The sequence below is a fragment of the Saccopteryx bilineata genome, chromosome 3 (genome assembly GCF_036850765.1).
Source record: "Saccopteryx bilineata isolate mSacBil1 chromosome 3, mSacBil1_pri_phased_curated, whole genome shotgun sequence".
Classification (NCBI taxonomy): domain Eukaryota; kingdom Metazoa; phylum Chordata; class Mammalia; order Chiroptera; family Emballonuridae; genus Saccopteryx; species Saccopteryx bilineata.
The window spans coordinates 277299494-277430089 of NC_089492.1; the positions used below are offsets into that span (position 1 = coordinate 277299494).

A 130596-nucleotide genomic window follows, 5' to 3' on the forward strand; every position below is an offset into this window, starting at 1 on the left:
GGATCCCTCCAGGTGTGGACCCACCACCCTCAAGCCCCATGAGTATCTCGTCAGTCACGTTGTTCTAGAAGCGGGTAGGAGGTCTGTAGCTCTCAGGGGCTGGCCCTCAAGTGTGGGTGCCCACTGGGGACGAGTCCTGACTCTGCCTCTAACTTCTAACAGGCACGGACTAGGTATTATTCAGGGCCCTCTGACTGCACTCCCAGCTCCCATGCTCACTGGGGAAGAGCTGGACCCATGGCTGGAGGTTACATAGAATGATAAAGGCTATATGGAGAGTGTGTGCCATGTGCCAGACCCTGCTTTAAGAGCTTTATAAACTTGCTCTACTTTAAGCGTCACACAGCCCTGCGGGGAGGTGCAGCTAAGGAAACTGAAGTGAAGAAAGGCCATCATTTGCCTTAGATCACACAGCTGGTTAAATGCTAGCAAAGTGCTCAGATCCAGATCCACTGGACTCTAAAGCTCACTCTCTCCTGTGTGTCTTTGTTACAGAAGGGAGAACACAGCTCAAATTAGGAGCCCTTTCCCAGCAGCTCAGACCAGCTGCCTGAAAGATGTGGTAAGCCCCCCATTACCAGAGGCATTCAAGCAGACACTAGGTAGTGACTGTTCAGGGATGCTGTGAAGGAGGCAGGGGATAAGGGAAGCAGATTGGATGAGACCCAGAGAGGCAAGCACAAACTCTCACAGGAGACAGGCAGGCACCCTGATGAAATCTGCTAGGGGAGCATTCCCAGCTCCAGCCAGCATTGCCATGGGGATGTGAGCCCAGTTGTCTGCGTTTTCAGAAGATGGATATCTGGACTTTTTTATGTGGTGTCCCCTTAGTTGGCAGCTAATGCAAACATTGTACCATATTTGTCCACGTATAAGAATCAGTTTAATTTGGGGGCCTGAAATTTGAAAAAAAAATGTATTACATAGTTATTGAACTCAAGTTTTATTCATCATAAAATTCATACAACTCCTCATCACTGTCAAAACTCCCATCCATTAGCTTGTCCTCATCTGTGTCTGATGAGGAATCACTCTCTTCAACAATGAGCGCAAAAACAAGCATGAAAAAGCGGGAGATGGAAGTAAAAAAATCTACAGCTACTGTATAAGATGTATCCAGTTTTCAGACCCCAAAATTTTGAAAAATGGTGCATCTTATACATGGGGAAATACAGTAATTGTGTGGGCAAACCTGTGGGTGGAGTGGCCACAGCCCATAGAATTCCAAACTGTTCTTCAGGGCTCCTCAGATGGAAGAGTCCGTGGATGGCACCTCACTCCTGGGGCTTTGGGGGCATGGGCAAGGCAGGGCAGAAAAATGCAGACGGAATCAGGACACTGTCACAAGCACTCGTGGGCATCCCCCGCCACAGTCGGGGCTCCCAGAAATGTGTGGTGGAGGAGGGGAGACTCTCCCAGGGGCTGGGGTTCTGCGTGCCTAGGTAGTGGTACAACCAACCACACCTGCGCTTTGCCCACTTTACAGGTGAGAAAACTGAAGACGGTGAGTCTTCCAGAACAGGGCACCCTTAAAGGGCCACCGAGTGGGTGAGCAACCAGGGGCCGTTCTCCGTCAGGGGTCTGCTCCAAATTCTGAATCCTCTTTAGCAGAGTAAGAACTTTACTTCACCAAACGTTCCCACAGGATAAGTGCAGCTTGCTTTAAGGTAACTCCTGCATCTTCTGAAACTCCCAGGCTGCCCCAGCTCAGGTACACCTTCTCCCTGGGCTCTCTCTTCCCAACTCTTCCACTCTGCCTGTCCTGTGCTTCAGAGTGGCAACTTCCTCCTCCCAACAGGAGGGAGGAAGCCCTCAGACCCCAAACCTGGGGAAATGGGCATGTCGCTAGGACCTTTGTGGAGATGGTGCCTCTCCTTGTCTCCTGAGTGGTCAGGCAGCCGCAGGGCAGTGGGGCGGGGGGGGGCTTGGAGGGGGCAGAGGGGAGGCTTCCCCAGGTTCACCATCAGCGCTGGACTCTCCATCCCTCTCTCATCGAATTCCTGCAGTGTAGGGCTTTCACCTCATTTTTTTTTTTTTTTTTGATCTTTTTCTGAAGCTGGAAACGGGGATAGACAGTCAGACAGACTCCCGCATGCGCCCGACTGGGATCCACCCGGCACGCCCACCAGGGGGCGTCGCTCTGTCACGACCAGAGCCACTCTAGCGCCTGGGGCAGAGGCCAAGGAGCCATCCCCAGCGCCCGGGCCATCTTTGCTCCAATGGAGCCTCGCTGCGGGAGGGGAAGAGAGAGACAGAGAGGAAGGAGAGGGGGAGGGGTGGAGAAGCAGATGGGCGCTTCTCCTGTGTGCTCTGGCCGGGAATAGAACCCGGGACTTCTGCACGCCAGGCCGACGCTCTACCACTGAGCCAACCGGCCAGGGCGGGCTTTCACCTCATTTTAAAGACACAGCGACTGGCCCTAGTAAGGACTCCCTGATGGAACAGGGTCTGTGATGGCTGCGGTGAGTTTATCTCCTCTCCCCAACTGGATTCTGAACCTCTCGAGGGCAGAGTCCATGGCGGGGCCCAGGCTGGGTCATGCTCAGTCCTCATGCAGCCCAGAGGTGTCCTGGGAATGTTTGCGGAATGGCAGGGTGAATAAATGAGCAGACTTCCAAGAGGCCCACAGCTTGATGTCTGGATTGCTGCACAGGTATGCTAGCTAGACCTGCTAAGTGGCCTTGATTTTCACTCTCCGAGGGCGGCATCTGAACAGCGCTCGCCCTCCCCTATCAGCACATGGGACCTCGCTGAAGGGAGCAGGCAAGGTGGAGTGAAGTGGGGTGGGGTGGGCAGAGCTGGGCCTGGCCAGCAGGGCAGCCTCTGACCAGCCCTTCCCCCACTGCAGTGCTCCTCCCTAACCTCCGGCTTTCTCTTCTGGGCCTGGGAAGGGGTGTTGTAGGGAACATCCGATGAGCCCAGATTACATATGGACCCTCCCAGGAGTGTTTCTTCTCACTTGACATTGCTGAGCCTCAGTTTACCAAACTATAAAAGTAAGGATACACCACCGTCTCAAGTTGCTGTGAGGCTCACATGGGTTCACAGGTACAAACATGCTTGGGAGCCTGGGCAGAGATGGGAAACTGGAAAGCACTGCTATATTTTATTTTAAATTTATTGATTTTCGAGAGAGAGAGAAAGAGAAACATCAATTTGTTGTTCCACTTATTTATGCATTCATTGGTTGATTCTCATATGTGCCCTAATTGGGGATCGAACCCAGAATCTGGGTGTATCAGGACACTCTAACCAACTGAGCTACCCAGCCAGAGTGGCATTGCTCTATTTTAAAAGAGGGAGTGGAGCTGGCAATTCTGCACCACGGGGGATGAACTATGCAGTGCCACTTCTGCAGAAGAGACAGTTCCGGCAGGAGAGGTGTGTGTGTGTGTGTGTTGCGCGCGCGCGTGTGCGTGCGGTGGGGGCAGTAGGGAGTGGTGAAATCCACTCATCCTTGAGCAACCCTAGCCCTGCCCTGGACGCTCAGTGCCCTGAACTGTCCCATTCAGCAAAGCCTGGACTGCTACAGAGAAACCAGCCCGCAGCCAGCTCCCTCTCACTCTCTGCTTGGCTCACTCTGTGAGGAGAGCAGGGGGGGCTGGCAGCCCTCACATTTGTAGAGTAACCTTCTCCTTCTTCCCCGGCTGGGGGACTGAGCCATTGGAGAGCGTAGCAAGAGCTGGGCTCCTAACTTGAGTCCCACATGGCTTCCTCGATTAGGGCCTCAGTTTTCCCATCTGTAATGGGCCCACTCTGCCTGTTTTTTCGAGTTATAAGGGGCATGAAGGGAACGTGGTGCTGGCACTCCACTGGGCTGGTGCTGAGGTGCCCAGGTAATAAGATGTGACCCTGCCAGCGAAGTGCTTCCCGGCTGGAGCGGAGGCAGCCCCAGGAACGAGTAAGGATGCAGCTTATGTTACTAGAAGAGATTCACTCGGACCTCAGGGACGGTGTTAAAACTGTGCATCTCACCGCTACAGCCAGGGCCGGAGTGGCTAAGGCAGCCCTGTCAGATAGGGATACAGCGTGCGCCGTATATGAAATTCAAATTTCTTTCTAGTAGCCACATTTAAAAGTAAAAAGAAATAGGTGAAATTAAATGGAATAATATAGTTGTTGAGTGAATGTTCCTTGGTATGTAAGGTTAATTTATTAATCAATTCACCAACTCAGCCACTCCCCATTGGCCCCCCAGCCCCGCCCCGCAGCACCAGGGCCGGTGCGGGTGCGGGGGGGGGGGGGGGGGGGGGGGAGGGATGAGGCGGTGGGCCGCAGGGCACAGGGGTGCAGCCTGGGCTCGCAGAGCTCCAGGCCGATGGGAAAGCGGATCATTAAATAGGCAATGACAAAAGCCCTTTCCACATAAGGGAATATTTCAGAAACCGTGAGCATCAGAACTTAAAATTTACAATTTAAAATATTTATTTATATATATATATATATAGTCCTTTTTAAGCAGAAAACACTGAATGTAATTTAGCTCCTTCTTGGTAGCTTGGAGCTATCGCGGTGAACAAAGAATCACTGAATCTTGATGTGGGAAATGGGAAAGGACCAAGGTGTGAGTCGTTCAAACCACTGCTGGTGGGACAGTGTGAGACGGAGGCGCCTTCCGGGCTGGCCGTAGACGTGGGTGGACCTACGGCCCCTGGACGTCTGAAGGACCCCGGGCTTCTCTGCTCCAATAGTGTTTCCGAGTCTCCCCAACTCTGATGCTGCCAGCTGCCTCCCCCTCTAGGGCAGGGCTCCTGCCTCTGACAGCTCCCAACTGCTTCCCAAGGTGCTGTTCTAATCTCATGAGGACCAAAAACAAAACAAAACAAAACAAAACAAAAAAAGGATCACTTATTAGAGTTGTAGGTAAAGAGTCAACGGGCGTCCCCGAGAGTCAAGGATGCGAGTTTAGTGTCAATGACTGTGGCTGTTCAGGGGTCTCTCCTGCGTGTCCGTGGCTGGTCTCAGGGTGTTTGTTCTCAGGTTGGAGGGTATCTGAGGTGTTGTTATAAATACATAAGAGACTTATTAATGGCCGGGCATGCACAGACTAATTGCTTCCTCCTATTTACATATAATCAATCACTTCCGCAGTTTGAAACCACCGGCAGGTAGCGGAGTGGAGAGGAACCGTGACGAGACGCCATGGGCCTCAGAGGTCTGGCTTCTCCATCACCATTCCTGCTCGAGTCTTTTCCATCCTGGACAAAAAAAACAAACCATCCCTTTATCCCTCCTTCCCCCTTGACTACTGCCTTCTCCCTCTCTCCTCCCCTTCCCAGCAAGCTTCTTGAAAGAATCATCCTCGTGGGCTTCTTTCTCTCTCAGTCTCTCCTGGTCCGTTATCATCTGCACAGTCCCTGAATGACCACCTGTCCCAGACCCCCTCATGATTCTCTGTCCCACGCCTGGTCCTCATCTGACAACACCCTCCACCCAGCTGCATGAGTCAGGACCCTAACTTTCTCTCTGTCCTTTCTTCTTCATCAGCTGTGTATCTGGGACATCCCAAGTCCCAAGATTTTACCACCAAAACATATCTTGAATGCATGCACTCCTCACCACTGCCACCAGCCTGGTCTGAGTCCCCATCACCTCCCACTGGGGCAACTGCACCACCCACACCCTGGCCACCGTGCACACTCTCTGGGCCCCGTCAGTCATACCCCACACTGCAGCCAGATGGCCCAGTCAGTGCCCAAGGTCACGGTCAGCTCCTGCCCTGGGCCCCCCGCTCCCTGGATTTCCAGAGCCTTCCACTGTTCTCGACCCCTGTCCAGGTGGTCTGGACCCTGCCACCTCTTCAGTCGCCACCTCCTCCTCCTCTGCACCCTGGGCTCAGTTTGGAACCCCACCTGCACAAGTGTGATTGACTCACACCTGAATCCCATCTTCCTGTGAGAGCAGGGATGGCCTCTGCTCTTGCTGGGCACCAAATCCTCAATGTCCACATAAGGACTTTGCCTTGGCCCAGACCTGGAACCGGAGCTAGATTCTCTTTGCCACAACCTGCCTGTGTGACTCTCGGCGAACCTCATCACCCGTCTGGGCCACTGCTCAGTGCCGGGGCAGACCTCTGGGGCTCTCCACACCTAGGATAACATGGCAGGATATCCACTATTCTTACTCATCTCAACAACAGCCTTTTGAAGTAAGTTCTATTATTATCTATCCTTTATAATGAGGGGAAGCAGGTGGGGTGACATGATTTGTCTAAGATGCCACAGCTACTAAAGGGGCCTGCTTGAGGTTCAAACTCAGACCCACGGTTCCAGAGCCCATGTGGCAGTGGGGAGCAGGTCCGCGGAGTGGGGCCCCTGGGACTCTGGGCTGATCAGAGGCCAGGGAGGGAGCAGTGCCACAGTGGGCCATTGATTTGTGGGCTAGCCAAGCGGGTGTGCTGGCCCTTCTCTGAGCCCCTCAGACTTCGGGGGGGAGGTAAAGGAGCTCAAGGCCCCAAGGACCCACCACCGCTGAGCTATGGCAGGGAATGGGGCAGGGAGGTTGTGCCAGGCTCATGGTCTGCAGGGACATGCCAGGCCCCCAGCTGTATAACAGAGCCAGAGCTGGGCTTGACCTCTCAGCTTGACCATGGGATGGAGCAGGGTCACCCCCTCGGAGTGTCAGGGTGACAGGGCATCTGGGCAGCAGTCGGGGAAAAGTCTCCAGGTTCGGTGGGAGGCAGCAGAGACCTTGGGCTCCAGAGTCAGACTTGGTTCAAAGCTCAGGTTCAACCCTTCCTGTGTGCTGTGTATCTTTGGGACGTCACTTTACTGCTCTGAGCTTCGGGGTCTGGTCTGTAACATGGGGACACTTCCACCTGTTCTTTAGCACTGTGATGATTGAAAGGGCACCTAGCACATAGTAGGTCATAGTGCATAACAGCTCTGTGCCCACTTCTCCCCGCCCAGAGCCAACACCTTCCTCAGAGTGCAGGAGAAATCAGGCTTGTGGCTCATCAGAAAGAGCAGCGTTAATGTCCCCGATATTAAAAAATAACCTTATCGTCATTCTGCCTTGTCGGGAGAAGACGAGCCCACATCAGCATTCTGACAGATGGGAGCAGCTCTGTGTTCGCAGGAGAGAGAGACAGACAGACAGAGAAGCAGGGAGGGAGGGAGGGACAGAGACGGTGCCTGTGTAAGAGAGCGAGCGAGCGGGTGACAGTGACTTGCTGGGAGGCTGGGGCTGTGTGGGTGTGAGAGTATGGGTGGGAGGGTGTGTGGGTGGCGATGGCACTTCTCCAGAGCAGGAGAATGGTTTTAGGAGGGTGACTTGGTAATATCCAATACTGAATGTATTGAAATGCTAAGCAGCTCTACAGATCTGTCTGATTTTCATTAAAACTGCTGAGGCAGAGGGTGTGATGGGAGGGGGAGCGGCTCTATCACTGCCTGGAAGGTCTGATTGCAGGAGCCTGAGCTAGGGTCATGACCAGCACGGAGGCCACGCCCTCCCATACCGCTGCAGCTGCCGCCATCACCATCACCGGTCACCACAGCACAGAGGAGTCCCTGGCCCTGGGGGAGGCCACTTTGCCCACAGAGCTGCCTCAGTCGCTGCCACTGCCACGCCTGTGGTCCACGCGGGCAAATCCCCTCCCGCGGACTCCTGCGCCACATCCATCTCATGCCATCCCCCCACATAGCTGAGACCCAGCAGTGTCAGGATGGGGGCAGGGCGCTGTGCTGGGTGCTGGGTGTGGGGGCTCATTAACTGCCCTCCAGGGGCTGCTAGTCTGACCGAGGACACAGACCTGGGATGGATCATCTCATGGCAGTGGGGGAGCATCTGAACTACTGAAGGGTCAGGGAGACGGATAGCTAAACAGGGTGGGACGGTGTGCGTGTGGGCAGCAGGAGGAGAGTAGTCATGGGCCCAGACAGGGCAGGCGATTTCCCCAAGTCCACTCAGCTAGGAAGCAGCCGAACAGAGATGTCAACCCAAGGATATCTGACTCTCAAACTGTGTGTCCCCCTCCGCCAGGCAGTTTTCTTGGGAAAGAGACAGAGTGTAACTTGGAAGCTGGAGACCAATCAGAGGCTCGGGGTCACCTCGAAGGAGCTCCCAAAAGTCCAGTTTAATTTGGAATTGTCCCAAATGCAGATTCACTCCCTGGGCTGCGGGCGGGAGAGGGGCCGAGAGCCCGGGGCTGCTGGGGCAGAGCTGTTTGAATTCTGGCCAAGCTGTTCCAGCCTGGCCCAAGGTCATTTGTTCAGGGAAGAAAGGCAGCTGCTCTCCCTGGGCCCCGCCCGGCCCGCTCAGAGCTGGGAGCTGGGGAGGCTGAAGGACAGCGTTCCTGGTGAAAGCAGATTACCCGGTGAGGGGGCTGGCTGGGCGGGATGGCACTGTGGTGACAGGTCCATCAGGCCCTCGCCTCTGCCTCTCAGAGGGGATGTTTCCTGGGGCTGCTGGTGACAGGCCTGGGGCTGTGGAGGGAGTGCTGATGAGGTGGAGACAGCCTTGCCCCAGCCTGGAGGTAGAGATGGGCAGGGGCTCAGCCTCTGCTACCTCCCCCTGAGAAGCCCGAGGAATCATCCCGCCACCGGCCCTTTTCCATCCACCGAGCCCAGCCCTTCTCCTGGCCACAGACTCCGGGGGAGGTGGGGGGACGGCTTCCCTGCCTCCAGTGCCCCACCTCCAATTCCACCCTCACCCACAGCCACAGTGGTCTGTCTTCCTTCCTTCCTTTTCCTTTTAAATGTTTATTTACTCATTTTAGAGTGAGAGGAAGGGAAAGAGAGAAACACCAACTTGTTCCACCTATCCATGCACCCATTGGCTGATTCCTGCATGCGCCCTGACTGGGGATGAAACCAGCAACCTTGACATATCTGGAGGACGGTCAACCAACCGAGCTACCCATCCAGGGCCAGAGAGATCTTTCTAAAGGCCCTACCCTCCCATTTGCTACCTGTAGTGACTCTACTGCCCCAGGAAGAAGCCCAGCTCCTCGGCCTGAGAAGCGGAGACCTTCACAATCTGGCTTCTGCTTCCCGCTGAGGTTGCATCTTGTGCTCTTCTCTCTCTGCTTGGGGACTTGGCACGGGCCACTCCTTCCTCCAGGCACTGCCATCCCCCTCACCCTGCCCCTTCCTCATGGGGGAGGGGGTACCTTCTACTTCCCCGCAGGTCTCAGCTTGGATATCACCTCCTTGAAGCCTTCCCTAAACTGACGCCCTGCCATCTGTGTTGGGTGCCCCCCCCCCCCCGCCCCCAGCTCTTACCCCTGAATCTTCACCATCCTCACAGCTCTCAGGGCGTGTGGGCGTGTGCTAAGTGTTGTGCCCACAGTGCCTCATTCCATCCTGGCACCGACCAGAGTGTGGTGAATGCCGTCTGTCCTTCTCACCCATCAAACTGGGGATGCCGTACAATTACCCATTTTATAAAGAAGGCGTGATGAGCTCAAAGGCACCAGCAGGTAAATAAGTGGCTGGGAGGAGCCATGAATCCAAGGATCCTGACTACCTGCACTCCCTCCCACGTCCCACCCTTGCTGTCTCGGCTACTGGGGGGTGGCTCTGGTTCGGCTGCATGCCAGCACTGGTCAGTCAGCCTTCAGCTGGGGCCCGGCCGCCCAGCAGCCCTGAGTCTCTGGGCCCCTGACAGTTCCAAGACGCTTCCCAGGGGAGAAATGGAGGGGCTCTCCCCACAGCCTGGCCAGGAGTTCACAGCCCTCTCCGCAGGCTCTCCGGGCCCTGTCTGCAGTTCCTGGAGTTCCTGACCTTTTCCAGTCTCACCTCCTGCTTGTCCTGGGATCCCTGCCTCCACACTGCAGATCAGCCTCCTGGCCCCCTCCAGCTTGCTGGCTCCGTGCGGTGGCTGGGGACCCTGGATCCACCTGAGGCCCTGCCTTGGCCCTCAGTCTGGGCTTGGGCTTCTCCTGTCAGCCTGTCCCTCCATCAGAGCTTTGAACCCAACATGGGAGCTCAGCGCTCGGGCCCTACCTCCCCTCTCCACCACCGCTGAGGGGCTGGGAGCTGGGGGGCTGGGCATGATGAAGTCGTCTCCATCTAAGAAGGAAGCTAAAGATGTAAACGAGCCCGTGAAATCCCCGATGACAGCCGTGACCACTATGGCTCCAGCCATTAAACACGGAGCTTTAACGGCCCCTGAAATACACCTGGGGCGCTTGTCAGCAGCTCCTGCTCATCACACTTGCACAGGCGGCCCGTGCACACACCGTGAACGCGTGCATGCACACCCCGGCTCAGCGAGCCCCGCGCGGGGGTAAGATGGGGACCCCGGGAGATGGTTCCAGCGGTTCTCTTGGCCTAAGGATGGGGGGCTGGGCCCTGGCTGCACCCCTCAGAAGAGCTACACCTTTCAGACTGCACTTTCTACTTGCAGAGCACTCACTCATGCCTGGTCTCCTTCTGAACCAGCTTTATGAGGGTCAGGTTCTATTTAATAGCGGCCCCTCCCCTTGTCCCCCAGCACAGCCTCAGACACGTGGTTCAGTGCCTAGCACACAGCAGGCACCGGAGATACGTGATCACTGAATACATTCAGCTGCATCAGCCATGGAGGAAAACCTCTAACCGAGAACCCCGTGCTTTGTCTGAGGCTCACTTGGTCTAATGGAAAGCCCTGGGCTCTTGAGTCCTGGTCTTGGCACTAACTCCTGTGTGACCCTGGCCTTCGGTATGAGCAAGCCCCGCCCCCTGCCCTTTGGTGGCAGTTTCCTCATCTGAAAAGTCCCTATCCTGCTCTAGTCGCCACAGCTGCCTGTGATGATCGTCTGAGTCGCGTGGTGAATGTTGGCTGGTCTGTGGTCCGGCAGTCTGGCCAGGGATGGCGGCCTGAGAGCTGCGGGAGCTCACAGCCTGCTGGGCTCTCGGGGCTGAGAGGCTCCATTACGGCCCTTCCTTTATGGGGAAGCATTTTTGTTCACACAGCACTAAGCACAAGGCACGTAGTAGGAAGAAGGTTGGTTAGTCTGAACTTAACCACCAGCTCTCATAAGAGTGAATTTTCAGGAAGCATTCAGAAACCCCTTCTTCTGTGTCATTTCCCACCAAGAGAGTTCTGTGTCCTGGCTCTTGCTTACCTCTTCAGCCATGGTTCTCACCACTCCTACTTCCCACGCTAAGCTGTATCCAGTGTCAGCTTCCAGTCTCCCCACTCTACTGTGGTCTTGCTGCTCCCTCTGCCAGTCCCTCGGCTGGCACACTGCTCTCTCCCTTACCCTGACCTGGTGAACTCAACCTCAAATTACTTCAACTTCAGGCGTCTAAAAAGCCTTCCCTGGCAGAGGAGGATTTAATGGCGGGCACACTGGGCATGCACCCTGAGCCCCGACTTCTGAAGGGCCCTGCAAAACCCCAAGTTTACACTTTTTTTTTTAATGACACCAAGTTTGGTTTTATATGTGCAATTTTAACATTAATAGTACATAATATTTTTTATTTAAAAATATGGTTCATGTAATTTTATTTTCCATCTCTCTTTTTTTCAAGGGGCTCAATATTTTCTTCTGCGTCTGAGGCCTCAACCAACCTTAATCCACCTCCGTTCCCTCTTGTAATGCCGGTTCCACACCGGTCTAAACTAAATCCTGCTCACAGCGCCAGATATAACACCGGTGGCCGAGGCCAGGCAGGTTCACATTGGATTTGGGCAGACAGGAAAGGAACTGCCGAGCTGGAAAGCGTTGGAGCATTCCCGTTTTTTTGAGCAAACAGGCAGGGAAACCCTCTTCTTGTGGGATGCAGTGGGTGAGCAAACAGGAAAACTGCCCATCGCGATGGCAGGCAAATGATCTGTGCCCAGGGAAAGTACCTGTAGCCTTATATAGGCTACACACACACACACACACACACACACACACACACGTGGCTCTGCCACGTGCTCACGCACTAATCATGCAAAGTGCAAGCGAGCAAGCCTAACACAGCGGTTTTCCATCCACCTGGTCCACCACATTGGCACTGGGTGCATCCTCAGGCTGCTCAGCCTCCTGAACTTCTGTCTCCCCAGAACTCTTCTCTGGGTGCCTGGAGTGTGAGAGGGCTGCATGGTTCTGGCACCAGTTCCTGTGGCTCCCACTGGTTGCCACCTCATGATTTCGGTGCCAGCTTGGCTCTGCAGGTAACCAAGGGCCTGCCACATGTAGCTATTTCAGGGACCAAGATTGTCCACCAGGCCCTGGCCCTGGAGAGCCTGGGACCAGCCACTCTTGCACCGTGGGCTTTGCCCATTGTGCCACAGGCTTGCTCAGAGGGGGACCCTCCTCCTAAAGTGCCAGGCACAGGACCAGTGCGACAAATGCCATCATTCCCTATTGGGCACCTTTTGCAAACACAGCGGCCCCTCTCACATGGTCAAGGGCCTCGCTCAGCCTCCCCATCGCAGTCTCTGTTGCTTTGGCCCTTTCCAGGGGTCATCGGTTACAGACGACAGGAAACAGGGTGCCAAGGGCTTTGATTTTAAAGGTCCTGAGCAGAAAACTGTCTGTGCTTGCCTGGTGGCAGCTTGTAATTAGACTAAACCCCAGGGGACTATCTGTGGTGGGAAGGGTCAGAGGGGACCTTTGGGGGGATAGGTAAAGGTGGAAAAGCAGGCAGGCCTGCCGGAAGCACTGGGGACTCCAGGCATGTGGAGGGAATAGTGACATAGTGACGGCTCTCAGGCCCCTGTCCATCAAGCCACCTCCGTCAGAAGGGGCTGACAGGAGGGCAGGCCGAGTGTTGCCAGGGGAAATTTAAGTGCAAGCAGATGGCAAAAGGCAGGCTCAGGACAAACTCCAGCCCCTGGGGACCGGGTGCAGTGCTGGGAGAGGAGGGTGGGGGAGACCGTCGGTGGGGAGGGACTGTGAGCAAGCAGCTTAACTTCTCTGGCCCCATTTTGTCATCTGTAAAATGGGGGTGGGGGGATAACTAGCAGTGTCCCCCATCGGGCTGCTCTGAGGACGAGGTGATTTGACTCAGGTAGAGCTCTTAGAGCCGCGCCTGTGCGTATTCGCTGTGGTGATGTGGGTTGACCGCACAGGTTTCTGTTACTGTTTTTACTCCAGCAATGGTGATTGTTTATTGAGCAGCAGCACCGTGCTGGTGCTGCTCATGTAAGGACTCATTTAACCCTCACCGCACTCTGTGGGTAAGTACCTGTATTAGGGCTTACAGAGGAGGCCTGGAGGGGTGAGGACAGTGCTCCTGGTCCCCTGGCTAGGGAGCAGCAGAGGGACAGGACCCTGAGTGAGACCTGTCCCCTGGGTCTCAGGCTCTCTGCCCACCCAGGGAGGGGCCCTGCCTCAGCTTCAAAACCCACAAGTTCCCCACAAGTTGTCCATGGTTCGGTGATCCCCCGGGGAGAGGTAGGGACAGCAGATATCAGCCTGGTGAGGTCGGTGCTGACCCAGTGAACATGACCACGGCTGTCTGGACATGGCAGGAGGAGTGTGTGGGAGGGGCTGGTGGCCCTGCCCAAACCCTCTGCCCACCATCTCATTTCCAACAGGGACGCATTTAAAAGCAATGACCAACTTGCTCAGGAACTTCAAAGATAGTATTTGATGAGTTTTAGCAGCTTCAGCAAAACTCTAATTTGAATTTCAGGCGCTGCTGTGTGATTTCCTCAGTGACAGCTCGGGGGACGCTTGGGCTCGGCTGTCATCCAGTGGGGCCTTGCGCCTGGCTTTGGAGGAGGAGAGACGGAGACAGAGGATGGAGGACGATGGAGAGACCGGGCGGAGAGGAGCCGGCTCCGCTGAAGCCCAGGGAGGAGAGGCATAAACAAGTGACAGGGAGAGGGGAGGGCGGGGAGGCGGCCTGAGCAGACAGAAACCAGGGAGGAAGGGAGGAGGCTGGAGAGAAGGAGGGTGAGGTTAGGGGCCTCGGGGAGAGACAGAGAACAGGGACAGGAGGGGAACCATAAGAAGGCCCAGAGGGGACAAGGTGAGACAGGAGACAGAGACAGAGACTGACAGGCGGAAAGCAAGGCTGAGGGAGGGAGCAAGAGACACCAGAGAGAGGGACCACTGCCAGCAGAGGTGGAGATGCAGGCACAGGACAGTGGAAGGCAGGGGAAGATGGGTGGGGGTGGGAGGATGGAGGGAGAGACAGAGAAAGGTGAGGAAAATAGGGTGAGGAGACCCCAAGAAATGCGAGAAATGCGGTCCTCAGCCCACCCACATTGACAAAGCACCTGCTCAGTGCAGGCCTGCTGGGCGTGGGGTTCTGGGGCCCCAGCAGAGAACCAGACAGGCAAGTCCGAGGGCTGTGGAGGGGGTCCAGGCTCAGGGCACTGGTGGGGCGGGAGAAGGAGGTCTGTCTCCAACCCCATCTACCTCCTGCAGCTCCCTCCCACCTTGGTACTCTGTCCCAGAGGCGAGGGGGTGAAGTCGTGGGTCTCCTGATCTGAGTCCTGCTCTGACTGTTCACCTGCTGCCCCCACCCCGAGCAGTGGGGCAGTTTGCAAGCAAGAGCTTAATGCTCAACAGCAGCGCTGCGTGTGGGAAGGGGGCGCATTTCCCGTGTAGCTCTCCGTCTCACACACGCACGCATGCATGCACGTGCGCACAAGGGCTGGAGAGAGAGGAGAGGGAGAGGCAGAATGAAAGAGGGACCTGGGTACAAGGAAGAGATGTCATCTCTCTGAGCCTCAGTTTCCTCCTCTGGAAGAAAATCAGGAGCAGAGGATCACACATCTTACCTGGCTGTTGGAAGGAAAAAGGAGATGACTTCTGTAAAGGGTTTAGCCCTGCACCTATCTCTGCTGAATCTGAGCTGAGGGGACACAACACCGGATAAAACGGACCTGGATCCTGAGGATCTGTTCCCTGCACTCTTCCCCCCACCTGGCCTTTCCCGGGGGAAGAGGAAGGGTGCCTTCTCCCTTTGTCTCCTCCCCAGCGGGCAGGAAGGGAAGGCCTGCGGGCTGGGCTGCTTGCATCTTCAAGGCCACGCAGGACTCCCCCGCCTAGGAGAGAACTGTTGGTGTCACAGGCCCTGTAACTGCCCTCCAGAGGGGCACTGGGCCAGGTGGGCAGGGACTGGAGAGAGAGAAGTGACCCTGGGCGGGAGCCACAGCTCTCCCGAGGGTGGGAGGGAAGGAGGGGCAGGACCGGATGAGAATTCCAGCCCCGCGCAGCAGGGGGCTGTTAAGCACTTGAAACTAGGCAGTCTGAATTGACATGGCTTAGTGTTAAAAAACGTGAAATATCTCATTAGTATTTTTATACTGATTACATGTGAAAATGAAAATAATTTGGATGTAATGGATTAAATACAACATATTACTATGTTTTTACCCTTTTAATGTGGGTATCAGGCAGTTTTAAATTACACAAGTGGCGCATATTATATTTCTAATTGGACCTCAGCGTTCTAGAACATCTGAGTTGCTAGAGCCATTGGACATCCAGGACCCTGAACCTCCTTTGTACAGGTGGGGAGACTAGGGCCTGGGGGGGGGGGGTCTTGTTCCAAGTCACAGAGCAAGAGAGCAGTGTCCAGGAGACTCAGACTTAGGTCTTGGGGACAGAGCCGGGAAGACAAACACTGGTGTCCTCTGGCACTACCCGGGCCACAATTTCCTCAGGACTCGGAGAGTTCTGACAACTGGGAGGTGGGTGAGGAGCCTGCAAAGGCTCCTGCCAGGGCAGTTGGAGGGTCCTGACCTCGGCCGAAAGCTCTCAACAGCGATGGAGGCCCGAGAATTAATGACGCCGCAGCCACTGAGCGACTGTGCTCATTTAAAAAGAAAAAACAAAACAAAACACGAAGCTGGACCATGACAGTAATGAAGGCTGCAGTCCTTACATGCTTATGAAGGAATGGAATTCTGAAAATATGACCTGCTTCCGCCTAAGGCCCTCAGGGGACCCGGCAGAGGGCTGGCAAGTACAAAGCCCGTGTCTTCAGCTGGAGCTGGCTGGGTGGCCTCGGGCCAGTTGGTAGCCTTTCTGGGTCCAGCTTTTGCATTGGTGGCATAGAGTGCAGGCTTTGGAATCAGACAAACCTGACCACCAGCTGTGCCAGTGATCCTGAGCCAGTTAACCTCTCTAGGGCCACACTTCCTCATCTGAAAAATGTGCCTAACTCCTACTCAGAGGATTGCTGGGAGGATGGTGGATGACAGATGGGGAGTGCTTAGCCCCTGCCAGGCGCATGGGAAGTATTCTTGTGTTCAGCAAACATCTGCTGTTAGCAAACCGGACAGGCCGGATCCCTGCCATGCAGCGCTTACGGTGCAGGTGAGGCGACGGACCAATGAGTGGTTTATTTAGATGTTAGCGGTATGAAAAAAATTAAAGGAGAAAGGATGGAGGGTGACATAGGCTGTTTTAGGCAGTATGGACAAGGAAGGCTGAGAAGGTGACATCTGAACTGTTATTAATATTGGTAAAATCTGACCCTACCCAGTTGGCTCAGTGGTAGAGCATCAGCCCAGCGTGTGGAAATCTCAGGTTAGATTCCCAATTAGGGCACACAGGATGAGTGACCGTCTGCTTCTCTGCCCCACCTCCCTTCCTTTCCCGCAGCCATAGCTTGATTGGTTTGAGCACATTGGCCTCCCCCACCCCCCGGCGCTGAGGATGGCCACGTGGAGCCTCCACCTCAGGTGCTAAAAATAGCTTGGTTGTGAGCATGGCCCCAGACAGGGGTTGCCAGGTGGATTCCAGTTGGGGCACATGCGGGAGTCTATCTCCCCTCCTCCCACTTGGAAAAAAAGGGAAAAAATTGGTAAAATCCAAGAATCTTGGCACTGGGAAGGCCTACAAAGGCCACCAACCCCTAATCCTCTGCCCCCCTCTCCCCACCGGGGCCCCTCCAGCACGGCCGAGGCTCTGACGTTGGACTGCCAGGTTTCAGTCCCAGTTCCATCTCCTGGAAGCTGTGCCAGTTCCTTTACTTCTACAAGACCCTGTTTCTTCACTTGTGTCAAGGGGATAACAACACAAGGCTGCTCTGGCCTCCCTGGGAGGGCCAGTCAGGCAGTCAGTCCCCGACAGGGGCCGACTCCAACCCAGCCCTGTACTGGGAGCTGACACGCAGACAGCTACCATCACCTAAATTCCAGGACATGGACTGTAGCAGAAGCACAAAAAGGGACCTCCTGGAAAAGCTGGCGTCTGAGCTGAAGCTCAACATGTCTTCAAGCACAAGCAGGAGTTGCCCAGGAAAAGGGGAAGGCCAGGCTTTGAGGACAGCATGCTGGCGCTGGAAGGCCCGGGGAGCCGGGGGTGCTCTTCCTTCCTGGCCCAGAAGTGGGGGCAGTGTGATAACCTGGAGAGTGAAGAACGGGGCAGGGGATCGTGAGTGATGAGGCTGATGGCGGCGGAGATCAAATCTTAAAGGGTCCTGTCTGGCCAATGAAGCTGCCAAGACATCATCTCGGGAGCCGTGCGGGGTGTAGCCAGGGCATGATGTCCTAAGCAGATCCGTCGGACAGGTGAAAGGTCTGTGAAGACAGCTCTCGAGCCCCCTGGGCCTGCCTTTGCCGCTTGGGGCCGCCGGGGCCTCCAGCTGCCCCTGAGCCCATCTCTTCCGCACGTGCTCTGCTTGTAAATGGCACCCACGAGAGTGGAGTGAGAGATATTTGGGCTGGGCCGTGGAGGATGGGGAGAAGCTGTGTGGGAAAGGCTGGCTGTGGGCACATGGGGAATAACAGCCGGGGCCAAGGCCTGGAGGCCCGTGGGTGGGGCCCCTGAGTGTGTGTGCTTGGCTGGGGTACACAGGATCTCATGTTCGGAAACTTTTAGCCATGTCACCTCCCCCTGACTCTAGCAGTCTGGGTCTGAGCCCCCAGGAAGGGTTGTGGGAAAGCTCCTAGTCAGAAAGTAGGGGGCAGGCCGTGGTACCCAGGGGTTCCTATCTCCTCGGGCCGCCTGAGTGGTGGATAAGAAGCACCCACAAACCTGAGGTTCTGATCACCCAGCCAGCCAGGCCTAACCTGGAACACTCGGGTCACAAGCACCTGGCCTCAGGCCTTGAGTCTCCCTGTGAGTCCTGAGGTGACAGTCTCCACAGGTCAGGAGCAGAACTACAGATGACCTTGTCCTATTGCCCTGTAGGCACCAGAGTCTAGACTCCAAGCACAGCCCCTCTTGTGACAGCTGGCCTTCCTGAGGTCAGGCCCAGGGAAGCTAATAATAACCACTTACTGAGTCCCTTCTCTGCCTGGTGCCACACAAGGACCTTCATGGGCATCACTTTATAATCCAGAGGCACTTTATCCTCCCCATTCAGAGATAAGGAAAACAGGGCGCAAAAGGGCTAAGTGGCTTGCCCAAAGCCAGAGCACTAGGCAGTAGCACGGGTGACATTAGACCATGTGACTCTATACCTCTGACTCTCAGCCCTTGGGCTGTGCCGGACTCTAGGCTTGCTTCAGACCAGGGCCATCCACGATGGCAGGGCTCCTGTCCCCAAGCCCCACTGTCTTCCTGGGGCAGCCCCTCCCACCAGCACTGAGAAGCTCCCCTCTTCCAGGCCTTGATGCTTTTGTCACCTGTCCCTGCCAGCGCCCCCAGCTGTGCCACTGGCAGGCCCGGCCCCCACTCGTGTGCAGGGTGGCAGGGCTGCGCCAGATGGAAACAGCCACAGGAGGCTCTCACTGGTACAACCATCAGCACCTGTGCCCGCACCCTGGCCCAAGGGGCCACGTCTCCCTCTCACTTGAGGACAAGTTCTCCCAATGCTCCCTTCCCGAGGAGGCTCTGCTGGGGCCCGGTGCACGGGGCACGCCACACGAGCCTGTCAGGGCCTTCACTGCACACCCCCCTGTGCAGCCCCATGCTGGGGTTGGCCTTCAGAAGACTCTGGGGGCAGCACCATTACAGGTGAGGAAACCGAGGCTCAGAGATTAGTCACACAATGTGAAAGTGGCAGGGTCAGGCCCCGAAGCCTGTCTCCCTACTACCCATGCTACGTGAGTCACAGAACCTTGGAGAAGGGCCCTCAGAGGTTATCTGATCCACTTTCTGGGTGCAGCTGAAGGGACCTGTCCAAGGTCACACAGCTCATGAGGGATAATGCAATCAGTTTTCCCATGACTTCCATTATAAATGTGATGGCCTATCGCCATAAATCTTGTTAGTTCCAAGATAAACATTACATTTAAGATAACAGAATGCTTTTTTAAAAATATGCTCAATTAGGCCAGGTGAGCGCAGAGGCCTGGGGCTCAGCCAGAGTCCTCAAGACGAGGATGAGCGCCACTCTGTGTTCCCCGCTGCCCTGGGCCAAGCCTGTGCATCCTTTCCAACCAAACCCTGCACCCACATTCAGTGGATGTGCTCACCTTCTCCTACAGTAGTTGTCAACTGCAGACACACGACCATGAGCCTGCCCCGAGGGCACCCTTGGTGCCCCCACTCTGCGCTCAGTGCCGCCTCTCCTCTAAGCCGGTGGCTGCCTCTGTGGCCCCTTCTAATTTCAGTTTAGCTCTGGTCTGGAGCTGGAGAGAAACAGGAGCAAGAATTGGGCATTTTGTAGTTACACCAGCGTGACCCTTACAGCAAACGCTGGGTTATCGTGGACAAACTTGTTAAGGTCTTGGGTAAGTTTCTTGACCCCTTTGAGCTTCAACCTACTCATCCGTAAAATGGGTAACAGTACCATCATTGTAGAGTTAGTGTCATTATCAGTCACGATGGCAGTTGAGGCCCTGGCCCTATAATGGTATTGGCAATGCTGAGGATGAAGTCGGCGGCCGGAGCGGTGACAGTACTAACTGTATAAGCATAAAGAGAAGGGCGTCCTTATGAATGAAACTAAGGATTGGGAGCCTGGCAGCAAGGTGGGCCACTCAAGTGCATGTCCCTCCTGACACTGGGCACCAGTGGAAATGTCATCAGCTTTGGAGTCTGACACACCTGGTTTGAATTTGAGCTCCGCCACTTCCTGTACAGCCCTCATCCAATACGATACCCTCGTCCAATATGACAACCACATGTGACTATTTATAGTAGGATTCTCAGTCACACGTGCCACATCACAGTTGAGTGGTTCCCACTTCAAACAGCACAGAAGAGGCCATTCCCCTCGTCACAGAGAATCCTACTGGACAGTGACCATCAGGTGACTGAATGTGGGTGCAGGGTTTGGTTGGAAAGGATGCACAGGCTTGGCCCAGGGCAGCGGGGAACATAGGGTGGCGCTCATCCTCGTCTCGAGGACTCTGGCTGAGCCCCAAGCCTCTGCGCTCACCTGGCCTAAGCTGTGTTTTTCCTTGCACAGTGGACGCAATGCCGGGCTAGCTGCTGGGTTCTGCTACGACTCACTGTGTTACTGAGGGATGCTGCCTCCTGGAATCTCAATTCCTCCCCTTTCAAAAATAATAATTTGTGCTCCTCCAGCCTCAGAACACTGCTGCCAGTGTTAATGATTGAGGTGCTCCGAAACCTGGGGCCCACAGGGACAGCACAGTGAGGTGGGACAGCCTGCCCCTGCTGGCAGAAAGCGGGACTGCGGAGCCACGGCTCACTAGCTGAGGACCCTCCCGAGGAGGAGGACGCGTCTGAATGCCTTCACTGTAAAAGGGTCAACAATGAAGGGTCAACAATGAAGATACTACTCTGAACTTTCATGTTACTGTGAAAACCAATAATGTACATGAAAGTGATCCAAAAATAGCAGAGTGCTAGCCAAGAGTAAGACATTGTGGGGCTACTGCTACCCGTACCCAAACGAGGGCAGCCAGGGTAGGCCAAGTGTTTGCTACCTCCTCCGCTTTCTGTGCACCTGCCCGAGCCCGCTCCACCAGGTGAGGCCTCTCTGCTCCAAAACCCTAGGGCAGGACAGAAACCAGGGCACCAAATGGATAAACATCTGCTGATGCTGGAACAAGACACTGACTCCACTGGGGCACATGGCTGCACCTTGGGGTACGGTCACATTAGAAGCCCACTTGCATTTGTGACAGCCTTGGGCTGTGGAACTCGTAGGCAGCTTTGGTGGAACTCGTGGTGCAGCGCAGAGCAACAGGAAGAGCCAGGTCGCAGGTGTCCTCAGACCTCGGCTCCACTGGCTTTGCCACATACCTAGTCATAGAACAGGTGTCCCCACCACCAGCCATGTGCCAGACACAGGAAAAGGGGACAGAGATGGTGAGGCCAGGGACCCTGTCTGGCTTGTGCTTCTCCTCTTTCCCCTCCCCCCGGGAGGCACCCAGAGGGTCTCCGCACTGGGGCAGGGATCACCTGGGGCGCTGGGTCCCCAGTAACATGACTGGCTACATGCCATTACCTATACCAGACTTTTCTGCTTTTAATCTCCACAATTACCCTAAGAATTATACCTCCATTTTATAGATTTTTAAAAAAATCAATGAAAAGTTAATATACCCAAAGTCACATATCTGCCAAGAGAGAACAGGGACCTGAACTCAGCTCTGAGTAGCTATAAAGCGGCTCTAAACCACTGCATTCACTGATATTGTCTTCTGAGCTGATACTTCCTAAGAAATAGGCTGCTGTTCCAGAAAACGTTTCCCTTTAGGAATCCAGGAATAGGGGAGAGATGGGGAGTCACATTAGCCAAGAAGCTTCCCAGAGCTGCCTGGGCCGGGGACCACCCTTGCACACGTGTGCTGGGCCCCGGGCGGGCTCAGCTGCCCCCATGTCGTCCTTCTCCACTTGAAGGAAGGAAAGGGCCCACCTAAACCCTCAGGTGTTGACTGGGGACGGTGAAGCGGAGGGGCGGGTTAAGCCACACAGGACCCAGTCCCACAACAAGACACAGACGGGACTTGCTGCTGCCAGACACCACATTCCGGGCTGATAAAAGCAGTTTCAGGCCTGGCTGCTGTCTCAGGCAGGCTGGGTGGGAAAAGGAGAGCAGGTAGGGAGACCCAGCAGGTCCTCTGAGCACAGTCCAAGTCTGACAGGCCAGGCTGCTTAAGGGCGGGGAAGGGTGGCTGGGTATTAAGCAAGAAATAGCATGGCGTTTAAGAGCAAGCTCTGGTGCTCGTGGCCTGGGTTCAAATCCCAGCTGTGCTGCTCACGGCGGGTGTGACTTCTCTGGTGCCGGCTCCCTCATCTACAACGCCAGCCTCGTGGTGTGGGTGAAGTTAAGAATTACATACTGCTCTTTGTCCGGGGTCCAACATGTGGTAAGTGCTCAATAATAGTAACAATTAATTGTGAGGGTATTTCTAAAGAATTCTAACCCTCCACCCTCAGGAAAACCTGAGAGAGGGAGAGGGAGAGAAATAGATGGAGGAAGAACCACAGCATTTAGGTCTTCCGGTCTCAAGTCTGGATGGTGTGGGTGTCGGGGTACTTGTTTCTCATATATAATCCTTGCCTGGCCAGCCCGAGAGCAGCCCCCAGGAGCAGGAAGCACACACCGCTTTAGCCAGCTACGGCCCCAGCCTCCACTGGACTGGGTCCGAGCACTCAACAGGCCCCCAGACTCCAGAACTCCAGGTCTGAGACACCTGATGAGCCAGGCTACCGGTACACGTGTGTGTGTTTTAACAAAAAGAATGCACAGTTCTTGTCCTTGAAGGGGTCACAGTTTAGTAAGGGAGGATCTGAAGTCATCCTGTGACAATCTAATGGACCTGCGCTCCCAAACCCACTCTGGCTCGGGCCTGGCATCCCACCTCACAGCCACATGTGCACGCACAGTCACCCCTTCCCTCATTTCGCTGTGGTTCCCTGGGCGCGAGGCAGCTCTAGCCCCGACGTCTCTGGAAGTGCTGGCTTTGGGCTGGACCCTGTGTGGAGCACAGAGGTTTCAACCTTAAATGGAATGAAAGCAGTCGGTCCTGTGCCAGCCCCGCGGGCCCCCTTCCCCACCCCCTGCCCATTCTTATCAGACCCTCCTGATGGCAGGTCTATGAAGTCTCCCCTGGAGGGGACTGTGGGTCCCTGGACTGACCTTGTCCTGATGTGTTTGATCAGCTGTTTCTGGCTCGTGCTGGGGGAACCAGAGCAGGAAGAGCTGGCAGGAGCAGTGTTTGATCAGAGTAGCCAGGGAGCTCCACCCGGCTAGCTGCTCTCAGCCTTCTGCTAATCTCTCCTTGGAGGACAAAGGGGGATGTTCGGACAGACCAGCCCATACGCAACTCGGGGAACAGCCTTGCTGGCAGGGGGGATGGGAAGTTGGGTCTCCCTGTGTGGTCATGAGGGTGAGGAGCCTGCACAGCCCCAGCCGAGCAGCACCTACTGAGCACCTGAGCGCTCTGTCTGGGGCCGTGTATGCGGGGCAGATACAGGTGTCTCTGGACACAGGGACCTGTGATCTGGTAGCACTGGGGACAGGGCAGAAGACAGAAGAGACGCACAGGAGAAAATGGGCTCACTTTCTCTGCCAACGTCCTAGACCCTCTTTTCAGTGAAACCCTGAGTCCTGGGTTACTTCCCAATGAAGAGTGATGGCTCTAGGTCTAGGGCAAGTTATCTTTCAAACCAAACACACCCCGAGTACAAGCGCACGGAGGGTAGGATAAACATGAATACGAAAGCATAAGAGGCAAGGTGGGAAGGCCAGAAGTCATTACACATCCGTGTTCCCGTCTCCCCGGCTCTACTGGAGGTGTTCCCACCTGACACTCGCCTCTGCGCCTTTACTCAGACACGACCCCTTCGCTATGGTGCCACGGGGCCGGGTCCTTCTCCAAGCCCCGCCTATCCCCATTCGCTGTGGTCTGGAACAGAGGCTCTGCGTGGCTAGCGTGCAGCCCAGAAGAAAATCCTGCCTTGGTCTTGGGCACACTGCAGTTCATCCCAGGCCCTCTATCTTAGGCTACCTGAGGCTTCCTCCTTTCCTGTCCTCCTCTGCCTCTTCCTCATGACTCTCGTCAAGTATCTGAAACACGAACAGACATCTTTACAGAGCATCTATATTCAGCTAGGCATTTGATAAACGTTAACTTTCTTTCTCACCATCACAGTTAGGAACAACTTGCCCAAGGTCATTGTCTAGCTGGAGGTGGGGTGGGACGCCCCGGGTCCAGATCTGAGATAACTGGATCACTGGAAGTCACTGGGCCCATTTCCCACCTCCTCCCCATCACACCTGACCCACAGCAGCGCCTCAGCCCTGTGCATGGTCACCTTCATGGCCAGCCCCGCGCATGCTGCAATCCCAGCTGCCTGGACACTCTCAGGATTACTGCTCGAGAAATGGCAACGCCAGCCTCTCTCCAAACACACTGCTTAGGCAGAGGGGCATGCCTTCACAAGGACCTGTGGGCTCTGGACTAGTCTATTCAGGCAGGCGACTCCAGGACTGTCCCAGAGGAAGTTAGCAGAGCCCCCACCCACCCTGCCTTCCCCAGCCCCGGCGCTGCCCGAGTTTAGAGGGCTGCAGGATATGATCCCTCCCTTCCTCACAGGCTGGACTCTCACTGCAGAAATCATGGACAGCCTGTGCGTCTGCCTCGTTTCCTTGTTGCTGCCAGCAACGTGACATTTTCAGCTGTTCACCACAAAAGGTTTCTGCTTATTTTACAGTTATCTGCTCTGCACTTTATGCTTTGGGGGCAGCTGAGATCCGAGAGAGAACGAGAAGTGGTGGGAGTTTATAAGGACCCCTAAGGATTCAGAGATTGGAAGAAGACACACGCAAACATGAGGGGATGAACATTTTCCCCAGTCCAGGAACCGCAGGGAACGGCTCATCTGTCTGTGAAGGGCTTTATTAATAACTACTAAAATTTTCAACACTAAATTAATTAAGCCCAGGCTTTTCGTCTGCACTACAAATCTGTGGGGGGTAAATATGATAATTTCTCTCATTTATAGATGGCAGTTGGAGGAGGGAGCTCAGAAAGGGTCAGTCAGTATTCCATCCAAGGCCATACAGTCAGAAATGGCATAGCTGGGATGTGCCCAGGTCTGACACAAAATGTCTCCAAAACACTGCCTGCCCCACGGGAAAGAGGGCTTTGGAAATGGGGCTCCCCAGGACAAAAGAGCACCCCCCATGCTACTGTGACCTGACAGCACACAATAGCCCCCAGAAAACCAGGCCTTATTCAGCCTGTTTGACAGCTGCCCAGGACCTAAGAGAAAACATCTATATCACAGTCCATTTGAAACTCACAAAGTGCCATGTTTTCCAAAGCACATATTTTATTTGTATAGAATAGTGCAAGGTGAGCACGAATAATGGTTCATAATTCAATTTACACAGCATCACGTGCTGGTTGTCCTGCCCACGGTGGTAGTGGGTGGGGCTGGCCCTGGTGAGGGAAACGGTAACATTTCTGGGATTTGGAAGTGATCTAAATTAAAATAGCCCAGGGGATACATTTTCTCCTCAACAGGGCAACCCCAAAGCACTGGCAGCTTCTCTTTGTTACAGGCAGTCGTAGGTGTAGCAAGTTTCTGAGTTTTGACTGTGCTTCTGAGCTTTTGGCCCAAGTCCTAGCAGCCCCAAGGTTTTCCACGGCAACAAGGCAACGGCTGACTTGCCTTCACATTCCCTTCAGCCCCAAGTCTTTCTTTCACTCCTGTTCTCCTGACCTCCCAGTGTCCCCAGGACACATGGGGCCAGCAGGGCAGGACTGGGCTGCTAAACTCTTCCTTTGGGAGGACTGATTAAAACCCACCAGCTTTTCCCATCGCTGTCCAACTTCCTAGCCCCACTTTAATAGAAGTATTGCTTGTAAGAACCATTCAATGTAAGATGAGCAGTTACTTTCATCCCTTAGTCAATTCACTGATGTCAGGCACATGAGATTTAAAGGCACATCCCTCCCAGCTCATTAACACGTCATCAGCCTGTGATGACATTACCTGGGTGAGAGAGAAACTCTTAGGCCCCACCTCATCTCAATTCTGGGAGTGTTCCTGCTTAGAGCAGGTGCAGAGAACAGGGACCTTGCCACCCCATTCACCCCGTCAGACTTGACATCAGCCGCTATCAGAGCTCTTCCCTGAGGGCCGAGGCTGATGTGTGTCCCATGGTCAGTAGGAGGGGAGAGTCAGAATGCTTCCTCAGAGGCCTGGAATCATGGAGGATTCGCACTGTGGACAGTGGCAGTCCTGGCCTCACCATTTTCCAAATACAAAGCTTCTGAGACAGAAAAGGTGGGCTTTATAAAATAAATGAGTAAACACCTTTGTCTCTGCCCCTTTGTCCCAGGTTCTGCTCATGTACATAAACACCTTCCTATGGCAATCTTTGCTCTTCAATCACCTATGTGCTATCTCACTTACCTGAGCTGAGTAAGCCCTGTTCCATAAGTGACTCCCAGCATTCCCACTGACTTAGGCTCCAGCTTGGAATCTGCCTGCCTTTCCCTCCTCACCAGCTGTTTCATGAGCTCTGGGAGCCCACAGACTCCTTCATAACACCTCAAATTCCCCGGGTCAGCCCAGAGCCCACAGGGCAGCGCCCATGAAAGAAGCAGGTGATGTGGACCGAGACCACGATAACCATGTCTTCGTGGCAGCAAGTCAGTAGGTCTCTTGGGCAGAAGTGGGGAAAAAAGAATAAAATGGCCAAGTAGTGCTAGAAAAGATCTGTCATAAAGTTCACACTTGGCTGTCTCTAGGGAGTAACTGTGCAATCACCGCCAATGCAGTCTCTTACAAAGGTCTACCTAGAGCAAAGGTTAAATTCAGGACAGACCTCTCCTCTGTCCTGAACACAACGAGCACAGGGTTCGTGCCTCCTGGCCAGTGTGCCACGGCAGGAGTCCAACTTCTCTGTTTGCTCCAGCACGGTGACTTGCTTGCTGGTCTGGTGATTCTGAAGAAAGCACGTGTCCTGCCACAATCTGGCCGTCAGAAAGGGTTTCTCGGAACTTAGAAGGATCTGAAACTTGCATTTAAAACATACAGTTTTCTCTATTCAGAAGACTTTGCAAAAAGAAAAATCACTTTCCCCTTCAGGCCCATAGTAAATTATTTGTGACTGGGCTGGAAGACGTTTTGGTGACACTGCAGTTCCCAGCTAGCGCCTGCGGCCCGCCAGGAGCTGCATGTCCATTGCCGGGCTTGTCCGCAAGGCCCTGTGAGCACAGGTCACTCCACTCTGTCAGCGGGTTTCATCTGCTGTCAAGGGAAGAGTGGGCCATCTCGCCACCTGCAGATCAAGAGCTCTCCTGGTCTGCAGCTCACAGGACTGAAATCCTGAAGGAGACAGGGACTGCGCTGGCACAAGCAGTGAGGGCTTCACGTGGGGTCCAAGTCTTAAGGGTTTGAGCACCATCTTCTGGTTGGTTTTTGGCTTTTGAGGCCAACTTGTCTTTGAAAACTTCATTTACTTCAGAATGAAGACCCCTGAGCTGACACGCTCAAGTGATTTGCATATCAAGACGAGGACACGCGCAGTGAGCCTCCACCCCTGCCTTTGCAGCAGCTCGTGGTGGCAGTGAAAGTCCCTGCCACGACCAAGGTCGACCCTTTTTACCTGAGTGCCCGGGGATGGGAACTGTGCTTGGAAAGAAGGGGTGTCTCCTGCCAGCCTGCAGTCTGAGGGCCACCGAGTGAGCAAACTGGGCACTACCCCCTGCAGGGCCAGGCCCTGCGCCGAGGCAGGGAGCCCACCTATGTGTAAACACTGCCCCAGCAGACCTCACCCTCTGGCTGAGGAAAGGAAGGAAGACAAATGCTAGTCACTCCATGCGAACGGCGGGCACTTACATCCATCTAATTGCACTTCGTAATGGGTTCCCCAAACCATTCATTATCAGATTATATGTTAGAAACTGAAGATAAAAAAGCTTTGTGAGATTCAGACCCCAAAGGATCACTGACCGGCAGTAGCAGTGACAGCCTGGAAGAGCTCCAACAGCAGGGAGGTGGACAGGGCCGGGGCGGGGCCAGGCGGGCAGGGCAGGGGGCCCAGCTGGGCGGTCACGGGGCTCCTCCACCTGGCGCTGGGCCCTCAGCTGCCCTACATGTTCTGGAGGGAGGGCTAGGCCCCCAGGTCGGGCAGAAGATGCAGTTGTTGATTAGGGAAGGGGATGAGGGTGATGTGGAAAGGCTGCAGGGACCAGCGTCAGGTACAGAACACCATGAAAAACCCTGGAGAGTGTCTGTGCAGCCGGATGGCCTCATACCGAACGTGTCCAGCAGAAACACTCCAAAGTCTTCGTTTTGGGAAGGGCTGACTGTCCTGACGCTATGGAACTGCACATGTAAACGAGGCCTTCCTGTGTTAACATGCTGCTACCTGTCCTATGACCACCACGGGGTCTTCTGGGTGACCCAAGAAGCTGGAAGGATGAGAAGCGAGGAAGGGGCCATGTGTGCTCAAGGCTGGGGGTCTGGTCTGGTCTGTGAGTGCTTCTCTCATTTTTAAACAACCAGAAGGCACGGACAGCGTCTGTAGCCCACTGTGTGGGCTGATTACCTGCTCCTACCCCACGGCTCTTTCAGACTCTATTTCAGAAGCTATATCCACTTAGGGATGGACAGTGTTGCGGAGGCCACGGCAGGCCTGTGCGGAAGTGGCCCTGCTGCTACTGAGGACAGGTGTGTCAGTGTTGATGACGCAGACACTCTTGGTTCTAGGAGAACAATGACATTTCTTCCGTCTGTTTTCCGAGTGAGACCATTTTGGTCGGTGCTAGGCTAAAACGCTCATCACTTAGGACAGCCAGGGACAGAGGGCAAAGGGCAAGCCGTGGGGCTTGCTCTCCACTGCAAATGCAAGACTCCTTTACTGGAAAAGCAGCCACTCACTTGGCCTCACCACAGATCAGGGTCACAGTACCATCCAGCAGATCCTCCACAGTCACCGCCACAAGCTCAGAACTGGTCTGAGATGTCTGCGAATCTGGCAGCGTCACAAACACCTGTGAGCCAGCAAGCTGAGTCTCCTCCAAAGTGATCACCTGCTCTGCTGAGGCCGCCGGCTCGGGGGTCTGGATCACCTGAAAGGGAAAGACCAGAGGCCGCTCTGGGCAGTGCCCACAGCGAGCTCCCAGAATTTACATGGTTTTTGTCTCATGCTGTAATGATGATATTTATGTTTTCACCTGAGGAGAGCAATTATATGTGCCTAATGGGAAGAGGCAAATCCAACACACCAGCGATGCAAAAGAGGAGGCAGGCAAACAATTTAAATAACTCTGTGAGCTAAATTGCTATAATTTAGCTCAGTATGCCATCTCAGGGCACCCGGGCTCTGTGATTACACACCAGTGAACGCAGGTTCTGTTTCTCACACTGGGTTTTCCCATCTCGAGGATTACGCTGCAGAGGTAAGTGCTGTGTAAAAGGAATGCTACTGAAGGTGCTTAGTTTCATGCTAGAACCATGAAAACTGGAATGTATTACCAGAAGCCTTGAGTTGCCACAAGTGGTATCCTGGGCCCTTGACCAGGCTAAGAGGCTTCCTCAGTGGCTACATGGCTACAGAGCTAATAGCTACAGGAGGAAGAGCAGGTGGACGAAATGTGACTTCTGTCAACTCACCCCTGTGGCTCCCCCAGCTAGCAAGGCCGGCAGCTCTGGGCAGTGCCCACAGCGAGCTACACATACCCCTTGCAGACCTGCAGCTGTTGAAGAGGACCCTCCCATCTCAGGAGCGCCATTCTGTGCCTAAGTACAGTTCCTGCCGTAACCTCAAGTTGGAACAGTGGAGCCTAGGACAGCTTGATGCCCCCTGATATGTTCAAACAGGTACCCTGGCTCTTGAGAACTAGCCAGGAGTGGGGATCAGGGCACTAAACATGAGTTGGCAGAAGAGGGGAAGCCACGTTCAGCCACGTCTCTGTGCTATTGGGAGCGAAGAGACCAACTGTGATGTTCAATCAGAAATCATCTAGGAGAGTAGTTTTCAAACTGTGTTTTCTTTCTTTTTCTTTTAGCAATGGAATCTTTCTTTCCCCTAAGGACAGCCTACCAAGAATCCTAATCGCTGAGACTGCTCTGGCTGACATGGCAGAGAGTGTGCCGGAGGCCATGGAGCACGGTTTATAAATGACTGTTCCAGGAGGCTGGCGGGGACGTGCCTGCATTTCCCTCCAGCCTACCCACCTACTACTGCCCGTACATACACGGGGCTGCTCTCCCTTTCTGCCCGCCTTCTCTGGGGCAACGGGAAGAACAATAAAGACCAGGGACACAGAGAGGGGCTGGAGCAAGCTTAGCCCTGATGCACTAGGATAAGCGGCTTTCTACCTCGGTAAAGGCCAGAGGCCCAACATGTCCGCACGTTAGCTGCGCCTGCCCGGAGCTAGCAGAGTGTTTCAGCTGAAGGTGTTCCCAACAGAGAGCCCACCCGCCCTTCGCCGAGGTTTCCCGCAACCCTCAGCACAGCCCAGTGCTTCACAGGAGGCGGGCGTGTGTGTGAACAGGGAGAGAAGCCAAGGCAGTTCCGCTTCTGGAAATTCTTGCTCTGCGTTCCCACTACTTAGGGGCCACCTCACATGTGGCCACCAGAACACTAGGGTTTTCTGTCCTGTTTGCTAAGAGGCCCAGCGAGCCTCTTACAGGTCCTCTTGGTGATGACTGTACTGCTTACAGAACCCTCTGGGAGCCCCGTGAGAAAGGCTGGGTGTTGAGAGAGACCCCTCCAGAGAAGCCTCGGGAACCCCACGTGAGCACCCTCTGACGGCCCCAGTCACCTGCACCATCTGCGAGGCTGCCACTTGGGTTTCACTGCCCGCCACCTTTGGGTGATCGGATTCCAGGTGACCCTCCAGTTGGGTCTGGGAGGTGAAGAGCTCCCCACAGAGCTCACAGGGGAAGGTGCTCTCCGACTGCTTGAAGTGCTCCGTGGTGACGTGGTGCTGCAGGGCCCCCGGGAAGCGGAAGGTGGCCGCACAGTACAAGCACCTGAACGGCTGGGACCCTGGAGCAGGGAGACAGAGGGATGAGCTGGGGGTGAAAAGCTAAGGGAAACAAGACCAGGGAGTGGGGAGTGGGGAGTGGGGAGAGGGGAGAGGGGAGAGGGGAGAGGAAGGAACAACGAGGAACACGGCTCCAAGGCAGATCCACGTTCTGTGGGTCCTGAAACTTCTGACGCCATAGCTCAATCCACCTCTGCTGACGCCCGTTATTCACTCAGCTGCAGATAATGATGCCGATGACACTATACTTCATCAATTCTAGAAAGCACATTCCACACCTCTGAAATGGATTCAATGGCATCTTAGAACTGCTATGGGCTGGTGGCAGTTGGACCTGTCATCGCCCTGCTTGCAGAACACCGAACCTGACGAAGTCCAAAGTCCAGCGGCATCAAGACCTGCAGAGTGTGTGTCAGTGCTTGGCAGAAAATCCCTAAGACAGGAGTGGTACACGCCTTTAACTGAAAGGGACCCAAAGGTTCAGGAGATGAGATGAATACCTGGACATCCCCAAAGCAGGATCAGAAGTACACCAGTTTCACCTGGTGCTGAACAGACCGAGCCTGGCTCACTACGTGCTCTCCCAGTGCTCTCAATGGCAGCGTTTCCACTGCGTGGAGTGACAGGCTCGTCGACAATCTGAGCTGAAAGCTACTCTGAGAACCTGGATTCTCACCTTATTTCTCCTGTCTTCCTTTTTATGTATGCACACAAGAGTGCATAAAAATCTATGTCGATTAAGTCCAAAACAGCACATAGAATAACCTATGAATTCTAAATGACAGGAAACATAGTTTAATTGGCAGCTGTCTTTCTTTCTTAATGGTTCTTTAAAAAGGTTGCATCTTGCCTGATCAGGTGGTGGCGCAGTGGATAGAGCGTTGGACTGGGACGCAGAGGACCCAGGTTCAAGACCCCGAGGTTGCCAGCTTGAGTGCGGGCACACCTGGCTTGAGCAAAAGCTCACCAGCTTGAGCCCAAGGTCACTGGCTTGAGCAAGGGATCACTCAGTCTGCTGAAGCCCCTACCCCCTTACCCCCTGGTCAAGGCACATATGAGAAAGAGATCAATGAACTAAGGTGCTGCAACAAAGAAATTAATACTTCTCATCTTCCTTCCCGTCTGTCCCTATCTGCCTCTCTCTCTGTCTCTTTCACAAAAAAAAGGTACATTTTATAACTGGCATTTTGGATTTGATGAGCTATAGCATTAACAATGATAATCACAGGAAATGCTCACTGGTGCCAGGCCCCGTGTGTTTTCTGTCTATAACATGCTCAATTCTTAGTCACCTGATGAGACAGGTCTGCCGCTGTCTTGTTTTACAGATGAGGAGTGAGGCACAGTCAGGGAAGCGACTCGGCCTGGGTTGCACGGCCGTGGACAGTGGAAAGGAGGCTCACCGCTGGGCTGTGCAGCTCAGCACCACCCCCAGGGCACTCACCTGAGTGCTGGCACTTGACGTGAACCTGCAGCAAAGCTGGTGTGGGGAAGAGCTCCTTACACTGGTCACACTCATGGAACTTCATATCTGTGAACACACGAGGGAAGAAGTGGCAGGGAAGAACCAAAGGATGGCTCTCTCAGGCTGGACAGCACAGGGCTGGGGGCGGGGTGCCAGTAACACCTAGCAAGCAGCTACCGAGTGCCAGGAACCTGACCCCTACGATGTATGGGTGCACTCACTCCAGTGGTAAAGACTCGGGGTCTGGATCTCGATGCCTGGATGAACAGGGGTGTTGTGAGGGTTAAATGACAAAACACACGTGCAGTGCCCAGCATAGAGCCTTGCACATAGGAAATGCTTCATAACTGCTGGTTGTTGTGATTATCCCCAAATTCACCTGCAAGGTAGGTATTACTAATAGCCATCCTGAAGAGAAGGAAACAGGCTCAGAAAAGAGAAGTCACTTGCCAAGGTCATGCAGCTGATCAGTGCTACAGTCAGGATTTGCACCCAGGCCTGTCTGCCACCAAAGCTGATCCCTTGCAATGTGCTGTGACTGTCACTCAGGGACTGGTAGGAGCTTACACTGCCCTGGGGCTCTGGGTTTGAGAACCACTGCCCCTCAAGCTACTGTTACTGGGGTACCAGAGAACACCCTCCGGGCATACTGGGGCAGAACGAAGATGACTGCCACAGAACACCACACTCCAGCACAGGACCTGGGGCAGAACCAGGACGCCGTGTTCCCGCTCACCAGCTCACACTCCGTCTCTGGCACCAGCTCACCTGCATGCTCTGTTTTGATGTGCTTCTTGTGTTCAATGGTGTTGGGAAAGGTTTTGTCACACGAGCTGCACTGGAGTGACGAGAACTTAGAAGATCGATGGTTCTGAGCAGCAAACACATCAGGGTGGTGGGTCCGATTGTGGTACCACAAACCAGATAATTGCTGTAAGGAATTTGGCAAGTGTTAGGTGTTAGAATGTCCTAGCAAGCTGGAGAGCTCATAAAGCCCTCAAGTGAGAGAGAAAAACGTTCTCAGGTAAGCGCATGGATCTAGAGTCACACTCTTACCTATCACATCGAGTGCTGACATGGCAGAGGCTAGTGTTTGTGGGAACAAGGCACGGGGTATTTCCTGAGAGGCCACTACGGGACAGGGCTCAGCTGAGAAACTCACTCCCCACCACAGCCTGTGAGGGAGGGGCTGGACTCTTCCCGTGAGGCGAGGCTGAGGCACAGCGGGTTAAGGACTTACCTTGGGCCACAGGTTAGTAAATAGCAGGAGCGGGATCCAAACCCTGGCACCTGTTCTTCACCACCAAACTGCATCTCACAGCTGCCCGACAGTCCTTCCCCGGGCTCAGGGCAGCACTGGACACTCTCCCTACCATCCCATGGCTTCCTAGAGCCCAAGCCCAGGCCTCACTCAGCTCTGTAACTCTAAGGTCACAGCACATGGCTGGATGCAAAGCAAACTCTGTTTTGGTTGAAATCAGCTGCCGTGCTTCTCTCCGTAACCCAGATCTTACGGATGCCAGCAAGGACGCTTCTTCTCTGTGGTCTTTGAGTATCTCGCAGATGTGAGTTCTTTTAGTTCTATGTGGGGTTTCGCTTTAATTACATACCAAATTGTAAAGTAAAAAAGCAGAGCCCTTCCCTGGGAGTTAAAAAAAAAATAATTGTGCTAAACAAGATCATTCTAGGCAGTGTTACACACCCTACTGCCACTCTCATGTCCCTTGACACATGGGGCAATAGGTTCTAAAGAATGTGAGCACCCAGGGGAAGCAGCATTCAGTTCAGAAGGGCGAGAACCTCGCTCCAATTAGAGCTCCCCAGGGCGTTGCTCTGACCAGACACCTGAGAGAATTATTACAAGCTGCGTCTTTATGAAAACCAGCCGAATCATCATATCTGGAGACAAGATATGCCCCATAAGCCAAAATAGGAATCAAGGAGACCAAAGGGAGAGTAGTTCAGGGACGGGAAGAGCTCCCGGGGGAAGCTGAGGTCACCTGGTAAGCCTTGTTGCAGATCCCGCAGCTGAAGGGCTTCCCTCCCACGTGGGTCACCATGTGCCGCTCCAGCATGGAAGGGGCGCTGAAGATCTTCCCACACGTGGGGCACGGGTGGTACTCCTTGGAGTGCACCTCGTGGATGTGCTTGCGGTGATCCTGCAGAGTGGGGAAGCTCATCCTGCATTTCTTGCAGTCATAGGGGTCTTCTATGTCTGGTTCCATGAGGGACAGCCACGAGAGGAAGGCGCAGAGAAAAAAACACCACAGGCAGCAGTGAGGTGTGGGCGGTTATACACAGCTCCAGACACAGGGCTGTTTCTAGAGGTCATGCAAGGTCACAGAGTGCAAGGACCAGAAGTCAGTATAGCAACCACCTGACTATCCCCTACTTCCCCTGGGAGATGGATTCCTCTGAGGCTCGTGGATTAACCACCTCTGTCTGCAGCATTGAGCAGTTCACCTCAATTTCTCAGTTTTCTTCTTATTAAATTCCATTTTCCTGCTGTCCAGGGTGTGAGGTTCTTGCTCTTCCCCTGCTTGCGGTGGGCATTCCTGTTTTCTAATTCTCTACAGAGTCCCACACCCTCCCAGAGCTTTGCCATTTCCTCGGCTGTCAGTCATATGAACGACGGGGGGAATACTGCCTTGCTCCTCACTTGAGACTCAATGATAAAAACACTTTCATAGGTAATGTTTAACGGGTGCCACGTGGCATCAGGCATGTTCTCAGTGCCTTTCACACTAACCCTTCCAATAACCCTGCGAGGAGCTCCTCTTATCAATCCTATTTTATAGATGAGGAAAGTCAAGGCTTCGAGAGTGCCCAGTGGCACAAGCAGGAAATGGCTGAAGTAGGTGACAATCCCAGCTTGCGTTCCCAAGGCCATGCTCTGAGCTACACGCTTAATTGGCATGCCAGCGCTGCCGCGGGAGCTTGGCAGTCAGAACTAGCGGGTGAAGAATGCACCTGCCACCCCTATGGCAGAAACGTCAGTCTTTTTCTGAAAACAACAGAAAGCAAAATGTTTTAATAATAAAATCCTTTGTCCACAAGAAAGGTGTAGCCCCCAGCACATCTGTGTGCACTGATCCAGATTAATTCATGAATTCTGACACATAGCAGCACTCGGTATCACTAACAAGTTTCCCTGTGGACACGAGCTCTCGAAATCCGGGTTTTACATTATCTTTTAAGACACTTTGAAGCACTTCTCCATAGCAATGGTGTGGTCCTATGAAACAGGTAGGGAACAAAGCGAGGGACCTGGATGCCGAGCCCGCTGCCAATGACATCCTCTGCTGCACGGCTCAAGATTTAGGTCCTCTCCACTTCCACTGTGAAAATGGGTGCCTGCCCCCGCCCAACTCCCATGTAATGCTACCAGGAAAGGAGACTAAAGCAGAAGATCATTTAAAGATGTTGAGAGGACATCAAAATCGTGGCGCTGGACCCAAGCCAGGCTCGCTCACTGCAAGTCCACTGCCACTGGGTATTCTGGACAGTCTGGTAAACTCTTTGTGGGAGGGGGCACCTCCTACTCCCCCCGCACTGCCCACATCCACAGCCACATGCCGGGCACACAGAAGCTTTGGCTGAGCCGTCTGCTGGCTGGCTGGCTGGCTGGCGACAGACTCGAGTGTGTGGTGTGAAGCATGGGTCTGGGAGGCGCTGTCTGCGGACAGCTAGAAGCTGGTGTGTGGGAACAGGGGCAGGGATGGGGGCAGGGACGGAGGGTATGTAGGGTGCATGGCACCCAGAAACACCGGCATTGGTGGGGACAAACAGCACTCGAGAGGGTTGCTCTCATCACCAATAATACTTCTGGCACTTACTGAGCGTTGTTTGTGTGCCAGGAATAGAGCTTCACACTTTACATGTGATCGCTCACTGCATTCTCACAATTTAAGGCGCTAGTATGATTATTTTCTTTAATGTACAGAAGGGACCCAAGAAACTTAGAAAGGTAAAGAGATTTGTTTATGGTCTCAAAAAGTAAATGGCAGGGTCCAGATTCAAGTGCAGGCCCGTGTGATTTCAGGGACCCCCTGTGAGCTGTGCTGACTGCACCCCTTGCGAGAGCAGCTATGCACGATGTGGCCGCCAAGCGCCTCACAGCGACTTCCTGATGCTGTAGTGGCATCACTTCCTCCCCCTGTGTGTGTTTAATACACGTGTGGTTTTGTCTGTATCAGCTCTAGCAGAAGGGGAGAAAGATGGGCAGACCTCACTAACTGAGTGAATACAATGGCATTTGAGAGAGAAGGTTGGCAGAAGGCTTTAAAGGGAGCATGGCCAGGGACCACTTATGAAGGTAAATGTGAACTCAAAGTGTCCGGGTTGCTCCCAGGGGGCAAGGCGGGCAGGACTCTGAGACGAGAGTGGGGAGGGATGGGGTAGAAAGCAGCATTCCGTGGACTAACGCGAACAGCCCGCTGCTCTGCGCGCCTGTCTATGACAGGGGCTCCCTCCTTCAAACACAATTAGTTTCTGTCGGCCACACAGGCTGGGAGGGCTGAACAGGAAGACAGGGAGACAGCCCGCACAGAGAAACAGGTGTCACTCAGTGACACGTTAAAATGGGATTCCTCCTGTAACAGAAATGAAGGACTCTGGGTTTTACAGGAGAACAGGGGAAAGGAAGGCACTGAATGGGGCCCAGCTCTGGTACAGTGACAATTCTGTTACGATTGTCATATCCCTTCTCAGGGCCAGGTCTGTGCTGAATGCCCGACAGCCACAGTCTCGGTACATACTGTGAAAGGTGTGCAGATGGATGGAGAGGCCATTGGCTTGCCGGAAGCCCTTGCCACAGTCCCTGCAGACATACGGCTTGTCACCCGTGTGGGTCCTCACGTGGCGGGACAGCTCGATGGACTGGGCAAACACAGCATCACAGTACTGGCACGCATACATTTTTCCTGGAAATACACATGAGTTTGTTAGAGCCAGCACTAAACACTTGACATTTCTGAAAAGAAATCACATTCTAAGGCATGTGTTGGGAAAACATAATCTGGGAGAGGACAGTACAGCATCAGGCCACTGCAGTACACCAGGTGAGAGGTCTGAGCCATCCACAGCTGATTAAACAGAGCGGTGTCAGCGTGGCTCCCTCCCCTGAGGAATAAGGACAGAGTTCTTCACACAAGATTACCCATCTTTTAACCAGGCCCCACAAGTACGAAGAGCTCATTCTACACCCAGGAAACAGATGCATCATTGTGCCCAGACACACGCAAGTCTGGATCCCTTGAAATATTTTCAGTACAGAATGCAACAGCACATAGAGGTGAGAGGCATGAACTCAGAGAAGAATCAAAGCCTTCTCCCAACGATGTGCTATAGTTATTCACTTGCTTTCTCTATTTTTTCATTCACAATATAATGACAGCCAAAGACTTTTAGAAAATACAAGAGCAAGTCTGGAGAACTAGCATTTATTAAAAATGCTAGACCAACTGTACCTCTACCCTCCCTTAGGGGCCAATAGAGAAGAAGGGAAATTGGTGGTAGGGGTCCAGACCCCCCAAATCCTCCTTTTCATTTTTACATCCTCATTTTCATTTTTACACACTGGGCTTTGAAATAAGAGTCTACTGAAAAAAAGGAATTTATCTTAAGCCGAGCGTTCAATGTATTGAGAAGCCCCAGACCCAGCCCTTGGCCTTCTGCTCTGCCTTCCCTTTTTAAGTGACCTTGTCTCAGAGCCTCGGACCCCACCTGTGTGCGGACAGCTCTCACACTTCTGCAGCTCCCAGCCTTCCCCAGAACCCCAGTGCCAAATCCAAATGCCCATCACTCTCCTTCTCTCCCTGGAGGTCTGACAGGTATCTCACAGTCATGATAGCCGAACAGAGCTCCCGGTTCTCTACCACCCCCAGCTCCCAAGTCCCCCCACTGTAGTACATGGCAGCATCACTTACTCAGTGGCTCCTGCCCAAATTCTACAGCCATCCCTACTTCCTCTCCTTCCCTCACACATCTCATTCAATCCATCACTAGTCCTGACTTCCACTTTCAGTAATACATTCCCAAACCTAGAACTATTACAACCCCCCTCCCAACACAACCCTAGAGGACAACTCCATCTCCTCTACACTGGACTACAACAATGCCTCCTGCCTCTCTGTTAATACTATACTCTTCCCCTCTTATAATTTATTGTCCAGCATCACCTTTAAAAAATGTAATCAAACCCTGGCTGGTTGGTTCAGTGGAAGAGCATCAGCCTGGCGTGTGGATGTCCCAAGTTCAATTCCCAGGCAGGGCCCACAGGAGAAGCGATCATCTGCTTCCCCCTACCCCCTTCCCACAGCCTTGGCTCGATTTATTCAAGCGCATCGACCCTGGACACTGAGAATGGCTCCATGGAGCCTCGCCTTGGACACTAAAATTAGCTCACTGGCAATCAGCCCCAGACGGGAGTCACCAGGTGGATCCCAGTTGGGGCACACGTGAGAGTTTTTTTCTCTATCTCCTCTTCTCTCACTTAAATTTAAAAGAAATGTAAATCTGACCTTATCATTCCTTGGCTCAAAACTCTCCTATGGCTTCCTATGGTAGACAGAATAATGGCCCAAAAGGTGTCCATATCCCAACTCTAAAGACTTGTGAATAATGTTACCTTACATGGCAAATGGGATTCTGTAGACAGAAAAGTTGAGGATCTTGAGATGGGAAGATTACCTTGGGTTATACAAGCAGGCCCAATGTAATCACAAGGGTCCTTGTAAGAGGGAGGAAGAAGAGTCAGAGGAGGAGGCATGCTGGCAGAAGCAGAGCGTGGAATGCTGTGGCTGTGGGCCAAGGAATGTGGGCAACCTCTGTGAGCTGGGAAAGGCCGGAGCGAATTCCCCACAGAGCCTCCAGAAGGACCACACTCGCTGAAACTCTATCCTTGTAAGACTCACTTTGGACTTGTAACCTCCAAAGTGGTAAGATAATACATTTTCATTGTTTTAAGCCACTGTTTGTGATCCACAGTTCGCATAAAACCAAAGCCCTTTCCTTGGCTTATAAGACCCTGCAAAATTTGGCTTTGGGGCCTCTCTGACCTCATCTGCTCACACTCACTCGTTCACTCTGCTGCTGCCCCTTCTGGCTTCTTTGGTCTCAAACAGCCAGGTTCACTCCCACTCAGGAGGCTTTTACCCTAGAGCTTCCACTGGTCCCACCTCTCCCTTCACTCAGGTTTCCACTCAACTCTCAGCTCTTGGGGTCTTTTCTGATGATACCAATAGTGTCCACCCCGGCCCTGTCATTCTCTTGCTGGTTACTCTGCCTTGTTTGTCTTCACAGCAGTGACCACTGTCTGAATTCCACATTTATCTGTTGACGGTCTGCTTTATCCACCGGGATGGCAGCCACACGAGAGCAAGGTGTGTAAGTTACACCATCCTCGGCGCCTGCAACAGGGCTTGAGAAATTCACTTACTCAGTAAGTGTTTACTGAGGGCCTACTGTGCTAAGTTTGTACTAGATCTGAGTTCCACAGATACAGAAAAAAAAAGGACTAACCGCTTTCCCCTCATAAAGCTTTCATTCTAACAGGGGGAGACTCAGCAAGTTAATAAAGTAGATAATAAATCAAATTATAAGCACTATGGAGAAACACGATGCAGGGGGCTTGGGCTGGGTCACTGAGATCGCACACAAGGTGGTCAGGAAAAGGTGAGGTGAGGAGCCTCTGCAGGACTTTGGGCAGAGAACCGACAGGATGCGGTTTAGTTCCAAGGGGATCACTTGGGCCTGTGTACTGAGAACACTGCCTGGGGAAAGGGTGAGAAGGGGACCAGTTAGGAGGCCAGTGAGACAAAGGCAGCATTATTACTAACACATAAATGCTCCAAACTACACACAGAATCCTCGGAGAGCCCCCCTGCCCCCCCCCCCCCCGCTAGACTAGAAAGTCCTACTGGATCCTTCCCTATCTCCCTGGTATGGCTGCATATGACACCACTGACGACTCTGCACTGTCACTGTGTCTGTACCAGACACTCTGAACCGCCAGCCTGTGAGCACAGGACCCAGCTCAGCCACGCGGCATCCGCCAATGTGCGTCTCATGCTCCAAGTCCACCCGAAAGCCTGTGGAACTCCTGCTTTATGTAAATTGTGTAACTGACACTCCGTTAGTTACAGTCCTAACACTCTGTTAGTCAGCCTCTCTTCAGAAACTCCCACCATAAGCACTTTACAAGCCTGAGCACATCTGTGCTCCCAGTCCTCTGTGTGCCTAGAGATTCGCACGCTGTGTCGTTTTTAATCTACTTGAGACATGTATGCGCCTAATCCCAGGTGGGGTTTTCGGCGGCTCACAGTTGCAGTACGCAGGAGCGGTGGGAACTTGCCCGCGCCTTACCTTCTGAGTGCTTCTTCTTGGTGTGGTAGGCCAGGGCCGAGGCCTGGGTGAAGGTCATGAGGCAGTGCTTGCACATGAACGGGCGGTCCCCAGTGTGGAGGCGGAGGTGGTTCTTCAGGGTAGAATTGGCTGCAAACTTGGCCCCACACTCTTCACAGGAGAAAGGCTTCTCGTCAAAGTGCTCGGTCAATTTGTGGTACTGCATGCCTAGGGAGGCCAAGCCAGGGACCAGAGAGAGACGAGTCATCACTGTCATGAAGCTACATCAGATCCAGCATCAGGATGCATCCTAACAGTACTGCCTCGGGCCAGGCCTCGAGAGCAAGCATGGACCACATGGCCCAGGCCGTGCTCGCTCTGACCTCCCGCGGCCACGCTGCTCCCCACAGATCCATGCTGCCCGTCTGCTACCTCCGGCACCCCAGAAGCCTCCTCGCTCCCACTCACTGTGTAATCAGTCATGAAGTGTTGAAGTGTCCTAGGTTTATCTTCCCTATTCCCCATCTTTCTCTTAAATAGGACCCAGTCACCCAGAGAGAGTGAAACAAAACTCACTTTTATGTTTCATTAGGTTTATCCAACATCTGGGGCAAGGAAAAACAATTCTGACTCTGCGTCCCATGGTTTCTGTGATTGTTGTTTATCGAGAAACAAGTGATGCGCAGAAGCCCAACAGTCAGGTGTTAACGAGCTAGCTATCATTATGAACAATAATGGACAGTTTACTGAGTACTAACTGCTGTAGGCACTGTACTAGGTGTTTAGCTATATTATCTTAAATCCTCATCGCAATCTAAAAAAGTAAGTGGTATCAGGGTGCCTTTTGATGGAAAGATTAAAGTTTAGAGAGCTTACTCCAAAGATTAGATTCTTCTAAAAACATTACCCTGTGAAGTGACCACGGAATTTGTCATCCAAACCAGGTCACTTTTGAAAATGAAAGGGGCTCCAAAGTTTATTCACAGGCATTAGTTGATACATAAGTACTATTCTGTGACTGACCCGGACAGATGGAAATGGAAGATTATCCTAGATTAGGGCATTAAGAAATGCATGATTTAATTTCTTTTAAGGAAAGAGAAACAGAAGAGACAACAAGGAAAAACATGGATAACTGCTGAATCTGTGTGATAGGTACATGGAGTTTTATTATACAAGTCTGTCTACTTTTGAGTGTGTTTGAAATTTTCATGATAAAGATTAAGTAAGAAAAGTAAAAAAAAAAAAAAAACCCAAAAAACAAAAGCATTACCCTGCCCCTGTGGGAACCTGCTCCACTTCCTAAGCCCATCCATGGCCCTTTCTACACATAGCCAGAAGCTGGGCCAGGAAGCCAAACCACAACACCCGGAACCAACGTCCTCGGGAATCCAAACCGCAACACCCAGAACCAACGTCCTTGGGAATCCAAACCGCAACACCCAGAACCAACGTCCTCGGGAATCCAAACCGCAACACCCAGAACCAACGTCCTTAGTGACCTCGCCTTCTCGGATGTACCTGAGGCATGAGCGAATTCCCTTCCGCAGAGGTCACACGTCACTGGAAGCCGCTTCTTCTTCTTCTTGGGGACGGCGGCCTCTCCGCCTGCGCCGTGGGCCTCCAGCTGATGCTTCTCCAGCTCCTTCTTCGACTCCTTGGTCTCATTACACTCCTTACACTGCACCTGCTTGCTCTTGGCCACCCGGCAGCGCTTCATGTGCACTTTCAGGCGGCAGTAGAAGTGGAAGCTCTTGTCACAGGCCTTACAGACGAAGCTCTTCTTGGTGGGGTCCGGGGAGGCAGCGGGGTCTTTCTCTTGTTGGTCGGGCAAGGAGCTGGTCTCTCCCTGGTCGCTCTGCCTCCCAGACTGGCTGTCTTCTTCAGCTGGCTCTGCGGCCTTTCCATGTGCTCTGTCGTTGGCTTCCAGGTGAAATTTACTGCCCACTTTCCACCTTTCCTCCCCTCCGTTTTCCTGAGTAAGGAAGCCTGCACAGGAGAGAAACCTCATAGCTCTGGGAACTCTCTAAGTTTCTACTTTGCTTTCTAATTTCTCTTCTTACAGGAGAATGCGGACTGCTTGAGACCCTCAGACAACTCTGAAGCAGTATCACTGTCCTCTATACTTGATGAACACCAACAGTATCATTTTACATCTATACCTAGGACTTTTCAAAGCACTGCAAGCATATACAATAAATATAGCTATGGACGAACTCTCGTATGAACAGCTGTCTCTTCCCTGCACTAAGGAAGCAAGCAGGGGGGCCTGCCAGGACCCCCTCATCCCACCTCTTACCAGTGGCCGCCAACTCCTGCAGGACAGGCTGCAGGCCTGGGAAAGAGCTGTGGACGCTGCACAGCAGCTGACAGATTTCCGCGGCCGAGACGGACTTTTCCCTGGCTCTTCTCAGCACTGCTCTCGGGGATGCTGCAGGGCCGGCCGTCTCAGAGGAGATGCTCAGAATCTAAATGAATCCCAGGAGACAAAGGTTTGCGGTTAATGTCAGCAGGTTTTCAACATGGTTTTCCCACTTAAAAAAATAAAAGCTAATTTCAGGAAGGCCCTGCTCCACCTATAATAAGTTTACATGGCTGTGATAAACTTAGTGGAGAGCCCTGTTTTCCAAAGAACAGAGACATTATCAAAATAAAAAAAGAAGGCACACGCGGAGACAAGTATGCAAATACAAAGCGTCTTCTATGAGAAATACCCTCTCAGCAACCAGGAGTCTCCTGAAGGACTTTTCTAGGTCTTAATACTAAGAACTTGGAAAACTGTAGGGTTTGGTGGTTGTTTCTGCCTTGGAAGATAAAAATAATTTTTCATAATATATAATTGTCTCTCGCCTGACCAGGTGGTGGCACAGTGGATAGAGCGTCGGACTGGGATGCGGAAGGACCCAGGTTCGAGACCCCGAGGTCGCCAGCTTGAGCGCGGGCTCATCTGGCTTGAGCAAAGAGCTCACCAGCTTGGACCCAAGGTCGCTGGCTCCAGCAGGGGGTTACTCGGTCTGCTGAAGGCCCACAGTCAAGGCACATGTGAGAAAGCAATCAATGAACAACTAAGAAGTCGCAACACGCAACAAGAAACTGATGATTGATGCTTCTCATCTCTCTCTCTGTTCCTGTCTGTCTGTCCCTGTCTATCTCTGCCTCTGTAAAAAAAAAAAAAAAAAAAAAAAAAAGATTTAAATATATAATTGTCTCAATGTATGGAAGTAATTCTGCATGATCAGTGGCTTCACATTTTTAGATACTTAGATGTTCCCTTTTAAACATAATTTTCTTTCATAAAGAAACTCAGCTTTTTAAAGAAAGGGGCTTTAAAGAGGCCAAGCATATTTTTTCAAAGCCGTCCTCTTGCAGAATGTTAGCGCTATCAGCAGAAAGAGCTGGGACACTGGAAAATAAAGCAAAACCATCCACAGATGGCCAAATGGAATTTTCATTTTGGAAGATATTTTATTTTTGCTCTTTTCAAGTCTATCTAAATAAACCTGATGTCCCTGGAGGCAGGCATGAGACTAATTAGCGAGGCTAACACTGATCGACTGCAGAAGCCCCATCCCTGAAGTACGTGGAGTGCTGGCAGGGAGTCTAATAGACGACTCTCTCCTCCGAAGCCCACGGAAACATGTGGCATCTTCTTCCCATCTGAGTCAGACTAAGGTGGGCTGTGTGGACAGTTAGAAAACAGTCCCTCTATATACCTCCCATGCCTATTTGGATCAAAAGGCGCTATAGGTGAATTTGTGTTTAATTGTATGTTCCTTTATAATTCTTCCCTACTCGAGACACACATGATCCTGGACTGGATGTTCACGAATTCTCCCCCAATCCCCACCTGGTTTTTCTGGGATGCCGGCCACACTGTGAAAAGCCTACAGAAAACGAGTTGGCGCTATTTGCTACCCAATATGGGCAAAAGCTTTGTTCTAGCTATGTTTATCTTGGCTCTTTCTAGAAGCCAGAATGGAGCATGTAATAAGACCATTTTACTTTCCTTCTTCTAAAAAGAAGTTGCCTTTTTTTCAGTGAGAGAGAGAGATAGATAGGAAGGGAGAGAGATGAGAAACATCAACTCATAGTTGTGACACCTTAGTTGTTCATTGATTGCTTTCTCCTATGTGCCTTGACCAGGGGGCTCTGGCCGAGCCAGTAACCCCTTGCTCAAGTCAGAGACTTTGGGCTCAGCCAAAGACCTTGGGGTTTCAAACCTGGGTCCTCACTGTCCCAAGTCGACATTCTATCCACTGTGTCACTAACTGGTCAGGCAAAAAATTGCTTCTTAAAACGTGTTAGAGAACAGTATCATGGTTCCTTTTGAGTTTACCAATGTTAAGGCAAATAGAATAAATCTAGGTTTGAGTCACATGGACCTGGGTTTACATTCTGGCTTCCTCTCTGACCACCTGGAGCATCCTAGAGAAGTTACTAAACCCCTTGCAGCCTCAGCTTCCTTATCTGTAAAATGTGGGTGGCATTACCCTCTACTTATTGTTGGGAGGATTAAAAGGGCATAGTACTCTGGATGGTAGAGGGCTCAGCGCCCAGCAGGGCTCTATAGAAGGTGGCTCCTCCCTGAGGAAGGAGGCAGTCCCAGGCCTGCACTGTCAAACTCCCTGCAACAATGTGTTTAATTCCCACATACCTCCTTCACAGTCTCCGCCAGGTGCTCTTCCTCTGCGGTAAAGCCCTTCAGTTCAACTCTGTGTTGGATGGCCTCGACAATCAATCTGTGATGCCTCAGGATGGTTTCTAAGGCAGCATTTTCCAGGGTGGTCACTGAAAGAAAGGGGGTTGAAACTCATTAGTAAACTATGAGCATCATTTTTGCTCCAGGAAGTTTCTTCACCTTTTCTCAGCTGAATTCTTCATAATGAGAATACACTTCACCTATCTCCTAGCTGCGAGCAAGGAAAGTGGTATTAGCCCTGCACTCAGAGTATAATTACTAATATATGCTTAGAATACTTACTGCCTATTTTATTTAAAAAGGTTTACATCCTGGAACAAATTACTGGTTCTTACTTCTAATGGTAGGGATGCAGAAGACTACATAACAGAGCTCTTCCTATTTTCTGACAAGACTGACAACAATTTCTGGTAGGGACGCAGTCAGGACCGAGGTCAGGTAACCCACCTGCCTGAAAGAAAGCGTCGGCACCAGGCTCCCTTCGTATTTCCTCCATGAGCAGGTTCAGCGGGCAGGTCTTCGTGTCCTGAACCACCAGCAGCAGCTGCCAAATGGCTGTTGCAGAGAGAGTCTGCTTTTCTAGAACTGCTGACATCAAAGAACTGAAACCACCTGAACCAGAGTCACGTTTCACAAGCGTCTCCATGACCTTCAAGATGCAGCACAAACACACACGTAAGGGGCTTTCTGGCCACTGGCCCAGCTGCAGGACTGAGCACTGGGCCACAGGGCGCTCACTCTGGGGCGGGGCTTCAAGCATCCTCCACCTCTCTCAACCTGGGGAATTTTCATAGATAACAAAGCTCTTCATTCTCCTGCTGAATGCCTTGCCTTATTACTGCAGAAATTACAATTATCCCACTTGTCACGCTGCCTCAGAAACTCAGTCACCTCTGATTTCTCCTCTACTGGCTCCTTAGCATTTCTCAACATGGCTGCATGTGTATATTTATATAAAATATGTTTTAAATATATATATATATTGATCTTTTTTCCTACTTTCTCATTTTCCCACTCCCCCCAACTCCCTTACCTCTCTTTCTCCAGGGGCTAAACTCTTCACATGTGGGATCACTTTCAGTAACATCTGGTTGTCTGTGAAAATCTCAGAGAGGTTTTCGTGATACCGTCTCAATAGCTCAGTCCCATAATCATCAGGGCTTGCTTGGACTGTAAGGACATTAGCAAAACAATGATGTTCAACAGAACACAACTTCCTTAAGGGCTTCTCCTATGGAAGACCAGGGGAGTTACAAACGAGAGAGGAAAAGATACCAGGCCGGAGCCATCTCCTCTGGAGAGCAAGTCCAGCTCCTGGCCTGGGCCACATATATGTGTTCAGACCTCCTTCGGTCTACACTCAATCATTTGGTGCTTCAGGGTCACAAGACCACTAAGCCTTTGAAAGTCAGCACCTGGTGGCAGAAGCTAGGGACTGCTCCAGAGGGGTTGGGGGTAATTAGAAGGCTGCACTTGTAAGAGATTCAGATGTACAGATTCAAAAGGTGTTATCCATCAAGGCTGTGGTCAAGGATCCACGTGGTGGTCCAAAACACAGGCGGGTGTGAGTCCGGCGGGAAGGAGTACAGCTGACCCACTGCCTCCTGCGTTTATGCCCTCTGAGCCAGCCTGCTAGACACTCTCTTTTAAGAAGTCATATTTATTTGAAAGTAAAGAAAAATCAACACCATCAAGTATTTCCCTTAGCTTTGCAGATATTTAAAATTTCATTCTCCTTTTTGTCCCAATAACTTCACTTCTGGGAATCTCATGTTAGGTATTTGTCACTGTATAACTTGTGGTGATGATGGTGGTGATGAAGATAATAATAACTAATTTACTGAGTGCCTAGTATGTGCTAGGCACTGTGCTAATTGTTCTGCATATATAATCTCATAATAGCCACAAAAACAAACGTGACAGGGACCTTACTTATTTTTATTTCACAGAGGAGAGAATAAGATTCAGAAAGCTTAATCCCTGGCTCACGGCCACACAACTACATAATGAGTCAGGATGAAAACCCAGGTTGTCCTGACAGTCTTAACCATTATGCTCATTATGCTACATTGTACCCAAACAAAGGCATGAACACTACATCATATATATCCTTACGAAGGAAAACTACACAGCCTTCAAAAAACAGGATTACAGGGAGGTTTCTATAATGGGGAGAATGTTATACTGTTAAATGGGAAAATTATTAAATTATAAACTATAATAGAGTATCTCAACATTGTACAAATAATGTGCCAGATCAAATGTCTATGTGTGAATACTGATATAATCAAATGTTAGGGTTTTAGGTTTTCTTATTTTTAAAACTGTTTGGGTTTATATAAATATGTATTACTTTTATAAGCTAGAACAAGGAAAGTTCTCTCGTTTTCCAAATATGCTTTCTCTGAAAACCATTAGTTTCAGATGCTCTAGGACAGGGGAGAACTGGTTAGAGCTAGTGTCTCTCTAAGGGATGGAGTAGGGATTCATTGCCGCAAACTGAATGGACACGAGGGGACTGCTGGCACCAAAGAGCACTCAGATGGGAATGGGGAAATCAAGATGTGAGATTTTGCTGCTCGTATTTGTCAACATAGCGTGTCAAAATCATGAGCCTTATGAGCCCATTTGATGACACGTGGCAGTTCCGGGAAAGCCACATGTTAACGAACCCTGCACCACTGGTACATCATGAGAGAGCTTAATATATAGAAAAGAGTAATTCTCAGACTTCAGATCTTAACTGCAGAAATATTAGAATCACTGATTTGTGACAGCTAGTTTCTGTTTTTCAATGGCATTTCTTAACGTTACATTGCTCCCCAGCATGGAACTAACAGGGTGGTTTAAGCTGTAATTTTCCATAGGAGTGGTTCCAGTCCAGAGAGCCAACAATTAACTAATACCTGCGGAGCACGGCAAAGTGGCCAGTTTCTGCAAATTCTCTAGCAGAAGGCCCAAGTTCGGGAATGTCATCTTCACAGCCTGGAGGAGTTTTACCAAACTCTCAGCAGTCAGGGTCCTTTCTTCAGACATTCTGTGCAACAAATTTTCTATTGCCTCCTTGGGTGTTCCGCCCTCGCAGCAATTCAGAATCACCTGCAGTGGCAAGCAATCAACGAGATACAGTTACGGGCAATTCTAAATGTATCTGACACACCACTGGAAACCCCAGCAAGATGGTATTATAAGATGCCCTGTCTCCAGGTCCTCCCTCTGCTGGCCTCTAGTGTTACTTTGTTCATAGTCTCTTCCTTAACTCTGTTTCAATAAAAATACAAAACATTCTGCAAACAAACAGCTCTATGAACATCAATCTTTCTCAATTGCAGGGTGTGTATTCTTTGCCTCCAACAGTTTGAACTTTGTGAAAATATTCTTATCCTGGGTCTACATGGCAGAGCAAGTAGCTTACATCTAACCTGATTCTTTACATGTAGTTTGTTCAGACACTAAGACAAAGAAACAGATGAACAATTATTAATTCATTATTAACAATTATTGGTTGGAGTTCTGTTTGGTCAAATATATGACAGTGGTATACAGGTTGCCAATTTTAAAGCAACTCTATTATTTTACATCCTTTTACTTTATTCTTATGTAAATTTGAATGCCCAGATAATTTCTACAAGCAAAAGTTTGAAAAATCAAACACATGACAGCTATTTCACAGACACTGGCCTGTTATAGCAGAACTACTTCTTAATGGCTTATAACTCAATACGCAGAACTTGGCCCTTATGGAACTGATAACGCAGGAAGGTTATTTCAATACACGGAATCGACAGATTCAGAGTGACTGAACTTTAAGCTTTCCTTTGGGAAAGTACCAGCCCTCGGGAGAAACAGGCAAGCAGACCAGTCCCACAGCAAGTCAGAGGATGCCATTATCAAGTTAACCCCCATTTTAAAATAATGAATTTTGTTATAAAACCAAATTGGTTTTATATATATGTGAAAGGAATATCTATATTACATACATGAAAGAAATATATATATATAGTATAAATCAAGTTGTCATATTCCTTGTCAGTATAGAACACAGTCACTCTCTTAAAGGTCTAATATATATTAGATTTCTACTAAATGAATCATAATTTAAAATTTAAGAACTTGCATCTAAAAACCATACTGAGTTCAGGGCCATATCTTCGTTCCTGAGCGATAACTTGATACATAATGAAGCAACCAGTTATTGTTACAAGTAGGAATGGGTTTTAAAGACAGGCCTAGTTTAACCCCCAGTTCTAAAATTTATTGCCAGTATGAGGTTGAGCAAGATATTTAATTCTTTGAACCTTATTTTCCTCATCTGCAAAAGAAGATAACTATACCACCCCTTGCACAGTTCTTGGGAGGATCCTATGAAATGAAGTTGCTATTTGTAGAGCCTAGCATAACCCCTAGGACACATGTGACTGCATAAATGATAGTGGTTACTGGTATTACTGGGAAGCAGCATGCACAGTGGTTAGAGAATGTGCTTTGTTTCGAAGTCTGGGTTCCAGCACTGGCCACTGGCAGCTGTGTCTTTGGGTGAGCTCCTTAACCTTCCTAAGCATCTGTTTCTTCATCTTTAAGATGAGGGTGATATCCATGACTTCATCAAGTTGCCATGAGGCTAGAATGTATACACTTAACAGTTTGGCACACTTCTTGGCACACAGGAAGCAATAAGTAAATGGCAGCTATGTAAGGGCCTGAGCCCAGGGTCCATGTGATGTCAAAACACTGTGGCTATTCGATCAACATTCACCTCTACACTCCCACTTTATTTTGCTTCAGTTCTCATGTGGAGGAGCAGCTTAATGAGGCTCTGGTGGGACCCCAATCCAAGAATTGTTTTTCTGTGATTTATAACTAATTTAAGTTCTTTTGCTTCAGCCTTTTCTGTCAAGTTAACTGAAAGTGACAGGAAAAAATGACAGTGTGGTCTGTCTTGCTGCAGAGAATGCGGCTGAGTTTGGGCTCTGCCTCTAAATGCTGTTATACAAGATAATGAAACAGTTCGAAGGACACATTCAATCCAGCTAATAAGGAAAGGGTGTGAATGAGCAATGGAATGAAATCACTGAGGAATCAGGTACCTCTAGATAGAGCTATAAGCAACTTACTTCAACTGATTCCTGAAATCACACTTAATCGAAAGTCTAAGGATAAAATAGGGGGTTCATCTTATTTTGTATTATCTTTCTCCAAGAAGTTCAAAGGAGTTAAAACTTTTAAAAATATATTTAATTTTCAAAATACAGTTTTGAAGATTAAATATTATTCCCATTTTATATGAAAAAATAGTTAATATACAATTACTGACAAAAAGAATATCTAGAATCCAGTCTCACTGTAAATCCAGTGGTTCCTAAGCATTTTGTCCTCTGAACATGTAAGCACTTTCCAGTTTTAAGAACTGGTGCCACAAAAGTTCTGTCCCTATTTCTTCCTCCCAGACATAAAAATATTTTTAGCACAAAGTTGAAATCAATAACACCAACAAATACAGTTATCTAGTTGACTTGAGAAGTCATGCCAGCAGTTTTATAAGGATTTTAGTAGCTAGCTGGTAGGAGAGAAAATTGGTATAACCTTCCTGAAGGGCAATTTGGCAATATATACCAAGCACTTGAAAAAAATTTATACTCTCTATTTCAAAATCCCACTTCTGATAAATTATTCTAAGGAAATTATTTCAGAAGTATGCACAGATTGTGTGCCAGGGTGTTCTCTGAGACACCCTGTACGCAGCAGTATACTGGGAACACACGCCCAACGGTAAAGAATTAATGCACTATGGCATGTCCACTGGACAGACTACAACACAGCTACCAAAGTCCAGATTTAAGTATGGGAATGTACTCACAATATATGAAATTTAAAAAGTTAGAAAACTACAGGATAAGCCCACCCAGGATGATTCAGATAGGGGAGCACATGCTCAAAAATGCTAGCAGTGGTCATCTCTGAGTGATGAGATGGTGGGATACTTGGACTTGTTCTTTCTGTTTGTTTCCCCAATTTTCTACAGATGAACAGTGTATCATTTCTGTAGGCGGAAAGTGTCATAATCACTAAAAATATACCCAGACACTTCAATTCTTGGAATAACTATTTTATAATAAAAGCCCATGGTATCAGAGCAGGAATATCCAAGCATCCATACGCCTAACCATTTATGAATAACTACAACATGGAGGGTCCTCACCAAGCTGTCGCAGGATACAGAGACATGAACCTCAAGGTGCTTGCTATGTAGCGTGCACAAAAATACCGCAAGGTAAAAAGTGCTCTATGCCACAAAAGAGGTTAAAAAAAGAGTGCTTCGTGAATTCAGAGGGCGGAAGAGACTTGACAGTTACCCTTTTCTCGGTGCCAGTCAGGAATTCCTCGCTGGCTGTGGCCAGGACCTCCACAACAGGTCTCAGCTGTGTTACACACCGGATGAGGTCCTCTTTGTGTTCTAGCAGCAGACCAGACAAAGTCCTTCCCTCCTCTGTGCTCCCTGGGGGAGAAAGAGGTAGAGGCGCACGAGGGAAGCTAGTCGATTTGAAGAAAATGACAGCACGGTTTGTCAAGAGAGATCTAACAGAATAGTAAAGTGATTCTCAGCCTATTCTGAGGACCCAAATGCAGAATCTCTCTTTTTAAAGAGGAAAATACTTTATTATTCTGTTTAAATTGTATAAAAGGAAAAATGTTTCATTTATCTGTCGAAACACAAAGCTGCAGCGCCAGCCAGAGGTTAACTTCTGGTTGGCAAGGCCACCGCTTTGTACCGAACCCAGATGAGAGAAACTTCAGCCTTTAAAAGTGCTCTCAGCGAACCAGTTCACCCTGGGCTCAAAACATTGATTTGGACGTGTGGCTTTTTGAAGGGCAGGAAGAACACTGATTGTATTCTCCAACTTCAAGGTGCCAGACTAGTTTAACAAGGGGATAGAAATGGAGATCCTTATTTAGCTTGTATGTATTTAACATGCAGCTTCTGAAATTTGATGTACAATTTATGTGAAAATCACCGAACAACAACTAAGCCACTGAGGAAACATTGGAGAGAACTTGATCACCTCTGCCCAGAATAAGACCCAGAGAGTCAGGTGGGTGGGTTTTCTCCTACCTTTTGGCTGCACGGCTTCCGCGTCTTCTGGCTTCCTGCCCAGCAACGCTGTCTTTACTGCGGGATTAGAATCTTGGTACAGCTTCAACAGGGACACAACAGTCTGAACATCCAGGCTCTCATCTCTTACTTTATCCAGGATTCTCTGGAATGCCGAATGTCCTTCTTCACCCGCAAGACACCCCATTATGGTCTGTGCAACACAAGAACCCAGAAAGGGAGATCAGCCTGACACAAGAACCCCACGCTCTCTGAGTTTGGCAAGTAAGGCCCTCAACAGTTGGATCCCCACCTACTTGACTTTCCGTGACACTGGCACGGCTATGCCTCTGTACAACACTTCTGACTTCACCCTACTGGAGCACTGTGGAGAAGCACTCTCGGACCACGCCTTTTCAGCCTCCTTCAGTAACTCTTCCTCCAAACCCATAACATAAGCAGTGCTTAAGATTGGTCTCAACTCTTTATTTTATTCTCTCCCTTTTGAAAAGCTCTTAACTGTCATTTTTATGCAGATAACTCTGAAAAGAGCCCTCTAATTCTGAGCTCTGTGTTTAAAATCGAGAGCCATACAGTTTCTGCTAGATATGCCTTATCCTCCAGAGGTCTCAGTACCATGCATCTGAAACCAAATTCACCCTCCTGACCCTTCTGAACCTATGGCACAAACTACATCAACAACTCCAGTGATAAAAGAAACAAAATTACCTTTCCTCTCTCTGGTCTGATAGAGCATCTCTCAGACAAACAGGAAGAAGGCCACGTGGAAGGTGGGGTTAACACTTCTATTTCAGCAGTAATAAATTTATTTGAAAAAATCTGGTCATCAAAACTTAATTTCATGTGTGCGGTCTTATGTAAAGTCTTTACATTTCTACTTGACAAAACCACAGCCTACCTTTGATGTTTTTACTGTCAATAGTAGGGAAAAAAAACAGTTTTCTCATGAGAATCTTTAAAGAACAAAGTTAAGGTTTTTTTCATACACACATACAATATGATAGGATCTCATCGATACATATATTTACAAAGTTCATCTAGACAGTTACTATAAATTCTGGTAGTAATTACATGTTTTAAATTTCTGTTTACAAAGAAAACCAGTTAGAAGGTGACAGAAGACAATTGGACTTTGGGTGAGGGGAATGCAGCATAATCAAATGTCAAAATAACCTAGAGATGTTTTCTCTGAACATATGTACCCTGATTTATCAATGTCACCCCATTAAAATTAATAATAAAAAAAAATTTGTTTAGAGAGATTTTGTCTTTCTCCCCTCCCCCCAAATAAATAGAAATAATGAGTTAGACTTTGTATGTCTTGGTTTTGCTTTAGCTTGTTTTCTGATCATAGAATGACTGTGCAAACCTCCATTAAACTTTTTTTGTAAAAAGGCCCCTATGTTGTTTTCTTTTTTTGTGACAGAGACAGAGAGAGTCAGAGAGAGGGACAGATAGGGACAGACATACAGGAAGGGAGATGAGAAGCATCAATTTTTCATTGAGTTACCTTAGTTGTTCATTGATTGCTTTCTCATATGTACCTTGACTGGGGGGCTACAGCAGACCAAGTGATCCCTTGCTCGAGCCAGCGACCTTGGGCTCAAGCTGGTGAGCCTTGCTCAAACCAGATGGGCCCACACTCAAGCTGGTGACCTCAGGGTTTCAAACCTGGGTCCTCTGCATCCCAGTCTGATGCTCTATCCACTGCGACACCGCCTGGTCAGGTAGGCCCCTATGTGTTTTGATCATCTCCAAAGTAAATGTTGATAAAACACAGTTTAGTAATCCACATTAAGATTTTACTGAAGTACTGTAAGCTTATCTTGTCTCATATTAAAAACAATAAATGAGATAAAGAAAATTGAATGTTTAATGCCCTTAAATCACATTTAGTCAATCCTTTCTGCTTTTGTTAGTGGGCCTACAACTCTTCAGAATGCCTTTCCCTGACAGCAGCAGGGACCTGAGGTAGGCAGCCTCTAAAACGGCTTGCTGCGTCCCTGCATCCAGGTACTCACACCCTTGGGCTGACCCTAACACCTACGGAACATGGTAAGGCAAAAGTAATGGGATGCCACTCAAGGCTGGGTCATGATGGCTGCCACCTCGCCTATATGTGCGCTGAGACTGTCTCTGCTCTGGATGCCAGCTGCCCTGTTGCGAGCTACCCTACAGAGTGGCAAGAAACTAACGTCTCTGGCCAATAGCGAATGAGTGAACTTGGAAGTGGATCTCCTGAAGCCTGCCATTAGTCACGTGCGTGAGCTTAGAAACAAACTCTCCTCAGCTGAGCGTTGAGAAGTCAGCAGCCCTGGCTGAAGCCAGAGGGCGGCCCAGTGAGAGCCCCAGAGCCAGAGGCTCAGCTAAGCAGGCCTGGATTCCTGACCCACAGAAACCGCCAGGTAATAAATGTTTGCTCTGCTAAGCCGTTAAACTTTAGAGTAATTTGTTCCATGTCAATAGATAACAGAGACTCACTCATTGCTGATGCTCTTAGTAAACATGTTTCTTTCTCTTTATTTTCCCTTTCTTTCCTTTCTTTCTTTAGCACATCATAATTGATATAGCACTCAGCTATCTCATTCAATACTTGGATGGCTTTGTCCACCCAAAGCTCTCCAAGTATCCCAAATCCACCTTTCTCAGCATCTAATTTGTCTGGCATTATCATTTGAGCCACTGGGGAAGAGAAGCTTTCATCAATGGTGGCGTCTGCCATGCTGCTCATTATCCTCTCTGCTGTCTCCTCCTCTGCAGAACTATTCAGCAGTGAAATTAAAACATTTGTTAACTTCACTGCTCAGCAGTGACGCTAGGGTGACCATCTGGGAAGAGAAGTAGGGTGGGCTGAAGAAAGGGCCAGGCGGGAGCAGTCAGTTGCCTGCATGGCCCTGCTCTCTGTTCTTTCTTCCAGAACCTACTGGAGACCTGTACTAGAGCCAGCATTCCTAACTGTTACTCCACCGGCCCCTTATGCTGCCTGGGGCTCCGCAGTGGAGCGAGCTCTTTTCTGAAATAGTGTATCTGCCTAAACAGAAGGGTGTCACATATTGCTACAGGCTGGAGTTAACTGATTGTTACCATGTAACAGAACTCTAAGACATGAACCTAAACAGGGTTTGTTCTTTAACCATATATTTGGAACTCCTATGATTCTTAAAGGTACTTCAATAGTCTTATCAATGCATAGTCACATGTGTAATCAAAGCATTTTTATCTGAGTAAAATATTTGAAGGTGGAACAATTTCCTTTCCCTCTATTACATTTTTTTTTCCTGAAGTTGGAAACAGGGAGGCAGTCAGACAGACTCCCGCATGCACCTGACTGGGACCCACCCGGCATGCCCACCAGGGGGCGATGCTCTGCCCATCTGAGGCATTGCTCTGTTGCAACCAGGGCCATTCTAGCGCCTGAGGCAGAGGCCATGGAGCCATCCTCAGCGCTCAGACCAACTTTGCTCCAATGGAGCCTTGGCTGCAGGAGGGGAAGAGAGAGACAGAGAGGAAGGAGGGGGAGGGGTGGAGAAGCAGATGGGCGCTTCTCCTGTGTGCCCTGGCTGGGAATCGAACCCGGGATTCCTGCACGCCAGGCTGACGCTCTACCACTGAGCCAACCGGCCTGGGCTCCTCTATTACATTTAATCTCTCCCTTATACTCAGGTGTTTTAATTGAATTTGCTTATTTTCCCAACTGTTTGCCTACTGCCTTCAGATTTGTTTGGGTTACACTCTAGTCTTGTTTACTCCTGCCTTTCCTAAATGCTAATAGCAATAACGGCACAGAAACTGTGCATAGGTGTCATCCGGTCTCCCCACTCATCAGTCCCAGGGGGACTAGTTAACGGAGTCAGAGAGGTGAAGCAGCCTGCCCGAGGTCACATGGCAAGCAAACAGAGTAGCCTGGCAGAAACACTGAGCTCATTCCATTGACCTGACACCCCTTCTACCCAGTTTCATCTCCCAGATTTTGAGTATAACCAAACCCATTTACACTGTATTCTACTGGACTTAACTCGAATCAACATCCGTTTGGACACTGCGTAGTAGTACCTAGACAATCTGTGGCGCTCCTCTTGGTCTCAATGAGTAGTAGAGACTGCTACATAGTAGGTGCTTAATTAATCTTTGACTGAATGAAATTCTCTTACCAGAAAACCACTAGCCCTTCTGTCTATGGCAGCATCCCTTAGACTTGATAATGAGCACATACAAGGTCTGGAAAACAAGTTATTTTCATCTCTCACAGACCTGCAGAATGAATCCTATTAACTCACTTCTCAGGAGGGTCAGCCGACCCTGTCAGTGAACACAGTCCACAAACACAGAGCTACACTTCTTGACAAACCTCCAAAGCAGCGACATGGTTGAAAATGTTAGATTCACACAGGGGATGAGACTTGTTTGCCTTTGAAACAAAGTTGAGGGAGAAAAAATGCTACTACATCTTCAGCTTTGTGAGTCTTTCTAGAACTTTAGGTGAAGAGTGGATCAAAAAGCACGGAAATCAATAGTAGAAAAAGCTATTTCCTTATTCTAGTGAAAGACTCACTTTGCTATATACACAATTAATTAAAAGCAGGGGCATGGCTAGGAATAAAGAAGATCATTATAAGTTCTAGTGTAAAAGCTGAAAAAAAGTCTGCGTTTGCCTTTAAATAAAGATTTTACTAAGCTCAGCCAGAACGCCTCTTAGGTCAATACCCGCTTCTTCTAATGGGAAGGGGATGTTACACTGAGATACGGACAAGCAGAAGACACGTCCCCTTCCCGGCACCCGGGAGACTTCTCCGTAATCAGTTCTGGCTGTGGCTTCACACAATTCAAGCAGCCGGCCGCTTTTCATGTTGCCGCAATCATTGCTCAGGGAATGGCTTTGCCACCTTTCATCATTTATCTCAGGAAATAAAATAATCAGGACACTGGTTCACGGTGTCCTCCCACACTCGAGCCAGGCCAGCTGCATGCCCTCTGTCCATTTTTCAGAAAAGGAACAGGCTGGTCCATCTCAACCACAACATCACTCACAAACCTCAAATCAAGTCTCAAAATTACACATCTAAAGAAAGATTATTGTAAATGTTAAGCTATCTCAAGGTATGCTATGATGATTAACCAAACAGCAACCACCGCCAACAACAAAAAAAATACTCAGAGTTCTTTGGGGACTAAAAATATGTAAGCAGAAAAACAACCAACAAACAAAACCCTTCAAGCAACTTTATAATTGTAGCTGAATGTAAAATGAAGCAGAACAGTTCTTAAATATACTGAACACTGAAGTCTTTTTTTTTTTTTTTTTTTTTTTTTTTTTTTTTTTTTGAGATCGAGACAGAGAGACAGACAGAAAGGAAGGGAGATGAGAAACATCAATTTGTAGTTGTGGCACTTTAGTTCGTTGATTATTTTGTCATATGTGCCTTGATGGGGAGGGGGGCTCTAGCTGAGCCGGTGATCCCACGCTCAAGCCGGCAACCTTGCACTCAAGCTGGAAGAGCCTGCACTCAAGCCAGACACCTCGGGGTTTTGAACCTGGGTCCTCAGTGTCCCAGGCCAACACTCTATCCACTGTGCCACCACCTGGTCAGGCCTGAACACTGAAGTCTTTTGGCAATTCCTATAGTTTGGTGATTTCTGTGTACATTTCTGCCAAAATTACACATGGCAGGATTTCTTTGCTGGTAGAGCATTCTATAAGTATAAGGATTCAGACTTATGTTTGTTTTCCTAGCAACCAGCTTAATGCCTGGCACATACCAGTTGCTCAGTAAATATCTGTTGAATCAAAGGGCAAGCAAAGAGTAACACTTGGGAGAAATAGATATTCAGTGACTCCCTCAAAATTTGGATAGATGTCAGCAATGACACTGTGACATCGGCCATCATACACTAAAAATTTTGTAAGCCATTGATTTTCCAGCAGTGCCTCTCAAAATATGATTTAGAGACACCAAAACAGCAGCCCATGGGAACTTGCTAAAGATGGAGATTTCCAAGTTCTACCACAACCCAAGAATCAGGCTCTCTAGAAATGTAGTCTGGTGGCATCATTTTAACTAGCACACCAGACGACTTTTACATACACTGATCAACTGTTCCCGAGACTGATGGCTTTGTACAAGACACATTTCTACCTTTCAGGAAGCTACATCCAAGAGGGTCATGGAAAACACGACTTGCAAATTATGCCTAAAGTCACGGCGAAGCATCTTGTGTGTCAGAGTAAATGACCATGGCACCAGGACAGTAAAAGACATTAGGTGAAAAGGGGCTTCAAGATCAGCTAAGTCTGAAAGTGCCGTGTTAATGTAAAATAAACAACAGCAGTCACCACCTACCGAGCACCTTTTATGAGCCTGGCATTTGCCATACAAGTTTATATGAATAAATTCAATTTCACAATGATTCTACAATATGGGTGATAACAGCCCCATTTTACAAATTAGGAAGGTAAGGCTTACAGCAGGGGTCCCCAAACTACCCCCCTGAGGCCATTTATCCGGCCCCCACCGCACTTCCGGAAGGGGCACCTCTTTCATTGGTGGTCAGTGAGAGGAGCATAGTCCCCATTGAAATACTGGTCAGTTTGTTGATTTAAATTTACTTTGGTTCTTTATTTTAAATATTGTATTTGTTCCCGTTTTGTTTTTTTACTTTAAAATAAGATATGTGCAGTGTGCATAGGGATTTATTCATAGTTTTTTTTATAGTCCGGCCCTCCAGTGGTCTGAGTGACAGTGAACTGGCCCCCTGTGTAAAAAGTTTGGGGACCCCTGGCTTACAGAGATGGAGTCGCTCAAGGTCTCTAGGCTGGCAGAGCAAGATAAACTGTATGCCACACAATGGAGCACTGCCTGGCAAAGAGAGGAATGAACATGCAACCTCAAAATAATTATGCTGAATGAAAGAAACCAGACCAAAAAGAATACAGACTGTATGACTTCATCTATATAATAGTCTAGAAAATGCAAATTAATCTCTAGAGACAGAAAGCAGACCAGAATTGCCCGGACATGGGCGAGTGGAGAGAGCAGGAGGAGGGATTACAAAGGGAAATGAACCTTTCAGCAGTTGTTCATGGTCTTGCTTGTACTGATGGTTTCAGGTTTCAAAACTTATCCAGCTGTTCACTTTAAATAGAACGTACAGTTTACTATATGTCAATCACACTTCAAGAGCGCTGCCTAAAAGCATGACGAGAGAGAGAAGTGCAGGTCCTAAGCACAAAGCAGTACCACCCTAATGCTATATTTTATATAACTTAATCTTGTGTTCTTGAGTGTCTTTTTCCTTTTTCTTTCTGTAGTGGAAAGATTTATTATGAAATATAACAGAATCGTTTTAAATACAGCCACCAAATGGTTTGCAGAGCTCTTACTGTGACCTCTAAGACTGAGGAAGAATAACCTAAGCCTATAATGATCACCAACAGTGATGCAGTGTTCTTTCAAAGTACTATTAATGTTACTGCCATCAAAAGATTAGGACAAGAACTGGAGGAAAAAAATGTTAAATGAATCCATGCCTGTAAATATTTCTGAGCACCTGTTATGTGCCAGATGCCGTTAGATACCAATGTTAGAAAAAAATACATAAGACACAGTTAAGGTCTCTACAGAGGTGTCACTAATAATTTCAGTATTCCTGATCTAAGGAATGATGTTGCTCTCTGTATCCAAATTTAAGTGGAGAGAAAGTCTTAAGAGAAAAAATAAAGAGGTGTGCCTCTTTATTTTAACAAACTAGAGACAAAAATGATGTATTGAACAGTTAAGAGAACATCCAAGTGCAAAAATATAAAACCATATGTCTTTCAGCATAACTGACACAAAGAATATCAAGGATTTACAACTTAAACCTTCCTAAGAGAGTCATCAGGGTTAGCCCAGTCTTGTAAATAGCTTATCTCTTAAGAAAACAATTTATAGCCAACTGTCCATTAACCGTGGTTAAAATAATTATCTGACCTTGACTTTGTTTTTTAAAAAAGTAATCTGCTATGTATCAGGGATATGTTTAAATATTAGAAGGCATTTATTTATTTATTGGATTAACAGTAACTAACAAAACTAAATGTCTACAGCAACATGGGAACCTCCCAACACTGCCCGGATCAGATGAGGACACAGGCGGGGCTCCGCCCTCTCTGCCAGCACCTCTCGGAGCAGAGCGGAGGGCTGGGAGCAAGGGGGACTGAGCGGAGCTCCAAAGTGTCCACGAAGTCACTCCTGCAAGGTCATGAGGAATTAGATAGTGAGGGAGCCTACAGGTGAAATGAGTATCACAGAGATACTGAAGCAAAAAAAAGGTCAGCTAAGAAATAGAGCATGGTAATCATTTGGCACTTCTCTGTCAGTTAAGTCCTAAACATTTATATTAATACATACATGATGTACACACATCATTTTTACCCTGTCGGGAGGCAGTATTAGCTCAATGTGCGAAGAGAACAGCTCGAAATCAGAATGCTTAGATTTGAATTCTTACTCAGAGCCTTATAAGCTCTGAGACCTTGGCTAAGTTATACCATCTCTTTGAGAGTTCTCTCATCATTAAACAGAGCTAAAAAAAAAAAGTAAAACATAGTATTCACCTGGATGATTTCTGGGAGGATTAAATGAGATAACATATGTTCCAAACTCAGCACAGTAAGTGTTCAATAAATGCCTACCATTATTGTTTTGATGTCTGCAAATAACCATTGTATTCTTAAACACTGGATGCAATTTACTATGTAGGTTTATATTACATCCTTTTTGTGCCATATGTTAAGTATTTGTTGTTGTTTTGTTTAATCCTTGATTAATCACAGGGAATGGTATAATCATTTAAGGATCAAAACTGGCTGCAAGCTGGGATTTCACCAGGGAATCAAAATACAATTTTGTTTTGAAAATATCTTGCCTAGTACTTTTACAAGACTGCCCTTTAGGGAATAAATGTCAAAAATAAAATAGTTTGAAAAACTTGAGACTCTGGAAGATTTTGCATTTCCATATTCTGCCCCATTTGGGAAGTAGATCTGGTAACCTGAGACACTAAACTAGCAAGTAAAACTGTAGTACCTACCTCCTTTTGTACACCTTTAATTTCTGAACAGTCCTCTAATTTTTTAAAAACATCCTGGGTTACCAAAAGTGCATCTGAGAAGATATTTTCATTTTCTAGAAGAAAATTCAGCTGGTAGTGTTTCTTCTCATATGCTGAATATAAAACAAAACAAAATAAACAATCAGTGAGTCATTACTTGAAATAATTTTTACAAGTTTAAGCTGAGAACCTTCAGGCCACAGATGGCATTTATAATTGCTATCTAGCACATCAGTTATAAGTAATACAAACGGTGTCTCTAACATCTGCCTCCTTTGTGCTATCATCCTGGTAAAAGTTATGGTATCAACAATGGGATTGTTATTTTAACATTGCTTTTCTTTTCTGCAGTTCAGCTTCAGACTTCCAACACTCAAAAACAGACTTTTTTTTCTTCTTCTAATGTTAACTCATTCACACCAGATTTATTGATTTTAGTGAGAGAAGAGGAAGGGGAATAGAGAAGAAAGAGAGAGAGGGAGAGAGAGAGAGACAGGAACAATGAGCTGTTCCTGTGTGTGCCCTGACCAGTGATTGAAACGGCAACTTTGATGCACTTCCGACACTCTTCACAGAGTTAACCGGCAAGGGCGGGAAAAACAGACATTTTTAAAAGTAGACTTCCCCAGGCCCTGGCTGGTTGGCTCAGCGGTAAAGCATCAGCCTGGTGTGTGGAAGTCCTGAGTTTGATTCCCGGTCAGGGCACACAGGAGAAGCGCCCATCTACTTCTCCATCCTTCCCTCTCTCCTTCCTCTGTCTCTCTCTTCCCCTCCTGCAGCCAAGGCTCCACTGGAGCAAAGATGGCCCGGGCGCTGAGGATGGTTCCATGGCCTCCGCCTCAGGAGCTAGAATGGCTCTGATTGCAGCAGAGCATCGCCCCCTAGTGGGCATGTCAGGTAGATGGATCCCAGTCAGGCGCATGCGGGAGTCTGTCTGACTGCCTTCCTGTTTCTAACTTTGGACAAATACACACACACACACACACACACACACACACAAAAGTAGACTTCCATAGTAGGAGCAACGCTTTGGATTTTTAGATTCTTGCCAACAGCCTTCTGCAAATTTATCAATGAAACAAAATAATTCATAAAGATCACTGGCCCCAGTAATTGATGACAGGAGGACAGATTACAAAACAAGTATCACATGAACATTACCTGGTTCTGTGCTTGCCTCCCTTGCCTCATGGAAGGCTTGTACAACAGCAGAGGGAAGAGCAACTCCAGCTGCAGGAGGGGTCTCCACAGGGGCCTCCGCAACCCCCTGAACCTCCTGGCCCGAGGCAGGGTCCACACTTATCTCTTGTGCGACCACCTGGATGGCTTCCTGGGTCTCGGCCCTCGCAGGGGCAGAGCCCTCCGGGAGGCAGTGAAGCTCCCCTGCACCCTCAGAGGAAAGGATTTCCACCTCTGGTTTCTCCGAGTCCGTCCTGAGCGACTCCGAGGAGGGCACAGAGATATCCCTCACCACCTGACCCTGAACAGAGCAGTTTACAAGACTAGTGAGAAGATTTTTACAGCTAACAGCCACGTCAAACATCTGGAGGCTGTCGGCCAAAGAGATGATTTTGGAGAAGTTGTGCTTGCCCACAGGCAGTTTGCCTGTGTACATCATTTCTAACAAGAGGGCAAACTCCTCGGGGCTCACCACAGAGGCATCGATGGAGATGGTGTCTGTGTTGTCCAGCAGGGTTTTGAATAGGAGGCTGGCCGCAGCCAGGACAAGTTTGTGGGCCCTGAAGTAGATGGTACCAATGGAGATGGTGCAGTCACAGAACTGCTGCTCCTTGCACAGTGTGTAGAGCTGCTGCAGCAGCTGCCGACTGTAGTTGGGGAGCTCCATCACATCAGCTCTCCCTCGCTTCTTCCGGAACTTGCTCGTGGGGATCAGCACTAGAGCTTACAGATACCTGGAAAGGCCATGTCAATACTTCAACACATGGGGAAATGCCTTGAATGAAATATTAACACAAACCAACAAAAAGGCAATTCAGCCTGACCAGGCGGTGGTACAGTGGATAGAGCGTCGGACTGGGATGTGGAGGACCCAGGTTCGAGACCCCAAGGTCGCCAGCTTGAACGTGGGTTCATCTGGCTTGAGCAAAGCTCACCAGCTTGGACCCAAGGTCACTGGCTCGAACAAGGGGTTACTCGTCTGCTGTAGCCCCACGGTCAAGGCACATATGAGAAAGCAATCAATGAACAACTAAAGTGTTGCAATGAAAAACTGATGATTGATGCTTCTCATCTCTCTCCGTTCCTGTCTGTCCCTATCTATCCCTCTCTCTGACTCTCTCTCTCTGTCCCTGTAAAAAAAAAAAAAAAAGGCAATTCATTCCATTCATCCATTCAACAAATGTTGCTTGTATGGAGGGGCACAGTGCCAGGTATACATTAATAATGTTGATAATAACTGTCATGTGTTTAATTATATGAACAGGACTATGCTTAGTGCTTTATCTGGATCTTATTTGATCCTCATGATCACTCTATTGAAAAGATACTACATCCTCCCCATTTTACAGATGAGACTTGCAAAGGGGCTGCAAGAACCAGCCTAAGGGAAAACAGCCATTAAACGGTATGCCCACATCTCACTGCTCTCAAGGCTGTAACTACTCCCAAACCAGGAGACAAATACATAAATAGAGACTCCTATCCGCAACACTGTGCACGAGTCGTCATTCCCTCCCTCTCAGAATGCATTTCTACTGGCTCCTGCTCTCTTTGGTTCTCCTTCTGCCTCCAAGCCTTCTCAGTGTCTTTTGGTGAGACACCCTTTGCCTCACTTTGTAAAGTCTGGAGTGCTCCAGGACTTAGTTATCTCACCTCAAATCTTCTTTCTCCTCCTTGAAATGTCTAAATGCAGACAGCTTTCAGATTTGCATCTCCACCTGAGACCTCTCCTCTGAGCCCCAGACGCACACCTCCAACTCTACACTGGACCGCCCCAACTGGAGGCCTAACAGCTTTCTTAAACTCAGATCTAAAACCCTCCTGCCATCTACCCCCACTTCACAGCAATTTTATCCTTCTAGTTGTTCAGGCTAAAAACCTAGAAGTCATTGCCTATTTTCTTCTCATACCCCTTGTACCCAAACCTTTATAAATCCTGTTGGCTCATCTTCAAAATGTAGCCAAAATCCAATCATTCATCACCATTTCCACTGGCTCTACTCTGGTCAGTCCAAGCCACCCCCATTTGTTGCAACTGGTTATTGCAACAATGTCCTAGTGGGCTCCCTCTAGCCTCCGCCCTTCCTGGCATTACTCCTACCCAACCCTATCTTCCAGTAGTCAGAGTGATCTTTTTAGCACATAGCCACATCTTGTCATTTCTTTGCAAAAAGCCTCCCTAGTTTCAGGTCTCACAGTAAAAGCCAAAAAAGCCAATGTTCTTATATAACCGACAATCCATTCTCGATCTGGCCGTCATTAGCTCTCTAATGTCATCTCCCGCCCCCCTTGTCAATTCTGCTCTAAGCACTCTGCCTTCCTTACAGATCCTGGAACACACTGGGCATGCTCGTCCACAGGGTTTCTTCACGCGTGCGCATGGCTCCCTCCCTCACTTCCTCCAGGTCTCTGCTCAAAGGCCACATTACTAGTGAGGCCTTCACTGACTGTGTTCTTTCAATAGCAATCTCCTCTCCTCTATTTTGCCATAGTATTTATCACCTACTGACATATTATATTTTTATTATTGTATATCACCCTTCCCTAGAATGTAAGCTCCAATATGGAAGAAGTTTCTTCTTGTTTTGTTATTATCATTTGTTATATCCCAGGTACTTAAAATTCTGCCTAACACAGATACTGTTGGTTAGATGGTGGAATGAATAGATGTATGGAAGAAAATGTAATGACACAGACTTGCACCTAGAAACCCGGTGTGGGGAATAGGGGCTCAGGAGTCAGAGCAGGTTCTGAGTAGGGGCTAACTGCTGACCTGTCAATAAACGGGTAGGTGCCGATTAGGTGAGAGAGTGGAGGGGGGACTAGGAGGTGGGAATGATAAGGAATTCAGGAATGGTGGAGAAGCAGGGATAGGGAGTGTCAGAGAGGACTCTGGAGATGCAGGCAGCGGTTCTGGCCATAGCGAGATATATAAGCCACGTGTAGGGGCTTGGATTTATCCTAAAGGCAATGAGAAGTACTGAAGGGTTTGAGGGGCTTTAAGCGGGAAAGTCATGTGGTCAAATATGCATTTTAAATATCGTCTAAGTAAGATTTGTACAGAGTTTGAGGAGGATACGCTAGAGATAGGCTCTATAATTATTGCAGGAGTTGAGGGAAAAATCAATGAGGATTTTGACCAGAAAAAGTAATAGAAGAAAGTAATAGAAAAAAGAGGAGGAGACAGCTAAAAATATTTAGAAAGTGTAACTGTCATGATTTGGGACTGAATGGAGGTGCTTCCCAGGCTCCTGGTTTGGTGAGTGGGGGTAGATGGTGAGATGATCCAGATAACACAAGAGAAAAATAGTTTAGGGAAGCTAATATCTAGTTAAGTTTGGGTTTGAGTTGTTTATGATGACAGCAAAACTGTATAATCTCATTTGTATAAAGCAAAAAATACAGTAAAAAAGAGTTAGAAAGATATATATTAAAATAACACTGGCTGCCTTTGTTAGCAGGATTATAGTAATGTTCTTTCTACTCCACCATTATTTCTTTATTTTCTACATTTGGAGCTGACAGCTCAAAATAGAAATAAAATAATTCCAAGTTCCAGTTTCTAGTCTGACATATAAGGAGTTTAGATGTCTTCCACACTCCTCCACTCTTTTCTGGTTTTAACTGATCATGTTACATGATTCCATTTTCTCTCTCTTTTTTTTTTTTTTAACAGAGACAGAGAGAGTGATAGATAGGGACAGACAGACAGGAATGGAGAGAAATGAGAAGCATCAATCATCAGTTTTTCATTGCAACACCTTAGTTGTTCATTGATTGCTTTCTCATATGTGCCTTGACCGTGGGCCTTCAGCAGACCAAGTAACCCCTTGCTCCAGCCAGTGACCTTGGGTCAAGCTGGTGAGCTTTTTGCTCAAGCCAATGTGCCCGCACTCAAGCTGGCGACTTTGGGGTCTTGAACCTGGGTCCTCCACATCCCAGTCCGATGATCTATCCACTGCGCCACCACCTGGTCAGGCTTCTCTCCTTTCTTAAACATATCAGTTATACTGTATTTCCCCATGTATTCGATGCACTTTTTTCCGAATAACCTGGGATCTAAAAACTGGGTGCGTCTTACACAGTGGTTATAGATATTTTTTACTTCCATTTCCTACTTTTCTGCACGTGTTTTTGTGCTCACTACTGAAGACAGTGATTTGTCATCAGACACAGATGAGGACAAGCTAATGGATGGGAGTTTTGATAGTGATGAGGAGTTGTATGAACTTTATGATGAATAAAACTTGAGTTCAATAACTTCATGTAATACATTTTTTCCCCAAAATTTCTGGCCCCAAAATTAAGGTGCATCTTATTCATAGGGTCGTCTTATACATGGGGAAATACGCTACTTCTTTTTAAACTTTTTTAGTGTTTGCCCCATAGTTCACAATATACATTTACAACTATCCCAAGTCCACTTTCCACTGTACTGCTTCACGGTATGCAAGCACCTTATATTGATAAATAACCCCAATTCTCCCCCCACCCCTGTATCATTGCTGTCCTCATTTCACTTACATATAATCACGGTACACAGAGCACACATAACTGAATACATTGTTGCTACTATTAATTTGAACAAACTGTTATGTCAATTAAGAATAATTTTTTTTTACTTTTACCTATTCATTCTTTGGTACTCTTCATTTCTTTATGTAGATTCAATTTTTTGAGAAAATAATTTTAGCAGAATAAGCAACCAAGCAAGATTTTTAAAAAAAAAGTCAAACAGAATTATGTGGCTCACCAATACATAGCTACTAAAAACATGATTATAAATTTGACCAAAAAAAAAAGGAGCAAGGGAAAAGTTGAGGTGGAAAACTATTCAAGGGTGATCAAGGGCTACTTAGTAAATGCAAGTTGGCAATATTGAAAGTTGAAATTGTACTGAGATTAACAGGAATATTAATTAAGAACAGACCTGTCAAAACAGCACACCGAGCAGATGTAAATGGACCTTTTCTCCCACAGAGATGCTGGGTAAAATAAAATAAAGATGCTTTCAAAATATATAGTCGAGCTTTAGAAAAAAAAAGGAAACCCTCAGGCACCTGAAATGAAAGAGACATCAAAATCAAAGCTAGAGCAGTAAGTGGGAGCGGAGACCACGGCGGCCCACCGGGGTTTCCAGCTCCAGTACGGGCCCAGGGCTCGGAGGAGCAAGCACTAACGCTCACTCGGCGACTGGAAATACGCTGTAGGCAGGTAGGAGGTGGGGGATTTAGGACCGAGACCTTTGCACAATGAGCCTCAAACACCTATTATCCCTCCTTCAAATGCAGTCTGAAAAATTTCTGCTCACTGGCTCAGCGAACAGCAATAAAGGTTGCTAATTATCTAGAAGGGGAAAGGGTACCTGCAAGAGATCTGAAACGCAGGCCTTGCCATAGAGGTGTGAAATCCAGATTTACCCCTGCATCACACAGGAGTCCTGAGCTGAGAAATTAACATAAAACTGGTCTTTGACATGCAGCAGGAAAAACCAGAAGACATTCATGACCCTAGGCACAGACTCACAAAGGGAAAAGAAAAATATAGAAAAGAGTTCACTATTACAAACCATATGAGGAAACATGAACGTGAAAAGTAAATCTATAAAAGCTAACAGTAGAAAATGTCAGAGGGTATCTTTGAAGCAGGGGTGGGAAACTTCTTAAACCAAAAGCCAAAAAAAAGAGAGAGAGAGAAAAGGATGAATTTGACCATATTAATATTAAAGGTTTCTGTCAAAGAACTCTGTAGACACAATTAACAAGCAAATGGACAAATTGTAGAAAAAGGAGATCATGTCTGCAAAGTTTAAAGGCAACAAGGAGGCCCTGGCTGGTTGGCTTAGAGGTAGAGCGTTGGCCCGGCATGTGTATATCCCAGGTTTGATTCCTGGTTAGGGCACAAGGAGAAGTGTCCATCTGCTTCTCCACCCTTCTCCCTCTCCTTTCTCTCTATCTTTTTCTTCTCCTCCCGTAGCCAAGGCTCCATTGGAGCAAAGTTGGTCCCTGGGTGCTTAGGATGGCTCCATGGCCTCTGCCTCAGGCGCTAGAATGGCTCCGGCAGCAACTCCCCAGATGGGCAAAGCATCGCCCCCTAGTGGCAAGCCGGGTGGGTCCCGGTTGGGCACATGCGGGAGTCTGTCTCCTTGTCTCCCCGCTTCTCACTTCAGAAAAATACAAAAAAATTAAAATAATAATAAAAAAATAAAGGCAACAAGGAATTAATATCTAGAATATTTAAGAAGTCCCGGCCCTGGCCGGTTGGCTCAGCGGTAGAGCGTCAGCCTAGCGTGCGGAGGACCCGGATTCGATTCCCGGCCAGGGCACACAGGAGAAGCGCCCATTTGCTTCTCCACCCTTCTGCCGTGCTTTCCTCTCTGTCTCTCTCTTCCCCTCCCGCAGCCAAGGCTCCATTGGAGCAAAGATGGCCCGGGCGCTGGGGATGGCTCTGTGGCCTCTGCCTCAGGCGCTAGAGTGGCTCTGGTCGCAACATGGCGACGCCCAGGATGGGCAGAGCATCGCCCCTGGTGGGCGTGCGGGTGAATCCCGGTCGGCGCATGCGGGAGTCTGTCTGACTGTCTCTCCCTGTTTCCAGCTTCAGAAAAATGAAGGGGAAAAAAAAAAAAAAAAAAAAGTCCCTGCACATCTTAGGAAAAAAACTGAAATCTAAGGGGGAAGAAGAAATGGGCAAATGATATAACAATTCAGAGAAGGAGAAGCTTAACTGATAATAACTAGAGTGACGGTAATTGTTATAACAGCATCTAACATTTATTTTGATGTTTATTATATTCAGGAAGTGCTCTATATACTTTTTATATACGTATTTTTAACTCATTTTATCCTCTTAACAACCTGATGAGGTAAATGCTGTTATTATCCCCTTTTACTGATGGGGAGACTAAGGCTCAGAGAGGTTGAGTCATTTCTCCAAGCTCTCACAGTAACATGTGATGGAACATGGATTTGCATCTAGGGCACCACTGGTGGATATACTAATTGATATAGCTATTCTGAAAAAATATTCTGGTAATATTTCAATTTTCTGTATATATATGCCTTATGACCCAGGAATCATACTCCTAGGTATATATCCTAGAAAAATTCTCACCTGGGAAACACGGCCAGAAAGACCACTGGGACATTGTTTGTCGTAGCAGGGAGACGAAAGGCAATTTAGATATCCATCACTAGGTAAGCGTACAGGATGTATACTATGGAATATAGTGCATTACAAGGAAGCAGCAAGCAGCTATTCAGACTAAATCATGGCTAGATCTTAAATACCCAGTGCTGAGTAAAAATGTAAGAACCAGAATGAGATCTAGAGCATAACACCACTTACATAAGTAAAAAATGCACAATCAAAATAATACTATATAGTACATAAATTGACATATGTAGCTAAAGACATTTTATCAAATACATAAAAGTGGGTGCCTATAGGGGGGATGAAAATGGAGTAGGGATTGGAAGTAAGGGAGAAAAATAAGGCAAACAAGAGGGGCCTTGGCCAGATAAGATTATAGGAGGCTCCCTGTTCCACCCCCAAATGTCAAAAAACAAAAATAAAGTCAAATAAGGAAATGAATCACCAAGAAGGAAAGTCATTAAGTGTAGGAAATAGCACAAGTAGCATTTCTAAGAACTGAAAATCATAAAAATTCCAGAGTACTATGAAAAATGCTAAAACTGTTTCATTTAATAAACAGACAATAAAAGAAGGCCATATGAGAGGACAAGATAATACACAAAAAGAATAGTCAGACATGAAAAAGAACTTTTAGGAATAAAAAAATTAAGTCACCAAAATTCATCCATTGATGAATTAAACAGATTAGATATAGCTAACAAGAAAATTAGTGATTAGGAAGAGAAATCTTAGAAAATTGCTCAGAAGGTAGCAAAGTTGAAAAAGGAAATATGAAAGAGCGGTTAAAGAACATGGAAGATAAAATAAGAAGGTAGCACATGCATCTAATAGGTGGTCCCAAAGGGAAACAATGGAGAATGTGTGAGAAAAGCAATTTGAACATATTATTTCTGAGAATATTCTAGAATTAAAAACAGACATGAGTCTTTAGAATGAAAACTTCAAAATATCAACACAGAAAAAATTATTAAAACCCCAAGAGAAAATATATCACTTATAAGAGAATGACAATTGAACTGATACAGACTTATTAATAAAATCAGATGTCAGAAGAAAATGAAACAAGTTTTCAAATGTTAAGGAAAATAATGATCAACCAAGTATCTATATCCAGTTTGAAATAAAATCATCTTTAGCCCTGGCTGGATCACTTGGTTGTTTAGAGCATCGTCCCAAAGCACAGAGGTTGTTGGTTTAATCCCGTCAGGGCACATACAGAAATAGATCAATTTTACTTCCTTTCTCTCTTTCTCCCTCCCTCTCTCCCCCTTCCTCTCTCACTAAAATCAAGCAATAAATTAAAAAATTAAAAAAATAAAAATAAAATCATCTTTAGACAAGGATAAGGGACTCATAGACTATCATTAAAAGAATTACTATAAGCAGGAAAAAGAATCAGAAAGAAGGGATACAATGTAAAAGAAAAAAAGCAAGTAGCAAGCAAAGAGATTGCTAAAAATATCCACTAGAAAAGTTAAAATCAGAAAGACTGATAACACTAAATATTGGTGAGGATGTGGCATGACTAAAACTCTCATACATCGCTGGTGGGAGTGTAAATGGTGTAACTACTTGGGAGAACTGTGTAGAGTAGAGGTTTCTTTAATTTATTTTTTTAATTTATTCATTTTTTTTAGAGAGGAGAGGGAGAGACTGAGAGAGAGGAGAGACACAGAGAGAGAGAAGGGGGGGAAGGAGCTGGAAGCATCAACTCCCATATGTGCCTTGACCAGGCAAGCCCAGGGTTTCGAACTGGCGACCTCAGCATTTCCAGGTCGACGCTTTATCCACTGCGCCACCACAGGTCAGGCGCATGGGTCTCAAACTCGCGGCCCGCCAAACAATTTTGTGTGGCCCGCAGACTAATCCACGAAGTTCAAAATATTTTGGATAAAATTAAGTAAGCCGCATGCGGCCCGCGGGCCGCGAGTTTGAGACCCCTGGAGAGGTTTCTTATAGTAAAGAATGATTCCAGCAACAACATGGATAAGTCTTCAAAATATTATGTTTAGTCAAAATCAGGCACATACTTACATGACTTAACTTATAGGTAATATATGTACAGGCAAAATTAATCTATGGTGATAAAAATCAGATAGTGGTTGCAGAGATTGTTTGGGTAATGTGGGGAAGGGACCCAAACAGAAAGAGACACAAAGGAACTTTCAGGGAAATGGAAATTTTCTACATCTTATTTTGGGTGGTCACTAAAGAGTAGATGATTTGTCAAAACTCTTAAAATATAAAACTTAAGCCCACTGTACTGCATGTCAATTATAGCTCAATAAACCCGAAATTAAGAAATGTGTTAGTATACCTAAAATGCACTGGCTATTTAAAAATGAGTATGGGAAGAGGAAGTTAAATACAATGTAGAATAATGAAAACCATAGTACCTACCACTTATTAAATACTATGTGCCAGGCACTATTCTAAATGTTTTACTTATATTAACTCATTTAATCCTTTTAACAACTCTATGAAGTAGGTACTCTTATTATCCCCATTTTATAGATAAGAAAATTGTGGCACAGAGGTTACACTTACCAAGTGTTACACAACTGGTGTGTGGCAGAGTTAGGGTCCAAGCTCAGGCAGTCTGGCTCAGAGGTGCTTAAAACTCCACTTCCTCCCTGAAATTAAAAATCAACAACATGGCCTGACCTGTGGTGGCACAGTGGATAAAGCGTCGACCTGGAAATGCTGGGGTCACCGGTTCGAAGCCCTGGGCTTGCCTGGTCAAGGCACATATGGGAGTTGATGCTTTCAGCTCCTCCCCCCTGTCTCTCTCTCCTCTCTCTCTCTCTCTCTCTCCCTCCCTCTCTTCTCTCTAAAATGAATAAAATAAATAAATAAATAAATAAATAAAATCAACAACATGGAAGATGAAAGAAGGCAGACTAGAGTTAGGTGTTCCAAGGTCAAGGAGATGACAAAATAATGATTAACTTTAACCTTTGTTAAGTGATGTATGTTAACAGGTAAGGATAAAAGGGGACAAAAAGGTAAATAAGTATTTGCAAACAAGAGGTACAAAAGGGAACCAAGACAATGTCACTGATCCAACAGCAAGTGGATGAAGGGGAAAAGGAGGGCAAAGAGAGTGCAGTAAACAAAAAACAACTTAAGGTGGCAGAAATAAGTCTAAATGTATTAGTAATTATAATAAAGAAGCAGATTAAACTTTGTTGTTAAAAGGAAGAGAGATTCTCTCATTAGATTAAAAAAAAAGAAGAAAAAACCCAGCTAAATATTGTTTATAGGAGAATTAATGTGTGGGCATATTTATACTTAAAACAGTGCTTAGCACATGATAAATACTACATGTGTTAGCTGTTATTATTACTACTAAGAGAAGCTGTGAATCATTCTCGTTAAAGTTCTGAACTAGTGATTTGACACGACAGCTAAAACATCTATCTGTAAATAAACAATTAAATTATATAATCTTTGTAGACCACTTTCGGGTGCAGACTACTGTTATTAAATAAATCTAATATATAATCATGAGGAATACAATAGTGATTTGGGGATGCTGAAATATACTATAAAGGCTAAACTATACTTTGCTAATCACACAACTAAAATGTGAAAGCCTCTAACACATTTTACTGAGTTTACCTATAACTCCCTTTGCAAGGAAGTGAAAAGGAGAAGAGAGAATATGGCACTATATAGAATGTCACAAAAGTGTGCTTTTCAGAGTTAAGAAACTATAGTGTAAACACTGCATGTTGGAAATCTCTAAGGGAATCCTGTAGATTCTCCTATAGAGGCAACCTAAATCATGTTATTAAGCACTTACTGAAATTGCTAGGCTTGGGAAAATTGTCAAAGGTCCCAGGGGAAGAACATTTAAGTAACAGAAGAGTACCAGAATGATGAATGTTCCTCAAAGGAACAATATTAAAGCTTCAAGAAAAGACTATACTGATATAGAATAAAGATACATAGAAAGAAAAACTTAATTGGTTGAACCAAGAGCTGCATAATGACCCAGAACACAAATGGGAATTCAACTGAAAATGAAAAGTAGGCCAGCTTTCTAAAGGAAGCACAAAGAATATATATTTTATCTATCTACCTGTCTATCTATCTATTTATTTATAATTTTATTCTACTCCCAAAAATGAACTGGAAGTTTGAAGATTCTTTAAGTTACAAAGAAACAACAGTTACATATAGGAGAAAACCCAGAACACAAAAGTAAGAACTAAGTCATAGTTGGTAGAAAATGTGGAATCCCTTTAACCAACAAAGAGGAATATAAAAATTTATAGTTTCGATATGTATTGCTTAATTTAAAAAGATAAATGTTCTGAAATCCACAATTGCTGGCAACGTCCTTAGCAAAGCACTCAAACAAAGGCCTCTGCTGCCACTCCTGGAGATTAACAGACTCTTTACTGGGCCTCAGGACCCACTCTTCTCCAATTCACTGTACTTATTTTCCCATAAGTCTTCAGCCAGCAATACACATGTCAACCAATAATTATTTATGGGTCAATTGCCTACTATTTACTCAGCACATTGCTAGGTGCTGTGTGGGAACCAAGAGAAATATAAAACAAGATCCTTGTCCACAGGAAGTTTGTAATAAAATTGACCCAACACTGGAATGATCAATAAACAGAACTCTTTTTTTTTTCCTTTTTTTTTTTTTATTAAATTTAATGCAGTGACATTGATAAATCAGGGTACATATGTTGAGAGAAAACATCTCCAGGTTATTTTGACATTTGATTGTGCTGTATACCCCTCCCCCAAAGTCAAATTGTCTTCTGTTACCTTCTATCTGGTTTTCTTTGTGCCCCTCCCCTCCCCCACCCCCTCTCTCCTTTCTCGCCCCCTCCCCCCACCCCAATAAACAGAACTCTTTTTTTTTTTTTCCTGAAGCTGGAAAGGGGATAGACAGTCAGACAAACTCCCACATGCACCCGACGGGGATCCACCCTGCACGCCCACCAGGGGGCGACGCTCTGCCCACCAGGGGGGGATACTCTGCCCCTCCGAGGCCTAGCTCTGTCGGGACCAGAGCCACTCTAGCGCCTGGGGCAGAGGCCAAGGAGCCATCCCCAGCGCCCAGGCCATCTTTGCTCCAATGGAGCCTTGGCTGCGGGAGGGGAAGAGAGAGACAGAGAGGAAGGAGAGGGGGAGGGGTGGAGAAGCAGATGGGCACTTCTCCTGTGTGCCCTGGCCCGGAATCGAACCTGGGACTTCTGCACGCCAGGCCGACGCTCTACCATTGAGCCAACCAGCCAGGGCCTAAACAGAACTCTTTAAAGACTCAATCCACAAAAGACAAGAAGAGGGAAAGGAGAAAGAGAAGGGGAAAAAAATCAATCGCAGTGAGCAGCAAGGAAGGTGGAAGGGCTGGAGCAGGTATATGCCAGTTAGGTACAATTTCAACAGGCAAGGGTGAAAAGGTAAAGAACTACAGATGGGGAGAACCGTGGACCCAGTCCCAGAAGAGGGCACTTGGCATGTGTGCTGAAAATAATGGATACTGCATCTGGCAGTGGAAAGGTATCCAACAAGTACTCTAGTTGCCATTATTACTATGGACACTGTGCTGGCTGGGGTGGGTCTCCAAAAAACATCCATGGTAAGAGGAAAATGTGGAGCACAAGCTGCCTAGGTTAGGGGAGCCAGAAAATGAGCAGAGGGGCTTGTATCTACTCTGAGGGAGGAGCTTCTGAAATAGAAACAGCACAGTGAAAGCAGAGCTTTCCTGGTGACAGGCAGGATGGGCTAATAAGGAAAAGTGACTAGCAATGGGAAGGAAGAACAGGCATCCTATATATATTGTCTACCACTAAACAACTGGAGGTCCATGGAGCAGAAGCTGGGCCCACCTCTGCCTGATTTCTGTATTCCAACATTCAAGAGATAAAAGCCACTCTAATACTTGATCAAGGGTCCTCTATTCAGGTTCCCCTAACAATTCTGTACTCTACCTGGGGAACATCTATCTCAAGGTCTCTCCTATGGTCTCGCTCGATGCTACCTTAAAGTATTTTTTCACTGTTGCTATTGATAATCCTTATCTCCTGTACACAGTTTTTACTTCTGTCTTGATGCCTAGGCTCTGCTGGAACCAGAAAGCTGGAAGGGGTCTTGCTGAGCCCTGTTCACAGCTTTCAGCAGACAGAAGTTCATTACTTTACCCATCACGTACTCTTGTCATATGACCAAATGACCTTAGTGCAATCTCTTCCCTTTTTAAGGGAGGAAACTGAGGTCCTGAGAGGCAGAGTTGTTCTTTGATCTGAATCAGCTTTAACCCCATGGCTATTTAGTATCTCACAAACAACCAGAATCAGGTGAAATAACAGGCACTCTCAACATAATGAGAGCAAAGATCACACGTTTAGAGATGAGGAATGGGGCATTTGCCACACACAAAAAGATGATTTAAAATGTACGGTATCTAAGGAATCCGCTAAGTTAAAAGAGAACCACTCGCAATTATTTCTGAGAACGCAAGGAGGACGGTGAGGTTAGAAAAGGGTGACTGTAGCTTTTAGCAGGCCCAGATTTCTCAACTTCAAAAGCAGCTGTCATTTGGTCTTTTCTCTTACACCAAGGGTCTAAAAGGTAGCGATTTATAGTGTAAAGGATGAAGATTTTTGTATTTGACACTTCCGGGTTTATGGTAGTTACCTTCTTATATGTATTGTCATTGTTATTTCTAATGTTATCACTACCATCATCATTCCATCCCAAATGCTAGTCTACTACTGTCCTAGTCCCCGAGGTTTGCAGCAACACCTGAATGACCTGTGTGCTTTCCTCAGGTACATCCTGCTCACTGGGAAATCCAGGTAGCCAGAACAGCTCTGAAGAACTCCAGTACTGAAGATTCTAAAGCGAATGAAGCAGGCATAAAATTCACCTTTCGGGGTTTGGGAGGCTGTCTGCTGAGCTCTACGGCAGAAACCAAGCTGGGATGATGCTAAGGTAATAATACCTTATTTATATACTAGGACTTGAGTCTCATCATCCCCTTTATCCTCACTTTACAGAAGGCTCCAGCTCAGGGATGCCAAACGCCTTATTATAAACCACAGAGCTCATAAAGGGCAGAAAAGAGCCCAGGTCCTAATTCCCAAGCCACGGGTTCTTTCCTTTATAATGCAGAGGCCTCACTGGATGCCAAGGCTTAGCTATCACTGCCCAGATTATCTCCCTCTAAGAGCTCAGCAGCCATTAAAAACTATAGCTGTCAATTCTTGGTCACTTAACAAGTATACTTACAGTCTCACCCTGAGGGAACTGGTAGGTGAGCCAACCACATTCACTGCCCCATTAGCTCAGGAGCCCACACTTTTCTCAGTTACCAATTCATGTCTCACAACAGAGTTAGTCCTAATATTCTGCTCTTTCTTTTCACAGTCTACCAAATTATACTAGGATATTAGTCATCAAATAACCACTAATAAGACCTATTAGTAATTAAGTACCTTATGTTTCTAAGTACTCTTTACACATTACCCCCTTTAGTACTAACAGCCTGGCAAGATAGTCACACCCAATTTAAAATAAGTCCTGATAGTGATGAAGTTAAGAAACAGGCCCAAGATCACATAGCTAATCAGTGGAGGAACTGAGATTTCACTCCAGCTGGCCTGATGCTAAAGCCCACACCCTCAATCCACTAGAACGGTTTCTCAAACTTTTATGTGCAAATACTGTTGGGTCCAAGGACCCTCTCTGAGTCACAAAGGACTATATGGCATTATCTGTTCTCAAATCTCAGTTTTTTACATATAATTATTAGATAATGTTTTAAGCAACCCTTTACCTCTAAAAAGTAACAAGTCATCCTCAAATCCTTCCTTCTGCACCTGCTCTTGGCTCCAGCCAGAGAAACAAACTTCGGAATAGCTCTGGGAATAAACCTACAAAACATGGAGGATTTCATTAACCAGGCCTTAGGTGAACAGCTCTGTGACTGGCACCAACCCAGACTCCTTTAAAATGCATTTCCGCAACCTGGGCTTCCAGGACTAGCCCAGGTCCCCTGACTACTGTCAAAGTAACCAGAGATCACACTGCTCCTGATCTAGAGTCAAGTGGTCTGCTGAGCCTACGTAAGCCTTGGAAGGGCCTAGGATGGTACAGCCTATCGATAAATGTGTGCTGAAATGAATACAGGGAAGAGCTCTTGGTTCATGACACTACATATGACCCACTTGTGACATATCCTTTCCAGCCTCTGGGCTGTCAGTCTTCCGTCTGGAATCAGACAACTCTACTTACCTTCCATATTCCATAGCTTCCTACTCAGATCCCCTGAAAATGGTATTAAATAGCATCTCAAGGTCTGTATTCTCTTTCCTAGTATAAAGTCTAAAATTAAGGATCAATAGTATGTGCTGCCTTGACATCTGGTAAAATCCGGGAGCCTCAAAGGACCAAATCACAAAACTACCTGCTCTGCTCCCGTGGACAAGGTCCCATAGACAAACAATCCTTCTTATCAGAGGGACAGGGTACACAGTTCCTGCTTACCCCTGAGCGCAGTAATTTAGTTCCCTGGCAGCCCCCCAATTTTTCAAATAAACCAATCACATCCCCTGCCAGGAACCAGAAGGCACTCAATCCTCTTACTCTTACACAGCCTGCCATCCACAGCCCCAGCTCTGCCGCTCCTGAGTGTAGTCCCGTGTGAGCTGGCACGGCAGGCTGTGTCTTCCTCCGGGGCTGGGGTCTATCTGACTGATAAACTGCTGTCAGTCTCATCTGCCAGTGTCCTCTGTTGTGTGTTCGGCCATATCCCTGGAATAAGAATCCCTTCCTTATCAACAGGGTGAAGTGGAGGTCATTAAACTGCCCAACCCACTGGTCTCTGCTATTTTCATATCTTTGAGTCTCTTGGACGCCTTTGGTCAGGTCATCAGCTGCCCTGTGATGGTCATGGTGTGCAGCACTGTATCCCAACACTCTTCCACTTAACCCCCCTACCACACCTATGAGGTAGATAGCATTACTACCCCTAATTTCCAGGTGAGGAAACTAATGACCAATAAGTAATGCAACTTGCCCAAGTCTCACAGCCAAAGAATCTTGAGCAGAGCTCAAATGCAGGTCTGCCTGGTTCTTAATTACTACCGTAGTCTTGACAGGATTTCTGGATTCATGGCTGCCACTCCTCGAGGCCTATCACAGACAAAGAGGTACTCTGGAGGGCCTGGCAGGAGCACCTGCCTCTGAGTCGCCCTGTTCCTTCCGCTGGTCTCTGCTGAGAGGGATAGAGATGTGCATCTGGGAAAGAGAGCAGCTGGAACCAGCCGGCCGACTGGCTGGTTGCCGGGAGACTTCCCTCAATGGCTTGAACTAAGGTCTGGTCTGGCTGTCAACCTTGTAGGTACAAAAACCCTATCCTGTAAAAGTCTCAGAGTTAATTGGACGTGGGAAGGTTAGATAGCACTGTCTAACCTCATAAGAACCATAAATCAGAAAGTCAATTTATTAGTTCATTTACTATTGGAATCTGACTACTCTTTGCAGTTATCTGTTAAAAAAAAAAAAAAAGGCAGTGGGGTCAAGCATCATCAGAAGGCCTTTTAAGAACCACAGAAGAGACTGTATGCTACGTTCACTGGAAGCCCGGTGCACCTGCCTTTGCCATGGAAGTAAATGCCTGGCCTCCACACTGGGCAGATAGTCTGGGATCAATGTACACCTCCATCACCAAGACCGTGGACTCTTTTGTGGCTCCAGTCTCTTTTGATACAGCTGGACTCAGCCTTGTCCTTGAGGTAACCTCGTGCAGGTACCTAACAGCAGTGGCCACATGCTCATTTCCCAATCTCCCTGAGGATTTAAGGAGCGGGCTGCTGCAGCCCGCAGGCTTCTCTGTTGGTGCCCAGACACCCATCTACAGCAGCTCAGAGCCACTCCTTCCAGGAGTTCAAGCCCAACGAAGCTCTCAACTCACTTCAGACTCTCCGGCCAGCTCACTTCCATCTGGGCCATTGACCTGTCACTGGCTCTCCCAGCCTCAGTCCTCCACACCTTCCCTCTGTCCCTGAACCTGCTCTTCCTCCCCACGTCCTCTGTCCCTTGTCACTCTGCCACACATCACCCATTTAAACTTAAATAACTGTTTATCAAGATCAAACATACATGAAATGATTCCTAATCAGAAAGGTAATAGAAATCAGAGAAGTCTGCGATTAGAATTAGTTTTAGAGACTATTAATTCAGCCCTATCATTTTACAGATGAAGAAATTGGCCCTGGCCAGTTAGCTCATTGGTAGAGCGTCGGCCTGGCATGCAGGAGTCCCGGGTTCGATTTCCGGCCAGGGCACACAGGGGAAGCGCCCATCTGCTTCTCCACCCCTCCCCCTCTCCTTCCTCTCTGTCTCTTTCTTCCCCTCCCGCAGCCAAGGCTCCATTGGAGCAAAGTTTGCCCGGTTGCTGGGGATGGCTCTGTGGCCTCTGCCTCAGGCGCTAGAATGGCTCTGATTACGGCAGAGCAATGCCCCAGATGGGCAGAGCATCGCCCCCTGGTGGGCGTGCCGGGTGGATCCTGGTCCCGCACATGCGGGAGTCTGTCTGACTGCCTCCCCGTTTCCAACTTCAGAAAAATACAAAAAAAAAAAAAAAAAGAAATTGATAGAATTCAATAATGGCAGAGCCAGACTCAGGACCCAGGTTTTCGGGCCAGTACTTGAACCAAACTCCCAAGCTCCTGAGTATACAATATACAAAAACGCCCTCTAGGGCCCTGGCCGGTTGGTTCAGCGGTAGAGCGTCGGCCTGGCGTGCGGGGGACCCAGGTTCGATTCCTGGCCAGGGCACATAGGAGAAGCGCCCATTTGCTTCTCCACCCCCACCCCCTCCTTCCTCTCTGTCTCTCTCTTCCCCTCCCGCAGCCAAGGCTCCATTGGAGCAAAGATGGCCCGGGCGCTAGGGATGGCTCCTTGGCCTCTGCCCCAGGCGCTAGAGTGGCTCTGGTCGCGGCAGAGGGACGCCCCGGAGGGGCAGAGCATTGCCCCTGGTGGGCGTGCCGGGTGGATCCCGGTCGGGCGCATGCAGGAGTCTGTCTGACTGTCTCTTCCTGTTTCCAGCTTCAGAAAAATACAAAAAAAACAAAACAAAACAAAACAAAACAAACGCCCTCTAGGAGGAGGGCTTCCGATGTGTCTCTCAGACTCGTGGCCACGACACTCAGTATGTACACAGCATACATACAGTTTTTTCTTTGAACATTGATTAAATATCACAACTGATAGCTCTTTCAATGAGAATGAGAAAATCATTATCCTTGGGCCATAAAACTGCCCAAAAGTATCTCAGGGAATATATCATTGCAAATTTCCCAATCTACTGTCATTAGTAGATCTGTAAGGTAGATTTATGACTTAAAAACAAAACAAAAAATATTTTAAGTGATAATTTAATAAAAGATAATATATCAGTGACTATTTCACCAGATCAGTATGAAGGAGGCCTTTCTATGTCTACAGGAGACAAAAGGAATTCACAAATGATCAACTGGTTTGACTACATACAATGTAAACTTTCTCCAAAAAACCATCATATGAAGTGAAAAATAAGTAGTTAATATTAAAAGAGAAAGAACAAATCAATAAGGAAAACATTAACATTGTAATTTCTTTTTTTATTTAAACTTTTTTACTTATTCATTTTAGTGAGAGAGGAAGGGAGGGAGAGACAGAGAAAGAGAATGAAAGAGAGACAGAGAAGGACAGGAACATCCAGCTGCTCCTGTATGTGTCCTTGACCGGGGATCGAACCAGCAACCTCTGTGCTTTGGAAAAATGTTCTAATCAACCAAGCTATCCGGCCAGGCTAACAGTGTAATTTCTTAAATGGATAGATAGTTCACAAAAGAAATAAAAAGTTTAAAAAAAATAAAAATGTTCACCTTTATGAATAATTAAAAATGCAAATTAAACCATTAATAGTATTTTGAGGCAATCAAATTGGAAAAGTTTTGCAATGAGAACATTTCATTGGAAAGCAGTAATTTTAGAGCATGAACTCTGATTTGGCAGATTCTGAAGGCTTAGTGACCTTGGGCAAGTCACTTCAATTACTGTGAGCCTTAATGCCTTCACAGCTTTGGTGTGAAGAGAAAGGAATGCATCTGAATTGTTTTAGCAAAGTACCTATCAACAGTAAACACTCCTAAGTGTTAGCTGCTATTATTATAAAAATATGACTTGCATTAATAACACAGGGAAGGGAGAAATGAGACAGGTTCCTAGGCAGTACTGATGGAAGTAGTTACCTGGAGTCAGATAGGAAAGGGAGAGAGAGTGAAGAGGGCTAGGCCTCTCAACACATATATCTCTGAGCTATCATCAGACATTTCATTCAAAGCCTAAACTCACTGAAAATTAAGAGAAGATACAAAGAAATTCCTAAAGCACCTGGTCCAATTCCCACATTTTGTAGATGAGAAACTGAAGTCTTGAGAAGTAAAGTGTTTTTAAGGCCTTCTATCTAGTAAACGAATGCCAGAACTGAGACGCTTCCTGTTACCCATAGCTGAGCTATATATTCGAAGTGGAAAGCAACGTGGAAGACATTTTGGAAAGGACAAAGACACAGACACAGTTCAGAAGGGTTAAGGTAGTGACCTAACAATATGTAGCTAACATTTACCAAGATTTTTATATCCCAGGCACCGTGCCAAGAACTTTGCATGAGTGGCCTTATATAATTTTTTACAAAACCTGTGAGGTAGTCACTATTATTAACTCCACTTTCACCTGAGAAGGTGGCGGCCTAGAGAGATTAAATGGCTTGGCCCAAATCACAAAGCCAGTGAGTGGCAGTCAGTCAATGAACCCACGCTGTCTGACTCTGAAGTTGAAACCTTTAGCACTGTACAATGCCCAAGCTCAGGGATTTAAAAAGATCCTAGAGTCTTCCTCCACTTCTGTGGTAACTTCTTTGTTCAGAGGCACTGCAATGACACACAGTTAATGAGGTAATTTTTAAGTAAGGGCAGACGACATTACTTAGCATGTATTTATACTGTGCTGTGTGAGGCACTACACACACATTTCTCCAGCCCCCGCTTGTCCAAGGCCACGCAGCTGGGCACAGTGCCGTGGGGGGGATGTGAAGCCCATTCACCCGCAGCATGACTCCAAGACCCTATTTCCCAGGATCCTCAGTGGACAGTGTGTCCAGCAGAGCTTTACTGACCGAGGTCAGCCAAGTGTCCTGAACTGAGGTTTGACACTACACAGACAAGAACCTCAGCACAGTCCCTGCTTGCGAGGAGCTTACAGCACAGCTGGGAAGAGGCCACGTGCAGCTTAAAATCCCTCTATCCTCCTGCCTCCTTAGTTAAGTAACAGGAGCACTGAAGAGATCATGCTCCCTGCATTCCATCCTATTATACTACTCGGGTCAGCCAACCTTCAGCACTATGTACACTTCACAATGAGCTCCATTCTCCTCCTAGTGCTGTAAGCTTCTTTTGTCTTTGAAGAAATGGAGATTATTTTCATCTCTATCTTTCTCTCATCCACCACCAGGGAGGGTTAAGGAGCTAAAAAAAAATTGTCTTTAACTTTAGAAAAGAGCCTATGGGATTCTACAGTAGTTGCTCAAAAATGTTCAAAGGAAGACATGGAAAACATCACCCTAACCATTGCTGCCCAGGAAAACAATCCCGAACTCTAGGGGCCAATCAGTCTGCTGTCCTGGACTCTGACCCCAGAGAGGCTCCCTCTGGTCTGAGTCTGACTGGAACGGAGGGCGGCGGACAGCAGTGTCATCTATGTAAGCAGCTGGTGTCTGGGTGGTCAAATTTAATGACTGCCAGGACTACAGAGCAACATGCAGAAGTTATAGTACCACAGCAAGCTATAGGCTAACTGTATAAGAGCAGTAAGTTTCACTGTTATTTAAATTTGTAATTTCCTACTATGTTCCTGACATCATGCTGGGCACTCCAAACAGTAGCAGGGCTTTAAAAACCAACTAATCAAACCACAAGAATAAAAGCAGACAAAGAGAAGGCAAAGGGTGAGCAGAGCACAAAACAGGAGTAATGACAGGAGGGCTTACTGCTAGCAAATGGTACAAGTGAGGGCAGTATCTGCGACATGCGTTAGAAGGGTGAGAGGGGACGACTAATAAACTATGTACAACCAGTCTGAGTTCAGAGGAGTGGCTCTTGACTATCTTCCTTCCACTTTTCCCTACGCGCCTGGTCAGCAAACCGGCTCGCGAGCCACATGCGGCTCTTTGGTCCCTTGAGTGTGGCTCTTCCACAAAATACCACGTGTGGGCGCTACCTCGATAAGGAACGTACCTACTTATATAGTTTAAGCTTAACAAATTTGGCTCTCAAAAGAAATTTCGACCGTTGTACTGTTGATATTTGGCTGTTGACTAATGAGTCTGCCGACCACTGACCTACCCAGCTGGAATTTAAAATTTGAAAAACAATAAGGAACTAAAAAAGAGTTAGGTTCTAAAACTGACTTTAGCTTTGTAACTTTGAGTTACTTAACCTTTTCAAACCTGTTTTCTCGTGTGTAAAATGGAACTGACACATATAGGGGAGGAGCGCACAATGTTATTCTTACTTTTGTATATTCGAAATTTCCATAATTTTTTAAATGGGAATAATAGTACCTCTTGCTTATCTGCTGTACGGATTACAAGAAATAAGTATGTGAAAACACACAGTGCAATGCCTGGCATTGTAGATGTTTAATCAACGGTACTGATCTTACCGATAAGTTATCTGTTAAAGTTCTGGGATGTGGCTAAAGAGAACAAAATACTATGAGCCGGGAGCTGCTGGCTGCAGAGGGCAGGCTTCCCATTCCCCGCTCTCCTTTTCCCCTTCCTGCTCCACTCGCCCATTCCACAACTCTGAGCTGACACAGAGTCCAAGTGAGAATGGGAGAGAGAGGCAGGCAGACAACAGAAGGTGTTTTGAGGGAGACAAGATAACAAGATGGGCTTTAGATACCATAGAACCAAACAGAACGATAGATACGCTTTAAGTTTGGAGCATAGGGGTGTATGTGATTTCACTGAGAAGTTCTGGCGGGATTCTCAAGAAAATAATTATTTTAAATTAAGAATGAAAGCCTAATAAGCTGAACAAGAAGCATACAAATTTTATATAAGCAAAAACATAAAGGTAGGGTCGATGCTGGGCATGGCCCTTCCCCCCCCTCAGCCGCACGGCGCCCTGATCATGGATCCTGACCCGGGGCCATGAGATAGAGGGTAAGAGAAATGGAACTGAGTCACCAGATATGCATCAAGAAGGGACAGCACAGAATGGTAGGTAGCCTCCCCCCTCCGCATCTGCTCATCTGCTTGCAAGCACGTAGACAAAGAGTTTCGCTTGAGTAACTGCCCAGGGCTTAGGTATTTACACCACAACCCCACCCACACCCAGCGAGGGCAGCACTTTCAGCGACGTCAATATTGGTGTTGCCCCTGTATGTAAGTAATAAAGGTTATGTCTGCTCCATCCAGCCTTCCTTGGGGTTTCTTTGGGAACCTGCAACAACTCCAGATCAATATTCTGGGTCTGGACCTCCTGCGGTACAATAAAGCACTCCTGAAAAATCATCAAAGCATCCTTGAGCAAATGGAAGGACAAACCATGATCTTGACTAGGAAGACTCAATATCATAAAGATGTCTGTTCTCCCTAAGCTAACATGGTCTCAATAAAAATGCCATCAAGTTCTTTCCTCCTGAAACTGGACAAATTGATTATAAACTTCGCATGGCAGAATAAATAAGCAAAAACTGCCAAGAAAACCTTGAAAAAGTGAAATATGAAAAAAAGAGCCCTTCCAGATGGTAAAACAAATCAAAAGGCTCTAAAATTATAATGCTTTTGTAATGACATATGAACTGATAAACCAATGGAACACAACAGAAAATCCAGTAATCCAAATGCATACAAGAGCTTATATCCAAGAAAAAGACTGCACCTAAAATCAGTGGAGAAAAGCTAAGAACTTTAAATAGTGTTGGGACATTGGGAAAAACTAGAAAGTAATTTTCAGGGAAGTCTCATCACTACTTAGATCTGGTGATGTGATGTTTCACTGTTGGCTCTGTACTCTTTGAGGTTCAAGGACTGAGATCTGATTAATGTAATGGGCTCTCTCCCCAGAAAAATGACATTCACACAAATGTGCAGGCAAATTAAAAGGGTTCATGGATCCCTTGAGACAGAACTGTCCACCCTAGATTAACAATCTCCACCTCATGTGGATTAGCTATAACATATTTACTTCATCTAAGGAAATAAAATACTTGGTGTCATGGCTTTGAGGATCTGACAACATGATCAAGGGGATAACAACATTAGGGAAAGGTTGGGTAAGCTGGCTTTTTTTCCCTTCCCCTTCTCTCCTTCGGGGCCTGCAGGAATCTCAGATATGCATGCTCTCTGCCATGAAATACTGCACCCTCTGCATGCCTTTCAAAAAGGGACAATCTCATCTCTGAATTTAAATGCCCTTAATATTTAATTTTTCCTCTGGGTGGTTATAGCTTGCTTTTTCCACATTATCAAGATGACGACTTTAGAAGGCAGGCTATGGGAGATACAGAAAACCATATATCCCAACTCAACGTCCTTGTAAAAATCAAAGAGCTCAGTCTCTTGAAGAGCTGAGAGAGGCTCAGGGGTCACTGCCTGCGCCCAGGGTGCAGGAACACGCAGAACTGCAGAAGGGTACTGTAAATACTCAGTATGAGGCAACAGGGCATACCAATTTGTTTTTCAATCTATTTTATTTTAGTTCAAAGCATCTTTGCAGATAGATAGTCCAAGAAAACAAGCCACACTTTGCTTATACTGTCTTCCTCAGTCTCCAAAAGCAGCTGAATATTGCCAAAGTGTGGCTCTTTTTCCCGCGCTGCCTGTCTGTAATGAGGCTTTGAACTGAAATAAAAGAGAGTGAAAAACAAATCAGTATGCCCTGGCTCTTCCTGCAGTTTTATATTATCTTTCAAAGCTACTGTTACCACTTACTCTTTCCTGGAACCCAATAGACCCAAATCACAGAGTAAAACTGCAATACTTTTAATGTGAAGGTCCCACCCAAACCTAAAATAGCAATTTAATTCAGGGCTTGTTGTTTAACATTGCATTAAAATGCCACTCTCTGTTCAGTTCTGTGCTCCATTTGCTGGGCTAGATTATACTTTCTGATGGCATGTGCCATCTGGTTACTGGATACAGTTTAAAGCAAAACTTAACATTGCTGATCTTATATAGTTTGTTTGATGTATTACTGCCTCTGTAATTTTTCATGTTCATGAGCCCAAACTTCGTATTATTCATACCCATTAAAAGTCTGCTGCCTGACCAGGCAGTGGCACAGTGGATAGAGCATCGGACCGAGATGTGGAGGACCCAAGTTTGAAACCCCGAGGTTGCAGGCTTGAGCATGGGATCACAGACATAACCCCATGGTCGCTGGCTTGAGCCCAAAGGTTGCTAGCTTGAAACCCAAGGTCACTGGCTTGAAGCCCTAGGTCTCTGGCTTGAGCCCAAGGTCGCTGACTTGAGCAAGGGGTCACTCGCTCTGCTGTAACACTCCCCACCCCGGGTCAAGGCACATATGAGAAAGCAGTCAATGAACAACTAAGGTGCCACAATGAAGAAGTGATGCTTCTCATCTCTTTCCCTTTCTGTCTCTATCTGTCCCACTCTGTCACTCTCACACACACACACAAAGTCTGCTACTTGCTTTGAAGTATTCAGTGTTCTGCTTTGAATAGGCAGGCACTGAAAGTAATGCAACATTGTTTTTGAAACTTTCAGAGAAAACCTCAAATCATATGCAAACAAATTTTGAGATGACCACCAACTAGAATCTGAAGTCTATTATTTTCTTAGACTGCCTTAAGGAAATGCACATGCATGCAAAGGAGGAACACAAAGTTTCGAGCTTAAAACACTAAAATGATGAAAAATGCTCTGAAAAGAGAGTTGTATAATTTGGTTGAAAAAAAAAAATTCACCCCAGTTTAAAAAGTTCAACTCTTGGCCTGACTTGTGGTGGCGCAGTGGATAAAAGCATCGACCTGGAAATGCTGAGGTCGCCGGTTCGAAACCCTGGGCTTGCCTGGTCAAGGCACATATGGGAGTTGATGCTTCCAGCTCCTCCTCCCCTTCTCTCTATCTCTCCCCTCTCTCTCCCTCTGTCTCTCCCTTTCTTCTCTAAAATGAATGAATAAATAAATAATTAAAAAAAAAAAAAAGTTCAACTCTTAACAGAAACATTAAGAAAAAAAAGATCTGTCCCCCTTACCCCAATAGAAACACACATACACACACGCATTCAATTTTGTCTGTAACACACTCCTGGATTTTTGTTATTATCTAGCATTTTAAATGTTTCCATTTGGGGCCACATTTGGTTAGCTTCCTCTGAATGGAGTTGGGCAACATATGTAACAAGAGAACTCAGAACCTATTAACTACATTTTCTCTAACTTAATCCACACAGTAACTCTTTAGAGAGATACCATTATCCACATTTGACAGATTAGACAACTAATTATGTAACTGGCCCAGAGAGCATGAGGCGCTATCAGCAGCAAAGCTGGGTTCCCGGCCAGGGACTCAGAGCACAGGACTGTGAACCACTGCACCAGCACCTGTTTCTCTCAGTCCTCCAGCTCTCAGCCTTCGAACCTGCTGAAAAGTTCTGCCTCCCACTTCTCTCCTTTTTTCCTTCTTGCTGGACTGGATCCACAACATTCAACAAATTTCAGCTCAAACCACCTCTCTTAAGAGAGGCCTTCCAAGGCCATTTTGGTAAAAAAGGGTATCAGGTTAGCACAATTTTTTTTCCTTTATAGCAGTTACCACAACTTGAAATAACTTTGTTATTTCTTTACTGAATCAGACACTATGTTTTAGGTCCATCTTCCTCACTCTGATAACCAGAGCATCTAGCACAGGGTCAGGAACCTTTTTGGCTGAGAGAGCCATGAACGCCACATATTTTAAAATGTAATTTCGTGAGAGCCGTACAATGACCCGTGTACGTTATGCATTATCCAATAAAAATTTGGTGTTGTCCCGGAGGACAGCTGTGATTGGCTCCAGCTACCCTCAACCATGAACATGAGCGGTAGGAAATGAATGGATTGAAATACATGAGAATGTTTTATATTTTTAACATTATTTTATTAAAGATTTGTCTTTGAGCCAGATGCAGCCATCAAAAGAGCCACATCTGGCTCGTGAGCCATAGGTTCCCGACCCATGGTCTAGCACAATGGTGCTTGGTACACACATAGCAAGCACTCAAATATTTGGTCAACAAACAGCCTGGATTTGTTTGTTTAATATTTACCAGATGACCAATTGTGAGCAATGGCTAGCAGCTGATACAAAAACAGGTAAGGTGTGGTCCCTGCCCTTGAGGACTTCCCAGGTTGGTAGAAAAGATAAACAGGTGGAATAATAAAGGGTGGTGGAGTATGATCAGCTTAGGTACAGATCCCAGTTCCCTAATGCGTTAGCTGTGTAACCTTGGACATCTCTCTTCTCTGAGACTCACTGGCTTCATCTCTTAAATGGGAGTATTAATACTATCCATGTTACAGTGTTGGTGTGAAGGTTAAATGCTAATCCATGTAAATCAAGCATGTAGTGTAAATCAAGCTCAAAGAGCTCTTGGCTCACAGGAATCACTCTATAAATATTAACTACTAATTGTATTATTATGATGCTATGACAGCTATATTTGAAATTATTTTTATTTACTGTGTACCATCTGTCCAAGAGGCTATAGGATTTAAATTCTGTAGAAAGACAAATATCATATTGTTGTTGTTTTTTTACCACTGTATTTCCAGGGACTTGAATCATCCCTAGTACATAGTAGGTGCTCAACAAATACTGAATGATTCATGAATGCATGCATGCATGCAAGCATAGAGTGTTCTGAAACCATTTGTTCAACTAGTGACAAGTTTCTAGGTTTGGGAACTACTGCCATAGAAGAAAGAGATCTAAATTAGAAAGAGGGGTGTGGCGGAAGTTTAGACAAGTAGAAATATTTCGCTTTGGTGTTGTAATTAAATCTCCATAAACCACATAAAGATTCGGATATAATTCCAAAAAGATTGAGAGACCTGAAAGAAGAAACTCAGAGCAAGAAGGCACGGGTCACCAGGCAGGGGGCTTCCGGGGATGATCTAATTTGCCAGACCTACAATCTAGGACACCCTTAAACAGCTTAAACACTCAGAACCTAAGATTCCTCCTCCTAAACAGAAACATGGACACTTGTTCATTAAGTATTGTTCGCACAAAAGATGCTGGGTATGGATATAAATAAACCACTTGACTTTTGTAGGAGCTGGGTGGATGGTATTATTGTCATTTAAGGTAGGGGAAACAATTCCCACTCTGAATGATAAATCACTAAGACCAGAAGAGGTAATGGAAGTCAAAGTGTTTTGTCAAAGAGCTCTAGGTGCCTAGGACAGCTGTAAGTCTTACGTGAGCAGTGACCAAAGGAATCGCTGGACAATACGTACCCTGTCTACTTGCATCTAGGGTAGGGTTTGGCAATCTCTCTGGGAAGGGCCAGACAGATATTTTCGGCTTTGTGGGCCAAGTGGTCATTGCCGTGCACCATCGGACTCAACCACCCAACTCCGCTCTTGTAGCACGAAAGCAGCCATAGACAATACATACACAATAAACGTGGCCGTGTTCCAATAAAACTCCACTTATGGGCTCCGAAATTTGATTTCATATAACTGTCACAATTCGTATGGAATATTCTCTTCCCCCCAAACCACTTAAAAATGTAAAAACCATCCTTAGTTTCTGGCAGACAAAATCGGGGGGTGGGGGTGGAGGGGGGTAGTGTGCACACGGTTCTGGCCCAAAGCCAGATTGCCCTTGGCGGGTGTAGGGACTCGGTGGGAGAGGGGGATGGGGCCGAGAGGACGCGCAGCCGGCGGCGCCGAGCAGCAGGCTGCGCAGGGCTGGGACAGGCCCCGGGTGGAGAGGAGGCCCCACGAGGGGCGGGCGCCTGGGTGGGACCCGCAGCCTTTCTCCGCCAGAGACCAGAGCAGAGCTGGGCTCAGGCTGTGAGCCGCCCCCGGGGTCCCGCGTCCCAGGGCGAGGGCAGCGAGGACAAGGCAGAGCCGGGGCAGGTCGCCACGCGGAAGGGTCTCTGTGATCCCTCATTTAGGGCACCTCTGCGGCCTCGGCTGCAAAAGGGGTCTCCACGCTGAGTCCCAGCCCCGTTTCTATGGTTACCTGTTCAGCACCGATTCAAACTGCCGTTCTTTATTGACAGCGCCATAGAGGACACGAACACTCCTGCCCGAAGGGAACAATAAAGATTTCTCCATTCAACAGCGCTGGAGACGCCACAAATCGGCCATCTTAGACCGGCGCGGAAGGGATACGAGTGGTGAGGGAGAGGCCAGGCCTGCTCCGCACCCGCCACAGTCACGTGGTGAGGACGGGTCTCTGGGGGCGGGGCCTGCACCACGTGCACGCTCTCCACCAATGCTAGGGCGCTGGGGCCAGCAGGCAGCTGTTCTCGCCACAGACGTCTGACCCTTGACCGCTTAGCCCCCTCCTCACCTTCCCCGCCTCTCCCCACACTCCTTTAGGAAAGTTCTAATCCCGTTGCACGGTCCCTAGCTGAGGCAGTACGCGGGTTCGGATCTTATTTCAAAGAATGGCAGTAAAGGAGACACAAAAGATTTCTCTCCATTTTCCCAAAACATCAAGTTCATGTGCAAGGCAGAGACCTGACCAGAGGCTCGTCCCCAGATGTATTCTCATTGATGGAGAGGCTTGACACCGCTCAGACATGATAGGCTAACCGGCCTGTATCAACCAATCGTGGTATCTTGAAGGCATTTAATCCCGCCTCTCCCCCCTCCCAATTCTAGTATTGAGGGTTTCGGAGGAAGTGTTCACAGACGTTCATTTACTCAGTTTCCCTCTTGGGCACTTTGTCACACAACTATGCCTTCCACGTTGGAGCTCCTCTTGCTGCCCTCACACAGCCAAACAGATGCAGTCAGACCCAGACAGTGGCAGGTTCGTTAAGTCACATCACGCTGGCCTGCTGAACTTCACACTGTCACTCTGTCACTGACACGCAGCCTATTTTTCTGTCCCTGCCAGTCATGCCGCCTGATTCCAGTTGTCTCAGTACAATGCCGGGCTCCCTCCATGGTTACAGCTGTTACCACCGCAGTGTCACTATTCAGTCATCCTGAGAGTCAGACCGACTCAGTCACCGTTTTTAATCACACATTCAATCTTCTGGGCAGGACTGCCACTCACATTGTTGTTGCCAGTGGTCCATCATTTCTAATGTGCTAACACTGTCAAGGACCACAAACTTCAAACAGTTCTGGACAATATAGCACTTGGACTGTGAGCCCGGCAGTCACCCTTTCAGTTGTCTTCACTGTCACTGTTGCTCTCCTACTTTCATTGCCACATCGACCGCGCCAGTATTTAGCAGGCCCCTACCAGGTACACAGCTGTTCTTGTCCCTGCCCAATCAGTCACTCGCAGTATCACACTCACACATGGCTGCCACATTTGGGGTCAGATGTACTGTAGCCGACATTCAGTCGCTTTTGTAGTCACTAGAGCCACCACACGGTGTTGTGTCTCCTCATCATTTATTTCCACTATCCCTGCATTCTCCTTTAGTGAGTGCCCTCACCATGGGGTTACCAGATTTAGCAAACAAACAATCAAACACCTACAGTGTTGCTTGGCACATGTAGTAAGTGCTCAAGAAATATTTGTCAAATTACTGGATTAAGAAAACAGTATTATTCCAATGCACTGTAAATGAATATGGATGACTTGAGGCTTATCAGCCTCAAACAGCAGGAAGAACTTTGCAGACACAATCTGTCCTCCCTTTTCCACTTGACAAAACTCTGCCTTCTATTGGGACTAGAAAGAGAAAGCAGGAGAAATGTGGCCACTGTGCCTACACTGAATTCCTGGGACCATGTTTATAAAGAATAGGGGTTTTTAAATTGTTTTTCTTTTTAAGTTTTTATTTTTTATTTTACTTCATGTTTTAAAACAAAAATATATGTGTTGTATATCATTTAGAAAACATAGGCAGGACTCCCTTCCTCTGAAGGATTGTTTTAGACATAGCAAAGAATTCCACCACCACCACCCTCACTCCCATACACTCCCACACACACAGAGTCAATGGGTCAAATGGCTGCAGTTTCTCCGTAATTGTTTACTTGACATTTTGTGTTATTAGAAATTCCCATGGGAATGCCTTGACTACAGTTCATGAAGAACAACAACAAAGGGTCATGGAGAGCAATGGCCCTGGCTTCTAGCTGGCCATCATATTGGAGAATAAGACAACAGTGGCTGGACCCTTTAAGAACTTTATCTCTTAGAAGAGCTTCTAGTTTTTTAAAGAAATAACTATTGCTTCACAATCTCCAGAAGGGCCCAATCCTTGACCTTGACCGGGAAGGTACTTGTGGGTTTTTCACCTTTTTCTCTACCTTGACAGAAAATGTTCCCAAAACAATGGCTGAGGTGGCTCCAGCTAAACTACCACTTCTTGAGTGACTGTCAGCTGCCAAGAACACGGATGAATAGAACCTAGTCCCTGCCCTAGTGGGAAATAACACAGCCACTACCACGTCTACAGCTAATAATAGTGGTCATCATTGATCTTGCTTTTCCTCTCTGCCAGGTACCATGCCAAGCTCTTTACCTAGATCATCTCATCTAATTCTCATAATCACCCAATGAGACAGGTAACATTATTACCCCCTTTTATGCAGGAAAAAACCAACTCCGAGAAAGTAAATAACTTGCTCTAGGTAACACAGCTACTAAGCTGTGGAGTTGGGGTTTAAACCTAGGAAGTCTGACTCCAGAGCCTTAATTTTTCCCCCAGAATAATGACTTGCAGTTTTCACAATATATATATATATGCTCATTGTAAATAATTCATGGATTACATAAAAACACAAATAAGAGAATTAAAAACAGAATCACTATAAACCCTTCCACTTAGCAGTAACATATCATGATAGATGAGCATTGCTCTGTCTCCGGGCAGATATACGTAGGTAGGTAGATGGACAGATAATAATGATAACAATGACAGTTTCCCTCTAGCGGATGGACAGATAATAACGATAATGATAACAGTTTCCCTCTAGTAAGCACTGTGCGCTGAACACTGTTCTGAGCGCTTTCCATGAATTAACACATTTAATTTACTCAGAGAGATGAGTAGACATAATTTTATTAAAATTAGCTCACTTAACATATTCAGGGTTCACATCAGCAACCAACCACCTGGTGATGTTTTTTCCCCAAATCTGGTTCTTTTTCCCAGTCTTTGCTGCCTTCTCTCTGCCTTCCAATCAAATCTTTTTTTTTTTTTTCCAATCAAATCTTAAGCCCAGGGTCCTTGGGCTGCAAAAGCTGAGTCTTTAAATAGCATCCACTGCGCAGCAGCTGCCTGGTCCAATGTCTCTGCTGTTCCCCAAGGCGGTGGTGTTATTTGTAGAAGCGAATTTTGCTAGAGGCTTAACATAAGCTTTTTATTTCTCAGAGTAGGTATTGGGGCCTTGGCATTCTTTTTCCTGTCCCTAAATGTTAGAATTTCACTACCCTTCTCTCCAATCCAATTGAAGTTGGTCTTCAGATCTTACCGGGTGGAGACCAGAGGGTCTCAGATGAGGATGCTGTTGGAATTTACTGAACAACTCAGAAAAGTTAGCAGCTTGCTCATCCATCTGGATGACAAAAGACAGTGAAGGAGGGAGATTGCCTCATTCCAATGGGGCTGCAGGCCAACGGAAGTCTGGAGGCCCCTGTGGGTTTAGCTCTATCCATATCATATAATTGTGAATGAATCTCTTGCTTCCATTTTCCCCAAGACCAAAGGCACTCTTGCATTTTGAATGATGCAATTAACACCTAGACAGGGCTGGACAATCCACCAAGTCTGCCTCTCCTCTCTGGCTCTCCAGCTCAGAGTGTAGCCCACCCACCATTCTTTGCCTGATTGGTCAGGTCAGACACCTGGCTGTTGTCCTTGACATTTCTGTCGCTCAGCCAGTCACCAAGTCTTGTGGATTTTACCTCTAAATATACTCTCTCTACTTCCACAGGCAAAGTCCAAATGACCTTTACCTGTCACTTACTGTAATATCCTTGTTGCACAGCCCTTTCGCTATCCTTGACGTTGTTCTGCAGACAGTACACCAGGATAGTCTTTCATTTCTACTAGAATCAACTTTATAAAGGTATAATAAAGTTCCATACAAGACAATGGACTCATTTAAAGTGGAGTTTTGGCCAATACATATATCTGTGTAACAAATAGCATATCGAGACCTAGAACAGTTCTTTTACTTTTCTTTTCTTTTCTTTTTTTTTTTTTTTTTTTTTTTTTTTTTAGCAGTTTAAATGTGGTATGCCTAGGACTTTATCCTAAATATGGTATGTCTACGTATAATTCTGGGGGTTTTGTTGTTGTCTTTTTTTCTCTTTGCTTTTCAGTTTCAGAGGTTTCTATTGCAATATCCTCAAGCCATTCCCAGTCCAACACTACGGCATTTTCTTCTGGCTCTTTCTGATCATTTCTACCTCTGTTCACATCACCCACCTGTCGTTGCCTGCTGCCTGCTGCATACTTTGGCATATTAGTCTTGGTTTTTAGATTCCCGCTCTGACGTTGCCAATATCCTTGCCATATCTGAGCCTGGTTCTGATGCTTGCTTGTCTCTTCAAACTGTGCTTTTTGCCTTTTAGTATGCCTTGTGATTTTTTTTTTGTTGAAAGGTAGACATGATGTCCTGGATAAAGGTAACTGCTGTAAATTATGCCTTTGGGGATAGGCAGTAAGGTACAGAGGGGAGGGAAGTATTTATAGTTCTAGGACAAGGGTTCAGTTTTTTAGTGAGCTGTGCCTCTGGACTGTGACCTTCACAAGCGCTTCTCATCCCCTCAACCCCCTTATGTGAAACAGGATGGCTAGAGGGGGCTGGGGTTGGGTATTTTTTCCCCCCCAGGTCAGTTAGGCTCTGATAAAATCAAGTCTAGCCGGTTAGACTGTGGTTTGATTGTTTCTCATGAGGGCAGACCAGATTCTTAAGAAGAACAGAATGTTTTAGTACACTTCAAAAATGGCTCCTCTTCCTCTCCCTCTGCCAGAAGCACTCTGGTGGGATACTCACTGTGAGAACCTGGTAGAACCCCAAGAGGTAAAACTCACAAAAGTGTGTCCCCAACACCACCAATGACTGGGTCCCTCTGGAGTTCTTCACACTCAGACTTGTCCACACTGAGCCTCCAGTAACTGTCAGTTAGAGCTCGGGTTTCCCTGTCCCTGCCCTCTTCTTGCTGAGGTTTGACTTCTGGGTTTCCGCCCAGGTATCTCTGTATCTGCCTGTCTTTTCAATTTGGGGGGTGGGGGGTAGCAGTTTGTGTTGTGAACTCATTTCTCTGATTGATCTAAGAAGAAGAGTTCATTTTTCAGTCTGTTTAGCTTTCCTGACTTGTTGTCAGGATGGAGTGGTGACTTCCAATCTTCTTACATGTTGAACCAGAAACCAAAAGTCCTATCCTAGAACATTTTCATGACCTGAAAAGGTTTCCTCAAACTCCTTCCCTGTTCAGCTCCCTCCACACCCAGTTCCCCATTAACCACCAGTGTAATACTTTGTGTTGGCAGAGATGACTTTGTCTCTTTTAGAACTTCACAAATTAAAATTACATCATATTGTATTTTGTAGCTACAGAGGAATAGAAATTTAATTTTAATTTTCAAGCTATTAAAATGAAAATAAGAAAAGAAAAACAATCCTATAAAAGAGTTTTACTTTGGGCTGCAAATAAGGAAGAAATACGTCTAAACCAATTTTAAGAATACAAAATTTATTATCTTACATACCAAAGGAGCCCCAAAATAGGATTGTAAAGCCAGTAGCCAGGGCCACCATCACAGCCGCCTGGCCCATGCAGGTTCGCATTGGATTCAGACAGTCGGTAATGAAACAACGGAGCCACGAACTGGTGGGCCATCATCTTTAATCCTAGCTCGCACCCAGTGGGCAAGTAAAAGCACACACTGGGCTCCAAAACCCACTCATTCAGTGCTCACAAAGCTACTGACTTATCTGAGTTTTCCTAGAATCAAAGGTTTCTAGTTACCAGACTTATTCACCTCTGTTCCCCATCTCCTTCCTTCTCTCTGCACAAACTCTGCACAAACTGGCTTTTCCTTCAGCACTCCGCCATCTTGGCTGCTTCTCCTGGCCTCCTCCACGTGGCCTTTCTCTGCTCTCCTTTTTCTGCTCTCTTCTCTAATGCTAATCTCAGGAACCAAGAGAGAGCAAGCTCCCAGTCTGCCCCACTTTATAGTGCAGAAATCAAAACCTTTAATCCAATATACAAAATAGGGAAGTCTCTAATACAAAGTCACTTATCTGAGGCATGATGAGATTGTACCACCCCACATCAAAAAGGGTGGGAAAGGCTTAGTCCTAAAACCAAGCCCCAGACTACAAGGATCCTACCTGCCCACAGCCCACCCCCAACACACATTAGTATAATCATTCCCATCCCAAGCAAGAAGGGTAACCAATATCATCACCTTGGTGATGGGCTTCCATGTGGGCAGCACCATCTTTAACAAAGTGAGCATAATATATTTTATCTGCCCAACAAGGATAATTCAGGAAGTGGCTCACTTGCACCCCCATTGAATCATTACATTTTTCTGCTTTTCCATTCGGAGTGAATCAATCTTATCGACAGACTGTCTGCCCTCCTGGACACAAGATAGCTGTTGCAGCCCCAGGCTCACAGCATCACAACTGCATTCTGTGTTCCCCATTTTGTCAGGAAAAAAAAAACCACAACTTTCCCTGAAGTCCCTCATTCTGTGCTACATACTCATCTGCCTCATTGCATCATACAGTCCCATCTAAGGCAATCACCAACAAGGAAAAGGAGACCACTATGTTTGTCATAGGGCACACTGGGGTCGCTCTCCAATTCACTAAGTCTGGGATAAACTATACTCTATGACCAAGTGGGAAAAAAAATGGAGAAATAGGGAAATGACTGGTAGGAGGTAGTCAGAGTGTCTGCTATTGTTATAAACAAAAACCTAAGAAAAATGTCTAAGTTCTTAGGAAAATCTGAAATGCCCAAATTGAAAAACATGAACCCCTCCCATCCCCTCCTTCCAAATAAAAATATCTCTAGGCCAGGATGGTCTAGCAAGTAAATTCCACCAAAATTTTAGAGAATAGCCAGTTCCTATACTATTCAAATTTTCCCAGAGAAGAGGGGAGGGAAAGTTGCCTAACCAATTTATAAATCTAGTTAAACCTTGATATTATAATCAGATATGAACAGTATGATAAAAGATAATTATAGTCCAGCTTTACTTATAATTATTCCTAACTCAAAAAATGTCAAGTAGGCTTTAGCTTAGGAAGGTACAGATGACTTAGCACTAAATTAATCTATCAAAGTGTTTCAGATTAAAAAAAATTTTTTTTCTGCATTCTTCTGAAGCTGGAAATGGGGAGAGACAGGCAGACAGACTCCCGCATGTGACTGACCGGGATCCACCCGGCACGCCCACCAGGGGGCGACGCTCTGCTGCTACCAGAGCCACTCTAGTGCCTGGGGCAGAGGCTAAGGAGCCATCCCCAGCGCCCGGGCCATCCTTGCTCCAATGGAGCCTTGGCTGCGGGAGGGGAAGAGAGAGACAGATAGGAAGGAGGGGGGGTGGAGAAGCAGATGGACGCTTCTCCTGTGTGCCCTGGCCGGGAATCAAACCCGGGACTTCTGCACGCCAGGCCCATGCTCTACCACTGAGCCAACCGGCCAGGGCCTGTTTCAGATTAAATTTTAAAAACTACACTATTTTAATAGATATGGGAAAGAGAACTACTTGTGATTAAAGTAATTTTCTTAACCTGATAAAATTTTCTATTAAAACCCTACAGCTGCCATATTTAATTTTTTTAAATGTAAATTTCCCACAAATATGGAAACCAGACAAGTACACATCCCAACACCACTACTGTTCAATGTAGTACTGCGAGCCTATTATACCATAGAGATGATGTCACACCTCAGTGAGGAAAGAATGAATGCTTTAAGTGGTGGTGGGTGAATTGGTTCACAGTATAGAGAAAGTGAAAGTAGCTTCCTATCATACACTATTTTTTTTTAAATGTCAAAATACCTCCAGATGGATTAAAGATCTAATGTGAAAAAACACAGCTATGAAACTATTAGAAGAAAAATGTAGCTAAATGTTGTGGCTTTGGTATTAGTAAGAATTATTTATTTTTGTTGTTGTTGTTCCACTGATTTACTTATTTATTTTAGTTTATTTGTTTTAGAAAGAGGAGAGAGAGAGAGAAGGAGGGGAGGAGCAGGAAGCATCAACTCCCATATGTGCCTTGACCAGGCAAGCCCAGGGTTTTGAACCGGCGACCTCAGTGTTCCAGGTCAATGCTTTATCCACTGCGCCACCATAGGTCAGGCAGTAAGACTTTTTTAAAACCGATAGATTTGATTACTTCAGAAGGAAAGACTGCTGTTTATATCAGTTACATTTAGTTTAGCTCTGAGAGAAGCAAGCAGTCCAGGGCTGGCGTCAGAAACCCAGTTCTCCATCCTTAGCACATGGCTCCCACCTCGTGATCTAACACTTCACCCAGTGAGAGGGAGACGAGAGGGAAGAAGGTAGCACTTTCTCTTTGAGAATATTTTCTACAGATTTCCCGTAACACTGTCTCTTATAACCTATTGGCCAGAACTTAGTCATATGGCCACACCTACAAGGTATGCTGAGAAATGTAGTCTTTTTGCCAGGAAGCCTTGTATCTGCTTACAGATCAAAGTTTGTCTTAACTAAGAAAGAAATGGAGAGAAGTTGCTGAGAATAGCTAGTAGCTATACAACAACAAAATAACACCATAGACAGAGTTAACTGGTAATTAACGGACTGGGAGAATATATTTCCAATATAAGTGACTGACACTAATATCTGAAATGTACAGCAAATAAGGGGGGGAGGGGAAGGAGGGCGAGAATTCTATCTAAAAATGTAGAAAGGAAAGGATACAGGCAAGCAATTCACAGAACAGGAAGCCAGAAACCAGAGTGACTAAATAAACAGGTAAAGAGATGTTTAACCTTATCCATAAGCAAAGAAATGCAAAAAAAAAAAAAAAAAAAAAGTGAGAAATGGAGATTACTTTACATCCAAAGATAAATATGGGATAATATCAAACTGTCCAAGATGTGGGGGAAATGCAACCCTTCTGCACTGGCAGGGACGTGAAAACTGGCGCATTTTGTTGAGCAATTTAGAGGTATTTAGCAATATGAACAAAGGGCATATCACTTTATACTGCAAATCCTTGTGTATAAACCCCAGAGAAATTCTTCCTTAAGTACACAAATAGAGAGGTTCAAGGATATTTATTACAACCTTGTTTATGATAACAGAGCTGCAAATAAATGTTCCTTCAATAAGGAATTGCTAAATGCAAATGTGTAAATAAACAATGGAATAGAATGCAACAGTAAAAGGAAAGCACTGGACCTCCATTAATGAATATGAATAGATCTCCAAGAAGCAGAATGAGACATTCAGCAGTGTATCAACTTATGTACATGAAATACACACAGCATCATCTGTTGTTCCTATAAATGCATGTATATGTATTTTAAATGTAAATGTATTTATAAGTTATAAATAAAATGGAGAGAGAACCTGAGAGCAGTACCTATGGGAAAGGATAATGAGACTTGAAGTAAAGATAAACAGAAAAAATTCATTTAAAAAATAAAATAATAGTAAAGATAAAACTAAAAAAATTAATATGTGCCAAACCAGGGGCAAGATTGAAGTTCCTTAAGTGCAGATCTGAGCTCAATTCATCTTTCAAGCCACAAAACACTCAATTTCACATATAATTGGGTGCCCCAGACTGTTACTTGATTGAGTGGCAGATGATTCCCCAAACAGAAAATCACTGAGTCTGATGAGATGAGATATGGGCTTTGTGCAATGATTCATATGAACATTTTCCTCTTTGGAGCTCCTGAGCACCATTTGCCTCCAACTGTTTAATCTCATCAAGCAGTGCTCTCACAATTTCCAGTTATTTCTTGTGAGGCCATTATCATTGTTGTTCTTTTTGTTTTGTTTTGTTTCTCATTGGGCGTTGGGTTTCTAAAGCATCGCTTTCCCTGCAGGTTTTGAACCATCTGCGATAAAGGAGGTACTTAAGATTTCAATAACAACAAAAACAGATTAACTAAAGGTTTGCCTTTCAAGTTGAGTATGCTTCTGTTCAACTTTCAGGCGCTGCACTACAAAGAGTCTTTATTTTGTTTCAGTGGATTGAAAATGAGGCCCGACGTACTGGATGAAATGTGTTTCTTCTCCTTTCAGCTGTTTCCAAGTGTGGAGCTCTCTTCTCTCAGATAGCCACATGGTTTCACTCGTGTGTCTGTTCAACTGGCATTTTTTGGAGAGGTTTTCACTATTTATACCAGCATTTCCATCACTCCCTTCCTCTATTCTGCTTGATTTTTCTTCACGGTGCTGATTATTATGTGATGTTCAATGTTTATTTCTTTTTAAAAAATTATTTTTTTATTGCTTTGAGAGAGAAAGAGAGAGAGAGGAGAGAGAGAAGCATCAACTCATAGCTGCCTCACTTTAGTTGTTAATTGATTGCTTCTCTTATGTACTCTGAAGTGGGGGCTCAGAGTGAGCCAGTGACCCCTTGCTCAAGGCAGCAACCTTGGGCTTATTAAGCCAGCTATCTTGGGATCATGTCAGTGATCCTGTGCTCAAGCCAGCAAGTGCACACTCAAGCTGGCGACCTTGGGGTTTCAAACAGGGGACCTCAGCATTCAGGTCAATGCTCTATCCACTGCACCACCATCAGTCAAGCTATGTTTATTTCTTTACTCCTCTCCCCATACTAGAATGTGAGCTCCATGAGAACAGAGACCTGGTCTCCTGTGTTCATGACCCCATCCCCACATTGGGAGAAGTGCCCGAAATAGGTGCTCACCAAATATGCACCGACTGTGTGAATGAGGAATTTTCTGATGAACTTTGTAAAAGTCTCCCCATTATATTCCTATTCAGTTCAGTACATTTCTAATAGTGAGCCCAATAAGCATTTAACCCTTTTGCTATTGATCTTTCCACCCTGCCTACATGTTGTGCACCTAGTATTTATTAAGCTCCTACCCTGTGCCAGGCACTGTGCTAGGTAGGTGCTGGGAGATTCTGTGGCCATGTCTCATAATATTTGTTTTTGCTTTCAACAACGACAATGATCACATATTTCTAAAATCAACACACGCTTATTAGAAGTTGGCCAAATACAGAATGAATCTTGTTATATCCATTATCTTTTTCAAACCTCACAATAATTCTATGAAGCTGAGATTATTAGAGTGTCTCAAAATTTCTTTCCCAGAAGCACTCAGTTTATGAGTAATAAATAAAACAACAGAATTAACTCAACAAAGCCTCACAGAGGCTTCCAGAGAGCGGTACACAGGACACAGGTCCACTGAATGGGGGCAGAGCCCCGGCAAACATACCCTTACCCCCACCTACCCCCCCCTTCCAGAGGCTCTTGATGCCTTTTTTCCATTAAGCACAGCTTTGCCTCAACTTCACAGAGTTATTTAGTGACTATTTTATCCCTCAAGGCTTTTATCCAGAAGAAATGCCCACTTACACAGTCACAGGGATTTAAGACATATTTGAACGTGATGCCAAACATGTTTATATATAATCACCTTTTCCCTTCCACACCCAGCACTGCATCTTCATGAAGAAGGACTTTTCTGAGACATCTTAGTATTTTAACATTAATTATAGAGACAAGGAAATTGACAGAGAAGCTTAGACACTTACTCAAGGTGACTAACTGGCCGATTCAAGATTCATACCTAGGTTTGTTGCCCAAACCCATGTTCTCATCCACTGAGCTGTGCCCACTCTAGTGGGACCATTTTTGCCCACTGAGCTCTCTGCCAATTAGCTTTTCATATTTCTTTCCAAGGGCAGGGTCACTAACCTGGGACACAGGAGATCTGGGGTCTAGTCCTGATTCTGCCCAGAAGTTACTGTGAAACCTTAGGATGTGTGTCTTCTCTCTGACCTTCAGTGTTCTCACCTGCAAAATGGTAGGGGAAAGATGAGCATTTTTTTTATATGTTAAACTATAGCCCCCTTCTTCAAAATGACATCAAATTAGACATACAGGTTGCAAAGAGGCAAAACAGGTGAACATGGAGCTTCTCTAGCTGAACGTGGAGTTGGGGGTTCCGAGCTCTGCCCACGTGCCCCTCCTAGACAAGCTTTGGGGAATCATGGACAGCTTTGGGGAATCTGTGAATTTCCAAAATTGTGTGCTGCATTGAGTGTGCGCGCATGTGAAGTTTTTCACCAGCTTCAAAGAGGTCCGTGATCCCCCATTAAAAAGTGATGATGATGACTTCTCAGGGGATCTAATATGGCAGCAGAGTAGGTGACTGCTACACACACTTCCTCCCAGGACCAAACTGGAGTTATTACTGAATTTAAGAACAATCATCCTGCAAAACCAACTGAAGATTAAATGAAGAGGAGTTTTATAAACAAGGATTCACGGGAAAAAAACCATGTGGAGACTGGCAGGAAGGGCCGAGACATGAAAAGGGCTGGCTCTGCTCTTCCTGGTGGTGACCGAGGTCCCAGAGGGACCTCTCAGCTGCAGGAGGGGGGCAGGGTGTTAACCCTGAGAGGTGTCGGACTTAAACCCCAAGCTCAGCTCCCCAGCCTAGAGCACCAGAGCTGAGAAGAGGTGCCTAAATAGCATCTGGCTGTGAAAATTGGTGAGATTTCTGTCTGCCAGAAAAGGACGGGAGTCCAGAGGGACTCAGGCACAAAACCTCGTCCGCAGCCACTTACCCAGAGCTCCGGCAGAGGGAGGGCTGAGCGGACTAGAGACGTGTACGGAGAGTCTGCAGTTGTTAGCTCTGGGGAGAGACACAGTGGGGGGCGGCCGCCAGGACCCCGTGCTGAGTCATCCTCCAGTACCCCGGGCACCATCTCTCTTGGGTGGAGCACTCCCCTCCGTGCAGCATCAGCCTGGGGCGAAGAAAACCCCACCCTTTGGAGATTAAACCCTACTGAAAAGTCAGTGGCCTTGGCCTGGGAGTGGAGGTCTGGACAGACTCAGGGGGTGACAGTGACTTGATGGTCTGGCTTTGAGGTGGGAGCTGTGCCCCCACGTTCTCCAGAATCTGGCTGGTGCTTCTCCTTCCTGGGAGATTCAGTAGAACCACCATCCTGGCTGTTGGCAGGCCAGATCACCAGGCTCCAGAGGCCCCACCCACCCAGTTCCTGGTGGCACAGGGAAAATCTGTGACAGACCCAGACCCATGTCTCTAGGGTAGGGGCCACACCCACCACCTTTGCTGAAGCCTGACGGACACCTCCCCCACAGGGGAGACCCACTAGCCCCAGTCTTTACCAGGGGCTGTTCCAGTGGCTGAGCTGAACAGGCAGCCAGCAGACAGAGGCAGCCGAGGTGGATCTCAAGGTGCCTTGGGTCTTCTGCTGGACTGCTCCCAGGCTCGGTGCTGGTAAAAGCCAGCCTCGGTGTTCCATTTGATTCTTCTGTGTGCACCTAAGCCCAACAGGGCAGCCATAAACTGTGGGTCACTTGTAGCTCCAAACAGGTGGCTGAGGGCCAGTCAAAGGCAACGTCTTATATTGGACTGTACCAGGTTCCCTCCCAAGAGGTCCAGAACCAACACACTCAGTGGCCAGCTTCAGATAACATCAGAGTAGGATCCAGTTAGCTTTACAAGCAGCATATCCAAAGAGAGAGCTTATCAGGCACCAAACCCAGATGAGGCAAATTCTGGGGTTTTTTTTGTGTGTGTTTAACACCTGCACATGTTGTTCAAGGTAGAGCCTCACAGTCAGCCAGCCTGAGGGTCAATCCCATGCACAACGGGACAATAGTAATCAAGATTCAATTACAACAGGAGGGCCCACATAACCCACACAAATGGCATTCCTAGAGTGCCCAGCTCAGGTGACCAAGGAGTCTGCATCACCGGAACAAACAGAACACCTACTACTTAAGGCCACCCCATGAAGACTGGGAATCATACTAAATCTATCTAATGCATAACAACAAACCAAGAGGCAGTCAAAAATGAGGGAGAAAAAACAACAACCAGGCTCCAAATGACAGAAGAAGAGAAATCTTTAGGAAAAAGAGCTAACTGAAATGGAGAAAAGCAATTTATTGGATACAGAGTTCAAGAAACAAAGCGGGAACTTCAACAAAGAGAGAGTAAGCATAAAAAAAAGACATAGAGGCCCTAAAAGGAAACCAGTCAGAAATGAAGTAATATCCAACATCAAGAATGCACTGGAGGCCCTGGCTGGTTGGCTCAGTGGTAGAGCGTCAGCCTGGCGTGTGGAAGTCCCTGGTTCGATTCCCGGCCAGGGCACACAGGAGAAGCACCCATCTGCTTCTCCACCCCTCGCCCTCTCCTTCCTCTCTGTCTCTCTCTTCCCCTCCCGCAGCCAAGGCTCCATTGGAGCAAAAGATGGCCCGGGCGCTGGGGATGGCTCCTTGGCCTCTGCCCCAGGCGCTAGAGTGGCTCTGGTCGCGACAGAGCGACGCCCCAGATGGGCAGAGCATCGCCCCCTGGTGGGCATGCCGGGTGATCCTGGTCAGGCGCATGCGGGAGTCTGTCTGACTGCCTCCCCGTTTCCAGCTTCGGAAAAATACAAAAAAAAAAAAAAAAAAAAAAAAAAAGAATGCACTGGAAGGAATAAACAGTAGGCTGGATGAAGCAGAGGATTGAATCAGTGATTTGGAAGATGAGGTAGATAAAACCAGCCAGTCAGAGCAGTAAAAAGAAAAAAAAAATTAAAAGAATGAGGGTAGTTTAATGGAACTTTGGGACAAAATGAAACATAAGAACATCCATATTATAGAAGTCCCAGAAGGAGGGGAGAGCAAGGGATTGAGAGCCTATTTGAAGACATAATGACCAAAAATTTTCCTAACCTGGTGAAGAAAAAAGACAAGTCCAGGAAGTGCAGAAAGTCAAACCAGATGGATCCAAAGAGGCCCACACCAAGACACATCATAATTAAAATGGCAAAGGTTAAAGACAAAGAGAAAAAAATTTAAAAGCAGCAAGAGAAAAGCAGTTACTTGTAAAGGAACTCCCATAGGCTGTCAGCTGATTTCTCACCAGAAACATTTCAGGCCAGAGGGACTTGTCATGAAATATTCAAAGTGATGAGAAGCAAGGACCTACAACCAAGACTACTTTACCCAGCAAGGCTATCCTTTAAAATTGAAGGAGAAATAAAAAGCTCCCCAGACAAGAAAAAGCTAAGGGAGTTTGTTACCACCAAACCAGTATTACAAGAAATGTTAAAGGGCCTTCTTTAAGAAAAAGAAGGAAAAAAACAAAACAAAATAAAATAAAACAGAGGAACATAGTGAAAAAAAAGCATAAATACATATCTGTCAAAAATCACTTTAAATGTAAATGGCTTAAATGCTCCAAGAAAAAATTAAAGGGTACCTGAATGGGTAAGAAAGCAAGATCTATGTATGTGCTGTCTATAAGAGCCACCTCAGAAGGAAAGACACATACAGACTAAAAGTAAGGGTATGAAAAAAGATATTTTATATAAATTGAAACAACAACAACAAAAAAACCTGGTGTAGCAATACTTATATCTAACAAAATAGACTTTAACACAAAGGCTATAATAAGAGACAAAGAAGGACACTACATAATGATAAAGGGAGCATTCCAAAAATATGATATAACCTTTGTAAACATTTACACACCCAATGTAGGAGCACCTAAACATGTAAAGCAAATCTTGATGGACATAAAGGGAGAAATGGACAGCAATACAGTCATAGTAGGGGATTTTAACACCCAATTGACATCAACAGCTCTTCCAAACAGGAAATCAGTAAGAAAATGGCAGCCTTAAATGACATATTAGATCAGCTAAATTTAATTGATATCTTCAGAGCATTTCATCCCAAAGCAGCAGAATATACATTCTTTTCAAGTGCACACAAAACATTTTCTAGGATAGACCACATTATTAGGACATAAAATAAGTCTCAGTAAATTTAAGGAGATTGAAATCATATCAAGCATCTTCTCTGGCCATATAGTGTGAAATTAGAAATCAATCACAAGAACAAAACCAAAAAGCACACAGAGACATGGAGGCCAAATAACATGTTACTAAACAATGAACAGGTTAACAATGAGATCAAGGAGCAAATCAAAAGGTATCTTGAAACAAATGAAAACAAGAGCATGACTAAAAATCTATGGGACACAGCAAAAGCAGTCATAAGAGGGAAATTTATAGTACTACAGGCCTACCTCAAGAAACAAGAAAAATCTCAAATAGATCATCTAATCTCTTAGGGAACTTGAAAAAGAACAACAAAGCCCGAAGAGAGTAGAAAGAAATATTTGAAATCAGAGCAGAAATAAATAAACTAAAGGCTTTTAAAAAAATACAAAAGACCAATGAAACCAAAAGCTACTTCTTTGAAAAGAGAAATAAGATTGACAAACCTTTAACCAGACTCATCAAGAAAAAAAAGAGAAGACCAAAATAAATAAAATCAGAGATGAAAGAGGAGAAGTAACAACAAAGAAGGACAAAGCATTGTAGGAAAATATAATGAACAACTATATGCCAACAGATTGGACAATCTGGATGAAATTTCTAGAAACATGTAATTTTCCAGAACTGAATCAGGAAGAATCAGAGAATCTGAATAGGTAGATGACAGCCAGCGAACCTGAAGGCAGTAATCAAAATACTCCCAACAAACAAAAGTCCTGGACCGAATGGCTCCACAGGTGAATTTTACCAAACATTCAAAAAGAATCAACAACTTTCTCAAACTTAAAAAAAATTCAAGAGGAGAGAAGACTGCCAAGCTCATCTTCTGAGGCCAGGGTTATTCTAATTTCAAAACCAGATAAAGACATGACAAAGAAAGAAAATTACAGGCCAATATCCCTGATGAACACAGATGCTAAAATCTTCAACAAAATATTAGCAAACCGGATCCAGCAATGCATTAAGAAGGTCATACGCCTCCTAACTTTTTATGAGGACAACCAGCCTACTCTCTTGGGTTAAGTTTTATATACTCAGAAAACATTATAGTGTCTCCTATGGGATATTGGTTTACATGAACAATGGTGTGCACTCAAGTTGTTGCACTTAACCAGGCCTGGCACATGACACATCTCATATAGCTCTGATGTCCTGTATGCTGTCCAGTTTGAGCTCTGCCAGAGTGCTCATGCCTTTTCTGGGCTCTCAGACAGATCCTCACCTTGAGATCATCTGAGAAGCTATGGATCAACTCTGATCTGAAGCAGGGTCTCTGGGGTATTTTTTTATATGTGTGTTTGCATTTTCACAAACTTGAGCAGAGAGAGGTTGGAAGGTTCCCATTATGACATTCCTTGGCCTGACTTCCCTGCCCCAAGGCAGTCTTCGTTGGGAGGGTGCAGGCATGAAAAAGGGAAGGAGGTCATGTTATTCAGCTCTGCACTGAGCTTTGTGCTAAACACAGTATTTGCTATTTGGGGGCATGGGGCTTCTCTTGATGTATTTCTACTGACATAATAAACAGTCTTTGGCACATGGTAGGCCAAACATTATTTATTGAAGAAGTGACTGACTGGCTGATTAAATAAATGAATGAATGAATGAATGAATGAATGAATGGGAGGGTTTTAAGAGGGAGTTCCCATTCTAATTTTAGAATGATCACTTTAGTTGTAGAATTGCAAATAGATCACCATAGGATAAGACTGCAGGCTGCTGGGCACACTGCTAGGATGCTAATATGGTATCCCAGCTTGAGATGATGGTGGCTTTGACCAGGGTGGTAGTGAGGAGTGGTGGATCCAGAAAGTGGACAGAGAGGGCCATGGCTCCAGGACTTAATGAGCAGGGGGCTGAGGAACAGGTGGGAATCAAAGGTGGTCTCCATAGTTTTGACTTGACAAACTGGCTGTCCAGGGCATTATGGGGAACATTTGGTACATCCAAACATAACTCCAGTCTCCTCGTCACGGGCCCTGCAGATGATGGCATGATTTTTGTCTGGCCTCTAGGCTTTGGCATATGCTGTTCCTTCCACCTAGAAGGCCTTTCCTGTCCCTTCTGTACCTGGCCAACCATCTTTGCCCTGAAGGGCTCAGATCAACTATCACTTTCTCCATCAGTCCTTCACTGTCACTCCTACCTTCTCGCCAGGCACCCCCTCTGGCTCCCACAGGCTCCTAGCCTCCACACTGTTGGTCCTAATCACACTGGGGTCTCTTGGTACCTACCTGCCTGTCTGCCTAACACACTGCTCTGTGTGGCAGGTCCCCAGTAAATGTTTGTGAAGGGAATGAATTAAATTTACAATATCATATTGCTGAACAAGAACCGGAAGATCTAAATCCTGTTAATGACCTTGGAAGTAGTAGGATTCCTTTGTTCCAACTGCCACGGGAGAAATCAGGATCGGAGGGTCAAGCAGCAGGCTGTCACCTGCCATGGGAGGCTGGTTCCTCTCCCTTCTTTTGACACCAGCATCACCGACTTCAGTTTGGAGACTCAAGGCTGAGACTCCGCTCAGCCAGTCATTTGCTGCGCGGCCCTGAGCAAGGCAGTTCCAACCCTGGGCTTCAGCATTCTCCTTCATGAAGGAAAGCAGTTCGACTACATACACAGAGCTGATACATAGCACTTGGGGTGCTTACAAGTGCTGGGCACTATTCTAATACTGTACATGCATTATCTCACTTAATCCTGACAGCAATCCTACAACATGGGCAGTATTTCCCTGTACTCTTCACGGAGAAACCAGAGCACCGAATGCTTAAACACCTTGCCCACAGCGAGTGCTAGACGGTACTGGGCTCTCACCCAACAACCAGTCCCCTGAGCCCACCTCTTCACCCCAGAGCTGACCTGCCTTTTATCCTCCTGTTGAGGATATTTACTTTTGGTGCCTTCAGAGCCCATTTTTAAATGGCCACTTCCCCAAGAGAACAGAAGTTTCTGGCCTTTTTGCTCTGCCCCTCGCGTGGGCTAGAGAAGAAACCAGTGAGGTGGCCAGACCCGGGTCGGAACTGCAGCCCCACTGCCCACCTGCTGTGCACTGTGGGCAAGTTCCTTCCCCTCTTGGGACCTCTGTTATAATGCATGGCAGAGTGCAGATAGTTCTAGAACCTTTCTCCTTGGTGGCCAAAAGGCTGAAATAACACAGATGGAGTTGCCAGAGGAGCGAATAGTGAGACAGGCTGCGCAGTTAAATTTGAATTCCAGATAAGCAAGGAGTAATTTTTTTTTTTAAAGTATAAGTAAGTCCCATGTGCTATTTGGAACATACTTATGCTCATAAATTATTCCTTGTTTATCTGGAATTTAAATTTAACTTAGTGTCCTGTATTTTATCTGACCTTGTATGCATGTCCCATCGGAAGTGCTGAATAAACTTTAGAAATATCTTTGCTGAAACCCACTACTCTTGCATTTCCTGGGGACTCACTTAGAAGGCCTGGGCTGCAATGAAAATCTGCACTCACCCATGTTTGGATGCACTTGACAGGTAATTGTGAACCCCTTGATTGACCATGCTCCATTGCCTGGATTCAGAGGACTGACCTGGATTTTAGTTCAGGAAGTTAGATAGGGCCTTTCTGAAACACAGGCTGATATAAAGAGACACCCTCCTTACCAAACACAAGGCCCAAGCTGTGGGTCCCTTGTCAGCAGTCCTGGCAGTCAGCTCCCAGCTTGGCCAGGGTCATGCTAGTCGGTTTCCTATCCAATGGCGCCATCTTGTGTCAGCGTCTGACTTGGCAGCCTGGTGTGTGACTGAGTGAAGGCTGGGACACGGGGAGGGGCCCAGACAGGGCCTGGGTCCTCTTGTCCTGTTCCCTGCAGAGCCTCTTTCCCCCGTTCCCCAGTCCCCCGCTTTCTCTTTTTTCCATTCATCACTCCCAACTCTGTCTCTCCGACAACATTCACATCAACCTACTGAACAGCACCTGTGCTACACCGCAGACCCGCAGAGGGGCTGCAGGTGCGTGAGTAACAGCACGGATCAGGAGTCAGAAGAACTTAGGTTGTGACTCTAGGCTAGGGTACCACCTAACCAGCTATAAGACCTTGAGTGGATTCGAGAAACTCCTCTGCAGTCATTTCTCCATAAGGGTGTGATGATCCCTGCCTTACATAGGGTGAACATCTACGGTGAGGAAAAATTAGGTGTGTGTGCAGAAGTGCTCTGAGAACTGTAAAGTGCCACAACAATATGAATAATTTTACAGTATATTATTACAGAGCATCTATAATAACAGACTATGTTAGTAATAAGAGTAATAACAGCAATGTTTCCTGGGTATCCTAACACCCCAGCTCTGAATGCGTGGAGACTTCTGTAGCTCCTCGCTTGTTTGCCTCCAACCAGCAGACCCTGGATGTGCCCCTCCAGGTCCGCCCTTCAGTGCTGCATTAGGTACGGCCAGCGTCTGGGCAGCAGAGTGGCTCACCTGGCAGTTTGGGAGCTTACAGCTGCTGGCAGTACCCAAATTCCCCATGCCTCAGTTTTCCCACTCCCTTCTTATGAGGATTCAATGAGATAAGTGCAAAGCACCTGTCAACTTTAGCAAACCCCAAATAAGTTCTAGTTTGGATTTCCCGTGACATGCTGGCTGCGATTCTGACTGCTGGGAAGCAGTGCGGACAAATGGGAATTGCATGGACTTTGTAGCCAGAGAGAAGTGACTCCGAATATTAGCTCTGTCGCCAGCATCGTTGCTATGGGACTCTGGCAGGAGTCTTCAGCTCTGAGCCAGTTCTCTCCCCCATGAACTCTGGACAGAGACAGAATCTATCTGTCTCCATGTCTGGGGTGAGGTTTACGTCAGTGGTCCTCAACCTTTTTTGGACCACGGACCGGTTTAATGTCAGAAAATATTTTCACGGACCGGCCTTTAGGGTGGGACGGATAAATGTATCACGTGACTGAGACAAACGTCAAGAGTGAGTCTTAGACGGATGTAACAGAGGGAATCTGGTTATTTTTTAAAAATAAAACATCGTTCAGACTTAAATATAAATAAAATGGAAATAATGTAAGTTATTTATTCTTTCTCTGCGGACCAGTACCGGTCCATGGCCCGGAGGTTGGGGACCACTGGTTTACATGACATCACTCTGTAAAGTGCTCTGCATGTTTCCGTCACTGCCTAATTGCCAGATAAATGGCAGCTATTAGGTATTTCTTTCTCCTCTTTCAGTCACATCTATTCATCTATTAAAAAAACATCTATTAAACTTCTTCTGTGGGCCTGAGATCAAGCCAGTTCCTGGAGTTACAGAGCTAAATAAGACACTAGTCTTGACCACCATAGCAGCCGGGTGGAGGGAGGAAGGAGAAAACTGGAGAGGAGGAATTAGCCATAACCAATCCTGGAATAAGATCAGTGGCCCAAGAGGGTAGCGAGTCAGCCGGGGAAGGCAGGTGTGATGGGCTCAATCTCCTGCTCTGAGTTGACACAGGTGACAGAACACGGGCTTCTCCTTGCTGGATGGCTGGGTGGATGCTGCCTCCTACCCGGACAGAAAATCCAAGAGGAAAGGCAGGATGGGGGTGGGTACCGCAATGATGAATTTATTTTGAACTTGTTGCTGTTCAATAAGCAACTCACAGTGTCACATTCCAGGTCCTACACTGTGGTGACTGTATTCTGAATCCAACAGCTCGGAACGAGCCCATCATCACCCCCACTTTGCAGAAGAGGAAACTGAGGTTCAGAGATGACAAGTGTCTTCCCAAGATCACATGGATTATGAACGGCAGGGTCGGGCTCTGAATGCACATCTTCCTGGCTTCAGGTCTGGTGGTCTCCAGTTGTTAGAACTGGGCCCTCGGCACCATTCCAGAGCCCAGAAAGCTAATGCCATGCTCCTCTTGCCCCTCTGGGGTTTTAGCCCTTCTTTGAGACTCAAGCTTGGCCGAGCTCACACTGGCCCAAAGCAGCCTGCTGACCTGCAAGGGGCAGTGACCATGGTGCCCACTCTCAAGTCTCTGACAAGGCCACCTCCCCATGCAGTGCCTGTAATGCCGGTGGCCAAGGCCAGGCAGGTCCACGTTGGATTTGGGCAGATAGTAGAGAAACTGCAGAGCAGAAAGCGGTGGCCATTCCGTTTAATAGATTCTTGCAACAGCGGATGAGCAAACAGTCGGGAAAACCCTCTTTTCACAGCAGCAAGCGAACAAACAGCAAAACGGCCCCTCACAGTGGCGGGCAAACAACTCACCATTTGCCCTCTGCAGCCCACACAGAGTGCAAGCACCCACCGCCTTACATAGGCTGTGCACATGTGCCTCTGCCACATGAGAAATCGAGCAGAGTGCTTGCAGCCGGAGAACCAGTGAGCAAGCCTAACACAGCTGTTTTCCCAACAGTGCCGCATGCGGGAAAAACATGAGATGTGGATGCTGAAGACTGACTTGCTACTTTGGGGTTTGGTGAGAAGAAATGTAATGAGGAGGGGAGGAGGAGAGGTATGTGCCCCTTAGACATGAAGCAGTGAATTAGCAACCTCAAACAAGAACAAAAATTGCAGCCAGGGTCACCATGTCTGGGGGCTGGTCACTACCGACCAAGTACTGTGCTACCAGCCTTTCCTATTTTATACCTTAGTGGGTCCTCACAGCAACCCTGGGACAGAGGTACTATTATTTTTTCATTTCCCAGAGAAGGAAACTGGGGCACAGAGGGGTTGAGTAACTTGCACAAGGCCACACACAGTCATCACCAGTTTGAGTGCCTGTAACGCCAGTGGCCGAGGCCAGGCAGGTTCACATCAAATTTGGGCAGATGGTAGAGGAACTGCAGAGCCAGAAAGCACTGGGCCATTCCTATTTAATAGATTCTCGCAACAGTGGACGAGCAAACAGGCAGAGGTAAAACTGCTTCTCATGGCAGCAGGCAAACGAACAGCAAAACAGACCCTCGCAGTGGTGGACAAGCAATCCGTGCCTCATGGTAGCAGGTCAGTGATCAGCAAAATCTGCCGGGAGGGAAAGCACCTGTAGCTTTTCATAGACTCTACACATGTGGTTGTGCCACGTGCTCACACTTTAATCATGCAAAGTGCAAGTGAGCAAGCCTAACACAGCTGTTTTCCCTACAGTGCCCATCACTGACACTCCTTTAACCTGTCCTACGCTACCTGGTGTGTCTGACACCCCCCCCCCAGGGCGGCAGGGGAGGGGCAGCAGGGAAAATGGAGGCAGTGTAGGGGCAGGGGCAGGGTTGGTGGATACAACTTCCCTAGACTTCCTGCCAGGGCTGAAGGGGGAGACAGGCCACGCAGGCTTGTGAATGTCAGGGTCACTCATAAGCGACTTCCTGTATGACCTTCAATGTGTCATCTCCACTCTGGGTTCAATAGTTTCCTCTTTGCAAACAGAGTTGGTTTAGGTGGTGTTTCTTTCCAAATTAAAATGATATGATTATAAGGGGACAGAGGGAATATTGGGGTCTCAAGGAGCCAGTGACCCCGGGCCTCAGCTGTACCGGCGAGGGCAGGAGCGGACTGTGCACCGGTTCCTGTGGGCTGTGAAACTGGTTTCCCTGACTCCTGCTCCCTCACTGCTGCATAGAAGCCACTGGAGGGAGCTGTGTCCTCACAGTTCTGATTGAGCTTCCCTGCGACAGCCCAGAATGTCCACTTGAGGATGAAGAGAACTTGCAAAGCCAGGGGCCAGTACCTGGGAGGCCTCTGGACACAGCTGGGCCCACTCAAGCCGTATGGGGCCAGCAGGACCTGATGCTTCTTAAGAGTCAGTTTCAGCAACTAAAATGGGGACAGCCTTACGGCCGGTTGTCAGAAATGTTCTAAATGGGAGAGCGTGCGTGCTTCCAAGAGCTTGGATGTTTGCTACGCCAGAGTGAATTTCTATTATTTCCCTCAAAGTATCATTCAATCACCCTTTCCAAGGGAGGAGAGTAACACTGGGTGAGTCCCTACTACGAACTTAGAACTGGCTGAGGCACTTTCCCTAGACCAGTGGTCCCCAACCTTTTTTGGGCCACGGACCGGTTTAATGTCAGAAAATATTTTCACGGACCAGCCTTTAGGGTGGGACAGATAAATGTATCACGTGACCGAGACAAGCGTCAAGAGTGAGTCTTAGACGGATGTAACAGAGGGAATCTGGTCATGTTTTAAAAATAAAACTTTGTTCAGACTTAAATATAAATAAAACGGAAATAATGTGTTATTTATTCTTTCTCTGCGGACCGGTACCAAATGGCCCGTGGACCAGTACTGGTCCGCAGCCCAGGGGTTGGGGATCACTGCCCTAGAACACCTCCTCTACATTCTCACAGGGCCCCATAAGGTAGGAATTACTATCATCCTCATTTCACAGGTGCCAAAGCCCAAGCCCGAGAGGTGACATGTTTTGCCCCGGGTCACCCAGTCTTTGGTGGCCTTAGTAGAATTCAAACCTGGGTCTGTCAGGCTCCACAGACTTGCCTTCAAGCACCGTACCCCACACCGCCTCGTTCCGAGGAGGAGGGGTCCGGGATGTGTTACTGACGTCTTTCAGGCTGAGACTTCAGATGAATGTCCTTTATTTAGTGCTCAGGTGGTGGGGGCTCCCCTCCCAATGGCTTTCCGACAAACCAAATAGGGCGGCGGGGCAAAAGTAGGTTCAGAGCTGTTTATTTGAGAAATAATACAATAATTAATACGTAACATGTGGGGAAAACAGCTGTGTTAGGCTTGCTTGCTGGTTTCCCGGCTGCAAGCTCTTTCCACAATTAGTGTGAAAGCACGTGGCACAAAGCCACGTGTGTGTCTCTATGAAAAGCTACAGGTGCTTGTCCTCGGCGGTGATTCTCCTAGCTCGCTCTCCTGCCACTGTGAAGTGGTTTCCCTGATCACTTGCCCTCTACTGTCAAAAGTGGTTTTTCTTTGCTTATTCGCTCGCCCGTCTCTGCGAGCCTCCAATAAACGAGTAATGGCCCGATGCTTTCTGGCTCCACTGTTTCTCTACCATCTGCCCGAATTCAATGTGAACCTGCCTGGGCTCAACCACCAGCATTACACAACAATGCAAGTATAAACTATGTCATGTAATGTACTCACAACTGTAAACCTACTTTTGCCCCAACCTGTATGTTCTTGACATGGAAGCACATTTCAGGGGGGTGGGGGACTTTGCAGTCTCCTCTTCCCCTGGACTTGAGCATGACTCTTCCTCCTTCCTGGGAAGCGGAGCTGGCCCTGGGATGCAGGTGGCTTCGCCTGCAAAGTGACCGACCTCTCAGTATGAGTCAGTGGCAGATGAGTGGGACTTAGGGTCCATCCCCAGGCCCCCTGAGGTACTTGGGGTGCCAGGTATTCCCTGTGGTAGAGGAGCTCACCTCCATGAGATGGTCTAATAGTACTTCTCTGTTTTCATTTCCTAGCTTGATGAGAAAAGGACCGTGCTGTTTGCACGGTTGTAGATAAATAGAAGTGTGGCTTAGTTTTCACAATTTCCATTCCCTTTCTCCTTATCCGTCTCTTAGCTTGAGAAGGGTGGAGGGAACAGTGGGTAAATTCTGGAATCTCCTGACCAGGGGGGGTTCTTGGAGTCCCTGAGCCATGGGATCGTGGTGCTGGGAGAAGCCCTAGAGACCCAGTGAGCCAGACCTCTCAGGGCAGAAGCGAGGCAACTGAGGCCAGGGAGAGAGCCAGACCTGCCCAAGGTAGCCCAAGGTCAGGGACAGGCTGGGACCAGAACCTGCCTGTCCTCCTGGTCTCATACCAACACATTTTGCCAAGTCACTTGTCACCTGGAGTGTGGTTAGTACAGCAAACTCAGACAAGGAGAGCAGGGCTGGGACAGCGGCGGAGGACGAGGAGGTGCTTGTCTTCCTCTGACGTCAGCCCCTGGGCAAATAACAGCCACAGAGAGCAAATACTATGAGAGTAAATGTGTAAACATGGAACTGGTGGCAGTTTCAGTGTCAGAAATAGGCTGACTCCAGGCTCTATCAGACCAGCCTTCTGATGCTGCCACTTTCCAAATGCTGGGGAAGCGGCACCTGCCTGCAAAGGTGGGTTCCCCGAGAGGCTGTGAGAACTGAGAAGCAGCTGGCCCATGACTGAAGGAGAACGTCTGGGGATGCAGGGGGGAAACAGCATGGTCATTACTGAGTGCCAGGCCTGCCTGAGGACTTTATATAGGTTCTCACTTAGTCTGCCCAGGAGCCCTGAGGGACAGGCATTGTCATCCCGATGATGTGGTAGATGAGGATGCTGAGGCTCAGAGAGGTTAAGTAACTTGCCCGCAGTCACACAGATAGGAAGGGATGGAGCATGGATTTGATGTCAGGTCTGTCCATCTTGGGTGTTTCAAAATCTGGACTAGGGACATCGCTTTATCAGAAATACCAGGAACACTTGTCAAAAAGGAGATATCCAGGCTTCACCCCAGACCTTACTGCACTGGAACTTTGGGGAGGGCCTGGGGGGCAGTCCTATTGACAAACCCCCGGGAAGGGGTGGGGGCCTGTGCCGCTAAGACCTGGGGATAATTGCTCAATAGCAGGAGTTGGCCAACTTTTCCTGTAAACGGATAGATAATAAATATTTTAGACTTTGCCGGCCTCATAGTCTCTGTCACAACTATTCAACTCTGCTATTGTAGTGTGAAAGAAGTCACAGACAATGCTCACAAGCATGAATGTGGCTGTGTTCCAATAAAACTTTATATACAGAAGCAGGCAGTGGGCCGGATTCGGCCCATGGTAGTTTGCTGCCCCTGGCTTACAGCATGCAAAGTACCCTCATAGCCTGTCTCTCTACTGTTTCCCCAGCAGCCCCAGGACGACAGTGTGGTTACCTCTCTTCTGCCGCTGGGAAGACTGAAGCCCAAGGAGGTTAGACATCCAGGGTCACACAGGGAGTGACTGGCTAGCTGGGACTAGAACCAGACCTCCTGAGACCCAGTCCAGTGGCTCTGGAAAGGCTGAAGCCTGCTGAGAATGCCTGGGCCACAGGCATTGTCATTATTCAATGAATGCAGCCATCATTCATTGATCACTTATCATGTGACAGGCAGAGTCATTACCTCATTTGTATGCTACCCAGATGTTGAATGTCACTGTCCCTGGCACATGGGGCTGTCACAACCTCCCTGGGAGGTAGGAAGGCATCTGCAGCGTGTCAAAACCAGCTTATCTTGGGTGCACCACGCACCTGATATGCTACAGCTGGACATGGGAGAGGGAGGCTGCTGACAAGACACGTTCGCCTTCCCATTCCTGAGCATGCGCGTGCACACACCCAATGCTCAAACATCAGACAGATGCACACGTGGTCAGTTCAGTGGCCTCCTTGTCACAGGCAGGAGAACACAAAATTCAAGACCTACAAATGACTCGTCCCCAATGAGATCAGGAACCAGGAAATTGTCTGGTGTGGGGAAAAGAATGCTGGAGTTCCAGTTTGCCTAGATTCCACTCCACACTCTGTCCCTGGTCGGCTGGGTGACCTTGGGTGTCACTGTCTTCATTTCTAAATGAGTGCCACTTTCCAAATTTGTGAAAGGGGTGGAAAATAGGTTGTCTCCATTGTTTCATTCATTCATTCATTCATTCATTCATTCATCTGGTCACTGACAATATGTTAAGCACCTACTCTGTGCCCAACACCACTACATCATTTTGATTTGAAATTCCAAAGGTTTGAGATTCAATCCTGCCTCCTCTGAGTAGGAGATAGTAGGTAAATGATTGGTCCTGTGGTTCAAGGACTCTTTGGGCTAGGATTTCTCTCTGGGTAAAAAGCTCTCTCTCTCTCCTGCGTAATGTGGGTCTTAGCAAGAACGCAGAGCCAGCTCCACTCACTGGTGCATTCATTAATCCCCTTTCCGTTCACCCATCTCTCCTCTATTCACCTGCCTTTGCAGCCTGCCATTCGATCTGATCCATACCTCTCTCCACCCATTTATCCACCAAGTACTCATTGAGCACTTACTGGGTGCTGGCTCCAGCACTGTGTCCGCTACCTCCCCACCTCCAGGAAGTCCCCACTAGCGTCCATACCAACCTAGGGTTTGAGGCAGAAGTGATGGAAGGCCTGGAGTCTAGGTAACAATGATTCTCCATTCTCAGAATCCAAGGAATGTCCGGAATGCCTTCAGGCATCCTGAGGATGCACAGGGCCAGAGACTGATCTGCTTGGCTGCACGTGCCTCCCTGTCCTGACACGGCCTCTCCCGGTTCTGCTCTGGCCTCCTCCCTCTGAGAACACCCGAGGCCCCAGCCCTGTGCCTGTGTGAACTGAAAACAATGCTGTGTAAACGGGCAAGCAAAATATGGTGTATGCATTCAGTGGAATATTATTCAGCCATGAAAAGGAATGCAGAACTGAAACATGTTACAATGTAGATGAATTTTGGAAAACACCATGCTAAGAGAAAGAAGCCAGACACAGAAGGCCACATATTGCATGATCCCATTTATATGAAATATCCAGAAAGGCAAATCCGTAGAGACAGAAAGTGTATTAGTGGTTGCCAGGGGCGGAGGGAAAGGAGGAATGAGGAATGACTGCTAATGAGTTCAGGATTTCTTTGGGGGATAATGGAATGTTCTGGAATTAGAAAGTAGTGATGGTTGCACAACCTTGTGAATATAATAAAAACCATTGAATTTGCATAGTTTAACAGGGTGAAGTTTATGGGACGTGAGCTATGTTAAGATTTAAAAGTTATTAGAAAACATTAAAAAATTTAAAACAATATTCCCATGTGTTATCACATAGCCTCTTCCCAACTTCTGGTGACACAGGGCCAGTGACATCGATGCATGCTGTTTTTCAGCTCAGAACCTGGGAGCTCAGACCTGCATTGTTAATTAATTACAGATGGGGGGGGGTAAGATACAGAATTGGACTCCTGGTCCAGTGCTCTTTGCCTCATGTCAGGCTGTCTGACTAGGAGACGGTGCCCCATGAGCCAATCCCCCAGCAAAATTCATTTACCACCGAGTTTAGGGGGCGCTGTAGGCCAGAACCGTGCTAGGAGAGGCTGCCATGACAGCAGATGGAAACTCAAGAGTGTTACCCGGTGACAGGCACAGGGGACTGATGCTTGTTGTCCTATTTCCTTCTCAAAGACCCCTGTCACAGACCTCTTTTGTTAGCTCCAAACCCCTTTTACAGGAGCAACCTGATAATTCCTGGTGACTCCCCAGTGAACATAGCCTGGTGGGAGGTTTCACTGTCCCCACTATGGAAACCAAAGAAGTGGGCAGGGGACAGGCCTCTAGCTTCGGTTGGGCCATGAACATTGAGCAACTGATGTGAAGGCTCGGGGATCACTAGAGGCTGGTTATCCCGGGGGCCGAGGCAGTGGGCTTCAGCGGCTCCCACTCCCACTCGCTCCGGCCTCTGCTGCTCTGACCTCCCTCATTCCCTGACCTCCCTCATTTCCCGACCGCCCTCATTGTTTTTTTTTCTTTCTTTCTTTTTATGTTTGTGACAGAGACAGGGAGAGACACAGATGGTCAGGAAGGGAGAGAGATGAGAAACATCAATTCTTCATTGTGACACCTTAGTTGTTCATTGATTGCTTTCTCAGATATGGGCTACAGCAGACCGAGTGATCCCTTGCTCAAGCCAGCGACCTTGGGCTCAGGCTGGTGAGCCTTGCTCAAGCCAGATGAGCCCGTGCTCAGGCTGGCAACCTCGGGGTTTCGAACCTGGATCCTCCGCGTCTCAGTCCAAACTCTCTCCACTGCATCACCACCTGGTCAGGCTCCTTGTTTTCTACTCACTTTCTAGGCCTGGTCTTCCAGCTTACTGTCAGTTCTGTGGGTGCCCAATATTCTTCCAATCAACCTCCTTTTGTACTCACAAGAGTCAGAATTAGGTTCTGTTGCTTGCAACCATTCATTCTGAACCATTCACTCTCAACCATTCCCCTTCATCGCACTCCAGTGTACCTGACGGGACACTCTTATTTGCCCGTTTTACATATAAGGAAACAGTCTCAGAAAGGAGCCCTCCAGATAATGAATGCCAAAGCCAGGACTTAAACCTATGTCTGTCTGAGTCCAGAGCCCAATCTCTTAACATCTACAAGAAAGAAGAGACAGCTGGCCTGGCCTGGGGTGGCGCGGTGGATAAAATATCAACCTGGAATGCTGAAGTCACCGGTTCGAAGCCCTGGGCTTGCCTGGTCAAGGCACATGTGACAGGCAATCAATGAACAACTGAAGTGAAGCAACTATGACATGATACTTCTCACTCCCTCTCCTCTCTCTGTAAAATCAAGAAACAAAATCTGGGAGGGAGGGAGGGAGGGAGGGAGGGAGGGAGGGAGGGAGGGAGGGAAGAAGGAAAGAAGGAAGGAAGGAAGGAAGGGGGGAGGGAGGGAGGGAGGGAGGAAGGAAGGAAGGAAGGAAGGGGGGAGGGAGGGAGGGAGGGAGGGAGGGAGGAAGGAAGGAAGGAAGGAAGGAAGGAAGGAAGGAAGGAAGGAAGGAAGGAAGGAAGGAAGGACGAACAGCAAATCTTTCCTATAAGCCAGACACTGAGTGGGCATGTCCTCTCAACAGCTCTATGAGGGACAAATTGCCTGTATTTCGGAGATGAAGGAAAGAAATGGAGGCTCGGGAGAGGAGGTAGCTGACTTACAGGTCCCAGAGCTAACCCAAATCCTGTGCTACCCGCAGAGAAGGGCACTGAGACTCCAGTGGCGGTGTCCTCTCTTCCCAGCTGGCAGACTTCTGATGGGTGCTCTTGGCTCCGTGAGCACTCCCTGCCGAGCCCTGAGGGGTAGAAGCAGACCCAAGCCTGCGCTCCTGCGCTGGGGGCGGGGCAGCCCCTGGGACGGTCCTGCCCGGCAGCCCAGGCTCCCTGTAAGGCAGGGGCCCAGTGGGCCACAGCACTGATGGACCTTCACTGTTGCTTCACCAAGTCTCACTTGATATATGTCATTTGTGAAAAGGCCACAAATGGCAGGACCCATTGCTTATGGCCGTCCAGCAGAGCTGGAAGGGTGCTCTGTCTCAGCTGGCACCCCGGGACACTTCCGAGTCTCTGCATGGCAGGCCACAACACCAGGTCGGAGTGTGGCATCCTGCCCGGGCTCCGGTGGGCCATGGGCAGGACTCCAGGAAGGACCCAGTGGCCAGTGCTGGTCTGTCACTTATAGCCAAATGAATGCAAAGGAACTGGAGCTTCAGATCCTGGCAGTTGAAGAAATAGGAATTGTAGCTCTCAGGACTTAAGAAATTCTTGTGATTCATCCCTTCAAAGTAGGTGCCCTCGTGGCCTGTGTTAAGTACCACCCTAGAGACACATGGGTGGCCCTCGGCACACTGTTCCTTGAGGTTTATAGTCAGCTGCGTAATCTCACCCGGTTCTCCCAGCTATCCTGTGAGGAGGATGGGGCATGTGTTAACACCCCCATGTCCCGATGGGAAAACTGATGCTCGGAGTGGTCAGTGACTCTCACACAGGCCAGGAGCTGACCCAAGCCCAGTGTTTCTCACTGACCCCTTCATCACACTGTAGACTGCAGCACCCACCTCCTACACGGGGAAGGCTATTTCTGGTTGATTCTGAGAGGCACAGGGCCTTCCAAAGCTGAGTAGAAGGTGGTGTTTCACGCCCTCCTCCACTCTGGCTGGACCCAGGCAGGCTGCAGGATGGAGAGGCAGCATGGTGTGGGGACTCCCATCCCAGCCTTGCTTGGAGGGCACATTCTCAGTGTGGGGACAGGGGCGTTCCGGGGCAGTTATCTGTCTGGTTTGAATTAGATGCTGGGCTCTGCAGAGCCTCGGGCTCATTAGCGGTTCTGTCGCCCAGCCTGGTGCCTGCAAGATGGTAACATTTTATTGTTTCCTTTCTTTTTCTTTTTTTCTTGTTTCGATCTCTTTTTGCCCTTTCTTTAGTGTTTCAAATTTCTACCTTATGCCACAAAAATGCAAAGGCTGCAACAGTCCCATTAGGACACACTCAAGTCAACAGCACCTTTGGTGCCAACACCGCTCACCCCTCTCCAGGGTGCCACATGCCGAGGGCAGACCTCGCAGGGAAGCAGGGCTGGTGTTCCCCTGCACCCCCCTCCAACACACAATACACCACCCTATCAGCATTTCTCTGGAAACTCAGGGTGGCACAATGGTTAACAGGCATTTCTGGGGTCTCTCTGCCTCTATTTTTTTTTTTTTTGCCCTGAGCCAGTTTTGAAATGTGACCCATAATTTATTCTTTTACTTAACAACCCAATCTTTCTTTCCCAGAAAAATGGATCTAATAAGAGTATGTCCTATCATTGTGTTAGGCTGAAAGGAGATGCTGAGCACAAGATACTTTTTCCAACCTGAGCACATAGTAAGTGCTTAATAAATAGTGTGCACTGTTATTATTCTGCTGATGTTCAGGACACCTCTACCACCTGAAGAATACCTACCTCCATGGCTTCAGGGAAGAAGAGATGAGAGTCTTACCAGGTCAAGCATGAAGAATGCTCAGTAAGAGGTATATTGGCATTCATCATCATCACTACCATCATCATCATCATCATCATCACCACCATCACCACTATCATCACCACCATCACCACTATCATCACCATTATCACCATCATCATCAACACCATCATTATCACCACCTTCACCATCATCATCTTCACCACCATCATCTTTACCACCATCACCATCATCACCATCAACACCATCATAATCAATACCATCACCATCATCATCACCATCACCACCATCATCACCACCATCACTATTATCATCACCATCATCACCATCACCACCATCATCATCACCATCACCACCATCATCACCACCATCACTATTATCATCACCATCATCATCACCATCACTACCATCATCACCACCATCACCATCATCATCATCACCACCACCAGCATTATCATCACCATCACCATTATCATCACCACCATCACTACCACCACCACCACCACCATCATCATCATCATCATCATTATCCTCATTATTATCCCTAACTCTACTTCCATTATTCTTTCCCTGTTTTCTCCTCAGTAGAGGGTGGGAGAGACAGTGATGAAAAGAAACTGAGAAAGGCTGAGCTGACTTGGAAGAACTGTGAATTGTAGGACCAAAAAGACTCCTGAAAAAAGTAATGGGCTAAGTTAAATGGGGCAGGTGTTGAGGGAACTGGTAAGTTGGGCCCAGGAGAAGCAGGAAGGAGGGAAAGGCAGCTGGGGAGAGAAGTTGATTTCTGAGGATGTGATCAGAGCCTACGTTACAGAGCATATGCTACGTTCTGAGCTGACGAGGATTCCTCTCATATTCTTTCACCCTTACTCAGTCCTCGGAGGAGGTTTCAATTACTCACATGTCTAGTGCTGTCTGTCATCAGTAGCCTTGGGGTTGGGTGGGTGTGGTGGGGGCAGGTATAGCCGGGTAGGACCTCGTGGAAGTTGTACCACGCGTGTGTCAGCTTGTCCTGGGCAGGACGGTCTGTACCCAGTGGGGTGTGTGAGGACTGTGCCAGGACGCTGGCCGACAGATGCTTGCGTGAGCAGAGGAACGGTCATCAGTCGGCTGATGGGTCCGTGGCTGGAACTGGGAATTGGGAACTCCAGGTCTCAGGATGCCAGAGAGAAGGCGCGTTGTGTACAGGGGTGCCAGCTGCCAAAGTGGCCAATCCCAGGCCTCATCCTCCTCACCTGCCCAGCATCCCAGCAGCCTTTGTCAAAGCTGATTTCTCCCCACTGCCTTACGCCCTGGTTCCCAGGACACCCACTCTCTTGATTTTCCTCCTTCTTCCCTGGCTGCTCCTTCTCTGGCTCTTTTCTGGGATTTGTCTCCTCTTCTAAATCCATAAATGTTGGAGCACCCCAGGGCTCTTCCCCACCGCCTGCCTAGGTGGCCTCTCCAGTCTGAGCTGTGGGTAGAGTCTCTCTATAACTGACATCTCCCAGAGGTCTGTCTCCAGGCCAAAGCTTTTCCTTGAGCTCTTGGCCCTTACATCCAGCCTCCCATTTGGGGTCTGAGACCAGAATGAGTTCCTGAAACCCGCTTCCCTTCAGTCTTCTGCTTCTAAGTAAATGGCAATGCTGGTTGCTCGCACCCAGCCCCCCGGAGCCATCCTGCCTCCTTTTTCCCCTCAGATCCTACACCCAACCCATCCACAGGTCCAGTCTGTGCTGTTTTTATAATGAATCTGATGCTACTGTCATCCTGGTCTTGTCCCATTAGCTTATGCCCCGATTGCTGAACGAGCCTCATACTGTCTCCTTGCTTCCCCCTTCCCTGCTGCCCTCCAGTCCAAGAACCTTTCAAAAGTGGAGCTCAGATCTTGTCTCTTTCCTGCTTAAAACTCTCAAATGCTTCCCGGCCAAGACGCCACACAGTGCTACCTGACAGCGGAATCCCTATGTGTGTTAATGACTCCTACTACCTCTCAGCCTTGTCTCTGACCATTCTGTCCCACTCACTTTGATCCAGATACTAGTCTCCTTCCTGTTCTTGGCTATTCTAAGCTTGTTCATGCCTCAGGGCCTTTGTACTTGCCATTTGTCATGCCTGTATGGCACTGTCTCACATATTCCTAAGGTTTGGTCTTTTTTTTTTTTTTTCTTTTTGGCAAGATCACTTTTCCAAAGCTACCTTATCAGAAAGGCCATCTCGGATGGCCTTCTCTAAATGACCTATAGAACTAAGTAGCTCTCCTGCTTAGTCTGTTCCAGACCTTGTCCTGCTTTATTCTTCATGGGATTAAATCCCATCTTAAATTAGATCATGTACTTACTTGCTTGTTTAATGTTTCTATCTCCCACTTGATTGTAAATTGAACTGTGGGGACTTTGTCTTGTTCACTGCTATATGCCTGGCATGTAGTTGGTGCTTAATAAATTTGTCTGATGACAGAGTAAATGAAATCCACCTTGGCTGGATAAGAAAAAGTATTTGTGGGACCCCCTCTCACAGTGAATGTTTGTCAGATGAATTAATGTGATATTGCTGTATTTGCCTTTTTGATTGTCAGCTCCTTAAGGGCAGATGCAGGGCTTGCTCCTCTTGGTGTTTCTCACGATGGCTTTTTTTTTTTTTTTTTTTTTTTTTTTACAGGGATAGATAGGGACAGACAGACAGGAATGCAGAGAGATGAGAAGCATCAATCATCAGTTTTTCGTTGTGGCACTTTGGTTGTTCATTGATTGCTTTCTCATATGTGCCTTGACCATGGGCCTTCAGCAGACTGAGTAACCCCTTGCTCAAGCCAGCAACCTTGGGTCCAAGCTGGTGAGCTTTTGTTCAAACCAGATGAGCCCGCACTCAAGCTGGTGACCTCAGGTCTTGAACCTGGGTCCTCTGCATCCCAGTCCGACGCTCTATCCACGCTCTATCCACTGCGCCACGGCCTGGTCAGGCCGTTGGCTTTTTTTTTATATATATATATATATATATATAAGCCATGCAACCTTGCTGAAGTCGAGTGACTTCTCTGGGCTTCAGTTTCTTCATTTGTAAAATAAGAATAATAATGGGGCCCATGCCATAAGGTCATTAGGAGGGGTAAATGAGTTAATTAACATATGTAAACCTCTTAGAACAATGCCTGGCACAGAGTAAGTACTCGTGGAACATTAGCTTGATTCAAAAACTATAAGAAAAGGGATTGAGTAGACATCAAGGTACCTTGAGCTGAGCCCGAAGAAGCTTGTTCATATTGCTCTTTGCTTTTCCCATACTGGGAGCTGGAGGACTGTCTGATAAAATGAACTGAACTGAAATTAGAAACCACATTATGCCGTCAACTCATGCTGAGTTTGTGGTCAGCTAAACCCCAAAGCCTTTCTTCACGGTCTTATTGCTCAGCTAGAGATCCCTCATCCTGTATTTGTGGGTTTTCACTTTATTTTTTGTGGTCTTTTTGCTTTTTTTATGTTCCGGATTATAAAAGTAATATATGCCCACTGTGGAAAGTTTGTAATGAGCATAAAATTACAAAGGGCAGGAAAAGAGCAGGTTACAAATCAGCATGCATGGTTTGAATCCACTTGCATAAAATGTTTTTTATATATTTATAAAGAGAGGCAGAGATTGACAGGAATGGGGGGGGTGAAAAGGATGCTTAGAAAGATGTTTGTTCACTAAACTGCTTGCTGTGGTTGCATATATGTGGTTCTTATATGTTCCCGTTTAGTTTTCCCTTTATGCTGTTTGAATTTTTATAAAAAAAAACAGACCCAAATTACCTTTTCAAAACTAATGTTTTTTAAAAATAATAATTATTTTTAAAAATGGAAATCAAATGATTTAGCCCCCTTACTTAAAATTCTCTAAGGGTTCTCCGTTCATTCAAGAAATATTCATTGAGTGGGTACTCAGTGCCAGACCGGTTCTCTCCCCGCCTGCTCGCTTTATGGTCCTCACAGCTCCCATCACGACATCAGAGTATTGTTCTTTATAGGTTTTGGGTTTAATGTCGATCTCCCGCCCCCCTTGCCCCTAGAACTGGACCTATGTGAAGACAGTACTCTGCAGAATGCCAGTGTCTGTCTTGTGCCCAGCCTAGCCTCACTGCCCCAAACAATGCCTGGCATGGGGCAGGCGCTCAACAGATCTCTACTGAATGAATGAATGAATGTTTAACAGCAAAAATGAAGAAGTAAAAGGAAATCTTTCATAAATCCATCACCTAGAGATTATTGTTTGCATCCTGGTATGTTTCCTTTCCAACTTTTTCCTATTGTTATATAAATAGGTTGAAAACAGATTTTGCATCTTTCTCTTTTTAACCCAGTATAATAGGATACGCATTTCCTGTGGTATTAAAAAATACTATTTTTCTTGAATGTATAACAGTGGTTCGCCACTGAGGGTGACCTGCCCCCTGGGGGGCATTTGATAATGTCTGGAGATATTTTTGGTTGTCACAAGGAGAGAGAGCAGGGGTGCGTTGCTACTGTTAACATCCTACAAGGCACAAGTCAGTCCCCACAACAAAGGATTGTCCGTGCCCAGATGCTGATCATGCCAAGGCTAAGAAGCCTGCTGCCTAGTGGTCTGTCATACAGATCAAAACAAGGACTTATCCACCCCTGCTTGTTGCACATGAAGTTGTTTCTACGTTTTCACTGAAACAAATAAGGTCGGGAGAGTTTTAGACATAAATCTCTACCCACATTCTACATTTCCTTAGGATAAGTTGCAATGCTTGGTTTGCAGGAACTTAAAATGCCTTGACCTTGCTTGACCTTCATTTCATTGATTTCAAACTGGGTAGTCCTGCCTCTCTGGGTATTCTGTCCTCTGCCACATTTGTGGTCTGTCCCAACTGTGAGTCATGTCAAAGAAAATGTCCTGCCCTGGCCGGTTGGCTCAGTGGTAGAGCGTCGGCCTGGCGTGCAGAAGTCCCGGGTTCGATTCCCGGCCAGAGCACACAGGAGAAGCGCCCATTTGCTTCTCCACCCCCCCCCCTTCCTCTCTGTCTCTCTCTTCCCCTCCCGCAGCCGAGGCTCCATTGGAGCAAAGATGGCCCGGGCACTGGGGATGGCTCCTTGGCCTCTGCCCCAGGCGCTAGAGTGGCTCTGGTCGTGGCAGAGTGACGCCCTGGGAGGGGCACAGCATCGCCCCCTGGTGGGCAGAGCATCGCCCCTGGTGGGCGTGCCCGGTGGATCCCTGTCGGGTGCATGCGGGAGTCTGTATGACTGTCTCTCCCCATTTCCAGCTTCAGAAAAATACAAAAAAAAAAAAAAAAGAAAGAAAATGTCCAGGCCTTCATGACCCGGTGCTTTCTGTGATGAGGGCTACCCCAGCAGTACCCTACCTGTCTTAGTTTAACAAATTGCCATTGACTATGTGGTTCAAACACCTAGTCTTGTAGTTCTGGAGGCTGGAAAGTCCAAGATCAAGTCGCAGATAGATCCGATGTTTGGTGGGGGTCCTCTCTCTCGTTTGAAGACAGTTGCCTTCTTATATCCTCAGATGATAAAGTGAGAGAGTGCTTTCTAATCTCTTTCTCTTCTTATAAGGGCACTAATACCATCACAGGGCCCCACCATCATGACCTTATCTAAACCCAGTCACCATCCAAAGGCTCTACCTCATAATACCATCCCATTGGGGGTCCGCATGTCAATTGTGGGGATGCTCAGACATGCTACCCATAACATCACCTGTCCAAGATGTCAAACCTTCATTTGGGAAGAGCCTAGTTAACCACAACCTATAAATAACATCTGTCATGGGAGTTAAAGGGCAAAATCCAAGCAAGAAAGGCATTATGTACCATCTCCGACTTACGCCAACAAAACGACTATTATTCAAGAGTGTTTGGATACCTCTTTGAGAATTGCTGTTGGGATATCCAATGCCTTCCTTCAGTAAGAACATCATCCTTGTGTAAAATGTTGCTATGTGTGCAATGCAGCCTCTGTAAAACTGAATATTCATTCAGCAAATTTTCTTTTTTTTTTGTATTTTTCTGAAGCTGGAAACAGGGAGAGACAGTCAGACAGACTCCTGCATGCGCCCGACCGGGATCCACCCGGCACGCCCACCAGGGGCGAAGCTCTGCCCACCAGGGGGCGATGCTCTGCCCCTCTGGGCGTCGCTCTGCCGTGACCAGAGCCACTCTAGCGCCTGGGGCAGAGGCCAAGGAGCCATCCCCAGCGCCCGGGCCATCTTTGCTCCAATGGAGCCTTGGCTGCGGGAGGGGAAGAGAGAGACAGAGAGGAAGGAGGGGGGGGGTGGAGAAGCAGATGGGTGCTTCTCCTATGTGCCCTGGCCGGGAATCGAACCTGGGTCCCCCGCACGCCAGGCAAACGCTCTACCGCTGAGCCAACCGGCCAGGGCTCATTCAGCAAATATTTACCGAACCCCTGCTATGTGTCAGGCACTGTTCTAGGCACTAAGGAAACAGAGATGAAACAAGACAGAAAGAAAGCCTCTGCCCTCATAGAATTTACATGCTAGAGGGGACATCATCACATAAACAAATTTTGTCAAATACACTGTCAGGAAGTGATTAGTGCTTGAAAAAAATATATAGCAGGGACAGAAGCAGGTGGCTAGATGAAGAATGCTATTTAAGATGGGCTCTCTGAGGAGGGGATATTTTAAAGGATTTGAATTAAGAGAATGGGTAAGCCCTGGAAATATCTGAGGGAATAGCAAATGCAAAGGTCCTGAGGTAGGCATGTGTCGGGCAAGTGTGAGGTAATGTGTCTGGTGTGAAATGAGCAAGGGGGAGAGTCATAGGAGATGAGGTTAGAGTGAGAGGCAGTGGCCAGGTCCGGTAAGGACTGGTAGGCCGCTGTGAGGACTTGAAGTTGTATTCTATTGGAGGGTTTAAGCAGGGTAGAAAAGAGATCTGATGTCCATTTTGAAGGGACTGTTATAATAATGCAGGTGAGAGAGGATTGTGGCTTGGATTAGGGAGGTAATAACATATATAGATGGTGAAAAGCGGCCAGATCCCAGATATATTTTAAAGGTAGAGCTGGTGGGTTTGCTGATGAATTGCATGTTGGGGAGGTGTGAGAGAAAGAGGAATTGGAAATGACTAACAGTTGAGAGTTGAGAGGGCGTTCTTAGGGCTATGAGAAGTCTCTGCTGAGATCTGTGTTTCTGTGACATGCCCATGTGTGATGGAACCCCAAGACAGACAGCCA

General features: G+C 47.4%; 1 protein-coding gene across 5 annotated transcripts; it reads right to left on the reverse strand.

Annotated features, from left to right (window-relative positions):
* Positions 1-25322: 25322 nt before the first annotated feature.
* On the reverse strand, positions 25323-91190 carry ZBTB40 (zinc finger and BTB domain containing 40). Of its 5 annotated transcripts, none has more exons than XM_066270158.1 (20): positions 91022-91190; positions 72292-72377; positions 62912-63326; positions 62575-62791; positions 61393-61526; positions 52324-52516; positions 51566-51708; positions 48119-48311; positions 46246-46382; positions 45660-45861; positions 45168-45301; positions 42813-42981; positions 42035-42502; positions 40535-40741; positions 36928-37092; positions 34171-34385; positions 32939-33101; positions 32150-32236; positions 30481-30707; positions 25323-28782 (listed from the first exon to the last, which is right to left on the reverse strand). In XM_066270158.1, exons 3-20 carry the CDS (start codon positions 63257-63259, stop codon positions 28588-28590), a joined length of 3597 nt encoding a protein of 1198 aa, XP_066126255.1. In that variant the 5' UTR covers positions 63260-63326; positions 72292-72377; positions 91022-91190; the 3' UTR covers positions 25323-28587. The 5 variants fall into 5 exon arrangements, with proteins under 5 accessions (XP_066126255.1, XP_066126252.1, XP_066126253.1 ...); XM_066270155.1 differs by adding an exon at positions 67523-67652 and having other exon boundaries at positions 62575-63326; XM_066270156.1 differs by adding an exon at positions 77549-77645 and having other exon boundaries at positions 62575-63326.
* Between the last annotated feature and the right edge of the window lie 39406 nt (positions 91191-130596).

Bases quoted from the DNA above. Each gene is read 5' to 3' on its own strand.
- ZBTB40 (XM_066270157.1), bottom strand. From the start codon at position 63,259: ATGGAGCTCCCCAACTACAGTCGGCAGCTGCTGCAGCAGCTCTACACA. The intron at 52,517-61,392 runs GTAGGTACTACA...TGTGTTGCACAG, and splicing joins TTAAAGGTGTACAAAAGGAG to ACCATAATGGGGTGTCTTGC. The intron at 42,982-45,167 runs GTATGTGGGAAT...GGATTCATTTAG, and splicing joins TGGCGGAGACTGTGAAGGAG to ATTCTGAGCATCTCCTCTGA.